The 134,153-nt window shown below is 43.6% G+C and overlaps 19 protein-coding genes and 1 long non-coding RNA gene across 26 annotated transcripts; 7 read left to right on the forward strand and 13 right to left on the reverse strand.

The window, feature by feature from the left end:
* Positions 1-2,143: 2,143 nt before the first annotated feature.
* LOC129586494 (BTB/POZ domain-containing protein 6-B-like) lies at positions 2,144-4,009 on the forward strand. Its single transcript, XM_055479756.1, has 5 exons — positions 2,144-2,307; positions 2,698-2,829; positions 2,903-3,062; positions 3,384-3,542; positions 3,989-4,009. Exons 1-5 carry the CDS (start codon positions 2,144-2,146, stop codon positions 4,007-4,009), a joined length of 636 nt encoding a protein of 211 aa, XP_055335731.1.
* A 5,967-nt stretch (positions 4,010-9,976) lies between these two features.
* LOC129586599 (uncharacterized) lies at positions 9,977-11,707 on the reverse strand. Its single transcript, XM_055479925.1, has 2 exons — positions 11,385-11,707; positions 9,977-10,651 (listed from the first exon to the last, which is right to left on the reverse strand). The coding sequence occupies exons 1-2, from the start codon at positions 11,500-11,502 to the stop codon at positions 10,209-10,211; spliced, it is 561 nt and encodes a 186-aa protein (XP_055335900.1). The 5' UTR covers positions 11,503-11,707; the 3' UTR covers positions 9,977-10,208.
* Positions 11,708-12,370: 663 nt separating this feature from the next.
* On the reverse strand, positions 12,371-14,074 carry LOC129586588 (uncharacterized). 2 transcript variants are annotated; one of them, XM_055479908.1, is made up of 2 exons: positions 13,747-14,074; positions 12,371-13,159 (listed from the first exon to the last, which is right to left on the reverse strand). In XM_055479908.1, exons 1-2 carry the CDS (start codon positions 13,871-13,873, stop codon positions 12,735-12,737), a joined length of 552 nt encoding a protein of 183 aa, XP_055335883.1. In that variant the 5' UTR covers positions 13,874-14,074; the 3' UTR covers positions 12,371-12,734. The 2 variants fall into 2 exon arrangements, with proteins under 2 accessions (XP_055335883.1, XP_055335884.1); XM_055479909.1 differs by having other exon boundaries at positions 12,371-13,150; positions 13,747-14,071.
* A 627-nt stretch (positions 14,075-14,701) lies between these two features.
* On the reverse strand, positions 14,702-18,673 carry LOC129586584 (uncharacterized). 2 transcript variants are annotated; one of them, XM_055479903.1, is made up of 7 exons: positions 18,469-18,673; positions 18,121-18,278; positions 17,876-18,052; positions 16,942-17,163; positions 16,386-16,511; positions 15,698-16,201; positions 14,702-15,279 (listed from the first exon to the last, which is right to left on the reverse strand). In XM_055479903.1, exons 2-7 carry the CDS (start codon positions 18,269-18,271, stop codon positions 15,176-15,178), a joined length of 1,284 nt encoding a protein of 427 aa, XP_055335878.1. In that variant the 5' UTR covers positions 18,272-18,278; positions 18,469-18,673; the 3' UTR covers positions 14,702-15,175. The 2 variants fall into 2 exon arrangements, with proteins under 2 accessions (XP_055335878.1, XP_055335877.1); XM_055479902.1 differs by having other exon boundaries at positions 15,695-16,201; positions 18,469-18,672.
* Positions 18,674-19,792: 1,119 nt separating this feature from the next.
* LOC129586574 (uncharacterized) lies at positions 19,793-23,960 on the reverse strand. Its single transcript, XM_055479888.1, has 6 exons — positions 23,759-23,960; positions 23,313-23,491; positions 22,469-22,753; positions 21,471-21,698; positions 21,239-21,331; positions 19,793-20,604 (listed from the first exon to the last, which is right to left on the reverse strand). Exons 2-6 carry the CDS (start codon positions 23,458-23,460, stop codon positions 20,099-20,101), a joined length of 1,260 nt encoding a protein of 419 aa, XP_055335863.1. The 5' UTR covers positions 23,461-23,491; positions 23,759-23,960; the 3' UTR covers positions 19,793-20,098.
* A 1,833-nt stretch (positions 23,961-25,793) lies between these two features.
* Positions 25,794-29,230, reverse strand: LOC129586592 (uncharacterized). Its single transcript, XM_055479914.1, has 2 exons — positions 28,405-29,230; positions 25,794-25,958 (listed from the first exon to the last, which is right to left on the reverse strand). The coding sequence occupies exons 1-2, from the start codon at positions 28,922-28,924 to the stop codon at positions 25,885-25,887; spliced, it is 594 nt and encodes a 197-aa protein (XP_055335889.1). The 5' UTR covers positions 28,925-29,230; the 3' UTR covers positions 25,794-25,884.
* Positions 29,231-31,559: 2,329 nt separating this feature from the next.
* Positions 31,560-41,712, reverse strand: LOC129586529 (neuroendocrine convertase 1-like). Its single transcript, XM_055479812.1, has 14 exons — positions 41,351-41,712; positions 39,763-40,527; positions 39,394-39,504; positions 38,560-38,790; positions 37,991-38,129; positions 37,871-37,908; positions 37,577-37,665; positions 37,117-37,366; positions 36,205-36,417; positions 33,825-33,925; positions 33,518-33,745; positions 33,191-33,348; positions 32,711-32,844; positions 31,560-32,149 (listed from the first exon to the last, which is right to left on the reverse strand). Exons 2-14 carry the CDS (start codon positions 39,943-39,945, stop codon positions 31,883-31,885), a joined length of 2,142 nt encoding a protein of 713 aa, XP_055335787.1. The 5' UTR covers positions 39,946-40,527; positions 41,351-41,712; the 3' UTR covers positions 31,560-31,882.
* An 807-nt stretch (positions 41,713-42,519) lies between these two features.
* On the reverse strand, positions 42,520-44,458 carry LOC129586587 (putative protein-lysine deacylase ABHD14B). Its single transcript, XM_055479906.1, has 4 exons — positions 44,257-44,458; positions 44,035-44,199; positions 43,364-43,783; positions 42,520-42,934 (listed from the first exon to the last, which is right to left on the reverse strand). Exons 1-4 carry the CDS (start codon positions 44,392-44,394, stop codon positions 42,698-42,700), a joined length of 960 nt encoding a protein of 319 aa, XP_055335881.1. The 5' UTR covers positions 44,395-44,458; the 3' UTR covers positions 42,520-42,697.
* A 212-nt stretch (positions 44,459-44,670) lies between these two features.
* On the forward strand, positions 44,671-47,424 carry LOC129586577 (uncharacterized). The gene is made up of 3 exons (XM_055479892.1): positions 44,671-45,746; positions 46,396-46,826; positions 47,161-47,424. The coding sequence occupies exons 1-3, from the start codon at positions 44,828-44,830 to the stop codon at positions 47,194-47,196; spliced, it is 1,386 nt and encodes a 461-aa protein (XP_055335867.1). The 5' UTR covers positions 44,671-44,827; the 3' UTR covers positions 47,197-47,424.
* Positions 47,425-68,779: 21,355 nt separating this feature from the next.
* On the forward strand, positions 68,780-69,551 carry LOC129586495 (atrial natriuretic peptide receptor 1-like). Its single transcript, XM_055479757.1, has 4 exons — positions 68,780-68,878; positions 68,938-69,073; positions 69,142-69,190; positions 69,359-69,551. Exons 1-4 carry the CDS (start codon positions 68,780-68,782, stop codon positions 69,549-69,551), a joined length of 477 nt encoding a protein of 158 aa, XP_055335732.1.
* A 246-nt stretch (positions 69,552-69,797) lies between these two features.
* LOC129586537 (solute carrier family 2, facilitated glucose transporter member 3-like) lies at positions 69,798-71,657 on the reverse strand. Its single transcript, XM_055479820.1, has one exon. The coding sequence runs from the start codon at positions 71,595-71,597 to the stop codon at positions 69,987-69,989; it is 1,611 nt and encodes a 536-aa protein (XP_055335795.1). The 5' UTR covers positions 71,598-71,657; the 3' UTR covers positions 69,798-69,986.
* A 14,417-nt stretch (positions 71,658-86,074) lies between these two features.
* Positions 86,075-89,572, reverse strand: LOC129586628 (uncharacterized). The gene is made up of 2 exons (XM_055479957.1): positions 89,233-89,572; positions 86,075-87,421 (listed from the first exon to the last, which is right to left on the reverse strand). The coding sequence occupies exons 1-2, from the start codon at positions 89,435-89,437 to the stop codon at positions 86,619-86,621; spliced, it is 1,008 nt and encodes a 335-aa protein (XP_055335932.1). The 5' UTR covers positions 89,438-89,572; the 3' UTR covers positions 86,075-86,618.
* An 859-nt stretch (positions 89,573-90,431) lies between these two features.
* LOC129586496 (uncharacterized) lies at positions 90,432-93,291 on the reverse strand. The gene is given in 3 exon segments (XM_055479758.1): positions 90,432-91,381; positions 91,423-92,926; positions 92,995-93,291. Coding segments are annotated over 3 exon segments (2,751 nt in total).
* A 4,574-nt stretch (positions 93,292-97,865) lies between these two features.
* On the reverse strand, positions 97,866-98,459 carry LOC129586497 (uncharacterized). Its single transcript, XM_055479759.1, has one exon. The coding sequence runs from the start codon at positions 98,457-98,459 to the stop codon at positions 97,866-97,868; it is 594 nt and encodes a 197-aa protein (XP_055335734.1).
* Positions 98,460-104,887: 6,428 nt separating this feature from the next.
* Positions 104,888-110,501, forward strand: LOC129586498 (uncharacterized). The gene is made up of 5 exons (XM_055479761.1): positions 104,888-105,505; positions 105,723-106,170; positions 107,598-107,954; positions 108,417-108,868; positions 109,509-110,501. The coding sequence occupies exons 1-5, from the start codon at positions 104,888-104,890 to the stop codon at positions 110,364-110,366; spliced, it is 2,733 nt and encodes a 910-aa protein (XP_055335736.1). The 3' UTR covers positions 110,367-110,501.
* A 1,384-nt stretch (positions 110,502-111,885) lies between these two features.
* On the forward strand, positions 111,886-113,073 carry LOC129586448 (uncharacterized). Its single transcript, XM_055479709.1, has 3 exons — positions 111,886-112,241; positions 112,344-112,475; positions 112,565-113,073. Exons 1-3 carry the CDS (start codon positions 112,097-112,099, stop codon positions 112,633-112,635), a joined length of 348 nt encoding a protein of 115 aa, XP_055335684.1. The 5' UTR covers positions 111,886-112,096; the 3' UTR covers positions 112,636-113,073.
* LOC129586447 (DIS3-like exonuclease 2) lies at positions 113,042-117,525 on the reverse strand. 2 transcript variants are annotated; one of them, XM_055479708.1, is made up of 14 exons: positions 117,088-117,525; positions 116,818-116,880; positions 116,625-116,720; positions 116,274-116,513; positions 116,010-116,169; positions 115,805-115,868; positions 115,572-115,713; positions 115,057-115,449; positions 114,836-114,989; positions 114,660-114,768; positions 114,513-114,570; positions 114,173-114,422; positions 113,602-114,089; positions 113,042-113,525 (listed from the first exon to the last, which is right to left on the reverse strand). In XM_055479708.1, the coding sequence occupies exons 1-14, from the start codon at positions 117,124-117,126 to the stop codon at positions 113,505-113,507; spliced, it is 2,277 nt and encodes a 758-aa protein (XP_055335683.1). In that variant the 5' UTR covers positions 117,127-117,525; the 3' UTR covers positions 113,042-113,504. The 2 variants fall into 2 exon arrangements, with proteins under 2 accessions (XP_055335683.1, XP_055335682.1); XM_055479707.1 differs by having other exon boundaries at positions 115,051-115,449.
* A 443-nt stretch (positions 117,526-117,968) lies between these two features.
* LOC129586443 (chymotrypsin-like protease CTRL-1) lies at positions 117,969-120,267 on the reverse strand. 3 transcript variants are annotated; one of them, XM_055479703.1, is made up of 5 exons: positions 119,897-119,978; positions 119,665-119,713; positions 119,389-119,597; positions 118,871-119,309; positions 117,969-118,616 (listed from the first exon to the last, which is right to left on the reverse strand). In XM_055479703.1, exons 1-5 carry the CDS (start codon positions 119,897-119,899, stop codon positions 118,264-118,266), a joined length of 1,053 nt encoding a protein of 350 aa, XP_055335678.1. In that variant the 5' UTR covers positions 119,900-119,978; the 3' UTR covers positions 117,969-118,263. The 3 variants fall into 3 exon arrangements, with proteins under 3 accessions (XP_055335678.1, XP_055335677.1, XP_055335676.1); XM_055479702.1 differs by lacking the exon at positions 119,665-119,713 and having other exon boundaries at positions 119,897-120,267; XM_055479701.1 differs by lacking the exon at positions 119,665-119,713 and having other exon boundaries at positions 119,389-119,600; positions 119,897-120,267.
* A 2,875-nt stretch (positions 120,268-123,142) lies between these two features.
* LOC129586442 (uncharacterized) lies at positions 123,143-128,443 on the forward strand. 2 transcript variants are annotated; one of them, XM_055479698.1, is made up of 14 exons: positions 123,143-123,358; positions 123,434-123,520; positions 123,621-123,743; positions 123,796-124,047; positions 124,775-124,937; positions 125,037-125,103; positions 125,176-125,305; positions 125,595-125,981; positions 126,094-126,199; positions 126,335-126,443; positions 126,531-126,588; positions 126,894-127,143; positions 127,509-128,044; positions 128,118-128,443. In XM_055479698.1, exons 1-14 carry the CDS (start codon positions 123,350-123,352, stop codon positions 128,142-128,144), a joined length of 2,304 nt encoding a protein of 767 aa, XP_055335673.1. In that variant the 5' UTR covers positions 123,143-123,349; the 3' UTR covers positions 128,145-128,443. The 2 variants fall into 2 exon arrangements, with proteins under 2 accessions (XP_055335673.1, XP_055335674.1); XM_055479699.1 differs by lacking the exon at positions 123,143-123,358 and having other exon boundaries at positions 123,503-123,520; positions 123,621-124,047; positions 124,741-124,937.
* Positions 128,444-130,019: 1,576 nt separating this feature from the next.
* On the forward strand, positions 130,020-132,257 carry LOC129586444 (uncharacterized). The gene is made up of 3 exons (XR_008690127.1): positions 130,020-130,377; positions 130,460-131,468; positions 131,536-132,257. It is a non-coding gene; the product is annotated as an uncharacterized LOC129586444 (long non-coding RNA).
* The last annotated feature ends 1,896 nt before the right edge of the window (positions 132,258-134,153 follow it).

Consider the following 134,153-nt stretch of genomic DNA (forward strand, 5'->3'; position numbering starts at 1 on the left):
TAGGGGTCGACCTTTTGGTAAGTGAGATACTACGCTGGGCCGTATAAATATTCGAGTACTTGTACATATAATTCTTTGCTGAAAAATTTTTAATATTCTGATATTCAGCAAAGCGAAACTTATCCATGTAATTAATCAGATATGTTTTACCCACGGCGATTTTCTTAATACCAGCCAATAACATGGTAGGCGACACATTAATAATCTCTACTACAGATTTTCGTATCTGAGTAAAGTACCGTAGTTTCCAACTGCAAGTGTACTGTGGGAAAGAGGAAGAATTCCGACTTGGATGTCAGTGTCACATGCGTCTGTATGGTGGCCTTATCGCATATCACGGCGACATCCGTGCGAGCTGGATCAGTGGCGGCAAAGGCCGAACAGGATACGGCAAGCAAGTACCAGAACATTATCCAGGAGTACCGGGACTACCTGTTCAGCGCTCTGGTCTTCGAAACGCTAGGACCAACCGGAACGGAAGCTACCAGTCTGCATACGGAAGTGGGTAGGAGGGTACGGCAAGAATCCGACAACGTACGAGCACCGGAAAATTTGCGCCCGCGTATCAGCATAGCAATCCAGCGCGGGAACGCGGCCTCCGTTCAGTGAACACTGAACAGCTCCACTGGGAGCGCACGTAGATCAGTTGTGCTCCGTCCTCAGACCTCCCGAGCCTGTTTTCTGCTGATTGAGTATACTGCTTTGTCATGTTGATTGTTTTTCTCTAAACTGCAATTGATTAAAAATTTCGTCATATCCCCAATAGTGTACTGTTTCAAATGCACATTACACTATTACGGCACATACAACACCATACTATCCATTGCCCAACAACCCGATAAACGTGCAGCGATCGCCCGTACCAAAACAGGCAGGGAACCAGAACAAAGAGTGTACCACAGCAGCTGCCGTATAGATTACTGTACTTACTCGAGTGAGTTTACTAGTGCCGGAGGCCAAGTAGAACGACCCTAAAAGTCGACAGTGGCACATATTCTGGCGCATTGTTTATTTGCTTTCCACAAATTTATTTGCCGGTACTGGAGGAGAGTCAAGCTTTTTAGTTTTTACCAATATATTGTTTCGAAATTTTTACTAAATCAAAGGTAGTACTGTATCTGTGTAATATGCATGTACACTTTTGTACAGTTCGGGAGGTTTCATTTCTGTGTTGTGCTATTAACACGTACTTCCTTTGTAGTTTGTAGTAATTGTACTGTAATTATAACAAAATAATCAAATACAGTACTACTAATTGTAATTAATTTTTATTTTGTGATTTGTCCGAGCGCACCCTCGTGCTGATTCATTTAGCTCACCTTTGTCGCACTGACCAATGAACAGTACAGCTGTCGGTATAGGCGTGCCGGCACCACTGCCCAGCGCCGCATACAGTATTCTGACCATGAGTACGAGTATGTACAAGCCCATCCAACAATTCTTTGACCGCTGTAAGCGGGAATTTAAAGAAACGTGGGCTTGAGCCATTTAATGTGCTTCGACACGTCACGCCACATGGGTCTGCGTATTCTGCGTAAATAAGCACCAAATATCTGCATGTGTTGCAGTTACTGTATCTGTGATATACAATGTAATATGTTTAGCATTATTTATTGCCATCATAATTTATATTAATTTTATGCTTTTGTAACAGTATTATCTTTGCTTTGCAATACAATATCGCGGTGGTACTTAATATCCATATTACTTTCAAATTACTGATTGCAACATGCCCGGGCTAAAGATGATTGATTCCAAATTTCCACGTTGGTCTAATAATGGTCTATTAATTGTGATCTAATATACTCGTATTGGTTGAATATTTATAAATATATCTGCCACTACACTACGATGCGTATTTGCATTACTATGCGCGATTTATATGCGCTGCGCTTACAGCGGTCAAAGAATTGTTGGATGGGCTTGTAATTACTGATTTAATACTTGATAGTCGACTTTTCGCGGACTGGCGACGAGATGCATCGTGGCCGCGGCAGACTCTGCACGCTCTGTGGACTTCGAAGGTCCCTTGTTGGATATTGAGTTTTGGCGTGCTCTTTATTATTCCCTCATCTTTCAGTAAATCCGTATAATCATCCCCAGCGTCGTTCCGACGGACTACACTGGCCATCATCCCATCACGATGGACCCTAATGCTCAAGCTGTGGAGCCAATTTGGGGATGGCAGAGTCAGCACTCCACGATTGCCAACAGAGGCAAGCACATTTTGGGGAAGGATATTTTGAGCGATGTCATCTTCCGGATTCAGGCGCCAGATACCCCCAGTGTCGACATCAGAGCACACAAGTAAGTTGTCAGTAGCACAGCTACACAGCTAAAGTAATCGGGTACTGGAATCGGACTTATCACAAATGGCTTTTATTAATTCTAATAATATCTATATTTTGTTAAATCGGAAGTTTTAAGATCCAGTTCACTTACCTGTTTAAATCCATATGAGTGTAATATTGTAGTTAACACGGTATTACTGTACGTATCTACTTATGCTAATGCTATGCATTTGCCAGTCACTTGTGTCGATAATGAGTGTCTCGTACTGTACTTGTAAGTTGTACTTACAACACATACTAGCATAATAATTATTATGTTATCGTTACATATTGGTATAACTATACTGTTATTTTGCTTGGTGCTAATTTTGCTTGCGTAAAAGATAAGAAAAATATTTACTTATAGAAAGCTGAACATTACAGAATCCTGCTGGGGTAGTGCGGTGTTTGAAACGATGCTTTACGGCACCATGAAAGAGACAACCAGCATTATTAAAATTACTGACATGGACTCCGAGACGTTCCGAATTGTTTTGAGGTACGCTGCTGTACACGGATACGTAAACTAACCATGTCAATAATATTAATAATAATTATTGTACAACTTGCAGATATATTTATCACGATCAAATTGGGCCGCTCAGCAAGTTGACTGCCTTTTCGGCCCTTTATGCCGCGAAGAAATACGGTATCCCAATTCTGAAGGACGCCTGCGAACAGTATTTGAGACAGAATGTGGCTGCCGATAACTGCCTGGCTTGGTGTATTCAGGTACTGAACAGTTACTACTTTTAAAGTAGTATCTGTAATATAGATATATACCGTGCACCGTATAATATACTTAATATCTATATACCGTGCACTGAACGGGTTTGGTTAGAACGCTAATTGTTGCAGTGCAGTACTTCTGGAATAAATATTAAACCGTAGCAATAACGGTAGTACTGCCTTTAATGAGCTGTCAGTTCGTATTAACTATTCGTATTAATTATTCGTCAGTTCGTGTTAATTCGGAAATTTGCGTCAATAACAAACGGTTGTTTCAATTTGTTAATACTGCGTTGTGTTTTTTGTACATGGTTTTTTACCCAGGCACGGCTGTATGACGAAACGAATCTGGAGGACTTCTGTCTGGCGAAGATTGATTTATGGGGAGCCTCCGTACTGCAGTCCGCAGATTTCCTGGAAATTGATTTGGAAATGTTGAAACTAATTCTACGTCGCGACACTATAAAGGCCAAAGAGATGGATGTATACAGCGCAGTTATGAAGTATGCACGGCGCCGACTTGTAAAACAAATATTCGTTTTGACTTTTGACTATACTTCGCTTTGCCCATTATTTCAATCAGTACCGCTTTAGGGATCAATATATTAATCACTTTACCGAATTGAGAGCCTTTGTGGCGGGCGGCTACATGAACAACCACGGCTGACTGAAATGCAGTCTATGCATTACCATTCAGTCTATGCAGCCTACGCAGCTTATCAGTGTGCAATCTATGCAGTAAGACCAGCACTGCATCTATGCAGTAAAAGTGATTAATATATTGATCCCTAAAGCGGTACTGATTAAAATAATGGGCAAAGCGAAGTATACGTGTTGATGCTAAAACCTTAACTGCAAATTTAAGTAATGTGTGAGCCTTAAAGACAACACTGAACGAATTCATGATTTTTCCCATTATAATTTTTCAGATGGGCCAGTCATCAGTGTGAGCAGAAAAAACGATGTTACCGGAGCCAATCAGCGGACGGTTTTAGGGGATGCACTGTTCCTGATAAGATTCCCTGTTATGACGCCCGAAGAAGTTGCCGGTGGACCAGCCAAGGTTTGGTTTGCGTATTACATGCTTTTTACAATTTAAAGTGTTTTATCGATTGATGAACTTCAACCAGTATTTCATGGCTTAATTGCGCGTTTGTTATTTATATAATTATGCTGTTTTTTTTTAAATTTTTCCATAGCCAGTAAATTAATTCATCGATCTCATGCTTAGCTGTTGATTAGTAATTATTTGCTTAACTGTTGATTAGTTGTACTCGTATTATGATACTTAATAGAGGTACTGCAATTTTAAATAAAAATAATTATACGTTTATTTGCTTTGCAGTCGGGTATATTACTGGCGGAAGAAATCAGCCAGCTCTTTCAGTTCTGGTTCGCTAAAGCAGTATTGGCGGAGAAATTTGTCAACCGAATCCGAGCCGGCAACCACACGGCCGTGTGGTTGCCGGCTCGGATTCGGTTGACAAATGGTGCTGAACCTAGAAATGGTCACTTCCGCGGAAGTGACCATTTCTATAGGTTCAGCACGAATAGCGGGTGCACGAATAGCGTGGGATTGTGGGCATACAGGGCTGGTTTTCCCGATGTCATTAAGTAAAGTATAATTTAAGAATAACTCTGTGGCACTGCTTCCAGTTTTATCGTATTTCGCAAAAGTTTTCGTTAATCACAGAACCTACTGCAAGCTGCAGTGAGAGAGCATACTGCTTTTCGGGCAATACCGGAAAGGCGTTGGTCAAGGCGAATTTGGCAGTCGTTGCGTTCGTGGTGTTGGGAATGGTCCATGTTTGGCGGAAATCTTCCAGTTCTCTTGGCTGATCTCTCTGTTGTCCCTGAATGTTGACCGCTTCGTAGACGTAGATCTTAAAGGTCGCAGTGCAAACAATTCCGAAAGGAAGTGGGTTTTAGGCAGAACAGAAAACCTGCGCAGGAAAAATCGTCATCATATTTATTTTGTAGCGCATGTTTGATATGATGTTCGTGAACAGCTCAGTTTTCAAGTGAATTCGGCTTACATTATAAGGTAAACCTACAATGCATATGACACAGCAGATACTGTAGTGTATTCACTGTACTGGTACCACTGGGCATAAACGTAATACAAACACGTCCGCGGAAACTGAGGATCACGTCCAGATAAACTGTAGAACAACATCTACTATCCCCTTTATGGATTGCTTTTACCGTCATCTCCAGAGAGAGAAAACAAGCAGGTATGCTGTGCGTTTAGAGACTATTCCGTGGAAATAACTGAAGGTGTGGGCATTTCCGTGTATTATGCGGTGAACCTAGCCTAGTGTAAACGCGCGATTCTGAAACGCATTCTTCTTGACGCTGATGTTTAATCAGATGATAATGCAGTTACTAGTATAAGAATTCGCTTCTCTTGCTCCCCATGCACGCACTTCTGTCCGACACTTGAAATTGTGTGTCGATGAAGTAAGGTGGTAACTGGTAACTACTGTAGCGTTCAAATTAGCAAATCGGCGAATCGCTGGATATGACTCAAAACGATACCGTGAAGGAGCAGATAAATGCTTCTGTGGTTGACCTATCAAGCAAAACATCCCTGTGGATCGAACTCTCCTTGTCGACCTTAGTACTGATTACAAATCTTCCATTGTTGGTCCTCTTTATCGCACACAAGCAGCTCCAAAACGCTTTTAGCATCTACATTATTTCTCTACTAACCTTTAATCTTCTCAGCTACTGCGTGTTGGGGAATCCGATTGAAATGTACAACTACGCCGTTGCCAGTGAATGGATCCTTGGACTGGCCGCCTGCATTGTTAACATCTACGCCTATTGGGTGACAACCGGAATGTCCGCTTACTGTCATTTCTTAATTGCTGTTAACCGCGTCTGGGCGATCATCTCACCGGTATCGTATCGAGAAAGGCACACGAAACAACTTGCGATTGCTCTGTGCCTTGGTGTCTTAATCGGACTTCACATACTCTGCATTCCGAACATTGTGTATAACCAATTTTATTTTAATTCACTACCGAATCAATGCGAACTGGATGACTCAGATCCGGCGCAAGCGGCTTGGATTTTCGGTAATTTCTTCGTCGTGTTCGATGTCCCGGTGATTGCAGTGGTTGGCGTGTGTCCATTCATCCTGTATAAAGCGTTCCAGCGCCGTATGGGACAGCGTCAGATCAGTGATTTTAGCATGAAACGTAACGAACACTCGGGGGAATCGTCGCGAGCACTGTTCACCTTAACAGTTATGACGCTGAGCCTCCTGGCTTGCTGGGGACCGAACCAGTTTTACTGGACAATTAATTTCTTTTTCCACATGAAGCGTCCATCTTGGCTTTATCTCGGTCAACTGTACACTGTGCAGGCCATTGTGGATCCAATCATCTTTGCTTTTTGTCTGCCTAACGTGCGACAGCTTTTGCTGCGGCTTTTGGTATTTAAACGGAAAACTCGTATTCAAACATCGAGTTAGCGATTTACCATTGGCATAAAATATAATCTGAACGTGAAGCGACTAGTAGCCTCAAGCTGCACGCTACTATTTTCTACTCCGCAGTATTGGACGAGATCCTGAAATTCTTAGAAAGAAAGAAAACTTGCTCGCCATGCACGAAAAGCATGCAAAAGATTCTTTTATGAATGAAACATTCTTTCAACTGTATCAGTTTTAAAATGATGTCATATGCTCTCGGAAATGCGGAACAATTCTTGCATGTTCTCAAGCTAATCTTTTTCAGTGAGACGGTTTCCTGGACAAACAGGCAATTACTGACGGAATTATTTGCACCGCGTTATACCAGTACCGGTACAATACCTACGTTTTACATACAGAGTACAATTCGTAGTTATAAGAGCGTATACAGAGTATATCCCGTAGCTTCCGCCAAACGGTCATTACCGTAACAGACACTGTTCTTTGAAAGCGCTCTCCAATAAGCAAACATTTGGCTTGATTTCTATTCTATTAATTTTATGAACCGCTTCAAAAACCCTATATGCCCTGCTAAAATTACGGGTGTCAAATTGCGTCCCGTTGGGTGACTGTGCGTTTACACGCTGCACCTATCCTTTTACAACGCGATGGCAATCAAGCAGCATCCTGCTTTGTACTTCGTTATTATAAACTTAAAATCAAAAACGCAAACCGATTTACAACACGAGTTCAGGTACAATGTGTTCTGTTAGCGATTGGTTTAACTTGGTTGGCTTGGAACCGGCGATAACGGCAAGTCTGATACTACAGAGTACAGATACCTCAAGTTTCCCTAATCTGTCCTAAATTAATAACTTTCCTGTCAACTGCCTACAGACTGTTGTGAGTGAGCCCATATTCGGTTAAGGGTTAGTACAGCGTAGAGGTTGATAGTGATGCCTTCCAGCGTCCGTCCCGTGTACATGTCCTAGGCACACGGAATGACGTCATTGCAAACTGCTGACCACCAGAAACAGTGATTGCTGACAAGTTAGTAGTAGTAGTAGACAGAACACGCCGTTTAGGACAAAACTTAGTAGACAGAACACGCCGTTTACGAACTTAGGCTTAGAAGTCCACAAAAAAAAAGGTTTATGATATCGTGGCGCGAACACAATAACCAGCAAAGCGTTCATGAGGAATCTCAATCCGTTAACGATCGCGGCAAAAGTGTCTTTCCAGTCAAACTCTTCCATGGAAGGGTGTAAGGGGATGTATTATTGGAAAGGTTTCCAGACAGCATAGTGAAAGGTTCTCTATAGAACTAATGGTCTATCCAGTTTCTTATCACCAGCATTCCGCATCCCGGGGATTAACGGGTTTAGTTTTAGCGGTTGTTATCCTTGTACATCTGATATGTATTCCTGGAGTAATCCTACAAGCAAGTTACGGTACCACGGCTTGTCAGATCCGCGGTCACACGGACGTTCAGTTATAAAAGATTACTATCGTGACGATTTTCGACCTGCCTTTGGTGTTCTTACTGGTGGCTTTACCCTATCGTCGGAAATATTTAGCCTATTTAGCCTGTTTAGCAGGAAAAAGCGCTATCAAGGGATTGTGGCTATTAGTGCGCTGATTGCATCATTGCTGATTTGTTAACACCACAGAATTTTTTAGCTATGGCACGGATGTTAAACGTTATCGAGCGAAGTCGGACGTTTAAAGTTTACTTTCAAGTGGGTGCGGTCAGCGACGTTTTCTACCTTCTGCTGATGATTTTTGATCCTGTGATCGTGCTCGTAACTATGTCGGAAAGCAAGATGATGACTGCAAAAAAACATTGGAACCAAAAAAGCGTTATATCCACTTAATTTAGGTCTTTGCGTTCGCCCTAAAGCTTATCTGCAGTGTAAAACTAGGTACACTACCACAGCGCTAGATTTTGATGTCTTGGCATGGTGGTTGATATAAATCAAGGCTGTGTGCAACGATCCTCAGTTCTCACTAATTTAAGCAGCATTAATTAACACATGCTAAGAGCATAACCTGCACTTTGTCTAAATAAACATTACTGTGTAGATTGGATCAATTCCGACAATACGTACAAGCCCGTTTTCAAACCCGTAGACCGCTGTAAGCGGGATATTTGAAAAACGTGGGCTTGAGCCATTCAAGGTGCTTCGGCACGTCACGGCGTATTGGTCATTAACGCCACTGCGGTGTGAGGGGTGTGTGAGAGAGACAAGTATGAGATAGACTGACTGCTCTACGCCAATGCATCCAGTGTCGAGTAGATAAAATCTAGCCTTTAACTGTGCGCTTATTCACTGCGTCGCGCTTACAGCGGTCTACAGGCTTGAAAACGGGCTTGTACTTACAGCATACTGTACTGAACGAACCGCTAGCTGTGCTGTTTACCGTACTTGATCCTATGATACAATCATATTAGGAACAAAGATAAAAATAGTTATACAGTATCATTCGCAGCTTTAGCCGATTAATCCAAACTATCCTTCTCGGACATCTCCAAATTTCGACTGATGTTTCCTAAATATTTCAGTACTTTATACAAAACGATAAAGCTATTATAATTTAGTAATATGCAACTTGGCAGCCGCAAATGCCACTGGGCGAAAAACTTTGCAACGAATAAAAACAGCATTCGGAATCTACGTACTTCCGGTCTTGTCAGTTTTTAGTATGTGCTAGTCAAAGCATTCACTGAATGTATTCGGCTTCAACTTTACATCCCTTTAAAGGCACTATGGCACTTTCTGAAATTGTTCGGTACGTCAACTTGATGGGTCATAAAGGTCAGTTTCTTCGAACTTTCAATAAACGCATGCACAAAAAAATTGCGAACTTTTGCGGACTCTGGGTTACAGCGGTAAAAGCTACACTCTGTACGTCCCATGCTAGTCACATTAGCGTGTCAGCTATAACTTACTAGCTGATATGCAGACAAAACGTTTTTAGTTTTCGATTTCTTTACTTTCGTAATTTTTTTTCGTGTAACCCACCAATAGCGATCATTCACTGCGCACAATCCATCATACTTTTCCTCTATGTCCTTCATTCCACTCTCCATCCCTTCAAGTTCACTGACCCTTGCAATGCCACCTTGACCGGCACCGCTGCCTGCTCGCGTGACCAAACAACAAGGAGAAACCAGGCGAAAATAAGCCCGGAAATTCAGAATCCGACAAAGTGTTCGAGGGAAATATTGTACAATACATGCTGCAATTACAGTATTTAGCAAAAAACAGGGTAGTAAAGTTTAGTGGTTTATAGACTACCGCAATTTAAAGGCATAACTGGAGCCCGGAGGCACTCGCAAAAAAGAAACAACTTGAAACATGATGATTTTCCCATCAAATAAATCAAGTTCGTATATGGCAGCAGTTGCCTGCTAGGTGCGTTTTCACTTTTCACCACCATTATACGAGTACACAGCCAAGCCTATGCGTTTCTCTTTGCTACTTTTACAATAACACTCTTCTTTTATTATTCACAAATATTGTATAACAGGGAGAATGAACTTCGTATTATGGTTAAATTATAATAAACCATTCAAGACGTTGCTGGGCCGAAGGGCAAAAATGCTGGGCCGACGTTGCTGGGCATAAATTTTTGTACAAATAAATAGAAAAAAAGCAGACATAAAGAAGGGATTTAATGTCACCGGACAGCGGGTGCATAAAAACGTCATTTGTGCATATTATTACATGTCAGACACTGTGCATGTGTTGATTAACAGCCAAATATTCCTGTCCATCGGAATCGCGTGCCCGCAGAGCCTTTAGCCGTCTCCAGCTGATTTTGCACACGATGGCCTGTGCCAAGGAGACAATACAGGCGACGATGTCCAGTGACAGGATGGCGATATCTTTGGCTAAATACCACGAGTGGTCAGCACCGTAATGGGTGTCCCGGCGAATTGTGGTGGCCGCCGCGAGGACAATGAAGTATAGTGCCACGCCGGTCAGGATGAGACTGAGGATAAACGCCGACAAGAGAGTGTATAAGCGGCGGGATAAATTTTTCCCGGTGTGGAAACGCCGTCCGGCGATGATCCCACAAATTCCACAGGTGATGAGTAAAACGCCGGTGATGAGGGAAATGAGTTTGTGAATGTGCCAGTGGCGAAATGTGGTCACGAATTTTATTAGAGCTGTGAACAATAATTCAGGAAATAAGTAATATTAAGTAAGTATGTAAGTATGTAAGTAAGTATGTAAGTACTGTATGTAATATTAAGTATGTAAGTAAGTAAGTAATATTAGTAAGTATTGTAATATTTTAGAAATAATATTTGGCAAAATATATATAATACATACTACCTAGTTTAGTTTTTAATACTAGCTTTTAATGCTAACTTGCTTTTTTGTACTAACTTTTAATGATTTTAATGGGCAAGTCTAATCAGGGTAAAAATGAATCATCCTTACATAATTTAGCTATCTACAGTACACAGAAACGTTCTGCTAAATAAAACTTTTACTGCTAGTAATGGTGGTATTTTATTAAAATAATATGGACGGCGTTTTTGGGTTACGCTTACTGTTTTAACATTTTTTTCATCGCTTTCACATTATAAATGAATGAAACAATGAGTCATGTACATAAATGCATGAAATAAAATTATCTGACACTGGCAGTGCTAAAAACAAAAATAATTTTCTTTTTTCAGCTATTTGATTTTAATTTAATTGCACGTATTTTCAGCTGAATTAGATGTGTGTATAAAATCTGACGGATAAAATCTTCGCCAAATATAAAGTTATTCCAGGCAAAAATATTAAAAAACCCAAACGCATATCACGTAATTACAACACAAAGAAAATCGGTACCACTCTCTGACAAGCGTAATTAGGGTTTGCTGGAGATGGGCATTAGCGATGTACCTGTTGTATAATAGGCAGAAAATATCAATCCGATGACCAGTTGCACGATGCCTTGTCCACACACCAGCCGGTAATTATACGGTTCCATGGGAAGTTTGTCACTAGGGAACTCCAGCATAATTACGATGAGAAACTGTCATCGAGAGTTGATCGCACGTGTGATAGAGAAATTGATTTCCATTGTGGAAACTTCTGTTATACCCGCAGCAGGCCTAACAATGTTTTTGCAAGCAGAAGCTCTATTACTCTTTTCACCCTTCACGCCACAGGCTTTTCTTTCGCGTATACACTGTGCGGCGTATATTACCGATATACACAACTGGTCGGACTAGTTTTTGTACACTTCAGCAATAAACTATCCATGGCCACGAGTGTGTTAGGTGCAAATTGCTGATATTACCGATACGTCTAATGATATGCGGTATCCGGTCTATGATCTTGTTCAACAACAACCGGCACCCGCCGCAGCAGTGCGCCGAAACAGTAATGAAGTATGTATAATTTTCATTACCGTATCAGATCCGTGTCTATCAATTGGGCCGATCAAAATTACCATTTACCAAGGGGACAGGTACCTACAATGTACAGTAATTACCATTTATACCGAACCACAACGAGCGTTATTATAATCAGAACACCTTATTTTTCCCATAAGAAGCACACCCAAAGTTCAAGGAAAACCACCCATATGAATATACAAAATTTAAACAGTAAAAATAAAAATTCCAGATTAATTTCCTTAACCAGGACGCGAGATGAAATGCGCAGTATTTTCAACGGGTTGTTTATGTTTTAGTTTTTCATGTAGACGTTAAAAAGACGGGTTAAAAACTGAGAAACAATAGAAACGTAAATTTCACTTGTTGAGTTTAATCAACGCACCGGGTGAGCCACCACGGTACGGCAAGAAAAAGGACACTCCAGGGCGACACTGTTACTAGCGAACCAACGAGCGTTATTATAACTGGATTATATTGGATCGTTATTCCAATCAGAACGCTTTATTTTTCCAATAAGAAAAACACACCCAAAGTTCACAGAAAACCACCATATAATCGCACAAAATTTAAGACAGCAAAACTAAAAGCAATAGATTGATTTCTGTAAGCAGGACATCAAAATCAAAATGCACAGTATTTTTACACATTCATTGGCTGGCAAGTAACTGATTATGTTTTTAATTTGGTTTATGTATAAGACATTATAAAAAGCAGATCAAAATTGAGAAAAATTAAAGAAACGTAAGTTGCACTTTTTGAGTTTAATTATTATCATAGGTCAGGACGCGGGTGAACCACCGCGGTCAGACGATTAGGAAAAGGTCACTTCAGGATAACAGCGTTGAAAAGGTCACGCTGAGACGGCCGGTGTCTCGGCGCTCCTGACCAGAATGACCGCGCCGACATTGCGCAGATTCATGCCGATGATGGTCAGCTGTAACCCGGTGATGAGCAACGCGATGACGTGCAGCGCCAGCAGGACACACCCCTGCACCAGCACCTTGACGTACAGTTCATGCTGGCAGGACATGATGACGATGTAAATGTTCAGCGCCAGGAAGAAGACGTGCCCGGCCGCGGCCAGCGCGTTGATCACCGCCGAACGCGTGAGGGTGGTGCGGCGCGAGGGAGCAGTCTCGCCGTTGCGGCAGGGGCGGGCCAACAGGATCCCGAAGGTGCCGCAGATGATGAAGAAGACGTCGAACACCACACCGAAGGCGATGTCGTACGTGATCAGCTTCTCGTCGCGGCGCACTTTGAAGAAACCTAGAGCACCTTCACATTGAGGTAAACACGTTAATTAAGACAGAAATCAAATTGCTGTAAATCAGTTACAGTATATTCCAAAACAGACGTTCGTCATACGCTACTTGCATAACTGAAAATCACTGGGTATCCAAATGAGTCAGTGAGGAAAATTTCATGTTTATTCACGCGACGTTGTAATTAATCCGTACACGATAGCTATGCATTGTACATAAATGCTGTTTTTATACGAAGATCGAACTCATCGTCAATTAAACAAGTAGATTAGACTTAAATCATTTACTTCCGAGAAACAGTTTTACAGCAAAAAAATATTGTTGTAAAGTCGAAATGTCGTTCATCAAAAAACGTCTTGAATAGGCTATCTGTTTCAATGTAAATTCCAGCAGTATATACGAGTATGTACTGAATTCTGTAATCTATCATATTAATAGTACTTCAAGTAGTAATAATAGTAGTAACAACAACTGTTTACTTATGCCATCTGGCATGCGCATGCGCATCTGATAAGTAGTTGCTCCAGAAAATGCAGCCGTACTTTATTCGGTTAGTTCTTTCAAAAACGGCTCGGTTTACGTACGCAGCAGTTTCTGTACCTGTTAGGTCTATCGCAAGAAGTGCCGTCCCCATCGTAATCTGGAGGATGCCCAGGATGAAGGCATAGTTGGCGAATAGGATCCTGCTATCCAGCCGGTTAACGTACTGTTTTGTGGATGATGTCATTTTCAGGATGACCACAGGACTGCGATGTTCCAAATATCCGAAGTTAAAACAAATCTGCGCAGGATAATGAAAAGTATCAGTAACGGGTATTCCGGCTGGATGGTTAAACTTTCAATCCTTCGTTGAGTAAGTGAAGTGTTTAAAAAATTCCGTTCCAGAAACATGTGTGCTGAATGCCCAACCTGCCCCATATCGAACACTGCGATCAGCTGTATTTAGGATTAGTCAGGTTTAAACACGATGGCGGAGCGGCATGTTGCTGCACAGTGAGTCAGTGAGGATCGTGATTCACGTTTCGCACGTTACTCGGCTCGTCGGCTGATCCGCGCTGCAGATGCAGTGATGTTGCTTTAATTTCGCACACTTATCAAGTTGATCGATCGACAATTTACAAGTGGCGGTATATCGTTGTACAAAGTGCATGAAATACCGGCATCAAAAATATTGTAAAGATAATTATTTCAAAATTCTGCCTTTAATAAACCGTCAGTTTATTTGTAGTGTTTCTTTCTGTAATATCCATACTTCAGCTTTTCAAAATGGTTAGTTCTGGTACGTTTCGCATACTGAAAAATTATTTCTTCCAGATTATCAATAGAAATAATTTCTAGAACTTTTTTCCAAAATTGTTTCAAGTTTTATTTCCTATAAATTTCTGTTTCTGCGTGTATTTTCGTATTCGGCATTTTGCGCTGTACATTATAGTTGTACAATTTTTTTGAATGCGGAACAGTACAATTTTATCGAAACCGACGACTAATGCATCCAAGAAATCCTTTTTTTAAAATAAAATTCAAACCAAAGTTACATAACAGTAAAAAGAATCAAACTCCAATCGTTTGCATGCATCCATAAAAACAGTTAACAAAGTAGAAGATTCAACAACAAAACGAGTACTTAATTACCCATTACAAAGAAAATGTGCGACATTGGTCAAATTATGAAGATCAGTGCACTGTGCAACCAACGAAATACGCTCTCATAAAACCTGTACTAAAAATCTTCGGAATAGAGTGATCAAAATAATAACAAAATGACGCGCAAGTAATTATCAACATCACGTCAGGCAGATCGCGTTTGAGATCGCGGCCTGTACAAAACCGCCAGCCCAATCGTAAATACTCAGTAACTGTATCAAAACAAAAGGCAACCGATTATATTCTCATAGAGAGTATCCACCACTGGGTTTCATCGTCCAACGAAATACTAAATTATCGAGTTATCCATCTGTCGTGTCACCATTCCACAATCATCCAAGACACAGTACGCTTGTTACATTTCCCCCGGAAGACATTTCTCCGTCTAGCGCTCACTGGAAGCGACACGCTTTCGCGGCATCAGCAGTTGTCCGCTAAAGGGCCGATCCGACGGGGGCGATTCCTCGCTCGCCTCTGATGGCGATTCGCCTGTCAAAAAAAAACTCATTAATAAGTGACACTTTTAGCGCAAACAATTACCGTTGAATAAATTTTATTGGAGAAAAATAAAACGCTGAACATATCAAAATAAGGGCAGCTACAGATACATACCTCCCTCACCTTCATCAGTTAATTCAAAAACGTAAATAATTCAAAAGCGGATAAATCATTTATCAACAGTCCTGTGGAAAAACCCAAATATATCACTTATATTTGAAATTTTTATGAAAATTTAAAATTTTACTGAATCCTAAATGAATTCAACAATTTTATTTGATGCCAGAAAATCCAAATCAAATGCTGAATTTATTAAATTAAACGTTGGTCAATTATATATTGGTTTAGTACTGTTTAATTTTTTAGCGAATTGTTAAAGGTTTTAACAAATTAGTCAGCCACTCACCACCTTTCACAGACGGATTCCGCATGGCCGCATCCGCACCACCCCACGCCGCCGCCGACATCACCGCCGCCTCCTGCTCGGCCTCCTCCTGCTGGTGCACTTTAACGTGGTGATTGAAACGCTTCCGGTTGTCGGTGGCGAAATTACAGCGCGGGCATGAAAGAGGACCAGCACTGCCGTGGAACGCCATATGCATCGTCATTTCCCGCTTGATCGCCTTCCGCTGCGGACACATGGGGCATTTGTAGCCCAGGAATTTGTTGCTGGCCGATACTCGCTCCACGATCGGTTCCCCGGCGCCCGGCTGCACCAGCGGCGGTGGCATGGTCATGACCATCAGGGGCTGGCTGGACGAGGGCAGCGTGCTACTGCGCTGCTTGTGCTGGACGATCCCCTGCTTGGCTTGCTTACGACGATCCGCCGAGGCCACCACCGACGACCGCGCTCCCATGAGCTCGGCGAAATGCACGCGTTTAGGAGCCTTACGCAGATCCTGCACCAACGGCCCTGAAACATCACAAGAGCAACTTTAATGTTACACTGTAATGCTAAAAAGGTAATAAATACTATGAAATCATTCACTTATATAGCTCTAATTATGAAATTTATTTATAGCTGAAAATCATAAAAAATTATTATACATGCGGCAATAAACGCCAGGACGCTGATTCAGTGTTGATTCAGATCTTACGTTGATTCAGCGCCGGCTCCAAGTTACCATGGATGGAGCCACGCGAACCGTAATTCTCGACGGTGTCGCTCGCTCGATGAGATGCCACTATGCTGTGAAATCCATCAACCCGTCCGCGATTAATTCCTACTCGTACGCAAAATGATCTTATAGCTATGCCGCATTTCTTATTATACTCGTACTAACAAGTGAATACCTGCTTCCATGTACAGAATCATGTCTGCATTTTTTAAGCATGTTAATACCACTCCAAATAGTATAGGAGTATAATAAAAATGCCCGTAAATTCATGTACTGATTATTCTATACTGATACGATTGTTAAAAAATTCGTGTAAATGTGAAACATATCTGTAGATTTAACACCAGCCATTAAGACGCAGTAATGATAATTATTGTACTAGTACTGTACTCGTAAGATTTTTTGTAAAGTAAGTACTGTAACTATTATCTATATAATCAATGGCATTGCACCAATATTTGTTACCGCATTTATTCTCATTATAATCACTGAAATGTACTGTCTGAATTAATTCGCTAGTTTTTTTAAGCATTACCGCCGTTGCTTCCGGGCGTGTCCAGCACATGTTGCAGTCCATCGGACTCCCGCGGCACAGCATTCCCGGGATGCGGCGAAGGTGAGCGTTCCGCGGTGCGGCTAGCGATACGATTCGTCATCTGGTCAATCATGCCGCGCAGCACGGGAACCTCGTTCTCCTTGGGCAGCATCAACTTTACGGCGTTCCACATGTGGCCGACGGTGATCTGCACCGACAACGCTGCAATCAAAACATCACACTCACCCGCAAATAAGAACAGCATTATATTCTTGCCAGTGTCGTTAGAAAACACAGGTGCGTGTGGTGGTGCACTTGCTCAGCAAATATCGAAAACGCGCAACATATATTCCAGGCAAGAGAAATGCGGTATTGTATATAGTATATACTATATACTGGCAAATAGGTATAAAAATATAGATATTCTTCACCTTACGATTGATATCCATGTTATTATATATAACTGCATGTTAATAACAAAATCGCTAAGCATTATTCGCGATACTGTAAAAATTATTTTCCTGAAAATAATTCAAAAACATGCAAAGGGACTTTCACAATTTCACACAAGAAAGGTGCGGTGCATATTTATGAAGACTCCTAATTCTTGATTTCTGCATACTATCGTGACACTATCCGCTCTCGTACGTATACCAAAAAAGCGCAGTGTTGTTAATACCCTGTTCTGAAACCATTTTTTACAAATTCGTATGGATAAATCATAAACGAAACTGAAATCAGTAAGAAAATTGTAGAACAATGACTGTTAGAATGAAATCGATCATACAGGGTTTCAAGCACTTCAATCTCAAATCAAAAAACGCTTTATCTGTTATTTACGATGATTTTAATGTGGACAACTATATTCCGCTACGCCATAATGAAACTATGACAACACGCACAGTGTAACACGATCGGTAAATCAGTCACGTACCTGTTGCGTCATCCGCGTTGCTGCCAGCAGCGGAGCCGTGCGCACGCCGAGGCAAGCGCACAACATGCAGCTCCAGAATATCGCGTCCGCCCTCATCACTGTGTCCGTGGTGCAGGAGATTCTGCAGGTCCGTCTCCGACTGGCACTCGATACTGTGCTCCTTCTGGCCGATCATCGCTGTAACGGGTCAGAGTGCATCCAACTGCAGAATGTCATCAGCCAGAACAGTACTTAGTACTACTTACTGCGGAAGACCAGACGGAAATCATCCGTAAGCAGCCGCGCACGCAGCGTGTTACGGCAGGCTTGGTAGCAATGTGCACCGCCTGCCAACAGGGTGAGGGGTGTCTGGCCGAGCAGGCTGGGAGAGCACAGCTGGATGTAACGCGGAGCCATAGTAATTCTGTAATCAGTGATCACGGATTCAGAACCAATATCAGATAAGGCAAACGCCGCAACCGTTATCGTGCTGATGCTTCTCAGATCTCATTCTACGCCTGACTAACTGGAACGTTCTCGGTTCTTCGTAGTTGTACTGTATCACTCTCCAGTCTTCCTCCCTCGAGATTCAATATTCTGCATTGAATACTCACCATAAATAAATCTCCGATGACAATAATTATTACCGTTGAGGTTATAAAAGAAATAAGGAATCAAAACAGTCAAGAAAATCGTTAACAAACCAGAATACGGATTTTGATGGCAAATGCAACTGACAAATGTCACAAAGCTTCAGGAATGCACATGTCTGGTTTCAGCGGTTTGCGCTTTGCTGTACTGGAACTTGGAAGTGCCAGATATACGTAAACCGCCACAGCCTCATCTTGCCTTGTTGATTGGTATTTGGCACCGTGCCCGTGGTTAAGTCTTGTACGTACGTACTGTACTGGCTCTGGCTTCTCGTGGTCACTGGCTCGTACAGTAAAAAATGCAGTCTCGCTGGACTGGAGAAAACCGTTGCGAACTCTCAACTGGCTACTGATTATTATTATCGTTCTCGTATAAGTACAGTATAAATTATTGTATGAGTCGTACTTGTGTCCATTTTAAACCTACTGTACAGTACTGTATTTAAATTGTACCTCGTACGCGTGTTAAGTACGTACTTCCGTAAACTTATTAACTACTCATGGTCAGCATAAATCGCACAATACAATTACTTAATAATTTATTAAATGCATTTGTAACAGTAGATTTACCAGTTATGTACGTGATTACTGATTAGCCATAGCCACTGATTACATCAGCGCCGTTGAAGGCCACGGAATTGGTAAAAAGTTACAAAGAAAAATTTCGTATATCCTCGTCTAAATATGTACTTGTACTTCTAAAAGTAATACTATATTGTATTTGTTAAATGTAATGCAGAATATTGGTAATGGAATGCACAATATTAGTAATGTAAATAATGAACACTGTCGCAAATATTGTATCTGTAATTTGTAAATACGTAATCAAAACGACGAGAGAGCACGATTAAGAGCGGCTTCGTGCAGTGTATCTATTGCTGCATATCTATATTATTATATTCATAACACTAACAATTTAATAAACCGGTTGGCGGTGTAAAGAAGTGTTTTCACCGAAACTGTGAATTCACTGAATTGTCGATCTAAGTAGACACAGTATGTACTTGTTGCCTAGACAAGAGCCATCTATCAGAATAATTATGATAAGATCAACAGCAATAAAGGTGTCTGTTGAATGTGATAACCAAGTTTTATCAATATTTTAGTTCTTGGTGCGTGTCATGACAATAGACTACTGGTGCAAATTAATTTACTACGCATTTCACAATTACCTACATCGGCGGTAGGCCGCTTACCGCTAAACCAGAATGCCGGTATGCAACAACGGGTTGTTCTTCGCTTTCGAAACCGCTAGGATAACTTTCGTATGTGCCAACAATCATGAATATTTTATTCGTTACCTGAACTAATGCAATCGGATACAAAAATAGTTAAAATACTTATTCAAGTCGCATTTCAGAAAAGCAACATCAACAACACGTTAATCATTAATCAAGCCTGCATAAAAAAACCGAACAACGCAATATCAAACAACACCGTAATGTTACTGTAAATTAAACGGTCCGAATTCCAAAATACCACGCATTTAAATACTAATTACCAATCAGTCCAAAATTGAGACAACACGAAAGGTCAGCCAGGAACCATTTCGAAAAAAACCGATCAAACACACCAGGCACGATTTATTCACCGTTTACAGTTGACCATAAATATCCTGTGCCGCGTGCTCCCCGACCGTTCCCGTCTCCGCCGGAGCCTCTCCTCCGCTCAGCGTCGCCTGATGGACTTTCACGTGGAATTTGAAGCGGGTGTGGGAATCCGTGGAGAAATCACATTCCTGGCACGTCCACCGCCCGCCGCTGCCGTGGAACTCCAGATGTTCCAGCACCAGACTGCGGGTGGCCTTCGTCTGCGGACACCGCGGACACACGAAGCCCGGCTTCCCGCGTCCGATATCCGCCAGTCTCCGGGGCTCCTGCGTGACAGTGCCGGGGAAGCTGACCAGGGGCGCCATGGTGGGGGCCATGGTGGGTGCGGCGAAGGTCATGCTGCGCTGCTTATGCTGCAGGAGGTCGCGTTTGCGCTGCTGCTTGGGCGCGGGTGTGCCGGGCGGAAGCGGGACCGCCGGGGCGGCGTTCAGCAGACTGTGCAGGTGCTGGAAGCGGGGCGGCGGTTTCGCCGCATCCGGCGTCGGGGGAGCTAACGGATAAACACATATCAATGATGTTTAACAAACCGATGTTTCACGTTGCCTTCTGATTCTCCTTGGAACTCCAAAATAGAAATGTGGAAAATTTAAAATATTTGGTGGATTTTAATCCTATCCGTAAATTACAGTACTGGCATTAATCTCTTGAATAAATTAGAGTGCAAATGCTGATAAAAATTTTAATTTAGAAATGCAATATTACAATATATTATATTCCAGCCATTAATATCGCTGATAAGTGTTTCACTAAAATCATCTAAGCGTGGGCCCTACAGGTTTACATAAAGATCACTGGAATTAATAGAAATCCTCACAACAGTGGCACAAGAAACTGGACAAGAATACAGATCGGGTCAATTTGCATGTAAGGCCCCCCTAAAACTTAATATGATCTCATTCTTCAAATTTCACAAAATACAGAGAAACAAAATACTGATACTCTTTTTAATACATTTTATAGTCAGTGACAATTGGAAGATATTTTTCACAATCCAGTACGTGCAATGTAAATAAGCAACGAAAATTCAAGAACTATTTTATCGTTAATATTAACTGTCTGCCCAGAAATTTCTTGCTTATAAATTTCTCGGATACAGGTTAAATCATACAACGGCAACGTCGTACCTTGCATCTGCTGCCCGTTGATCATCCGAATCCGTGGACGGTCATCGCTACTCGTACTGCTCTCACCCGTTCCACGCCCTTCGGCGTTGAGAACTGTGTAACAGAACAAAGTCTGCATTCGACAGTTTGACCGACAGTTCTCACGCATACAGTTACAATAAATCTTTTCCCGCCAAGACATTTCCGCTGGTCACATTTATCTCGGGGCATGTGCATGAAAGGTCACGCTCACCTGCGTTACTCGCTCGAAAATCCGTCATGCTGTGCCGCGAATACCCAGTGCCGAACGATGCACTGCTCGTACTGGCCGGTTGGTCCGCATTGCGGCGTCCGGACGCGACGGCCAGGCTGTAGGAGATCTGGTCGTTTAAACGGCCCAGCACATCGCTTTCCCGGCCCTTGGGCAGCATCAACTCGACAGCGGCGAAAATCTTCCCAACAATGCTTTCGGCACTTCCGTCTGCAACAAAACCTGGATGCAGTTGCCGGTAATTCTGGCAGCGACCGCAAAACACAATGCGACAGATCCATTCCTTCAAGCTACAGTGACTTTTGTGAAAATAACGAAAGGTCAATCGCTATTTATTGCGCGTTTTAAAATTAATTCATACCGCCGGCAATTAGCTTAAAAAACTGTATACGCGTCACTTTGCGTACACACAAAAACAAACACAAAAAAGTTTATAGATATTCATTTCTTTGGCTACAAGTACAGATTTATTGAAATCTTCATCGATTTCTAATGTTTACACCTGCGAACCATTTTACGACAAAATGAAACTGATAAACGCACAATCAATTCAATAATTATATTTTTCAAAATATTTTAAAACGACCACAAATACTAACTCTCAGTAATCTACTCGTATATCATTACAGTATATTTATATCATTTACACGTACAGCTGTATACACGAATGCGCTGTAAATTTTGCAATAACACACAGTATTAATAAGTGGTACTATTATACTAACCATAAACAGAAGAACTACCAATTTATGGAATAAAAGTGTATTTGCTCTTAATTAATACTTTACAGTTTATACGCTTTACTTTATATTTTTAATAAGTACGTAACTAAATAAGTGTTCAGTGTAATTTTTTAATTAAATAGCTTCTAATCGTATTGAATCGTTTAAAATGCCAGCGTCGCGGCTCGTTGTCTTTCACAGACGCCGCAAATTCTCGGGAACAATGTGGATTAAATTTGCGCCATTAATGAGACATACCGATGCTTTCTTCGTCCATGTTTGGACCAATGCCAGCATGCATTCCGCTGGCTGACTGCCCGTGCGCATTTTCCTGCTGCTGCTGCATGTCGTGATGGTTATCGGTGTCCTGGGCCAGTGGCAGAACAATAGCCTGAGCCGGCACGGGATGAGGTTCCCGTGGCACGCCCTGCACCGTCAACGGGATACAGTAATTACACGCCATTTCGTAAAAGCGCACCAGCAACTGCAGGTCCTCCTCCGACGCGCAGATAAAGGTCCGTTGCGGCTGAATACCCGCGGGAGCTGTTAACGCGGAAAAATTAGAATATGCAAATAATATAATGTGCGTTGATACTGTGTGTGTGTGATTTTCACTGAAACAGTTGACAAAAATTGCATGCCGACTCAAGAAATTTCATTGTACTTTTAAGGTGATCGTTGGCTTATTGCCAATAAATTACCGTGAAAAATCTTGGAAAATCTTTTTAATGCCTGATATTACGGTTATTACATAGCGATACTATACAACATCACAGCGGTACAACTACAACCGTACCGCTGTATGTACACTGGACAGTTTTGGACTGCAAAAAATTAATCTAAAGTGACGTATTGTCGGACTGAACCAGTTGCGCAAAGGGCTTTAGCGGCTATATTGGTCAGCGTTTAGTCTATTTTGTAGTTCATTGAAGGTACACCGATAGCAATTAATTCTACTCGGTTACAAAGTGGATACTGGATTCTTACGATGACATTCTCCAATCCCCAAGACATTCCGTAAAAACTACAGCCGTGAAATTCCCCTCAATGATGGCTCAATCATTATTAGTTTATTACAAATGCTAATGTTGTACATGCTTACTGTAGAAGAGGAAACGGAAATTGTCGGACTGGAGTAGACGGCGCACTTCGGCACGGCACGCCTCGTACAGGTCGGGTGTTGCGGTGCTGACATGGACGACCAGCGAATCCACGCCGGGAAAGCGCAGCTGAACACGTCCCGCGGCCATTCTTGGATATTCCCGTTTCCGACAATGAAAACTGCAACAGCAGCGGTAATATCAGAATTCAGAAAACGAAAGAAATAAACTGCAAAGCGCCTTCCTAAAATTAAACAGTACAGTAATCTGCTATGTTTCAGTGTTACGTAACCTAGTTTCGGCAGCTATTTGATTCGATCTAAACACCGGCACTTTGCGGTAGACAAAGAAAATCGAAACATCGAAATCGTTTAGGTCGCAATGCAAAAAGAAACGACAAGAGCGGTGCGGATTCCCGTTTATTTAAATTCTAGAACGGACTGCTTACCGGCATATAAACAACACTCAACAGTCAATCGAACAAAACTACAGCCTGCTTGTTCCACAAAGTTTAGGAACTATTGGGAACCAGACTGCAGTGCCGACTAAAAAGTAAAAACTGCAGCTAACCAACAACAGCCGAATACTAACAGACTTCTTGGAATGTGCGAATCAGACAGCCCACTGAAAAATTTCTTGCACTGACACGAATGCCGCATTTGACCGTTGTATATCCGTTGTCTGGGTGAGCCGTTGAGGTGTCTCTTTAAAATTTCTCTCTCTCCTCTTGCTCTTGTGTGCGATGGCCTTTGTGACACGCCTGGATACGACGGCTTTATTGCATTTGCGAAGTTGTTCTGCAGACTTGTTGCTGTGCCAGTGTGCATTTTAATACAGCAAACACGGCAAGTTACATAACATGATTCATCTGGGTACGGTGACGTCAGTTAATTTGAGCGCCAAATGTGGAATTTTGTCAGAACATTGTTTCTAACAATATTCAACCGTTGTGTTCGAATCTCGATTATTTCCGGAAACTTTCACCCTGCCGACTGCTTCGGGATTAACCGAAACTGCAAAACGGTGCCAAAACCAGTAAATGGAAAGTTAACAATTTAAATTCACGGAAAACGGAATTTAAACTTCCAGTTATATGCAGTAATTATTATTCAATCGAATTATGAAATTATGTGCAACACGGAAGATGGAAAATTTTTATTAATAAATTTGTCACGAGAAGTACAATTATATTTACATACCGTAGAATATATATAAACGTAATTTATCAAAGCGGACCTTTTACGAAGGAGAAAAGGTCGAAAAGCTGTGTCCTATTCCTAAAATTATTAATCTTAAACTCATAATATTAAGTACGACTACGTACCATAAAAAATATTCATGGTTGTTGTCAATTACGTAACATATAAGAAAGTTCGAAAGTTGAAAAATATTTCGAAAGTTCGTACAAATTTGTACGCTGGATAAGCCTGGATTTGCAAGCAGTTTTCCGGTGTGCCCTTTATAACTGCCGCTTATCGTACTGAATTTGAGCGTAAATTTAGAGCGACAGCAAACCACTTTGTTGGTACGAATAAGCGAGTGACCTATACTGGCAAGTTAGCAAAACCTGCGTCGTTCGTACGACAACATAATAATTTTAATTCTTTTATATAAAAAACCGGCACACCGAGATCCAGGTCAATCGCAAACCACGCCCCTCGCAACACTCAAACCGGTCAACCACGGACCCAAAATCCACCGGGGCAGACAGCAACCACAAAATCATACGACAAATAAAACCGGCTCTACACAATAAAAGAAACCTCTCCGCGCATAAGGCCAACGCGTTGCCGCAACACGCGTCTTCAGAAGCGATCCTGCATGTACGCCTTCGTCCCGCTGAACCCCATGAACGTGTCGCTGGCCTGCACACCTCCTCGATCGGAATCATAATGCACCGCCGACAACTCCGGACTATCATCGTACTCATCCCCATCCAGATCCACGGTACTGCAGATATCGCTGCGGAATAACGATAACTACGGCCAGAAGTAGCTGTGCAGCAGACTGTAGGCGATCACCAGGACCAGCGATCCGATCACCACCGACGTCACAATATCCCCCATCCGTCTCACCACACCATCGTCACCCTGCCGGCATGCAAACTCCCACCCGGGTCAGGGCGCGCCATAATTCCTCCATCTCGGCGGGTTTCATCCGTAAAATGCTGCACGATGATTAATCCAGCATCCCGATCTCCCATTCCACGTCTGCTCCACATTCTCCAAGCGGAACCGCTCCAGTTCCGCGTAATCCGCGATCCCGGTGAGGAAGAAGCCTCTCCGGGACGAAGGGGATTTTGGGATCAGGTCGAGGAACGCGCTGGAGGCTGTTTTTATCAGGACAAATTCGTCGGGAGGTACTGGGTGGCGCGCCAGAGGAGATTGTCTTTGGATGAGCAATGAGACCGTCCAGAAAGGCGGGGGTGGTGGTGTGAAGCGGTGCCATGCAGACCGGGTGGGAGGTGGTCGGCCGTGGTCAGGAGGGTGGGCAGGTGATAAACGGCCGGGGTGGTGCGGACGATGAAATCCGGGGAGGGCTCGCTGCAGGTGCGCTGGATCCAGATTAAGGCCGCTAGAAATCAGTGGGCAGACGCAGATACTGCAGGATGTCGGCGAAAAGGCGAGATTCAGTTGCCATTGGATCGTCTGCAAGACAGGCAAAATGAGGCATATCGGGCAAATATCCGATCGCGTCAGTTAAATTGCAGCGCAAGACGCAGTAAATGTAAATTTTCAATGTACAGATAATGGAAATCAATGAAATCGATGCCAGAAAGACAATACGGTAATATCAACACCATTTCTTTCACACCGGAAAAGCCTCGGAATCCAAGAACGAAGAACTTCTATATTACTTATTAACTGTCTTTAATTTTCATTTGCTAGAAAGCGACACAAAACATTACTTTTCCTCATCGCTGTTTTGTCTTTCTAACACAGAACGGAAATTACTGAATGGTAAATTACTGAGAGAGTAATACAGAAAATTGGAAGCAACATACAGTACAATAATCATCAATTAATACTGGCTTGAGAAGCATCAAAAACAGTGAATTATCATTTATCGATGATATGTTACTGCTCCACATGTCATGTATTTTATTTTTCAATTTAAACCAAAACTGATCCTATCGTCCGACATTCCCAATCAACCGGGCGCGATTCTAAATCTATCGAGCAGAAAATATGGAAAATGGTAAATTGCCATCATTTACTATATCTTATCAGCGTTTCCGCTACCATTCCCCGCATTTTGAAAACGGGATGAGCTAGATTCAAGACTGCCGGCTAATTTTAGAAAGAACAACATCTCCAGCGACCACACACAGGGTATGAGCAACAACCCGTGCTGACGTCACGGACGTTCATCCCGCCAGCGGAGCTCGCGCGCCGATATGAAATGAATGATCGACTATCTGGCGCAGACGCGCGCGCGGGAGAAAAAATCAATTGCCCACATTACAGTCAAATCCTGTTGAGCCCATTCCACCTGGACGGCTTGTCACTCTCTGGCATCGACACCGGTCATGTTCGGCGTATTTAGCGGCGCCTCGGGGATCGGTCGGCTTAGCGTTTACAGCAGACGACAAAATCGGCGAACGCTGGACAGTTCGACGCTGTCGGCTTACAGCGTACTACTTTGAATGACGCTTTCACGATCACCGCTACTGAGCGGTGCGCGTCAGCTACGCTCTCTGTTCTTTCATTCATTTGCGCAACCGGCTTTATCGGCTTTAGCCGCAAAACCGGTTTACACGTTAACTGATTTTAGTCGTTCATTCATACATGCAATATATAAACGCGGTGCGCGCACAGGGGACTGGGGATGTTGGTTTTTAATCAAATGATCACTGCACTTAATCAGATCAATAATCTGCCCCGGCCCCCCTGCTTTATGACAAATAACAACATCAATGCCGCTTAATAACCGCCGCCCTCCGGCCACTAAACGCTGCGCGGCTGACGTAAGCACAATCTCAATAAAATGATTTACTCCCTCGCTTCCTCCCGTCTACCGCGCGCCCGGACGTACCCGACCAGATGGAAGTTTTGACTTTTTTCTTGACGACGCTACTTGTAAGTATACGCGCTGGCCCTGGGCAGTGCTGGCACGGAATCACGCAATTACCCGACCGAAATCGAAGTTTAATCGTCCAATTACGAGTGTGCGGAATTTCTGTGGAACGGGACCGACTGGTGTTCAGTGTTCTGACAAGAGCGGCGATTTCTACCCAGCATTTAGAGAAATCAAGCATAGATCAATCAAGTTCAAGAATAAATTCAGCATCAAGCAACGTCGACCGTATAACAAGGATAGATAAAAAACTGACAAGGTTATTTCGAGAGAAAATTAATAACAAATGAAAAATACTGGAAAAAGTGTTAATTCACAATCTACGCGACCCGTAAAATTCCTTTAGACTAAATGTTAACCGGAAGTCTGAAAAGACGACCTACTTCCATTAATAAAACCGCAGCGAAGAATACAGAATATCCAAAACAAAATCAAACAAAGCCATAAACAATAACAGAATTAAAAATACAATGAACCGATCGCGATATCGAACACTTAATATCAAAGAACTGAAAGAAGCAACAATCAAAAGCCAAAGTAAACCATTGATCGGCGCGTCAAAGAAAACCAGTTTGTTTAAAACATACTATTTACAGAGTTACCAACACAAACACAAATTTATCAATCATCACTTTCCAGACGAGAGTGCACAATTCACAATTTATTCATTTAAAATTGCACCGGAAACATTCAATAGATACGATAATACCTTTTCTTAAGCGCCATTAGACGCCGAATACCATTGTAATACTAACGAAAACATTAAAATGATATTTTAAAAGTTATTCTACTCAAACGGGTCGATAAAGATGACGTTACGGAATCCGGAGATAACTCACTTGATAACTTTTTTACAAGTTTTCTCAGCAAATTACGTATTAACCGCAATATTCTTTCAGATTTCGATTTTATTCAGAAAACTTAAAACTACGAGTTTTTCTCTTAGCGATGCTTCAATCGACAGTGTTCAGAAAACTCAGAATAAATTTCTAACGACACTGCAGCAGATTCTTTTACCTTCCTTCGATCCAGCCATGAGTCGACAGACAAACACCACTCTTATCCGCGCTCCCTTCATCCACGCCCCGCTGCCCCACGTCCGCCTAATACTCTCCCGCGTTAATCTATCACAGGCCCCCGTCACCACAACCACCCCGTAGGATTCCGGCGGCGCGGGAGCCGCGGGCTCCTCATTATCCGGCCGTGCCTGCAGCAGTTCGCCCCAGCGCACCCGTACCCCCTCTTCCCGCTCCAGAGCGGCGGTCACCCCGCTCCCCCCGCACACACTCCCCTCCGGCGTTACATCAAACACAAAATCCTCCCCCTTCAGCAGCGCATACGAGACATTGCGCGCGGCGGACGGTTCAACAAGGATCTTTCCCCGCAGAGCCTCGCCACGCGGCGCCACCCCACCATCCATGACGCTCTGATTCCACATGATCAGCACCAGCAGACACACACTGCTCAGCACCAGGAGGACGAAACATTTTCGGGGGGATAGGAGGCACAGGAGGCGCTTGAGTATACGGCGGATCATGGCATAATGGAGCGCAGGCGCCCAGCATAATGGAATATCATGGCATCCACGGTGTTGCTTGTGCTAACGTTAACTACACAGTAGTGAAATGACTGGTCGTGAAATCAATACAGCGATGCCAGCTTGGTGCGGGCAGGTGAAAGATGATATGCGCCGGGTTGAGGGATTACTAACACAGATAACGGTAGAGGAATATACAGAGATGTATTGGGGATAATAATTGTCACATTGTCGGATCCCGTCGGCTGGGGAAAATTGACGAAAGGAAAAGGAATGGATCCAGTGGCAGCGGCAATGTGAGTGTGCGTGTATGATGCAGGCTGGCAAAGCGCATGGTTAAGTACCGTTGCTGCCGGAAGTGTGTACGGTTGATGGAAATGATTAGATGTATGGGGCGGAGCTGTAGTCGGATCGGTCTACAGGGAACTACTTCCGGCCTATCCAGTTTGCACACTGTTACCATATTTTGCCTCCTGTTTGCTTTGTTTCCCTACGTGCCGCATCTGCAGACGGGGACTTCCGGTCCACATACTAAAATCGGGCAACTGTCGAAACTGTAAAGCACTCAAATATAAATTTTTTCGCTTGATTTCCAGCAGCTAATGGAAGATTTTTTTAAACAACGAGAATTACGTGGTCTATGGTGAAAATTTAAATCGTGCATCGTCTACTCGTAGAAATTCGAACCAACACCATTTTTGTTGCAATTTTCCTAAGTAGGTAGATTTCTCTAACGTACATACAGAGTATTACCAAAAATTCGGAGTATTTGATCAATTCAATTTCAAAGACCAATTCCCTTTTTCCACTATGTTCCTTCATAAGAAAAATGTAAAACAATCGCAACATATCAATCAATAAATACGTTCGTCGAAATTGCCATAGTTATTAATAAATAATGGATAATGCGCGTTGAAATTATTTTAATCAAGTTTTTAACCTGTAGCGATATTCAAACCATTAAAAATGAACGCCGAATTACTTTTCCGGTTATGCATATTTGAACAGTCAGGCTGACTTTGCATATCCGGAAAACGAAACTAGAGTTACGCTTATAACTTTGCGCCACAAGAAAATTTATTTAAAAATTAATTTGGCAAGCAGCAAATAATGTTGTAACTTGAAAGCACAGATATTTTCAGAAAAAAAATATAAAAAATCCAAGGACAAAATTGGATAAAGTCGTGTACGGAGGTTTAAGCGATAAAATGCAACCCGGTGATATAACAGGATTAATTCCAAAACGGAATATAATCAATCTATCACCGCAGCCACATCCACCGTTTCAACCCCGCACTCGCCGTCCACGTCCAACATCCCGTCGAATAATCCGATTAGCCGTGGGGAGAGTCAGGATCTAGTCATGTTCAACAACCACCAGCACCATGACTATGATCCGACACGTCCCACGGCCACATCGGCGTCAGCGATCCCCTCCACACAAAAATCAAAATGGCGGCCAAATAAATCCAACCATCCAACCGGCTAACCCATCTAGGAGAAGAATATGCTTCCCGGTGACCAGATCAATGCTAGGTCCCTGCAGACGGGAAGATATTCCCCGCTTAGATGGAGTCAGCGGATAAATAAAACTGAAAATAATCTAGAAAAAACTGAAGAGCTCGGCAAAATGCCAGAGCGTTGAAAATGCCATGTGCTGGGCGCCGCTGCAGCGTGTTAAATATACACGGTCCATGCGGATCTGCAGCAGCACGACCAATGGCCATCTGACATAACCGGATAATTCTCAGCAGAACGATAGTGGACTGTTCCGTGTGTACGCTGTGTGTGTGCAGCTGCCCACAGAGAGACCAGAGAGAGAGAGAAGGCTTTCTCGGTATCGGGGACTTGTTTGTCTCTCGCTGGCTATTGTCTCTCCATGCGCAGTTTTCTCGAAAGATAAATCCGTAAGGAGAAACAGAGAGGGAAGGGAAAATAATCTTTTCGGGGTAATAAGTGGCAGGTTGGGCCTATTTTTGTTGGCTGCTGACAATGGGGGGAGACCAGCGAGGAAAAAGCAATCAGGATGTGTGCACGCTGCTGCAGTGTGCGCGGTTCAGTCCAAATTTTGCTAGGAAAATATCGGTCAATCATTAATAAACGAAGGGAGAGGAACAACAGCAAACTATACTGATTAAAGGTAATTATTCTAGGTAAAAAATAATGACCGATCAAACATATTCCGGGATAAGAAAACTGCAAGAGCTCTTGCTCAACTGCAGCTTAAATCTGTGTCAGATCAAAAATCATCACAATGGAAAATATTTTTGGTGGAGAACTCCATGCTCTTTATGTTTGCCTTTATGCGAAAATTTTGGCGCTGTCGACGGCCATTTTCCTGTACCAGCAGTACGATAAATGCAAGAACGCAACATGGACATTTGTGATCAGCTCCGAACAATTGTCAGCGTGATGAGTTTGTTTACTACTGGCGTAACGAAGTATCAAACACAACCACAATTATTGTAACCGTGTACAATATCAAAAATTTAGTACGTAGTTAGACGCGCAAGTGTTTGTACGTTCGTTTTAAACTAAACCTAACTCACGTACTCGTATGCTTACAAAATGTTGAAAATATCGTTTTCCAAGAATTTATTAGTGTCTTTCTAGAGTACTTGGTTGAATCGCTGCCATTTTAATCGTCAACGCGCACACTGCATTAAACCGAGCAAAAATATAGAACCTCGATACAAACAACGAACAGGAAGACCGGCCAAAAAGTTAGTACACTTCGTCTTGTAATAACTTCAGTGCATTTTGAGATCACTTTTCCGCTTCGCAGTACTTAGTTATGCTGAAAACGCATCGGTAAAGCCCAACCGCAGCGCGGGCGGCTAAATTTTTTATGTATGTATTAATGGAAATCATCGATTTACTGTAGTTATGACAGCCTTAGAATCGCCATTAATGTTCTTTTTTTATATGTATTTAAAAATAAAAATATTGCGATAATGGTCAGCCCCAGCTTTTCAACCAGTCGATAAATGTATGGGATGAACCGGGCGCGGCCGTGAGATTTGCCGGTTTTGCCGCCGAATCCTGTGTGGATGTGGGGAAAATGAGCGCCACCACCGGCGGAGCCACTGGCTGATTCAGATCCGGATGGAAAGCGGCGCCTTGTTTGATGCGCCAGTCGCGGAGAATGCGGGTGGATGCCGGCTCCTGCTTTGTTCCATGGAAGATTAGCCGCAATGAGTGCAGCGACCCGATGCTCTGATTCGCCTACAATAATACAATAACTGCAGATAAAAATTGTAATAACCCTCAACAGATTAATACAGCATATATTGTACTTGTACAGAGTACAATTCGTATTTGCGGTAGGTATATCACCGTATATGCATTATGCGACTGCCGTACAGCCAGAAATTAGTTTTTCATAACACAAGTTTACTTATACAAACAACGTATAAAATCGTATAATTAAGAAAAATTTCGTTCACATCGTTTTATTTTGGAGGTTTTATTTAACCTAAAATTTACCCTGTGTCGGCTTCAAAATTCATATTACAAATGCATTATATAATTACAAAAATTTATTTTTGATAACTATGAACAACGAACAGTGCTGCACACATACAGTACAGTAGCTATTTACAATATTACACTTTTTAAATTATTTAATACGGTCAATTGTGGTAAGGCACTAAGGCAGAAAACCTTCCATAAAATAAAAATAGGTATAAACCTTCCAGCGTTGCTGATTACATAACTATTATAATTTAATACACGAATGATTGACATGTTATGCCGACATTGAGCTGATTCTCGGTTTGCACTGACATGACTTTCCATTATGACTGTCCACATTCCGCGTGGATTTTCTCCCCAGTTGTGGACAGACACAAATGACCATCCATTCAAACCATCCGGCGCCACGTCGGCATCCCGGCGGGGTGCGATTAATGTGCGAGTACCTGTACAGAAAGTCGAAGATTCAACATATAATTATATGAATTATTTACAAATTTTGCTCCGCTTCTATAGTGGTTAACGAAGCAGTTTATTGTAGAGCGCATAATTAATTATTACGCAGTGAATATGTTCTCGTTTTAACGCCAGTACTCGTTCATTAAGTACATAGTGTTTGTATTAGAAATGGAAATTTGCCACATGGAATAAAAGTCGAAAAGAATCTTTATTATGAGAGAAAAAAACAGAGAATAAAAATACAGTGAAGCTGTAAAATATTACTACAGTTTTTATGCAATCCTGGATGCTACTTCGGAGGTTCATTTACGTAATATGTAAATGATTACTTACCCATGGGGCTTTCCAGAAATATTCGCACGGCACCGCGCTTAGGATGGGAAAGCGACAGAACGGTCTCCACATGCTCCAGATAATTAATTTCGTTGCCGCTCTCGTGGCACGCCTGCGTTCGAACCTGTACCCGCAACGGGCGGTTGTGAGTAAACGCACTAAAAATAAAAATTAATATATAGTTATTTTGTAATCATACTGGAGTTATTTCGTAATCGTATGTTTTGTAATTAAGCGTTTATAATATTTTGTAATCGTACATTATTCGTACTCAACGTATATCAGAATTAAAATAATGTTTCCAAGTATAGAAAATAGTTCCCTTACAGATCTTCCACGCCAGCTTTCCGTACAACGCATTTGACCTTTGGCGGGGCTGTCTGCCAGACTTTGGCCGCTTTTACCAACTTATTGGCGTCCATCAGACCAAAGCCGAATGCCGGGCTGACCAGCAATCCGGCGCCGTTGACGCTCCAGCCGGGATTGTTCAGCAGCGGAAAAGGATCGGCACTCCACGCCACAATATGCTTCATGTCCCTCCACGTCAGACTGGGACTACACACAGCGATCAAGAAAATCACTTTAATTTTTTTGCCATTTTTATTAGCGGACGGATCATGCTTTTTGCACTGACTTCGCTTCCAGTGCCAAGGCGATCATGCCGGCGGCTAATGGTGCGGAGGCGGATGTGCCGGTGTGTTCGGTTGTGCAGCTGTTCAGAATATCCGTGCTAATCTGCAAAATTTATACAGTGGCGATTATTCAGTAATTAATCACAACTTTAATTAGGTACAGTATATTGTATTTTGTAATACTGAGCCGATCCGTTACAGAATAGGTGTATAAGCAAGGAAAATAACTGGAAAAGTAAAACGTGAACCCAGCAGTAAAATAAATAAATCGTATTCTTCTAATACAAAACCTGGAGACCAGTGTGACAGATTTCGTAGTGAATGGGCGATACTGGCGAATAAACCAGTTTCCTCGTTAAAAGCAATGTCATAGCTTTTGCATACATACGTGATACCGGTAGGAGAACCCAACGTCAAAATTATTTTAGAACGACTTCATTTTTTCATGTGATGATTGAAGAAGCGTTAATGTAAAAAATATTCGATTGAGAAAAAACGAATCCATCCAAATTTATGAATGCCATTTCCAGAAACGGCAATCCTGGAACATGTAATAAATAATAATATATTTGCATCACATGTAATTGTTGTTTTACTTTTACAAATCTTGAAGCATGTAATAAAGCGAATAATTATAGGATCCTTTTTCGCTTTATTGTACGACTAATTATGAGTAAGTTTCTTGAGATTTGTAATGCTGCATATAACGGAATTGTCCGATGTTGAGCGCCAGCAGGTAAAACGTACATGCGCGGAAGTCGACAATTGTAGAAATACAAATGTTAAGTACAACTGTACAGGATCTATACTACGCGCGGCGCCCCATAGTTTTGAGATCTCTATAACCATAAAACTTCTGGAAAAACGGACAACGCCATTAGATCCGGGATAGTTCAGAAGTGGCCGGCATGTGTTTTTTTTATGACAATATCGAGCCGGCATCAAGACCAGATTGATCCAACCCATCTTAAAGGTCACCTTGAAACTTAGAAATAGTTGCTTAGAAAACGCTTATTAAGTAGAAGATCTATACTACGCGCGGCGCCCCATAGTTTCCAGATCTTAATAATCAAATCGATTTTTTTTTAAAAACTGAAAACGCCAGTTGATTGGCCTCGGTCCAGAACTGGCTCACATGATGTTCGTTTTTAAATTCGTTCGACCAGAATCGTGCCGGCACGACGCCGCAAGCGATCCAACCCACTTTCAAGGTGATCTTGGGACATAGAAAAAATTTGCCTAGATACAATACAAAATACCAATTGACATAATTATTACACTAATTAAACCGAAAAATAAATAAATTATTGTGCTTATTCAAACACTCGCGTTATTCAAACACTGCTGCCGGTGTTGCCGAGCTCGAAACACGTTTAAAATCAACCGATATAAAATGTAAAAATATCAAATATAAAATCAATACGAAAAATCACTGGACGAGTGAGTGACCGAAACACTATCACCGACCACTGAGCGGAATCTCTAGATGAGCGGGTGACCGAGCTACTACCACTGACCAGTAAGAAAAATCACTAAACAAGTGAGTGACCGAAACACCATAACTGCCCACTGAGCGGAATTTCTAGGTGAGTGAGTCACTGAGCGGGCTTTGCTCTTGCTCACCTAACAGGCTCTGTGCACTGGACAGTAGTTGTAGCAGGGTCACTTCCTCACCTAGCGATTTTTCTTACTGGACAGGTGGAGCTCGGTCAGTCACTCACCTAGTGATTGAGTGCGTCAAAAAATCGCTAGTGAGTAGGTGACCGAGCTACCACTACTGTCCAGTGCACAGAGCCCGTTAGGTGAACGCGTGACCGAGCTACCACTACTGTCCAGTGCACGAACTCCGTTAAGTGATCTAGTGACCGAGTTACCACTACTGTCCAGTGCATAGATCCCGTTAGGTAGATGGGTGACCGAGCTACCAATGCTATCCAGTGCACAGAGCCCGTTAAGTGACGTATGACCAAAATGCAATATTACTGAGCAAAATAGAACAAGGCCCGCTAAGTTCTTAGTGGGTGACCTATCTAGCACCATTGTCCAGTCTTAGCGTCCTTTTTGGTTTTTAATGTAGTACTATCGTGGGTGATTAATTCGGATGGTTTTTCGCTACGAAAATTTAACAAAAATGATCTGTAAAGTCAAAGTAACTGCGTTCGACTGCACGAAACCAGAACATCCATTTTTTTATAAAATTTTTGTTATCGGGCTCTTCGGATTTATCCGTTCTAAGTTAACAATCCGCAAACCGGCCTAGGAGTTTAGAACCCAAGAAACGCGGAGGCGAAGCCGAGGCTGTTTCTTGTAGATATATATTACGCAGGTATATATCACATTTATGTTATCGTTAATACGAGTATACATGCATAATATACTCACAATTTTGCCCTCTTTGAGCGATCCACTGGAATATGTTACGGCCATGGTGGACGCACAGATCTCCCCGTAGATAGGAAAATGTCCCCGTTCCGTGGTGCTGCCGACGCTGAGGGTGAAGATATTAGAGGCGTACCCGTCGTACGCGCAACTATCGCCGTTAATTCCTCCGTTGCCGGACGCCCAAATATACAGAACTCCCTTTCCTTGGCGACCCTAATTAGTTTTTGCAAGCAATTTATTCTAATTTCAGATACAGTTAATTTTAGCTGAAATAATATATAGATATGACAATTTCGGGAACAGCTGTAATTAATCGGTATGAATGTACACCGTAAATTCGACACTTTAATTAAAGATATAACAATTGTAATATTTCATCGATCTTAAAAAGAAAAAAATTTCTTATAAATACAGACTACTTTTTTAATCACTAATGTCTTGCGACGTTATGCATTCAATACAATCATGTAGTGTGAATGAGCAGCCAAACCAATGTGCGTCTGGGTGTATGCTTGTAGGCACCGTACTACACCAACTTTAAATCTTTCTCGACTCTCAAGTCAACGCCGCTGCATACGAAAGATGTACCTTACTGTTTTGCTTTTAGTTCCTAGTTCAAACCGTCATCGCTTTCCTTGCTTGTAAGCGACCCAAATCTAATTGGGAAAGTACTTATATGCGACAAAATAAAATAATGTGAGAGTTGTACCAATAATAATTATTGATTTCTGTAAATGATCCGCTGCAGAATGGGTAGTACGCGCAGAGTAAACGCTAAGCACCGCGCACGGAAAAATGCATTGGTTTAATATGGTTGTTATATTTACGAATGACAGTCTATAACGTACGCGTACCTCTCTTCTACCCGTAGAATTTAAAATACAAATGGCTGGATTCTGCTATCGTTTTCACCTCGGTGACACCTTTTTCGAAGGCCCTAGACGCCATCAGACCCGGTCCCTCCACGGTCTTCCCGTCATCGCTCGGTCCCCAGGATGAGCTGTAAATGTGGATGTAGTTGTTGTTGAAGGAGAACGCCTCGCCCTCCACCCGGTCGGTGACAATGCCGTCCAACATCCGGATACCGCCGATGCGGGCGTTGTAGGCGATGCCCACGCCGCAAATGTTGTTGTTAGCCTGCATGGCCACTTCTCCCGCACATCTAAACACATCGACCGGTTGCTCCACCTTAACTTCAAACCCCATGTTCTTAGCATAAAAATACAAATTATGCTAAACTATGCATACTAATTGCATTTGGCCAGGTTGCAATGACAGTCGTCAGTTTTAAGCAAAATAAGATTCTCGTTTATAAATGTTGCTGTAGAGTCTGTAGATACCACGGATTTATGAAGGTGACCTTTCTACGTACCGCGTTCCGTGATGGGTGTCCTCGGGATTGTCGTAGCGCGGCGATGGATCCCGGTCATTGCCGTTGATATCTGTGCTTGCATCTGGATCCTACCAGATTTTAATACAACCAGTAAGTATACAATACATCAACGGAGATTTGTTCACGAGTAAGACAGAGCGTACAAGTCACGAGTAAGACAGAGCGGAAACTTGAATATCCACTATTGCGATATTTGTAAATTCGTAATCTCATGCAGCACCAATCGGCAGCTTTTTGCAAAAGTACAGTAATTGTACCGCACATAGTACATACATAATTCGATATCAGATCGGTGTGATTGGTTTCCACTCCTATACAGGAAAGTGTTGAGAGCTGTTAAGCAAATTGTCGCGGCAACAAGAAATACGCGTTCGCCGGGATAAATATAATTACCATCGTCCAGAATGGTTACTACAATGTCCTGACCGGTGTATCCCGACTGCCATGCCGGGAAGACGTTGAGACTGCTGATTTTGGGGTCCGAGGGGATCATGGAGCGCATGGCACGCCCGCTGGGTACCAGTTCGTCTAACTAAACATAGATATTGTAATAACCAGTTATTTAGTGATTAATAACTTGTAATAATTAGGACATACTGTAAATTAAATAAGAAAAATAGATTGGAAAAGGTATTACGCTATGCTTCAAAATCAAAAAATTTAAATCAAAACTTGTAAATTATTTTTGGTTCAGAAGATATTCGAGTATACGAGTACAATAGAAAACAGTTAACAGCGGCTTTCCTCGTAAACCGAAAACTGCCGGAACAGACAGAAGGGATCACTTTTTTCCCATCCATGCAGCAAACATTTTTAACGGTTATTGATCAATTACGTTTTATTATGAAATAAATTATCAGGTTATTACGAGTAGAATCTTTCACACGCAAATAACTACAGAAATCAGGGACGGGGTATAACTTAATTATCGAAAGCATTAATGCAAGAAAATGGATACTTACCATGTACCACTGGTGTGACCACATGGGATCATTGAAGAGCGATGTGTCGGATTGCGCATGTGATTGCTTGTTAGCCGGCAGGCGTCCGGTTCCGGCACTGCTGCCGGCTTCCAGGAGGTCCTGATGCAGCAGCACATTGGATGTTCCACTCACGTCCACTTCGCCAGCTTCACGGTGAATGAAGTCACGTTTCGTGCGCACTTTCGCTGATTGCTGCTCGACCCAACGTATCTACATCGCATAAGTGATTCCCGCTAAATTTCATTCCGCATACATCACCGGATTATTTAGAAAAAATCAGCGCTGTCAGTATAATATAATTATTGTGCAAGTTAGCAAGTTTTGCAATGAGCAGCATACGTTTATAACCAGCGTTTCAAAGTGATTTTCAACTGGACTGGGAAACAATAATAAGGTAACACAAATAAATACAAATGTGTACAGATACATGTACGAATACTACGAACTGAATATTGTAGTGTGAGGGCACAAAAGCAGTCTTCGCAAAGCCCATCGAAGTGCCGACAGAATCAGTAAATAGGAAAATCATAAACTGCAGAAAAAAATTTGGATTTGTAAAATTATAATTTTAGCGCTGATTTTTGCTACATACACAATTTTATTTCGTTTATTTTTGTTTAATAATATTAAAAGCAGACTACAGTATTCACTGTGGACCAGGAAGCTCGCATGCATACGTACCGTACGGTGTAAAACTAATACATACTCATATTAACGATAAATTGACGGTTACTGATATTGATATATGCGGAATTGCTGACAACCGTTTCTAGGTGCAACAGAACGAAAATCCTCATAAGTTTATAACAATACCCGCCGATCAGTCGTTAAAGATTTCGTAACGTTCCCATCCACTCCGCGCTTCCGGCGGGCCGGCCAATGCTTTTTCCGAAAGACATAAATGTTAGGAAAGCCATCTGAAAACTGCATCGAGAATTTTTATCGTTAATCAATGCATCTGGTAATCTGCATAAACAGTTATTTTTTTACAACGATTTTACTACGTAAATATTTTTCTATTTTTAAGTAGTATATTATTTACTATTCATAGACTATGTGTAGTTAATTGCTGATCGCTCTAGATTTATGTTTATTAATTTATTCGTAATTATATTATAAGGAAATTTCGTATAATTTACCGTATAGTTTTCAGTTGATAAAGCTTATTGGTATTTACAGCACCTGTTTAACAAGCTGAAATCCATACTGATCACCGACATCCTTGGCCATATTCGGCCCACCCGGCACTTCCAGCAGCCATTCGTTGACATAACTGGCCGAGCAAGACGGCATAAAATAACCCAACAAACACAATGTTATGACTGTCCAGACGCGTGCCCTTTCTGATATCTGTACATTCATCATCCCCGACGAAGGCGGCTAACATAAGACAATTTAGCTAACGATACAATTAATTTCATATACTATCCATGGTAAATATTGCCGGCTTACTTATGAGATTACTATTTTTACAAATGTTTTTAAAAAAAATTACAAAATTACGGAAAAAACGATGATAAGCAAAATCCGATCGTGCTGTATATAGAAAGCACTTCCGGTGGTCGAAAATTTAAACGGGGATGGAGTAAGTGGTGGCGTTTCTGAGGCGGAACAGGGTTATTTTATACTAGCGATATGACGATGGTTCGGTTAAAAGGATTTAGGCAATAAAAATTGGCATTCCGGAACGTGTGTTATGCCGCTGCTGCTGCGTCTTGGGTGGGCGGTGAAGGAAGCGCAATCAACATGTTGACACACACGCCGGCGTGTTAGCATTGTGGTCACGTTGATAATCGTCCTTGTTGCTCTCTTACATGATGTACCACAGATCGCGGCAGCAGCAAAATGGGATAATCGGAAGTGAAAGTGGATGATTGTTTAAGATGCTCTAAGATGCCGGGTTTTCCTGGGCTGGAATATGGTCGCTTGCGGCGGTATATTACTGTCCTATAAGACGAGACAGCATATCGTCACAAATATCACTCAGCTGTCTCAGTAAAGATTTTCCGGGAATTTCCAGAAATACTCGTAATGGAAGATTGTCAATACTTCCCGAATAATCGGATAGTCAATTTCAACGATTACATTTACTAATGACAAGAACACGTGCATGACGAAATAAATAACTGACGTTAATTTTGCAGGTAATACATACAATGATTCAGCCCATTTGAAAAACAGCCACATTAACCTCAAGATATGATAAATTGACTTAAATTATACGAGCCACTGACGTGCAAATTGCTGTAAACTTCAACATTTAAAATTCGTTTTTTCTAACATTTTAGTATTTCCGGCGTTAATTTAGGTATTTGTTAATATTTATACATTGTATTCAAAAACGCACGCAAAACAAGACTGTATACGAGTGATTAATTTGTGCCCTGTATCAAATATTCTAATTGAGCGTTTAAGCAAAAAATTGCATCAGAATTTTTATTCAAACGGACACTGTTCGCAGGCTTTAGACAGAATTAAATCAAAGCAAAGAAGTAAGGAAGACTCCCAAATGATAACAGTACCCTAATTTTTACACTGCATTACAGCTAAACTTGCTTCGCGAATTATGCCGGTAAATTTATTTGTCAATGTTGCATAATTGCGGTGAACATTCTTTCCGGGTACGTGCATATCGCATGTGCCCGTTGAAACGCAATTACGCATCCATGTTTTATTTTCCAACGCGAAAATGCTAGATTCTTATTAGAAAAGCATATTCACGCTCTTTATAATATTTATTTTACTGCGAAACGATACCGGCAACATTTACCTTATATCACTGCCAACTTTGTCGTGAAATCCAAGCCGTACCAAAACACAACCGTACGCCTGTGCATGTGAGTATTCCACAATATGTCATATATGTATGTACTTTGTACATTCAATCAACAACAAGACAGCGAATAAAACAATCCCGTACTCCACAATCTGGAGCACGCATTCGTATATTTAATCCACTCCGCGCCAACAATGGTAGAAGATAAAATGTAGGTCGAGTGAAAGTGACTGGAGGAAAACGAAGTCGCCGGTGGCTAAATGCACCTCTATCTGCCGGTGCATATAAGGTCAGCGACGATTTGGCGCTGGATGCGTCCGATTACGCGACGCGGGTTAATTAAAAAGCAGCGCACATTGGAGAATGTCTAATGAAGTTATTTGCAGTTTATTGTACACCGACTCTATTTGTAATTACATGAGGAATTTTGGCGGACAATCGCGCTCCGCAATACAAAGTACACGGTAGTTTTTCTACGGCTGAACAATGCGGTGTGGGTTATTACGAAACCACAGTGAGTTTTGGTTACATTATGCGTCGCGCGGTGGCAGTCTGCATGCGCGCCAGTTAGTACAAAATCTACAAATTACACACGAGATGAGTGGACTATGAGTTATTACCGCATAAATTGGTGTGCTGCGGTTAATAAAAATGCTTATCATTGTTTATGTAAAAAACCGTAAGTTATGTAATATTCTTGCAAATGTGTAATTGAGCCGTTTTTGCTTTCTCGGTGCTTCGCTATGTGCTGTGTACAGATACGTACATGTACAACAGTTCACATCGGATCTCGGATGTCTGCATCTCAGAATTAGAAAAAAAGCGCTTAAAATGAATTCATACTGCCATGTAAAAAAATCTGATAAACACTAAAATCGTTCGAATAAAAATACTAATAATCAGCCGCGTTTGCAAAACTATATTCATGAAGTTGCAGAATACAAAACAAACTCGTGCACGAAGCGTATATTGATGTTTACAGATCTGGTCTATCTAAACTGATTAAAAAACTTACTGATTTATTCTTTTCTCCATCTTTACTTCTGCTGAGTCCCGAAGCGGGAATATAATTATATCCTGCTTTCTTTGCAATGAATATAATAAAATAAAATTGCTTTTAACTGAGTCGTGTTAATTGCTTTTAACTGAGTATGTTAATAAACTCTGATTGTAAATTCATTTAATCATCCTTTCGCTCAGTCAATCTTTGTTAATACACAACAAATTAAAATGGTAAACATTTATTAATAACATTTATTATTTTTGTAGAATAATAATATCAATCAACAGATTATACAACGTCACTATAATATATTGTTAGCCGTGCAGATGTTTTCTGGACTAAGTTGGGCTCTGGTTATGCTCCCGATTAATGGCATGCTGTGCACCATACCACACCTTCACCTTTCGCAGGAAGACGTTGAGAAGGCGGTGCCAGAGATCGGGCTGGTTCATATAGGCCGCATGACCGGCATCCGGGAGTTCCACGCTTTTTGCATGCCGGGAAAGATTGAACTTCTGAGCGACACGTTGTCCCCAAGCTTCATCGCGCGATCCGTATACGTTTAGTACCGGCACCTGTTCAATAAAATAATATTAATGGGAAAGTTGTACCTATACTAATGTCTAACTGGAAGTCTGGAATTAGCTAGTACCTTTTCTAGTGTTGACAAGACAGTGTATTTATATGCTACGATTTACTTCAGTTGCAGCAACGCTACTTGTATTCTACTTCGAAGAGTTAACATACAAAAAGAGTTTTCCTGATGGGAGTAGGGTTTAGAAAAAATTCGGTGCAAAACAGATTAAGTACGCAAAACACCCTGATTCGAAAGAGACAAGAGGTCTAGCCGCGCGCGCTTTATGCTGTACGTATGATAGTTCCATATACTCTGTATGCTGTATATGTAATAGTTCCAATTAAACTTTCGGATTATCATCGTATAATTGTTGCAATTTTATTAGACGATCGTAAGCGGACAAATTTGCAAATTACGATGCACTTACCTGGATGGCTTTATACTCCTCATCCGGATAGTTCTCCGTGCCCACCGGCGACACGAACACCATAGCCAGATCCTCGGAATTCGGTTGGCGGAACGGGTTGTTCATGAGATAGGGTACCGCGTACCCGCCCGACATGGACGGTGCAATAATCACCAGGGTCTTTTTGAGCATCCCACGCGTCAAGGCAAACCGGTACACCAATGCTGCGGCCGCCACGCCGGTCAGCGGTTTCCCGCGAGTCTTCCCGAACCCCGGCAGATCAATTGCCGTGGCGCTGTATTCCAGCGCCGCTAATAACTGGAGCGTCCCTAAATTCTGCCAGGTTTCTGATGAGAAACTGGCGCCGTGCAACAGCAGAATGTGCAGTGCCGTGTGGCCGGGGTTCTCCGGGTCGCAGTGGCGAAAGAACACTTCGCGTTCCTAGAATCATCAAGATTACAACGTAGGACAAAAAAGTAAAAATTGGCCCGTCGGTCCCACGGTTCAAAAAATTTGAGAATGAAATCACCCAACAGAAAAATGTCTAATGCGTTTAAATTTTAGCACGGGGTTCGAACAGAGAAGCGTTTGTTTAAATACTTGTTAAAACTAAGAAGCTGCTTTCTTGAATCCTACGTTTCACTCGTATATCTCGTATATTCCCGCTTTTTTAGAATTGATTTTGCAGTTACTTCGAGGCTCTCGTTGGGATTGTTGAGCGTCACATCCTGGGTTCCTTCGACAATCCGGATAGCTTTAGCTTTCTCGGCCACACCGTCCGGTAAAGGCGGGAACCAATCGGATTCTTTGGTAGCCCAAAAATCGTTCGTTGCGCTGGTTTCGTTAGCCATCGCGAGCTGCTTAAAGAAACACGATGTTATTCCTCCGAAGCGCTTACCGCAGTGTTTTCTTACGGAATTATTCTGATCGGCAATAAAACTGCTGTCTCGCGGTGTGCGCCGATTAATCGCGGAGTAGATAAAGAGTCGAAAGATGATAAAAGCGGCGATAGCAAAGCACAACCACCATCGTACTGCTGCGCGCTTACACATGGATTTGTGTCGAACCCTTTAGTCAAAGCACAACATACTTCAACGACACGGAAGCGACTGATTAAAAAGCGTTGACTGCAACGCTAACCGGCTTGATATGTGGTGATTCCAATCCAAAACTTAGCAGGTATATGAAAGTTGCAAGGTGTTTAACTGCAGGCAATACTCACTATACCTACATAACAATGAACCGGCTTTCCCTCTTTCGATTTCACTTTGGACAAAGGGCGTTCACCGCTGAGAAGCACACCGAGCACACCTGAATTGTCGCAGCGCAGCGATTTCACTGATTTTATATTATGTTTGTACTTCGCATGCGTTTCATATTTTGCGTTATGTGTCTGTTTGAAGAGTGCTCATAAAAAATGATGCTGAGTCAACATTTTGCACAGCCGCCACATTTACTGTGTTAATAACCGCATTTTCCATAACTATGAGGAGAAAGCTTTTACGTTGTGTTAGAAGTTCCAGAATTCCTCTACTCTTATCCATTAGCTGTTCATTTCTCGTTCTTCGATCCGTTAGTAACACTCCACAAAATGATTACACGGAGTTTGAAGAGCGCCCAGAAACTGCTCCAAAAGCGATATACAGGCGTAGTTATACACGGGCTACGATGCGGGAATTTAAGAACGGATACAACACTACTTTCTTCGAATTAAACCGCAACGTTTCCTCGTGCAACGTATCGGAAACATTGCCCCTGCCTTATGAATCTCCATCATGGACGCAGATTTTAGATACTATTCATGTATATTCCGCGCATTTTAAAGGGAAATACTTTCATTTTATTGCGCTTGTGGATGTGAACAATGACGCATTCGTCAACGAGACATCGTGCGAATGCAGATTCAAGACGTTCTTCAGATCGACTGTTCGAGTGCAGAATACGCGGTACGATAACAACAGGGAGCGGTTTCGTAGTGTGCGGTTAGTGTGTCGAGCTCCCGCTGCGTGGTCCATCGACGCCGTGGAATTGGTTTGTCAGAATAGGAATTCCTGTGGAAAATTAAGCTACCAGTTGCCGAAAGAGCACAACCGTAAAACAAAGCGATTATCGTTTGCGCTTTGTGGACCTATTCTGTGGGGCAACGTTTCACCGAAGCTCCTGGTGGAGTTTATTGAGTACTATACGCACATTGGAATACGACATTTTGTCTTCTACAACAACCGAGCCAGCGAAATGACATTAAAGATTTTAAAGCACTATACGTCAGCGAATACACATCTAATGACGATTCTTCCCTGGGAACTGACAGTGTCCAGTGATTCCGTTAACTATTTTGGACAACTGTCGGCGGTCAATGACTGCACGGAGCGGACTAAAGGACACTGGGATTACACACTTTTTGGTAAGAAAAAAGAAATGATAATGAACATTAAGCATTATCTTTTCCAAATTTGTAGAAGTAAAGCATAATGTTCAAATATAGACAATGCCTGTAGAATATAATGTTAGTATGTTCAGAATACGGTATAATGTTTTTTATGCTTTGTAAAATAAGATTTGCGTAATAATAGTGTTAGAATTTATATTATGAGATTATTATAGTCACGGGAACAGAAACCGGAAGCGTCACACACACTGGTGTCAGTTCTCTTGTTGTTCTGTTCAACAATGTTATACAAGCTGGTTGCTTATATAGCACACGGTACATTCATGATATTAGTAAGTTACTGCACCTAAACATCTGATAAACAAGGGGATTGGTGACCTGGGTGCACCGTACACTCATAGATCAGCTAGTAAGACAATGGTCATAGTTCACAAGTAGATGACACATTATGAGTGTTTATTATATTGGCAATATAATTTCTAACAAATAGCCTTTATTCTTTACTTTAATCTCACAGTTTGCGACACATTCTTGATAAGAATATTATCCGTGTTATGAAGTAGAGCAATGTGGTTTCAAACACATAAAATGTTCATTCAATGTAATATCTTTTCTATTACGTTTTCTAAAAATTTCTGTAATAGTGACCTTTGAAAATTTGTAGCTGATCTCGATGAATTTGTCGGTATAAGTGGAGACGGTGACCTTTCGAGTCTTCTCCGATTTGGAATTGTCGATTGTATAATTATCCGCAGTGCGTTTATGCACCAGGTTTCAATCGGAAACGCGGCGGTTGATTGCATCTCGCACAGCGTTTTATATACGGATAATGTGCGGAGAGAAATCAGTGTGCTGCCGGAACAGGAGCGCTCCAAGTATGTCTGTCGCGGTGCGAATATCCTGACGGCTGGCATACACTTTCCGCATTATGTCCTGGAGGAGACGCACGCGCAAGTAGCTGATCCTATTCGGGATGGAGTTATGTTGCACTTTCGCCGACACGAAGGCACGGAAAAGAGATCATATGTCGATGATGCCCGAGTGAAAAACAAAATGGCGACAGTGGGTAGCCAAGCACACAGTGTAATGGCTGCGGTATGTCCGTAATGCTAGCATAGTTTCTATGCAGCGTACGGTTATGCACTTTGGACATGAGACGAAGAAGCAGCTAAAAGTGTACTCCTTGTCAAACGCTGCGACGATTTTTGCATGTACAGTTTAGTAAGAATAATAATTATGGATACGTTATAAATTATCGGATCAATTTCCAAATGTGTGCTTGCGATTCGTACTGTATGTGACGACCATATGTAACCAACGAATAAAGCTAACATCACTATAGTACAGTGCCCGATAATCTATTGTGTTTAGTACAACTGAAACTGTTTTCCTGAACTACACATGAAACAATCTGTCAGTGGTTTTTCAGAAATTTCCGCGTACATACAAGTACAACCGCATTTAGAAGCTCGTGCAGCCTCCGGGAGCCAACATTTTGCAGCCGTACAATACTTGCGGATGAGCGCCATTCACCATTGAGTATGAACTGTGCCGGTGCGGTGACGAACCGAATTTTACGAGTACATGCACTGCTTAAGTGGACGAAGACGTTACGTTACCCATTATTTTAATCATTGCCATTGTTACCGTTTTTCCGTAGAGAATGCTTCGGTTTACTGACTATAAAATTCGATCTTGCTTTTACAGTTTTACTCGATTGACAAAACGGATAGCTTAACTGCTGAAAATTCACAATCCGGCGCACACTTGAAGACGGTACTGTATCGACATAAAAATATAATAGAAAACTCAAGAATATGTTATTACAACTTTCAAACATCCTTCCTAATCAGCTAATAAACTCATTCGAACCCAACTGACGAAAAATCCAGCAACAGGAATTGTTATTAAAAACATAAACAGTTAGGCCATTTCAGGATAAACTGAGGACTTTCCGTAGACATGTTTATTATTACTGTATTCACGCTAGTCGCTGTTCCTCATAGTCATAACTGTACATCCAAATTCGCTGTCTCACTGATCACCCAGAATCCAAGAGGAAATTTGAACAATTCGGAAGACCATCTTGTCACTTCATCGTTTACTCGTGCCACATTTTCCACATATAAACCCACATTTCGAAATGTATTCATTCGGTTCCAACCGGAAGACCAGCAGTCACTTGAATTTCTAATCTCAAGGAGAAGTCGGCAGGGTTGACGTAGCCTTTCGCCGGATCCAGTAATTCCTGGAAATACAAAATACACTTGAACGAACGCGTAAACAATGATCTGGCCCTTTCACCCACGGAACCATAAGAAACCCTCACTTCCATAGAGATATACTCCGAGCATCCCCAGTAACGATTATCCTTGTCAAACACTGAGGACATGTCTACAAAATGTACAAAAACCTGGCCAACATCCGGTGTTTTTTTCTGGCGTCACAATAACCACGTACGCAAACTATCTGGTGCAGTTTCCGTTTTCCAAGGTAACAGGCGCAGCTCTGCATGGACCTGGCACGTCCAGGAAACCCACCGGGGACAGCCCGAACACCGCAGGTAGAAGCTCAGATTAGCCGACTCGTCTCTGGTTTTTTTCGAAACTGCGATACTCCTGCAAAAAGCGATTCATGTTTATTCAATGGCGTCAGGTTCTCGACCACGCTGTCAAATAATTGGTGTTAATCTCTTTTCATTACGGCGGCCGTCTTACCACAGTAGCTTTCTAATTGTTATGGGATCGCTGTACGTACGAGCTTTCTGCAGCTCCCTGATATCCGGAATCGTATATTTAATAACACCTTCAGCGCGTACATCTGCAGATATACAATATATACAGTACAGTTACCAAACAATTTCCACAGCATGCATACAACTTTTTATAAGCGCATGACATGCGCTTACTTTGTCTGGGCTCCGTATGGAAAGGCAAAGGCGGCTTGATGGCGGCGTACTTGTAATGGTAAATGTCCAATAGTTCCGATTGCGATAACAATCCACTCTAAACCAACCATACAATAACGCGTATGCTTTAGCAGTACATGTTTGGTCTTTACGACGTATAATATACTATACGTCAAGTTTTAGAAGACGTGCTCACAGTGGAAAACTGCATCTGATTGGGAGCACAGAGAAAACCACGACTGCGACGCCGATTGGCGGCGGACGCTTGATGTTTCTTTGCGTGCAGAAGTTTGCAGCCCACCTGCCAAAAAACGAGCCAATAAAAGACAGTTACAACGAGCTGCAGATGTGCACAGGTAGAAGAGAACAACAAAATTTTCTTACTTATCCACAGACGAACAGATGGTGTCTTCGTTGGCAGTCAGTGTATCCCGTTGGAGAATGGTACACAGCTCCTCTAGTCCAATCCCATCGAGCTGCGCCGATTCCAAGACGGTTTTCGTTGATTCGTCAATCAGACACAAACACTTCTCCAGGATACTTGGCGCTGCGGCTGCATAGTGAAACGCCTAGGCAACACATTTCCCAGGAAACGAGAAACACCTCAGTTGTAGCATAACCCCAAGAAGACCTCCATTCAGTGCGTTTTCCAGAACAAGCAGGCAGTTGTTGGCGTTGAGCGTGTCCATGACAAAGTCGGTACACATCGCTGCCAGCAACGGTAAATCATACTTGTCAGCGCACTTTAACGATGTATTCAAGAAACGCCGACATGGGTTTTTGGGGCATATGGCCAGCCTCGGCTCGGCCGCGGAGTCTCGTGGAAAACGTCAGAACATGCTCGGCCACCGGAAGGAGCGTATACGTGAAATAGCGAGCAGTGCCACCTGGTCCGTGGCCAGGTGACCCCTGATTCGTGGCCAGGGGTCGAAGGCACCTGATTCGTGGCCAGGTGATACCCTGATTCGTGGCCAGGGAGTGAGCTGGATCCTGATACGTGGCCAGGATGTTGCGGCTGCCTTCCGGTGCGGTTCTGTGCGTACCATAGCGAGAGAGCGGCGCGAGTGAGGGGAGCCCCAAACAAGAATGGTACGCGCAGACGTTGCGGGCGGATGTAACGCTTAAACGAGGACGATTTCCACCGTCCTCGTTCACATATGGCGTCAGCTGATAGGCCATCGGCGGCTGCCGAAGTGGCGCCGCCAATTCGAAAAGAATGGGATGAATAGCGGGCGCGGTCCTCCCCATCAGGAAGGGTCGTCTTCAGTGCCCGTGTAAGGTCAATCCGCGTGAGGAAGCGGCCGCTGCTATGGATAAAAAATGGCAAATCAGAAGGCTGTCGATTCTGACGCTGCTGGGCATAGGTGACACAGGCGTTGTAGATGATTGGAGCTTCGCTAGCTGTCAAAGACAGCGTAGCTCCCTTCCTGTGCTGGTCTGTTTTAGACTGCTTGATGGAAAGCTGCAGCATAGAGTCGTTCCATCGCACGTCCTGGAGCAGGAGGGTGGCAGACATCTCAAACGTTGTCGGTGATGGCGATGTCAGTTCCGACACTCGCAGCAGGAAATGATGAGCCATCGTAAAAGCGGCCCAAATCATCTGTTGGTCGTATTGTGTGGGGAAGGTTAGATGTAATCGGCTTGGAAGGCGTCCCAGTAACTGAGAAGTGACCGGAAGTCGTTGATCCGGTTGCGTTCCAGTCAGTCGGCGGGCGCCTGCCACAATCTGCTTCAGTCTGGGGTTGGCTGTCGGATCGGCCAATTTCTGCGATATGTGACGTCTGGCGACAGCGGCTACATACACATTTATAGTTGACGATGACGACTTCCGGTTGAACAAGTATGCCACATAATCTTCGACAGTTTCCGGAGTGGCGGGCCATGGTTGTTTCACTACTGATCTGCAAAACTGCTCGAAACTTCGCTCTCCATTTGCGTAAACTCTTCGGGTAGAAGTAGCCACTCCGGCGGCGAAAAGGGCGCCGGCGTCGAGGTTGTTATGGCAGGCTCCTTTCCGGTGAGGAATGGTTTCAGCCGTGTAAGCAGATCCGGTACCGACATACCGTCGGCGTTCGCTGAAGGATGGAGCTGACGAAAACGTTGCAACTGGAATCGAGACAATGCATCAGCAATGCTATTATCAACGCCAGCGATGTGCGTAATTCTGATAATAAAATTAAACCGCGCCGTAACAAAGTGAATTCTGCGTATGAGCTCCATCACTGCTGGGTTCCTACAACTGCCAGATGACCATGTATGAGCTGTCGCTGTATTATCGCAATGAAAAAGCACTCGTTTTCCGTACAGCTGTTCATTCCAGATAACGCACGCTACATAGATTGGGTACATTTCCAGAAACGTTATCGGTGGGTTTACTTTTAACAGCCAACCCGGCCACGCGCCCTGGAACCACTCATTACCCAGCGTGCCTCCAAAACCTATCGCGCCTGCCGCGTCAGTGTACAGATGAAATACGCTCGCCGGTAACCATTCTGGTTGTACAAAGCCGGCCGTCCCGTTCCATGCCGGTAAGAACTCTCTCCACCACGCAACATCACGACGGAATCCGTCCGTCAGTGTAATTCTGTGATACAGCCGATTCACCTTGCAGCTCAGCTGGATCATGCGTCTCAGAAATATTCGACTGGCCGGTATACATTTCGTCACAAATGACAGCTTACCAATTAAGCTCAAGAGTTCCCGTTTTGTGCATTGCGTACTTGTGGAAAAGCTTTCGAGTAACTCTGTTAATTCTGTTAAACGAGCGGCCGATACAGATAAGGTAAAGGTTTCACTGTTGATCTCTATACCGAGAAATTCAATTACCGTAGCCGGACCCACCAACTTTTTCTCATTGATCGGAACACCCAAATACTTACACACTGACTGAACCTGCATTACTAACCGCCCACATGCCGAACTTGCTGCTTTATCGCACATGAAAAAATCGTCCAAAAAATGTAGAAACGTATCACTTCCGGTACACTTTTTGAATATCCACTCGAGCATGCGGGCAAAGGTGTCGAACAAATACGGGCCTGAACGTAAACCGAACGGGACTACTACATCGTGGTAAAACTGCCCTTCCCATTCGTATCCCAGCAAATGCCAATCGCTCTGCCTGACTGGTAAATTACGAAATGCGTTCTCAATGTCTACTTTTGCCATTAACGATCCCCGCCCATGGAACATCACCATTTTAACTGCATCATCTACGCCTACGTAAGTTAGCGAATACTTATCTTTTGGAATAAAATCATTCACGCTCAGTCCGAATGGTTGCGACAAATCCATAATCACTCGATGGCCTGACGGTCGCTTTGGGCGCAGCCCAAGTGGATTCACAACAAAATTCGGATGTGGCTGCACTTTAAAAGGACCCCTTGCGTGATCGGCTTGCACCTCCTTTATGATCATTGCGGTGATGACCTGTGGATCATGGAGTGCCGAACGTGCGTTTGCGGTAAACCGGCGTACTTGTGGGCCGTTATATCCGATTGCAAAGCCAAACCTGAAACCCTGCAATAGAAAACACACAGCCTCACGGTCATCATGCTCTACCAGTAATTCAGCGAGTCTCTCGTCGAAAACGGGCGTCGCCACCTCCGGCCTTGGCGTTAGTACTACTGGCAGGCTTATGCTGCGTTGAATCGTGCTCGTGGACGGTGTGGTCGGCCGCCCTGCATGTTCCACACAAGTGCTTGAAGCGGCAGTTCGAACCGTTGGTGCATCGCCCGTTGTTCCAGTTCCTGCACAAGTCTGGCGGGATGTGTCGAAAGGGCCGATCCCCCTTGGCGTCTTTCTGTCCGTGTGCAGTGACCTGGAGCTTTTTCGGGCAGTCCTGATCCGTATGGTCCGCAATGCTGCAGTCGCGACATAATGGCAGATGAGCGCGAAGCGGATGCCGGGCTATACAGCGGTCCAGCAAGTTTCGATCCAGCAGGTTCCACTGATCATGGTTAGTGACATCACGGATGCGGCAGGCACGAAAAGTCTTATCATACTCCAACCACACTGGCGGCAGGTAGACACCTGCCATTTCAGTCATAATCGTATGGTAAGAATCGAGCGGTTGCTGAAGAGCGGGATAGTAATAACTGCGCACACGGCGAAACACAATAAATGCCTCGTTCCACAGAGTGAATGAAGTAATCGTAATCTTCTTCGGCTTTGAATCAGAAAGAATAAAGTTTCCATCCCTAATCTCGAATTTAGCTTCCCCCTGAATAGGCGACATGATGGTATTTGCTCTAAGCAGTTTATCTAAGTCAACGTTCACCGTAAGATCGTACAGTTCTTCAAGACATTTCTCACTGACAATTGGGAACCCAGCCGGCAACGGTGGCGGTTTCTTACTGTTACTCGCTCCGGTGCTGGTAGGTGGCGTCGCCTGGGCCTCGTTGACCTTCTGAGTGAGTTGGGCCAGCTGATTCTGCTGATTCATCATGAGCTGAAGCAGCATAGTCGTTTCCGTCGGTGGTGGCTGTGGAGGCTGTGGTGGTGGTGCCTCCGATGTCGACAAGATAGGGAGGACGTCCGCATCCTTCTGCGCTAACAACGACTGCAAATGCTGCCTTGCCATGGCAATCTGCGAGTCCAGATCTCCCGTGCTTCCACCAGTTGCCGTCGGACGGGTAACAGGGTTCGCGCGCGCACGCGGACGGCCGCGAGCTGGCCGTGTCGCAGGCGGTCCCGGCGCATTGGATCTTCTACCTCGCCGTCCAGTCATGCTTAATGTGAAAACACAATGCTGACAACAAACAAACTAACAGGAAATTGCAAACGTTAACTTTCAATGATCAACATCCAATTCTGACACACACGAAAAGTGAGGATAACAGGCAAAAAACTCGCACATGCCGAAAAACACCAATGCGATAAATACAACTAGGCCAGCATGAGATAGAACTGACGGTTAGGTAGTCCGTAGGCAAAAAGGCAGTTTGCACACCGTCCGCAAACAGGAAAGGCAGGCGATTCGCTGGCACACATGCTGGTGCTACATTCCAGGAAGGAGGAGAAAATGCATCCGTCGGTTCGCTCAAAGTCCGGCGGCTAATCTTTAATGTCCTGTGCAGAAAGAGAGTAGCTCTTGCCGGCGTTTCTCTCGCATCGTTAAAACAAGTTAGCGATTAAACGCTAACTTCAATTAACGTGTGAAAGACGTTGTCTGTGGGTGAAATTCGTCACCACGTCCGTGTACATGTACTGCTGAAGAGTTTTATCGTGTTGCATGTACAATACACTGTACAACATACAACGGTACGTCAAGCACCAGACCCACCTAAGCATATTAGCGAAAGCAGCAGGAAGAATGTCCGGGATATTGATGGGAATCGTGCAGTTCTCCGGTACACTTCCAAAGAACATCGCCCGGAACACTGCACTGCGGACACTCATGATCAACCTGCATAAAGTCACTGGTCAAATTAATCATGGAAGGACTAGACTAAACAGTTTGGTAAAACCGTAGATTTTCGATGGTAAGGTGTCAGAGACTCAAAACATCGTGTCCGTCGTCGGTGTCGGTATCTTGACGTATCTCACCTGTGAGCTGGAAAGATCTCCGTTGCGCCAAAATCACGTCACGTTCTCGGAGTTTGAGGATTGCGTTGGTGCTTCAGACATGACAGCGATTGGTGCAGGAGAAGAAGGCTAGAAAGCCTGGCTACTCCATTCGCAAGTATCTCGTACTCGTGGCATTATCAACCTTGACTTCAACACGCAACAAGAAGAGTTTTTCGCTATTCGGACGTGCATTAATGATGTCTGACTTATATAATGGACGATCTTATGCAAAAGCGGAAAACAAACAGAGTGGCGCAGAATATTTATGTGGTAAACATCAAGAAAACTTGAAAACCTACATATATTTTACTCTTATTTAGTCCCGTTCTTCAATATGGCATTAAATGCACACGAGCGGCTGTCTTCATAACCGGTTACTTAGTCTACTGCACAATACAAAGTACAGATTCAAGCTTTGAATCCGGTACCGGTACAGAATCAAGCTTTAATTTCGAAAAACCGAATTTTTTAGCATGATGCACATTATGCCATACAACGCAACCAAATCGTTGTATCGTCGTTGTCTTGTTCCGAATTTGCACGGTGGCGTCTTCGTTTCCGTTGTTTGTTTGGTGATTGGTTCAGGCAGAAAACGTCACCCGATTGCTTGAAGTCGACATTTTCGCCATACGAGCTGCTCGATTTCGATCACGTGGCTGGAAACCCTTTTGGAAACTCTCTTTCAGTGTGTTGCGGTAGTCTTCGTTCACGGCAAAGAAGAACACCTAAAAATTTTAAACTCAATGTCACTGATCACAAATTACTTAAACGCTAGAAAGTAGAAACTAAGTAACACCGGCAAGCGCATTATTTATTCTCAGTAACAGCGTAAAACCCTGGACAAACTGGACCGTATCCGTTAAACCGCAACCATCATCTAAAAATACCGAGATTGAGAAAACAGGCCAGTTCAAATGAACACCCACGTACGGCTGGTGGGATACTTCGTGCCGTGTTGGCAATGCAAAATGCAGTGAACCATGGACAGAAGGTCGAGTTTGGCCATATTAATCTAGCTCTACAGAAGGATATTCAGCCAAGTGTGCTCAGGTTTTGAAAAAAAATCTTCTTTGGTCGCCGCAAAAACTTTAATTGCATTTAACAATTTTTATTAAACGTTTATGGCTACATTCTTCTGAAAAGTCGGTTTATAAAAAATTTCTTATAAGCTGAATATTCTGGCTGAATAACCTCTCTACCTATTAATTTTTTTATTTATTGTCAACGTTCGGGTTCCACTTACTGCGGTTGCCGAATAGCCGAGAATCTGGGTAATCCGAGTGTACAGCATAACAGGCACAGTTTTCAGCTACGATCCACTATAGACCATAACCAGCATGGACGGCGGTAGAACACACACCCAATACCATACAAACGCAAAGTACAACGCTTTTGTTAGCACCAAACGCTTCCGCAGCGGACTGGTCAGTTCGCGCTCAGCATGCACCACCGAACCGCATAACTGCCGGATCCGATACGCCAGAAATAGTATCGTGTAACAGGAGCCCTGTACCGCCAGCGGAATATACGTGCCCAACACCGCAATCACCCGTAACGTCACCCCGCCATCTCCTATCCACCCGCAGGCGCCGGACGACAGTCGCCCATAAATTACACCGGGAATCAGAAAGGTCGTCACGATATTATCCGCCAAAGGGACGGTCCAAGTGACCAGCAGGGCGCCTGCCGAAAATCGAAAGGAGGCGATTTTCTTGTAAAATTGCGGGAAAACAATGGCGAAAAAAACGGTTTAAAGATAGCAGAACTCCCGTCCAGTTTTCCGCGTGGTACACCAGAAGGTTGAAGAACCCCGCAGTGCGGCAGTTAATTTCCAACGGTTCGGACATTTTCATCTGCTTTAGGTATAAAGGAATGCAGGTGACCATGTTGATCAGTAGACAGAAAATCAGTTCGACGGTTAATAAATGGGCGATTAACAAACCGGAGCCGGTTTTCAGTTTTCGCAATCGGTACATAACCAATAAAAGCAGTGCAATGGTGACAGCGCCGAATATGCCCAGGCCCACTTGTCCGACAATCCAGACTGTCAACGCCGTTGGAGAAACGCGGTCATGGTGTGATGACGCATTGGAACTATTTGTCATAACTGCTAATTAAGCTTTTCTGCGTGGTGTAATTTAATAGAGTTCACCCCCGCAATAGATTGCGCTGTAGAATATGTATCGACCAATACAATTTCCATACGCCGGCAAAAGTCAGCAGACAATCGGTAAACAGAATCGTGAATGCGCAAACGTGATGACAAACAATAATATTTATCTGTAGTAAAGTGTATTGCTTATTCGGCGATGTCAGCAGCGAAATTTGTTGAAATACTATAATATTACGAACCATGAACACAGGACTGCAAAAGCCGGTATCAAATTATAAATCCCTGAACTATTAATATCGTACGGAAACCATGGACGTTGGCAACCTGGAGAAGGTAAATAATTATGGCCTCTTCCCCATCATTTATAGGGCGGTATGGGCCTATAGTACGAGCCTGAGTAATTACTGGATAAAGACTCATCAGTGATTTTATTGCATCTCATATCGAAGCTCTGATTACACTGTTATAAGAACAGCAGAACCTTTTCTGGGCTTTCGTTTGTTATCGTTCTTACCTAAAATACAAAGACATAATGTTTATAACGAAAAGGATAAGGAAGGGACACCAGATATATAATTTTACATGGATTTCTCACTGTCCCTTGGGAATGCGGGACTCCACATTTCATCTAATTTGGAGACTCTACATGCTCACCACTCGCCAGTACACCGCCGGCACTGTACAGCAGCACAGCATCATATGCCACGCCAAGGACCATGGCCATCAGCAAGCGCTGCATATAATAGCTTATAACACGACGAGTGGCAGTATATTGACATCTATCACAGCTTCCTTTCAAGATACGGGTTACCTTGCACCCGGACAACTGGGAACGCGATATTTCGACTGAGACTGGGAACGACGGCTGGAAACAAACTCGAATTCGACTCGCGACTTTTCGCCGCGAAAGCATTTCTCCGCTGGACATCCGGATGGCGTGCACTCCGGTTTGAGGCATATCGCTCTGAGACAATCTGCGTCTGAGACCTTTCGTCACAAGACGTCGAGTTGCGGAGGCAACTGTGTAGTGTTTTTGAGATTCGCGCCTTTTCTTTCGTGCTCCGACTCGAGTCTCTCTCCTGAGAGAATGTCCAAGTTAGGACATTAGTGCCTTACTGGTTCTAGGGATATGAAACCACCATAAAACCTCCATATAACCGCCATAGAACCACAATGGAACCACGTGCAAAGTCACAAGCCGGCATGCTCCCATACTAGCCCTCTTCTCTGGCGCCCATAGAACCACATAGAACCTCCATAGAACCACCATAGAACCGTTCTATGGTGGTTGTATGGAGGTTCTATGGTTGTTCTTTGTGGTTCTATGGGCGCTAGAAAAGGGGGCTAGTATGGTAGCATGTCGGCTTGTGATTCTGCACGTGGTTCCATTGTGGTTCTATGGTGGTTCTATGGGTTCTATTGTGGTTCACTGTGGTTCTAGGTGTTCAGTTGCTTATGTCCTAGTCTGTTGGTTTAATCCCCATAGAACCACTTAATGTCCTAACTTGGACATTCTATGCTCGAGTTCGTAACATGCAGCTCAAGACTGTTCGAAATCGACTTCATAGCTGCATGGCTGTGTGCTTATTTTGTTAAACGAAAATGTTTCACATCCGTACGTAGCGTAAATCCGGGGTTATACAGTAGTTTTGTCTTATTTGTTAGCACCGTAGTACCCACCAAAACAAAGGATTTGCTGATATTACGTACTGACGTTCGACGCATCGCTGGCTGTGGTGGTTACCGGCGAAGTACGGACGCTGTCACGCTGGCCTGATGTTTAGCACTGTGAAAACTGGTGGTGTACGGTTCAATGCAACCGCTACGTTTGCTGCTGGTGACGGAATATAGCAGTACAGTAGCGATACATACGTAAAGTGACGGTTTTACTCGTACTTTCTATTATTCGCTGAACCTTCTCGATCTTTCTCTTTTGTGTTCGGATTTACTTTTGGTTGTTTCTACACGGATGCGCGGTGTCTATATAAGTCCGAGAGTTGCAGTACTTTCGATCGTCAGTTCTCTCATTACGAGTTTTGGCAGTTTCGGAGTTTCTAATTAAATATTCGTCGGAGATGCAGTTATCGCTTCGCGTAGATTCGTAGTCTTAGCTATGCCAAATTGAGATTACTAGCTCATCCTCTGTCGTTGAGTAGGTCGGTAGGATAGATTATTACGGTAATTATTCCTATCGTGCTGATCTCTCCGTCACTGGTCGCATGGATATGCCTGAATCAGATTTCTATTTGTATACCGGGTGCCTGTCTACTGCTGTAAATACATATTCTTGTTAATTTCCTGGCTCTTGTTTCGCAGTTTGATTTGTGGTACTGAATCACGATCATTCTTCGTCTTCAGGAAGGTGCATACATACCCACAAGGATAACTGCTTTTCTTAAACAATTTCATGAGAACTTGAGGACATAAACAAACATCAAAAAGGCATGCCGAGACGGAATGGTATACAGACTACAGAGTACATACCTATACAATAAAAACGTTATCGAAAACTGTTGGCATCCGGCAAAATGATACCACGTGTTCAATTCATCAGAAATTTGGCAAATCTGGAAAAAGACGTTAAACTGTGGAATATTTGTGATAGCAAAGAGTGTTAATCGCAACTTAAGGTAAAAGAAATGTGATAGAACTGAATAATTAGCCTTCACAAATCGACTGCAAAGAACGCTATGTACTCGTATTATGTTGTATACAAAACCGCCGGGAACAACCACCACCGCAGATCCGTTGTGGCTGCTTCTATCCGGTCGAAATAAGATCGTATGTAGAACTGCGACCGGCCATAAAAACAGTAAAAAGAAGTCAGGAAATGACAAAAAGCATCAGCGTCACGAATTTGTACAGAAAGAGTCACTATTTTCGAATATTCATGGCATCATCTATTTGTTTATTCCGGTTTTTAAAAAAATTATGGAAGGTGAAATACGTGTTGTTTTTACCGCTTCTAATTTGTACAGTTGTAATAGATGTGCGTATTGCTTTGGGTGCCTAGCACTGATAAACGAGGAGGAAGCGTTTGCAATAACTATTCAGTAAAACAACTAGCACCGTTTTTGTCTCGATTATTTTGTTCCTTTTGCTTTCAGATTTTGTTTTCATGTTCTTTACAGACATCGTTGTTGAGCAATGCTCAGCGTTACCCAGTTCTAGATTTGAACGAACCTCCTCCAAATAACAATCATGCGATTGTGGCCAACGCCGGCCCGCTAGAAAATGCTAATCGGCAAACCATAGCCATTAAATCAAATGTTTGTTTCTACACCCTTGCCGTAATTCATTACGTTTCTCCCTTAATAATTTTCTGCTCCGTTCATTTATCAATATGGCTATATCTTTTCCAGTGACCTTTTTCTTGGTGGGCCTGGCTGCTAATAGTATGGGGGGCACCCATGACAATGACAGGAACATCACTGGTTGAATATCAAGAAGAACCGCCTACCCCCGATGACATTCTTCAGGATCTCCTAGCTTTTTTTCAGGCTGACGGTCTCACTGTCTCCATGGATTTTAAACCATCTTCGCTGGAGACTACTTCTTCGCAAACCAGTTAGTAAACTATTTTGTATTGGTCACGCAATTTTGTAATTTTTATTTTGTAGCATGCAGTAACTAGAGTGTAAAATATTCAACACTATTGTCACGAGTACTCCTCGTGCCATAGCTTGCTTAGATGCTTCTATATATGGCGATGCTCTTGTTCTATGTGTCATCCTTCATTGTTTCGAGCTGCTAAGTGCTTTTGATCATTAGCGCTGCTAATGATCATCGTTCGTTGTGCAATCTAGCCTTCGGCTAGTTTGTTTGTTTCCTTCCTATATAATGCTAGCGCATTATATGCTAGAGCAGAGAGTAGCCAATAAAGGTCCAGCTTCAGTTGTGTCGTCAGGGCACGTCGTACAGTCCGTGCCCTTGACACTATATTTACTCGTGTAACTAGGAAAATCCACATTTGCTAGTATGTGCATGCATTATCAGCATACCGGAGTGCTACTTTTTTCGTCTTCTAAAATCCTAAATTACGTACGTTTTAATCATTGAGTTTGCATTTCACTGGGCGTCGCTGTACGTAATAAACTATCGATTTCTGAATTTTGGCTGAATTATTAAAGTACAATGCCTGCGCTCCGGTCGACAACTTATTTCAATGCCATTACTCAAATTCTAATAAAGTTTCCTTCGATAACATCCAAAGATCCACATCGGGCTTCGTAACGGACTTCCGTAATCTTTCAAACAATCTCAAACAACTCCAGCGATACTCTCCCATCGTGTCTGGTTATAACATTAAATTCGTGGTCAACCGGGAACGTGTGAAGGGTAAAGGAATTTGAAGGATCCATTAATTACTAATTTTTTTTAAATGGCAAGTTCTCGTACTTATCAAGGCACATTTTCCGGGTGTAAACCCCATGAAATCTCTTTTGTGGAAAAAACAGTATACTACCGTAGTAGGTTTAAACAAATTTTTCATCTGCAATGGTCAGTAAGGCGTGGCCAAACAAAAATTAGGTGGGTACCATATAATTATATTATTGCAACTTGTTACAAAGTGTAGTCACTACAGTAGATTTTTGGAATTTTTTAATGTTGCGTGATTGCGTGAAAAATGGGTGAGTGTAACACATTTTATCTTCAAAATATATTTTTAACCATCCTGGTTGGTTGTTCTACCAGGATTGCCTGCCTACCGCTTGGGTATGGATACTCCCAGCCCGGCATCCGGTGCGGCTGCAAACGTGTAAACCACATCGCTGGAGTAATGCAACCTCGGATTCCCGGTCCATGATCCTTAGACTACTCGTTGACACCGGCAAATTGATCTGCCAGACATACTAGTATATGGATGTAATCTTTCAAATTTTAAGGAAGTTTTTATAGTTAAGAGGTATATAACAACACTTTTTTATTCAACCCAAACTTTTCCGATTTGAAGTGAATCTCAAAACTTTGTCGTCATTACAGATAGTGGAAACGGTGACTTTTCCATCCCTATCGAATTCGGGATTGTCGATTGTCTCATGGCTCGCAGTCGCTTTTATGCAGAAAATCTATTTCGGGCAATGCGAACTGAATGCGTTTCGTGCACGTTTCTTACAGATATTATGTGCAGAGAGAATTACCAGCGTGCTGGGAAGCGCTCTAACTCTAAGTATATCTGCCGTGGTGACAAATGACAATGTATGGACAGCTGGTATACGCTTTCCGCATTACTGTATGTTTACGGAGGAGACGCACATGCAAGTGGCTGATCCTATTCGAGATGGAGTTTTGCTGCATTTTGCCAGCATGAAGGCACGGAAAGGTGACTGTATGTCGATGACACCCGGGTGAAAAACAAAATGGCGATAGTGGCTAGCGAAGCGCATAGCGGAATGACTGTATAAACTTGTGCAGCACACACTTGTAGGGTCCTGGACCGCCTGCATAAAACTGTTATGAACACCGAGATGTCAGGGCAATTTGTGTAAAGATCTATTCTAGTGAAGTCGCGTGGATCCCCCTTGTAATTTGCAGATACCTGATTGTAAGATTGACTTTGTGCTTACTACTATGCATACATTCGTTATGGTATCTGTACTACTGTAGTATTTAGGCCGTAAAGCAATGGCTGCCTCATGAATTCATCAATTTACGGACGAGTATACGTTGATTATTTGCTGAACGAGAAGATTACAGTGCGAAATTCTCCAGGAAAATGATGTGTTTAAATAACACTGCGGTATGTGTGCGTTATCCAGCCGAATCGGATGTTGAAGATATAGAATAGCAAATCTATAGAATGTCTGATATAGAATAATAGAATGGCGAATAGAATAGCAAATCGATCTGAGCAAAAAGTGCCTGTTGGAGTACACATTACGTGATGTGCTTTAGCATTTGACAGCCTAGCAATTTTCTGATGTTGAATAGTATTTGTTTGAGTTTTCAATTTGTAAAACTGTAATTCTGCGAAAGCGGCAACTTAACATGTGTAATTTCCTGCAAAAAAACGTGAAAATGGTGCTTTTCAAAAATACAAGCATCGATTCCAAGAGAATAAGGAAACATGCCTAAGTAGTAAAACAGCTGAATCACACGTTCTAATTGCCTGTTTCCCTGTCACATTTTCTCAGTAGCCAGCGTTTGTCACGTCGGTATCACTGCCGCCCGAATTATGTAAAACGGTAAAAGCTCAAATGGATTTCCATCAAAGTTGTATGATAGTAATTATCCTACTTATCGCTCTGGCGTGCCCACATTGCGTCACCAATCCTTGCGAATTGTGGAAGGTCAACAAAATAAGTAGTAAGTGGTCACCGTGAGCATTCTAAGGTTTTATGCATGTAATTCGTAGTTTATAAGCAAAACTGGTAATCGATGACATTTGAGCTTTATTTCAGAAATGCGTAGATGAGATGTACCTATCTGTACGTACGAGTATGTAAGTACCTAACGCGGTTTATTCCGGTCTGCGTCAGCACAGTTGGCTCACACTTTGGAAGCTGGATAATCGTCAACATCAGGATAGGACTATACGAGCTTTAAATGCTAAAACATGCTAAATCCTGCACTCACAGTTGTTAAATTAAAACGGAGTGCTGGACCGGTCAGTAAATCGACTTCCATGTCAAACTGATATGAAGATGGTTTCTTTTGCCTGGTTTTCCATCCTTGCTGTTATGGTGAATGCCGGTCCATTGCTTAATCAGTCGGAGCGAAAGCTGCTGGATCGCCCTATTGTCAATGTTCGGTTGATCGTAGCCGGCATTACCACCACAAACGAGGGTTTTGTCGCTCTGCCATATACTGCACCTGCGCTATCTTTGGCTGTTGAGCGAGTTCACAAGGTGTACAACGGAACAATAAACTTCAGTACCGAATATATTCGTGATCGGAATTGTGCCAGCCTTACCGGAAGTGTTGTCGCATCGTCAGCCGATATTTATTATCGTAAAGGAAGCGGACACGATATTACGGTGTCGATTTTGCCAGGTGGGACCCTGCAGTGTTATAAGTCGGCGTGACTGCTCGAGCTACGACATGCAAATTACCGGTATTGCAGGGTGCGGCGAAATCGGTGACGATTTGGAGTTATCTCGTCTTTCTGTCGAGTGGGACACCTTATGGATTTCAACGTAGGTACTTGTAATTCACGCTTGACGGTAACAAAATTTAATAAGGCATAAACTTTATGTTTTTCAGAGCAGGAGCCAGCCCACCTACGCGTCCACTTCGTTTTTCTTACCCAACGGGAATAACAACCAACGTTTTTTCACTGTCCGATGGCGTTGAAATTTTTCTTGATATTTTGAAAAGATACAACTGGACATCTATAAGTGTAATAATCGACTTAAATTCCCCTCCTTTCTATGCGGTTTTGGGATCGGCATTCGTGGGGAATTTGAAGAGCAACAGACACATAAGGTATACTGCGTGGAACATTCGCACCAAATTAGGTTCTCCGTATGGTGGCTTTGAGTCGATTCTGAAGGAGGTCCATGCCACAAGCAGAGGTGAGAAAGCGTCATTTGACCGTTCGCTTTTCGCTTATAGACTGTTGGATCTGTGTACTTTCAGTTGTGCTGTACTTTGGGCTGGGCCCGGCTTTACGGGAATTTCTGGTAATTAATATTAATCATGTCTGCAAATATTTTTGCTTACCGCAGTTTGAAATCTGAAGAAGTGTTTCCACAGTTCACTGCTTCATCATTGGAGATGACGAATGGCGAATATGTAAATCTTTTGTCACAAGTTTTGTGTGTCTTAAATTCCTGGTATCCAGATCTGCTGACTGAAACATGCATGTCGCTGCAGGTTTACGTTTTGGTTGAAAACAATCTTTTTCGTCCAATACATTGGCAAGTGGGAGATAAAGACGATTCGGTGAGCGAGAATTTGATCGCATCTGTACTACGAGGCCAATGTCAAAAAGAGGAAGGGATAATTAAAGGAAGGAATGTTTTTTGGTCAAAAAGAGGAAGGAATAAATAAAGGAAGGAATGTTTTTGGTCAAAAAGAGGAAGGAAATTTTGATGGTAAAAAAAGGAAGGAAATTTTTGCGGTCAAAAAGGCAGGAGATTCCGATGGTCCAAAACAAGAGGAATAATGCGCTAAAAAAATTTTTCAAAAGTTTTGGACCTGAACGTGATGGTCTGAACCTTTTAAAACACAAGTAAATGAAGTACGTAATGCATTAAGCGGTACAGCTAAACATATTAAAAGGAAAAACAATTCTATTTAATCAACATAAATACGGAGTACAGTGCGATCTAGGTAATGCGCTTTGAAGTGTTGAATTATGCAGAGCCTGAATCAGCCTTTTGGTCAAAGAATAACCATCAGTGGCGGTTGCCTCTGATGTCTCACCGGGCAGTTCCACATTCAAAAAATGACTGAAAAATCAAAAAAATGAAGCATGGCATGGTGGAAATAAACATTTAATCAACAACATAATATCTGAATAAGACTAGAATAATACTAATAATACTCAGCATATGATGATAGAATTGCTAGAATTACTAACTAATATAGGTGTACAGTACTATAATTATTACTTTACTAATTAGTGACGTTGTTAACATTATTGTTAATTACTGTTGTAATGTACGGAGCCTGGATATACAACTCTGCTTAATACCGCTTCTTACACTGCAAAATGTGGCGCTCTAATGAGCTTATACGAGAATATGTACATGCTTTCACAAACCGTTCTGTAGTCCCAGTACCGGCAGCTTTTGAAATTAGAAACAGATTTTAGATAGTATTTAAGAAAGATGCAGCCTGCAATGAGTGCAATCGTGCATTCAGTGTTCTTCGCTACCCCAAAAAAGATTTCCAAAAACCGTTATGCTATTTTTGCTTCTAGTTATGCACGTTTGAGTTTTTCGCCACACAAGAAATTTCCTTCCTTTTTTGACCATCCGCATTTTACCTCTTTCTCACCCAAAAAACGATTTCTTCCTTTAATTATTCCTTCCTCTTTTTGGCCAAAAATAATTCCTTACTTTATTTATTCCTTCCTCTTTTTGACCAAAAATCATTCCTTCATTTATTTATTCCTTCCTCTTTTTTGACCTTGGCCTACTACGGCCACGTTTATTCATCGCGCTAGATATCCTAAATAGAAAACAAATATTGTCCCTTTTTACTGCGAATCGTCGGACGGTCCTGTATTATAGAAAACTATTGATAGCGCTAGTTGTACCGCAGTCTGGGCAAGCATGGAGTTGCTTAATTCTGTCGTCTACGATTTACAATAAGAGTTACGGTTGATTGCGGTAAGAGGCAGTATTTACATACGCTGGCAATCTTCTTATCTAGATTATTCTACAAGCTTTCCGTTCCATTCTGTTAATCAATCCAACTGAAAAAAACAACGACAGCTTTGCAAAAATGCAGCTTGGAGCAGAAATTCTTCGGCGAACTGAAAAAGATTTCAATTTCACCTATCCTCTATCTAACCAGGTTGGTTGATCATTCTCATCGTCAGATAACCGTACCGTATGAGGTATCGTAAATACAGTCTGTATACAATCTCAAAATACAGCCCGAATTTACATTAATTTATTATTTTATTTGCAGCCGTACATTCTTATCGCCAGCGGATATACAACTATTCTTGCGCTGGCCGAGGTAAATTTTGCGTTAAAGGTCAAGAAGATTTCAGGCACGACAGTCACAATAATTCTGTTATTTCCTTTCTTTTCAAAGTGTCAATTTTTAGGCTATTAACAATACATTAGCGATGGGAAACCAAGCAAACTGGAGTGGAGCGGCTCTAGTGCAGCGGCTTGTTAATCGAACTTTTGAGGATGATTTTGGTAACACGATGTACATTGACAATAACGGACAGCGGCGCACCGATTTCACTGTCTCTTTCTTCAGTGCATATGGAAATCGGGAGGTAAGATTTATTTACTTATAGCCTGTTTTCCAGTAGCAGCAAAAGCGCACATCAAAACCAGTTTTTTGCAGCCTTTGTTGAGAAAGTTTGGTCGAACCGGGTGTCTACAGGAAGTACGGGAGCTACTGTTATGGTCTGCCGCCAATGCTTCTTTTCCTCCTCCTAACGAACCGCTATGTGGATATCTTAAGCAAGGCGTACTGTGTGTGCCCGGTGAGTAAGATGTTGAACACCTACTGTAATTATACACACATGCTATCCGTACATTTATATATAGGATAAATGGTATAACATTTATATGACATTTATATGACAAGCACCCTGTCTGCCGCACATGCTTGTTAAAACGTGTGAAATGCTTTGAGTCCTTTCGTTAAAGGATTTACTACATTTGGTGTACGTTACAGGTGGCAATCGATCTCCGTACGTGCTTACATCCATTAGTTTAATTTGTGTAATCGGGGTCATTATCATCCTGGGATGCGCAGCGTAAGTCGCATTGCGTCGCATTTCAAATTTGTTTTAGTGATCTAAACTCTGCCAAACGTATGTTACACCGATAAACGTTACGATGAATTCATTTTCACAGCTGAAAGCTATACGAATCGTTGGTGGCGATTCAAAAACCGACAATTTCTGGGCATGGTTTCAGCGAATTTAGTTTTTCTTCTAAATATTTTCGAGGATAATCACAAGATTGTCACATGTATGCCACACGGATGAATGGTAAACACGAATGCATCAGTTGAACCAAAAGTGCCCACAGAGATTCTTTTGGCATGGAAAAATTGCGAACACTGATTTATTCACGTTCAAGATCCGATTACGTAAACCTGCACCTATTAAATTTGAAATAGGGGTTAAGTTGTAGTGGACGCGAGCTTCAGGACGTACAAAATGATTGACTTTCCAGTGTTCTTATTTCAACGAATACCCTTAGGCGCATCAAATACAAGGCTGATAACCAGTTACTCCGTGACCCCTGGTGGCAAGTACAGCTACACGAGACATCAAATCGCCGAGAAGCATCCCGCTACTCGACGATATTAGCTGAAGAAAAGAAATTCCGTTTCGATGACTTCGTATTAGGGCCGAATGCCCTACAAGGCGCTACTGCCGTATCACGCGCAAGTCAACCATTTTTTAAACGAAAGGTTGGTGGCAATTATTCTGTGCATCGTTGGTTCCTTAGAGCTTTTGCAAAGCCGTCATTTTTGGATCATATAACAACAAGTCGGTGATGTGCTGGAAAGCGGCCAGAAGAAACAGTCCAGTCAGCTTTGCTAATATCGCCACTAATAAAGAACTCCTCCTTCTACTACGCAAGGTACCGTAGTCTTTTGTCGTGTACGTTTGCTTTTACCGCTCATTCCAGATGGTCGATGTTTAGCTCAATAAAACGGAAAGCATCAACATATGCCAGTTTTTCGGGCTTGCCATAACAAAATCCACGAGGGGAATTCATTGGATCTCCGCCGTGATGGAATGCCCTTCACGGGGAGCTTTGCCGGATGTATTCGATAGCTACGTTAGCCGAGATCCGACCATGAGAAGCTCGCTCGTGCTTGATTATATCGAAGTACGAAATTGTAACTGTCTTCAAGCGGTGTTGAAAGCATCTTTCCGGTTTGCAGGCAGTTTGCTATATTCATTCTTCATCGTTACAATACCATGGGCGAATCAGCATTCTGACCTGCTGGGTGGATAAGCATTTCACATTAAAACTAGCGCATTTGGGATCCGAGAGAATTCGGCAATACTTATGTCAAACCTGCCATGATTTGAGCACGGGTTTTTGTGAGAATAATACCTGGGAATCTGCCTACTGGACGCCACCCGGGATAACGGTTAACACTGATAGCAAATCACAACAAATGGTGGATATTTATTCATCTGGTTTGATTATGCACGACATACTGACTTCGGGCAGTGTCTTCGGCAAAATAATAACGGCTACGAAAAGCAAGAAAGGTACCCGTGAGTGACTATATCAAGTTGCATCTAAATCAATCATTCAGGCTCCTGGATAATTTTCTAATGACTTTCCCGCATCAATCTGTAGAAAATCCAAGCATCCCCAGAATTCTTGACCTTTTGAATGTGTCGGACCTTCCCAACATACTTCAATTATGCGTTAGCACAGATCCGCTTCAGCGACCAGATGTCGATAGACTTCGACGTGAACTCCCACAAATTAGCCCTCTGTTGGCTCCAGAAAAGAAGAAGGATGCGCTTTTCGACAAAATTTGCAACAGATTAGAGCGTTACGCAGCCGAGTTGGAAGGGCAGGTAGCAACCAGAACCTACGAACTGAAGGAAGAAATGAACAAATGCGACGCTCTCATCGCCCAGTTTCTTCCAAAGTACACATATCTGCAAGCAGTGTTTCTGGTACGATTTAACGCTTTTATAATTCAGATTGTTCTTCATACAGATCTGTGACAAGACAGTTGCGGGTCGGAGAAAAGGTTTCGGCCGAAATTTTTGAATGTGTAACAATACTGTTTATCGATTTATACGGATTTGCTGACATTATCAAAAGCCATTCGCCTGAGATGACGATTAGCTTGATCTCGGCAACGGAAGGCTTCATCGATAAACTGTCAACAGAGGGCGATGTCTACAAAGTGGAGGCGATAATGGATTCGTTTATGGTAATTATTGATCAGACTATCTGATTTGCAGTTATTGTTACGTACATATTTTTGTGCAGGTTGCAAGTGGGCTACCCGAACGAATCGGGAAATATCACATCGAAAGAATCGCAGGGTTTGCCGTAAGGCTAATGGAAGCTCGACCTCAGCTGACGTTTCTGCAGGACTTGCTATTTAAGATCGGCATACATTCCGGTACATATGGTCGCTGTATGGCTGTCGGTGGCAGTTTTTTTCGATGACAAGTGTTATACTTAATTCAGGTCCGTGCGCCGCTGGACTTATGGGATTAAAACGGCCACGCTACTGCCTGTACGTAAGCTATGTGCATCATGTGATTTCTCCTTATTTGTCATTCATATTGGGGAATTATTTTTTGGACGAATGTCTTTAGTCATTTAGAGAAACACAGACAATTAAATGTTGGCGCTAGCACAAAACTATTACAGAAACAACATTTAAACGTCGCTTTGGTAATAGATTTGGGGATACCGTCAACATGGCATCCAGAATGTGTAGTCACGGCTTGCCAGGGTTTATTCATTTAAGCCCACAAAGCCAGGCACTTCTAAAAGACTTCCCCCAGTTTATTGCCGAGGCAAGAGGACTCCAAGCGATCAAGGGAAAAGAGGACATGATAACCTACTGGCTTCTTCCGTCAGCGCGCCACTGAATAAGCTTACAGTAATGCAAGTATATCATCTGGCAGTGCTGGCGCGAAACTCGTAGGTATAGTAATTTTACTGACGTCAGCAGTAATCAATTACAGTATGTTTGATTTACAGTATTTCGAATACTCGTGCAGTCTGAGACAAAGCAAAATCAATTTAAATTTTTGTCTTTTCTTCGATGGGGCTCTGACGGTTAGCCACAAAAGAATCAAGGTGCAGTTTAGACAAGCCCGACAGTTTATTGAGCGTTTTTAATAGAGCGTGAATGAGTAAATAAATTATCATAATTATTCATGGCATGTCTCCGTTCATTTGTAGTAAATGACCACAACGTTTACTGAAAGTTTAACACCACCCAGATTCATCAAGATTCAAATGTTATGACTAATTCCCACGGTATGAATTTAAATGCAACAGCTAGCACTAATACACACATTTTAGGCTGCAGGTAAAGTTGGTTCCTCATCAATCTTCTTGACTGTAGTGGGCGGTTCCATGATATTCTGGTCGGCTTTTCCAAATTTCAACTGCAGCTCGGCCTGCACTTCCTGAAAAGTCTTCCCCTTGGTTTCCACCGCCGTAAAATAAATAAACACCGTGATAGCCAACATCGATCCAGCGGAGATAGCGAAAATCCATTCTTCAATAGCCGCATGAACGATAGGAAATAAAAAGACTACTGCAAGGCTCAGTGAATAATTGCACGTCCAAGTAACTGATAACGCCGAAGTGCGCGCATTCCGGGGAAATAATTCTGCCGACCAAATCCACGGGACGCTACCAGTACCAATATTGAAGAATATCATAAACACCACGAAACAAGCCAGTGCCGCATACTGGCACCCGCCACATGCACTCTTGGATAGATTTAAAAATATCACCATTCCAATATTACACAGTAGACAGCCTCCAGCACCGAATAAAAACAGCGTGCGTCTTCCGAGACGATCCACTAAAAGCATAGACAGCACCATAATAAACAGGGGAATTCCCATTAAGCCAATGGTTCCATATACAGCAAAGGCTTTTGGTAAACCGCCCGCGGCCAAAATGGAGGTGGAATAGGTGAACACGGCTGTGTAACCGGAGAGGTGTTGTGTAACCATTGCCGCGTTACAAATAGCCAACGCCCACAGCAGTATCCGGTTGGTAAGGACTTCCTTCAGCGACAGCGACCTTTGCCCGGCCATCTTGTCTCTGTCGGCTTCAATCTCTTCCAGTTCTTTCGCTACATCCTCCGAATTCCTTAACCACTTCAGCGCTCGCAACGCTCGTTCTTGTCCATTCTTTAACGTAATTAAATGCCGCGGACTTTCGGGGCAGAACGGAAGGACAAGGAATAAAGCAATCGACGGGATGAGACGCACCCATAAGACGTCAATCCATAATTCTTCAGTGCCGAAAATGACTGGTATACCGAAGAAGACGCCGAGCAGCATACCAACAGCCCGGGACATTAGAGCAAACATACTTACCGCACCGCGCAGTGGTATCGGACTGATTTCGGCTAAATACACCGGAACAACGAAGCCGCACTGACCGGCAAACACACCTAAAATAAACCGCCCAATAACCAGCATTTCGAAGGAATCGCCAATGGTGCAGAGACTGCTGATGAGTGTGCCGACAACCGAAATGACATTGGATAACAACAACGAGTACCGGTTGCCAAAGCGGTGCTGGAACCACCCGGCAAACCATGCACCAATAGCGCCACCTGTCGGAATGGCGGCTCCAACTAGCGCCCATAGGGTGGCTAACTCTCCATTGTCTTTTAAGATTGTTGGAAGCTGGCGATTAGGAATAACGCTGCACCACAAGGTTTCTTCGGAATAATCGGAGACATTTAGCGATAGGTTGAAGGTCATCGATTCGTTGACGACAGGAAATCGCCGTGTGCACACAACATGCCGAATCCATTTTAAGATTAGAAACTGGGTAGTGTTAATGGATGTCATCATGTATCCCATGGGGAGCCATGTCCCGAAAGAAACCACACTGGCAACAAAAATTAGTTTACAAGATAGTCCAGAAAATTTGCTCACCATTTTTTTCGTATGTATGCTTAAATTGAGGTAATTATGAGCAGTGCATTCCACCAATTTTTGAAGTTCTGCAGTTTACCGTAACACAAAAGCGCTGTTATAGCTCGGGTTGATCAACACAAGGAATCGACCCAAATTGCTCGTAGCCAAAAAAGCAGTAAATCAAATCGATTTATCTGTACTCGTACTGGGTGCGATTATAACCATCGGCAAACAGCTTATTAAAAATTGTATGAAGTCTAACTTTTGACGTTGAACCAGCCCTAGTCGTTCCTTCGAAAGTAATAAATCTTAATATTAATGAATTATGTAAGAGGCAATAGCAGTAGAAGATAGCCTTGTGTACTCGTTTATGTGTTTATTTAACTCTTGATTTCGGATGCACAAAGCTAGCAACTAACTACCAAGTCATCAGTGCATTAATTGCTGCTGTCAGTGTTATTGGCATTTGGCAATAATACATACTGTATGTGATGATATTCGTATATCATTTTCATTAAAATCTCCAGCACCTTCGTTATAGTAAAAGCGATCGCTTGAGGTTTTAACCTCAAACGCTAAACCAGACTTGATCGTTCCGTTGAAAAATTAAAAAATCCTAAGATTAATGAATTATTTAAAAGGTGCTAGCAGTACCGTACGGTCGTTCGGTTGGCCACCTATGGTAAGTGAATGGGCGATGGTCGTTCAAAGTGGCCACCTTTTATTATAAATTCCACAAACCGATTTCCTTCCGGTTTTCTTCTTTATCCAATTCAGCATAACGTACTCTATACATAACATTTGGAATTTTTGAAATATCTTGAACCGTTTTCTTGCAAATGCGTCGTTAAAAAAAACAGTGACGAAACACTTTAGCCACGCCACGCGAGCCACTGCACTACGCCATCTTTATTGCAGTAATCGCCACGTTTGTGCGGCTGCGCAGAATAATGCAGATTCACGTATGTTTAATTTGATTACTTTAATTATTGGAAATCAATATTGCCGCCCCTTTTCACCCCCGCTTTTTATAGCCACCCATTTTCGCACCCTGTTTTTTATAGCCATGCAGTGAACGTATCAAGATGCTTATTGCTTAATTTCCATATTACGAGTATAAATCGAGCGACCGTGGCAATAAACCGTATTTAACGTGTAAACTGTAAAGAACTCGTACAGGTTTTGCACTTGCTTAAGAGGTGCCTATAAAAAACAGGGAGTCTAAAAAATTAATTAAATAATTACAAAAGGGTGCCTATAATTAATGGGTGCGGAAAAGGGATGGCTATAAAAAACGGGGGTGTTTGGGATGGCTATAGTGTCACCCTTATTTATCTGTTGAAAATTGTTCGTTAGGCATATTCACTTTCACTGTGCACATGTGTTATTTACACAGAGACAGCGCAGCCGCACATGTCAGGCGGTGACTGCAGTAATCATTGTGTAGTGCAGTGGCTCGCGTGGCGTGGCTTAAGTGTTTCGTCACTGCTTTTTTAATGTTGCAATTGCATGAAAACGGTTGAAGATATTTCAAAAATTCCAAGTACTATGTACAGAGTACGTTATGCAGAATTGGGTAAAGAAGAAAACAGGAAGGAAATCGGTTTGTGGAATTTGTAATAAAAGGTGGCCACTTTGAACGACCATCGCCCCTTCACTTACCATAGGTGGCCAACCGAGCGACCGTACGAGTAGTTGATAGCCGTGTCAGCTGAGCAGCTCTTCAATTTAATTTAATGTTTAGAATGCACAAGGATCACAGTCAGTCAGCAGTGCATTACCGGCAGGCAGCTAGCGCTTCTGGCAGTCAATAAATCTGCATGCAGTAGGTACGTATAAGTACAATGTACTCGTACATTATACTTTCCTTTGAAATCTCTAGTTTTAGTAAATTTATGCCGATTTTCGTGGAATTATGATTTGTGTTTTTGGAAAAGGCTTGCTGCATTGGCAGTGCTATTTATGGTTTGATGCCAAATTACTGTACCACACAAACGTTTCAGCAATAAATCAGCCGGCATCCAGCTGCTTCCAGCATGAGCATTTGTTCGGAACCCTTACAACATGAACAGGTCACTTGAAGCATAATAAAAAATAAACGAAGGCAAAAAACAACGCAGTAAAACAGAGCTTAATTGCTTTGGATAGGTAGCACTTCTTTTTAAATTAATTTTCATTTTTTTCCATATGAACTATGTACATCTTACATACATCAGTAGGAAGTTGTCAGAATTCTCCTATACAAGTATGGATGCTGTATTTAGCATTTGCAGTGTTCCTAAATTAAAACGTTTTCCTCTTGCAGAGTTTCTCCAGTTCTTCTGGAAGATCTCGTTCTTCTGCATTGAAAATACTTTTCTGGAATCCGCTTTACCATTGACTTTGCGAATCTCAGTAATTACATTTAACGAGATACGCAATGGTCAAGGTGCATAACACTATTGAGATTGTCGCTACCATTCGTAGTTAGTACTGCACTCATACGTTCTTTTGTTGGTATTGGGCCTATCGGCACTCGTAATAGCAGTGGATGTGCGGCGGACATAATTAGCTTCCTTGGATTGGTTCAATTTTTCTTTTGGGCTGCAGTTTTTGTGAGACCACGAAGCGGGAAGTGGAATTATTGAAGGAAGTAAGAATTTGGAAATAAATAATACATAATTCGGTAAGAAGCCGTAATTCAAAGCGTGCTTCGTTGTGTTCGGCCAGGTTGAAAATACCGTGCTCAGGTGCTGCGTAGGCAAATAGTAGCACGCTAGCGAGCTGGCTATCTTTCCCATGAAAACGTTATTTCCGGCGTCTGTCATCACTGTCACGGTGAGCGTTGAAGAAATACGTACCTATTTACAAAACGAAATCTTAGAAATAGCTCACTGGGATGATTCTTCTTTGTTGGATTGGTAATAGTTAAAGTAGGATTAACCCTGTACGAATTGGCTAATGGCTACTGCACGTGCAGTATGCCGCGAATTTCTGGTAAATGTACTAAGATTTAGCCTAAATCTGCTTATTATTTTGGTTGTGTCCAGCGCAGTGTATGAGTTCCGTTACTGAATCCTGTTAACCTCGCATATATAAGTGCCTCTCGATGTATAGTAAACTTGTCGCTACTTCCAGTTGAAAGTTTTTCTCTCAGTGTGCGCAGTGCGCAGTATAAAAGTTCGTGTAGTAGTAAGCAAGTAGCGCTAGGAACTACCGTTGGGTTATCATGGCACCTCCAGCCACACTCACGAAGTCCCAGCTGAAGAATCGGTATGGAACGGTTCCGCTGATGAAGTCCCTTTGTGCACAACTTGGACTCAACCAAGCCGGGAAAAAGACAGAACTCATCGCTCGCCTTTATGCACATTATGGGATCGTAGCACCTCAACCAACCGACACCGGAAATCTCATCGACGATGTCGCGCCGGAAGAAACCAGCAGCATGACCATCGATGAACTGAAGAGTGCCTTAAACCTTACCGAGGCCACCATGAACCAGTTGAAAGACGCCGGTTTCACCGGCACCGATGACCTTTTGGCCCTAGCCGAATCCTCCACATTCCCCGATAACCTGGCCTTCATGACCCTTATCCGTGATCGCACCGTAATTGAAGGCTACCTCATCGACAACACAACCGAGATCCCGGACAGCGCCTCAGTCACATCGGCATCAACCGCAGTCGAGGGCGGATCAGCGCGCACGCAAGCCAGTCCACCACGGGCCGCCAGCCCTTCCCGTTCCAAAAGCAACAAGCACCGTAATCATCGGAAAGCAGGTGAGGACAGTGGTGACAGCAGCGATAGTGAATCTGACAGTAAATCGCATAGTCGGCGAAGATCTAATCGAGATTATTTAGGGTTCCGGTTAGTCGGAGATGGCACTACAGTATCTCCGGCTGACTGCAGTAATTACAAAAGTGCGCTTAACGAAGAGAATAAACCCTTGCTGGATGAATTGTTCGCGGACGAGCTGAATCTGGGTCGTATTACGAAGCAGACTGAAAAACCGATCCGGATTCAGGCCATAGGAGCTGTTCCAAAAAGGGCAGTATTGTTCCTAGACCAATAACGGATTGCAGTCGACCTTTCGATTGTTCGTTAAACTCCTTCATTGTTACAGAAAGCTTTTCTTTCCAAAGTATCGATGATGCGGTTTTACTCAGTACTCGTAATTGTTTTTATGCTGTGGTTGACTTACAGTCAGCCTACCGTTGGGTGCCAATCTATCCTCCTCATCGACAGCTACAGGGTTTTAGGTGGGGATTTGGAAATTTAGCTGAAGAATTTTACGTTGACAACTTTCTGTGTTTTGGACTTTCAAATGCTCCAGAGATTTTTAATCGTATATCTAGGGCAATTGTAAGGATGTTACCAAGAAGAAATATTATTGTTGTTGCATATCTTGATGACTTTTTAATTATCGCATTTAGTTTTGAAGATTGTTTAAATGCACAAAATGTTTTGATTGAATTGTTAAATTGTTTAGGTTTTCGCCTGAAATTAGAAAAAGCCGTTAGCCCGGCAAAACGGGTAACGTTTTTGGGAATAATCATTGATTCAGAGCTAGAACGACTGGAAATACCGGATGATAAATTGAGTAGGTTAGCGGAGTTGGCCCAGTTTCACTCCCGAAAAGCGAAAATTACGAAGCGAGAACTCCAGGTATTAGTTGGCCACATGTCTTTTGCGTCAAAAGCAGTTTATGGGGCGCGTACTTTCACGCGAATTTTCATCGACGCCCTAACGAAACTGAAAAAGCCGACTGATCATACTCGAGTTAATAAAGTACGTACAGAACTAATGTGGTGGATTGAGTTTGCACCAAAGGTCAACGGACTCTGTCCATCACCTTTCGGGTGTAATTGGCCGGAATTAACTATCTGCACCGATGTCTCTCTGGCCGGGTTTCGCGCCACTTCGAATAACATGTGGCTAACCGGTCTCTGGGAGGACGGTGTAGGTCACAGAATACCCAAAGTTTTCCAAATTAACCGAATTCCGGCACCTTATCTAAAACCGGGTATAAAATGTAATATTAATTTTTTGGAACTGGTGGCAGCATGTTTGCCACTACTAGTATGGGCACCGTTATTTAAAGGGTGCCGCATCGTTGTTCTTTCGGATAACACCCAAACTGTGTCGTTCCGGAGCCGTGTTTGGACGTTTGGGATGTGAGCCGCGAAGCGACCTTGTTTTCATTGTTTTGATGTGTTTGTGAACGTCTGTTGAAAAATGTTATGGCAGTGATCTGCTTGATGTATTATTAATAAAATTCCCATGCTTTGCTTGTTGTCAGTCGGCTGTTAACAAACAAAATAATGTACTAAGATTTAGCCTAAATCTGCTTATTATTTTGGTTGTGTCCAGCGCAGTGTATGAGTTCCGTTACTGAATCCTGTTAACCTCGCATATATAAGTGCCTCTCGATGTATAGTAAACTTGTCGCTACTTCCAGTTGAAAGTTTTTCTCTCCCGCCCGCCCGCGCCTTGGTTTCTGAAAGGGGATGTGAAGCGACCTTGTTTTCAGTGTTTGGATGTGTTTGTGAATGTCTGTTGAAAAATGTTATGGCAGTGATCTGCTCGATGTATTATTAATAAAATTCCCATGCTTTGCTTGTTGTCAGTCGGCTGTTAACAAACAAAATAATGCAGTATTTGTACTGTACCCGCGCGAGTTTAAGGGACAGAAAATTCCCCCAGACCGCCCGCGCTAGGCGTCGGTTTCTTTGATGTCGAAGGAGCCGACATCTAGTGCGGGCGGTCTGGGGGAATTTTCTGTCCATTAAACTCGCGCGGATACAGTACTCGTATTCGTATACATACTGCTTTGTTGTTGTACACCGTCCACAATGACTTAAAGCTGATCTGAAGCATTCGACACAATTCGTGTAATATGAACACCTATCGTGACTGACCAGAGCAACCTGTAACGTAATGCGTTTGTCAATGCCTGTGGAATCAAACTACAGTACATAGTACATTCTGCTACAGAGCACGTAACGTAATATTCATTATTCAGTGGTCAATAATAGGATCATGTACCGCTAACAATCAGAATAAAGTAATCAATAACAGTAGCCATACCACCAAATAAAGAGGCGTCATAACACTCTGAGTACTGCTACTGGAAAACAAAATTTAATTAGACACCTGAATGACACGTTTTGATTGTCTGCCCAGCTGCCATATTTTCTTGGTAGCCAGCTTTATCATGGCGGTATCACTGCCGCCATGTATGACTATTATTATTCAGTCCAATGAATACTCTTGCACTACAGAATCAGTCAAATTAAACCTTAAAGTGGCTTCCCATTGCAATTTTTTGCGATTGTAATTATCCCCTTAACAATACTGCCGTTACTCAATGGTGCCTTACGCGTCGGCGCGATGCCATCAATAAACCGCAAAGTGAATCAGCAGGATCAAGGGTGTTACTACGAAACACCGCAGTACGAATACTCAGAAATTGGCACGGATTCTGGGCCAGAGGAGAGCTGAAAAGACCGCATCAGGTACTTGCGACAGATTTCCGCATTCCTGAAGTATGATTCAAATGTTATCGATTACCGATTTACAAATACAACTTGGGATTACATGCGTAATTTTTTTGGATATGTTCACTAGGCTAAATTAGGGTAGCAGGTACTACGGGTTGTAGTATTGTAGTACGCTACAACGATTAGTAGTAGCGTGGTTGTACAACTCGTGTAAATGAATGAATGCTTTACTCAGAACGCTTACAAAAGGCTGCACCGGCACAGACTATGTCAAAATGAAAAATTCATTTCAAAAATTATATCTGCTGTGTAGAGACTCGTACCCCATACATATACATGTTAGGCAAAATCCACGACAAATCCTACTTCTAGATTAAAGCGTTGGGATGAGTTAGCTGATCGATACATCGGCTTCCATGTCACCTGATACAAAGATGGCTTCTTTTGCTACGTTTTCCGTTTTCCAAGTTATGATTTATACTCAGCTGTTACTCAGTCAGGTGGAACAAACGCTGGGTCGCCCTGCTGTCAACGTGACCTTGATAGTAGCCGGCATTACCGTCAAAAACGCGGGCTTCAGTGCTCTGCCATATACTGCACCTGCGCTGTCATTGGCTGTTGAGCATGTTCACAAGATCTACAATGGAACAATAAATTTCAGTATCGCATATATTGACGATCTGAATTGTGCCAATCTTACCGGCAATGTTCTTGCATCGTCAGCCGCTATCTACTATCGTACAAGAAGCGAAAATGATATTATCGTATCTCTACTACCAGGTACGACCTTGCCGTTAGTGGACGTAACTGGTACTCCTTTCGTGATGCCATTGCACGCATTTTCAGGGTGTGAAATCAGCGGCGATTTTGATCTGATACGTCTCTGTGCAGAATGGGATACCTTATGGATTTCGACGTAAGCAACCTTTCAGTATCACATCGTACAATTACTAAGACATCGATTTCATTTTCTTAGAAAGGGCGCCAGCCCACCCACACGTTCACAACATGTGTCACACCCAACGGGAGCTACCACAAGCTATTTTTTGATGTCCGATGGCGTTGGAATATTTATCGATATGTTGAACAGATATAAATGGACATCAGTAAGTGTTATAATTGACTTTAATTCCCCGCCCTTCTATGCGGAACTGGGATCGGCATGTGTGGAAGGCCTGAAGAAAGAAGGGAACATAACGTATACAGTGTGGAATATTCTCACGAAGCCAGTCTCCCCGTATGAAGACTTCGGATCAATTCTCGAGAAGATCCGTGCAACAAGCAGAGGTAAGAAAGGATCATTTGACCGCCGTTCTGCGCGTTAATACGGCTAATCTGAGTACTTTTAGTTGTGCTATACTTTGGGCTGGGCCCGGCTTTGCGAGAATTTCTAGTAAGTACTGTAACACTGCAGTATCTATAGGTTAAATCCGCGAAGATGCTCTTTTTTCTGTTGTTATTTGAGATGTGACGACAGGTTTCTGTAGTTCACCGCCTCCTCACTTGAGATGACCAACGGCGAATATGTAACTTGACAAAGTGCTTTGAACTACGGGTACCTATTCACTGAAACACGAAGTTAACTGCAGGTTTATGTTTTGGCTGAAAACAATCTTATGCCTCCAATACATTGGCAGGCAAGAGATCAAAACGACTCGGTAAGCAAGAATATATTGGTACCACGATCACATACGAGTATTTTATTTAGCCGCCAAAGTTGTCCATACCAAAATTAATATTCTCCATCTTTTTATTATTCATCGGGCGAATTTAAATTATAAGACTTCTCCAAGTCGGTTATAACCCCAATTTTTGGCTGCTGGGGTTTCATGAAGCGCGTTGAATGCGGTACTACACACCTACAGTACTTACATATATACAGCGCCGATCTTTTTTTAAAGATTATTCTGCAAGCCTTTCGCTCTATTTTGATCATCAATGTAAATGAGAACAACAACGACAGCTTTGCGAAAATGAAGCTTGGATCAGAAATTCTTCTGCGAGCCGAAAAAGACTTCAATTTCAGCTACTCTCTATCCAGCCAGGTTGGTTAACCATTCTCAATCTGACGCATTATGTATTACAGTTGTCAACTCCTTTTAAAATACAGCACAGTTTTACATTCATTCATTCGCTTACCCGTGTATTCGTTTAGCCGTACATTCTTATCGTCAGCGGATACATAACAATCTTTGCACTTGCGGAGGTAAATTTTTACAGTAAAGGTCAAAGCGGTTTATTCATTTTGCAAAGCCCGTTAAAACTGAAATCCGCTGCTGCTTCCCTTTTCAAAGCGTCAATTTCTAGATTATTAACGAAACAATAGCGATGGGAAACCGAACTGATTGGAGTGGTGCTACTCTAGCGCAGCGTCTTGCGAATCGAACTTTTCGAGATGATTTTGGTAACACCATGTACATCGATAGTAATGGACAGCGGCGCACTGACTTCACAGTTTCTTTCTTCAATGCGAATGCAAGTCGGGAGGTAGTTAGCACACGCTTTTCAAAGCACCCTACCGACTGCCGTTTATCTTGGTTTTATACAGCCTTTGTTGAGGAGGTTTGCCCAAACCGGGGATATACAAGAATTACAGCAACTGCTGTTATGGTCTGCCGCCGATGCTTCTTTTCCTCCACCTAACGAACCGCTGTGTGGATATCTCAAACAAAGCCTGCGGTGTATGCCCGGTGAGTAGGATAATGCGCAATTAGTGAGTATCGCACTAGCCGACATGGTTAATTATTAATTTTGTATGTCATAATACTGCAGTCTGTTAACAGATTTGTAAATTTTTATGAAAGTTGCAGGTGATAACCGTTTTTCGTATGTGTTGTCGACAAGCTTAATTTGCCTAGTCGGTGCCATCGTCGTTCTTGTGGGATGTGCAGTGTAAGTAAAGTTCCCCGGTATAAATTATTTTCACCAGCAGGGGCGGATTATGGTATTTTATGATATTAAAATATTATGAAATTTATGAAATTTATCGAAAAAGCATTTTAAACTCTTCAGAACCTTGGGGAGCCAGCGACCTCGAACTCGAAGACCCATTTTGGTTTATATCACCAATTAGCACCTTTCATAAACCTTTTTGCTTATGAGGGCTTAGATAAGGGAGTCATAACAAAAGAAGCAAAATTGGGGGCGTGCAGATTAATATACAGCTGTATCGGGTGGAAATTTACTGGTTTATCAGCGTTCTGTAAGGCATAAACGTAAATTTTCCCCCGGGCAAAATGTTCGAAGCACTTCTCGGCAAATCCTTACACCAAAATATAGATAAAATCGAACAGATTCCGAATCTGTATTCAGAAAAAAAATCCGATGAATAGTTAAAAAGAAATTGCCGTTGCCGGTCTCAAAAAATACCATAATCCGCCCCTGTTCACCAGCAATGCCTGAAAAATTCGATAGGAACTCGATAGCATTCGAATGCTTATATCGAATTAGTACCAACTGAAAATTCATACCAAGAAAGAAACGAATTTGTTATTAGTCGGAGGCTCGATTCCATCTCCATACAGTATCAAAAGTGCTAAAGGAAGTAAATTTATGATCATCTGAACAACTGTTTATGTTGATGGTGACTCCTAGGAAGAAGAAAATATTAACTTTCCAATTGCCTCAGGTCATAAAACTTTCGGTTTAGCCGCGTGAAGTATCAAGCTGATAACCGGTTACTCCGTGACCCGTGGTGGCAAGTGCACCTGCAGGACACATTACATCGCCGTCGCTCGCTGATACTCGCGAAAGGAAAAAAGTCCCGTTTCAATGACTACGGATCCGAATCGAATGTGCTATATGGCGCAGCAGCCTTATCACGCGCAAGTCAAAACTGCTTAGATTAAGGTTAACAACATTTACCCCATAGGTCGTTGGTTTCTTAGAACCTTTGCAATGCCGTTATTTTTGGATTTTACAAGAACAAGTCGGTGATGTGTTGGAAAGTAGCCAGTAGAAACAGTCCCATCACCTTTGCCAACATCGCTGCTAACAAAGAGCTCCTCCTTTTACTACGCAAGGTGTTGTGACTTCTTACGATATAGCCGCTGTGTTGATACCCCAATTAGGTTTTTTATGAACAGCTCAACAGAATGGAAAGCATTAACGTTTGCCAGTTCTTGGGACTTGCCATAACAAAGTCCTCAAGTGGCATTCACTACATCTCCGCCGTGATGGAATGCCCTTCGCGAGGAGCTTTGCCGGACGTGTTCGATAGCTATGTTAGCAGGGATCCGACCATGAGAAGCTCACTTGTGCTCGACTACATTAAAGTACGAAGTAGTAGGCTAGTAGCTCTGTTCGAGCGATGTTGAATCCATCCCTCCCATTTGCAGGCAGTTCGTTATATTCATTCTTCGTCGCTGCAATACCATGGGCGAATCAGCATTCTGACCTGTTGGGTGGACAGGCATTTCACTTTAAAACTAGCGCATTTGGGATCCGAAAGAGTTCGGCAAAGCCTGTTGCACACCTGCCACGATCTGACCACGAATTTATGTCAGAATAATGACTGGGAATCTGCCTACTGGTCGACACCCGAGGTAACAAACACCGCTGACTACAAGTCGCTACAAAGGGTGGATATATATTCATCTGGTTTAATCATACACGACATACTGACTACGGGGAGTGTCTTCACCAAAATAATTATCGCTGCTGAAGGTAAGAAAAACAGCTATCAAGGTGAGTCCAGATGCAGTTTCCTGGATACTTTAGTAGTAACAAATTTACAATACAGCACAAATTTGCAGAAAATCATGGGCTCCCAAGGGTTGTCGACCTTTGTTTAGACAGTCCCGACATACTTCAATTGTGCCTTATCTCGGATCCGGTTCAGCGACCGGATGTCGAGAGACTTCGACGTGAACTGGCACAAATTAGTCCTCTGTTGGCTCCAGATAAGAAGAAGGTTGCGCTTTTCGAAAAAATTTGCAGCAGACTAGAGCGTTATGGAGCCGAGTTAGAAGGGCAGGTGGCAGCTAGAACCGCCGAACTGAAGGAGGAAATGGAGAAATGCGATGCTCTCATTGCCCAGTTTCTGCCGATGTATTATAATTAGCTAAGAGTCTCAAACGGTTTCTTATTCTTGAATCTTGATGAAAAATCCGCCTTTTTTAACTATTGTTGTGGTTTTTCCATGCAGGTCTGTGGCAAAGCAACTCCGAACCGGCGAAAAAGTTTTACCCGAAATTTTTGAATGTGTGACAATCCTGTTCACTGATTTATATGGGTTCGCTGACTTTATCAAAAGTGGTTCGCCCGAGATGACGATTTATTTAATCTCAGCCACGGAAACTTTCATCGATAAACTGTCAACGGAGTGCGATGTTTACAAAGTGGAGGCAATTATGGATTCGTTTATGGTATGCGCCACTTGCACAGACCGATTTATGCATAAATGTGGACATACTGTATTTGTGCGCAGGTAGCTAGTGGCCTACCCGAGCGAATCGGGAAGAATCATGTCGAAAGAATCGCGGGATTTGCGATACGACTGATGGAGGCACGGTCCCAGCTGACCTTTCTGCTGAACTTGCAATTGAAGATTGGCATACATTCCGGTACACATGGCAATTTTTGGACTTGGCCGTAAGGGTCAGTTTTGCATCGACGGCAACTTTTATTTCAGGTTCATGTGCCGCTGGACTCATGGGGTCAAAACGGCCACGTTACTGTCTGTATGTAAACTATACTACAGATATGAAAGTACGCACATCATGATCGAAGCGTAACAATATCGCTGATATCACTGTGATTATTATGTGATAACGTTTGTTCCTTATTTAGCATTCATATTGAGGAATTAATTTTTGGACTAGTGTTGTTGTGTCTTTGGAGATACTCTGTACACTGATAACTATGAACTAGTGCCGCACAAAGCATATTACAAAGAAAATACAATATTTTTTGAGCATCGTGTTTGTAACAGATTCGGGGATACCGTCAACATGGCGTCCAGAATGTGCAGTCACGGCTTGCCAGGATACATTCATTTAAGTCCGCACAGCCATCTACTTCTCGAAGACTTTCCCCAGTTTGTTGTCCAGCCAAGAGGATTGCAAGCGATAAAAGGAAAAGAGGATATGATAACCTACTGGCTCCATCCGCCATCATGTCGCTAAACACGTTCACAGTAGTGTCAATGCGTTATTCTGGTCTGGAATAAAATGATGTAAATCCATTAAATCCATTGAGCCAAAAAGATTTTGTGTTTTTTTGTAGTTTCTGGATTATGTTGCGATGCATAATAACCTCCCAAAAAGCTGCGCTTAAGAATTTTCTCCAGAGACATCTTATGTTACTGCTTGACCTTTTTTCTGACATTATACTTAGAATGTATGCATAGCATCCGTAATTTGTAAACGAAGAAGCGTCGAGCTCTGTGCAATTTTATTGTTCCCAGTAAAGCAAATAATTATTTTAAAAACAACCATCCATCATACGCTTTTTAATTTCTTTATAACGGGCATCTTTTACAAGTAAAAGCTATGTTTTAGCGTCCGAAAGAACCAAAACAGCGTACGACACGTTGCACGTTTTTTCGCTTGGTCTTAGGATCCGCGAGGCTAAAGTAAGCGGCATTACCTAATCTGGTTTTAGTAAAAAAAAGGCAATGAAAGAAAAAGTGCCAGTAATGCGACAGAGCAGGAGCAAGACCGCGAACATATGCGGCACATGATATGCGAGGCGAGGAACATCTGCTTTGCAAAAACACCATTTTTGATTTAGTCTTTGTAATGGCCATCCTGCAAATGGATGCAGCAAGCCTGCTCGTCGTGGCGACGTCCAGTTCCCTCAAATCCATGTCATCCCATTGGCGAGACCGTGCTGGATTTGGATGACAACCGCTGAACCTATTTCAACACAACTAATGCAATCCTAAACCAACCAGTTTTCTAAGATTCTCAAAGCTCCAGTTTGGAGTTTGTTACTTTCAGCTGCAGGAATCGTCGAATGCCGCTCCATTCATCCGGGTAGACCAGCGTCTGCACCCAACGCGCATGTACCACCGTGACCTTCTCCTGCATACGTTGGCAAACAGCCGGACAGCTGTTGTTAACGGCGGCTAAAAAATCGTTGGCAATGTCCGCCGGCCGTTTCCGTCGACCGGAAGCGCAGAATGGGGATCGTTATGTCCAGCTGGCTATCCGCTGCACTCCGGGAAATTCCTGGTCCGTATTCGGGCCATGGAAAACCAACCCCTCTGTAGAACATGGTAAGGCGCGATTTGTTGCAGTTTCGATCGGACGCCGTATAGTTGAGCAGCACCAACTGCCGACACACCCCGCCATCATCTCTTCAGTACGGAAGTACCAAGCGCGAATGTGCGTGACCACCTTGTACGCACAGAACGCACATGGTATGTGCTGTAGCAAGAACTTACTATAGGTAGAAGGACTGGGAACCGACTCTGCAACGGTCAACTACGTCATCACTGTCGCATACAGAATGCACTGCTGTGCTATTGCTTACCATAGGTCCACAGATTTTCTTGTCCCTTTTAAAAGATATTCTTACTTCCTTTCTCCTCTAAAGCTTTCTGATATTTTAGCAGATAATATTGAATTTAGAAACCCAAACATGAGGGGCCAGAAATAGAAGAGAAAAGAAATATGCTGAGAAAACTGACAAAAACCGTAAAAAAGGCGCATCTGTCACCATGGCAGCCGCCCTCCAGTGTATGCGAGAGTGATGACGTCAAACGGTAGGTTACCAGTCCTTCTCACACTATAGTAAGTACTTGACTGTAGTTGTACAAATTGTACGGTGCAACTTAGTACTGTAACCTTTATTTTCTGGTTGGCCACTGGACAGTGAGACGACCTACACCATCTCAGTTTTGATTATACCACCTTGTACTACATTAACGCAAAACATGACGATGAGCTACCAGTGGCACCACAACTTACCACTTACAGTATCATACGATGTAGATGCTACAACAATAAAAATTGATATAGATATAATGCAATGCTGCAACCGGCGGTTGTATTTATCGCCCAGATTTAGGTCGAACTGGCACTATCCAAGAACAACACGAAAGAAGTACAGCAGTAACTGCAACACAATATTTTTTTTGCTGCACAATACTAACATTTAATGATAACGACATTACGGTCCAGCCAGCGTGCCGGTGCATGACCGAACTTACATTTGAAAGATTAAACATTTGCTTATTAAAGGTTTAAACCTCTTACTGGTTAGGTTTATTGATGTTTTGCTCGCACTGAAAAGGTTCTCCATCACCCGTGTCGGTGAGGTTTGCCCGAATACAATCTTTTATAAAACTAGTTTCGTCGATATTGTCTATCAAAACGGTACCTCGCAAAAAAAGTACGACATCGCCGCTGAATATAGTAGGCCAATGAAGAAAGTAATTGCTAATATTACCGATGGTCAATGAACAAAGTAAGTAATGGTCCATGTTTAGTTGACTATGGAACCATTATTATTATTTATTCGTAGTACTGTATTACGTAACATTATACTACGAATAAATAATGGTAACAGTCAATTAAACATAGACCAGATTAATGGAGGAGGAGGAGCTTATGCCGCCCTACAAAATGACGTCCGCGGTTTGCACAAACCACAAATCGGGATGTTGCTCCACCCTGGCCCAGCATTCCACTTTCCCGGCACGATGTTCCTCCGACAGCACGGTGAAGGTTGCTGTTTGAGCACAGTGTCCTGGTTCATTCGGTCCAGAGGAGGTGGTTGACAGATTAAGTTTAACGCCCGCAAACGCCAGCAGGTAGCCAATCTCCAGAGTAAAATGATCTCCGGGAACCGCGGCGATCGCACCTCTGTATCTCCATATGAAATGAGAGAAAGTCTGACTACAAGGAAATGAAAGAGCACACGTGGTGGAAAATGCCACATGCGGCTCCAGCACAGTGACGACCAGCGGGGAAGCGAAGACGTCAGCGCTTTTGCGAGGCTGTGGCCGCAACCAGTAGCGCTTGCGTAGACACAGGTCATCCGAGCCGCCACGCCGACAACGTTGAAAACACTGGAACTCTCCTATGGCAGTAAATGTAATGTTCGGCAGGATTAAGAGGCTTTCTTCGTTGACAACATCTACTTCGAATTTGTAACGCAAAAATCCTGTGTATGAGCCATTTACGGGAAGCGTTTTCGTCTGGTGCTTCCACACAATGTCAGAAAACAAAGCAGTGGATTTCTGGCCAGCCGGAGCTTCTGGTGCGCAGGCGAGACGTACTGTAGTTCCAATCGAAGGCGACATTTCGGGGAACGAGCAGTAGCATTTAGTAGATCTGTTGACCATTACAGCATGTGGATCGCGCATCGTTGTCATATTGTTAGAGATGTTTGCTTCCGCATCCTTCAGGGACTTGAGCACTGCAGTTAGCAATATTGGTGGAGGTCAATTACATTTGGGTAACTGTTGCGCGTCGGGTAATGGAGAGATGCGTAAAAAATTAGGCATGTCTCAGCAAAAAACAATCGTCCAATCGTAAGTCGAGTACGCTTCCGTGCCAAGAAAGAAACTGAACACCGAAGTGGAACTGGAAAACTCATTTTTATTGCTGTAATGTGGTAAATGTGGTGGTACGTCAAAAAAGTTAATTATGAGTTTTGGAGTGTGAATCTGGGTCGCTGGATGCACTTTTGGTTCAAACAAACAAAAATTTTGTTGATCTGTGCAGGCGCGAGTTACTCGTACGGGTAAGCTGAAAACCCATCCCAGAATTCTGGTTTACCAAGTAAATCGTTTACCTGCTTACGCGCCGTTACGTCATGTTTTTTTACCCGACTGCCGCTTACGCGTCGCGCAAGGGTTACACAGAGCAACTGACCTCTCCCAGTAACAGGAGCGCATTGGTACAAGCTTATAACGAGAAATGTCTGTTAACTGTCAACCTGCTTGTTCCATATGCCGGTTACCCGGTGCAACACGGGTCGGCTTACCAGGGCACATTTTCCGGGTATAAATTCAGAAAATTCCGATATAATGTAGAAAGGCAGCATGCTTAAAAAAATAATTTCATCTGCAACGGCCCAAAGGGCGGGCGAAACCAAAAATTAATTGTGTGCGTAATAGTGCATGGGTGGCCACTACCGCTGCTGCCAATTCGCAAAATTTTAGAAATTCGGTCTCGGGGCATACCGGCTATTTGCTAGCACATTCGAACAAAGTTCGGTGTTCAAATTTTCGAGAAATTATAATTCTTTAGAAATGGCACCTACATTCGTATTGCGCAATTCGGTTACTTTGGTTGCCGACAACTGTACGGGCACTGCTAGTGCAAAATAAAATTACGGTATACGAGTATTATAAAGAACCGCCTGCAATGCACTGGTGCATTGTAATACGTACTCGTAGTATGTATTACTATGTACTCATTCATATTTTGGTTGGCTCCGCCCTCCGGGCCTTATTTTTTCAAGTATTCTACAGTAATATTCTATCTCTCTACATAATACCGGAATTTTTCGAATTTAAAACCTGAAATTCTGCTCTGGTTAGTTCACTTCAGCTGTTCCTTTGGCCTTATTGGCAGTTTCAGTTCGCCTTTTCAAAATTTACTATTACGGCATTATCTATGCTTTTGCCGCCGTGAAAACATTTACCGTCCTAATTTAGCGTTAAAAAGGCTCTTCGTCGATTAACATTTAAAGCTCTTCGTCGATTAACATTTATTTAGCTGTGTTAGCAGGCCAACACGTTCAGACCGTTATAGGCTCTCTGGTACAAGCATTTTTGCTAAAGACGGTACTCGTCACTATTGGGAAATACGTGTATTGTTACTGGTCAACAAACGCAGGTTTAGAGAAAAGAGTATGAAAAGAAGTGGTATTCTAGGAGCATACAGAACAGAGTAATTATCAGGTTCTAAAGGTTAACCTTTTGGCTCAAAAAGCAATGAACGTACTTAAACGGGAAGTAATTTATACGAAGAAGTAAAGAAAAATTACCAGCAGTAAGGAATACAACATTTTAAACCGCTAGCAAAACCACTTTTCATCACAAAATGCGCAATGAGCTGAAAATAAAATTAATAAAAAACTCAGTACTTCGACAGCTTTGCACAGCATGTTTGGCTCGTACTGCAGACGCTCGAGGTGTCTTTTTGCACTCGATCGAAAACAGTTTGCAGCTGCTCTACGGATATGTCCTAAACTTAATTCAGTTAGCAATCCGTACTCACCAGCGAGATGACGGGTAGGAATTGGTTCGGCGGTACGGGAATCAAGGCAGCATGGAACGACTGCCTTTGGTGGCGCTGCGAGCCTTGCAGCGTCATTTTGGGCGTTAAGAGACGGATACCAAGCAGCGCGTCCGGCAACAGACATCTCCACTGTACACATTAACATTGCAAATATTTTCTTTGCTATGTCACGGGCAATTTCCATCTTAAAATTGAAAATGGTAACAACTTAGGAAGTTATACAGCTTCGGAAGTTGGTAACAACTCAGGAAGTACAAGAGCGTCAAGCTTTTATGAATTGCAAGCGTTATCCATGTATAGCCGACTGTTGAAATAGGTAATTAATTTTAGACATGGCAAACATGAACTGCAAAAGAAGCACGATTAACTCATCCACCGCCATAACCGCTTGGCAACGTAGCAACATTAGTAAGCTTCATTCGATAACAAACAGACTGTTCTCTACTGTACTTACTTGACGCACATGCAACAACGTAACCCGCTTTTCGCAAAAGTTAACTGCGTTTTGTATCTGTTAATACTAGGAGTAGTGCACTTGTATAAACCTCGGGTACGAGTAAGTACAGCCATGATATGTATATATGTAAATCAAACAACAATCTGAAGAGGGACTTTGCCGAAGTTAATGTATTTACAAGTTACAACCCACTTGCACGAGTACAGTTGTAACTTGTATTCGTGCAAGTGGGTCGCAAATCTACTTTGCAAAGCTGGTTTTTGTGGCGAAGGAGGTGAAAAGTGCTAACTTATATCCACACGGCAAAAAATGAGCGCACACTATTCTGGTTTTAAAACATGGAAAATGGTAACAAAGTGTCGAAAATGGAAAACGAACGTCGAACATGGAAAATGGTGAAACAAGAACGCGGACATACTCAACATATACTCGTAATTACCCCTCGTATTATCAAATTAAATTGTAAGCGAATTTTCTATCCTGGGATCCGGTATGTTGGGATATTGCAGACTTTCCGTGCGGTAACTGAGGTTTGAAGAGTGCCGGCATGGCCGGAAGTGCGCAATTACAGCTGAGTATCTTACCTTGCGGTACAGATTGCTCACTGCCGGCACCTTCCGCCTGTGCCCGGTCTCTTCGCCCCCAAACAAGCCCCTTTCCGGTAAAAGTTCGGGTTAGTGAGCGCGTCAGGCCGGATGTAACGGTCAACGCAGTCGCTTTTTCATCGTCCGGCTCGTTTTATCTCCTCGTTCGGCAGCGCTTGAGCGGCCGCTTCGGTTGCCGCTCCGATGCGGAAGCTGTGTGTACTGAAGCGCAGGCGGTCGGGGTGGCCATCCAGGAGAGACTTCAGGGATCGATCCACTCGCTCCCGTGTGAGATAGCGACCATCGGCATAGCGGTAGAAAGGTTCTGCCATTCCCCATTGCATCTCCCGCTGCCGGTGGTAAGCTTCGATAGCGCGGACAGGGCACACTGAGCGGTTAGTGGCGGTGAGCTCGATCTTTGTGCCTGCTGCGAACTGGTCCGATTTCGTCCGTTTCAGTGAGACTATCACACGCGCGCCCGTCAACTGTACGTCGTTGCATGTCAGAGTTGATGCCGCATCGAACAAGCTGGACGTCTTGCTGACCAGCTCACTGACTCGCATGAACCCAAAGAAAGCCATGCAGAACGCGCTCCATAGCATCACGGCCTCTTCAGTGTTATCGTGCTCTGCCAGTCGCGTTTTGAGCATGCGCATCACGTTCAGCGTAATCGGTAGACGTTGATCAGGCGTCGGCCCCTTAAGCCGCTTGTATCCGTTAACCGCCCGCACGACCAGGTCGTCGGCTGTTGGGTTAGGCAACGCTGCTTCTCGATGATGATTGTGGATCGCCGCCAAATACACTTTGCATGTCCGATAAGCTGCCTTGTCCTCGAAAAGCTGCGCGACAAACGCCGCGACCGTCGCCGGAGCTGCTGGGAGTGGTGTTAGGCGATTGGCAAGGCAGAAAGCTTGGAAACGGCTCAATGAAGGATCGTATGTCGTTCGGGAGGATGAGGAAATGTTTGCGCCGAGGAGGCGCTGCAGAGTCGGGTTTGGTCGTAAGACTCCTGTAGGCTCCCGAAAATGTCCGGACATGGTGTTGGCAACTGCGACTCCTGAGGGGCCAGCTTTCGGAACCGCTCCGTCTGAAAACGATATAAGGCATCAGCTATTCCGTTATCAACACCGCGAACGTGTTTCAAGGTTAGGGTGAAATTATTATCTGCCGCCGCCCGCGTCGAGCGCCGCATAAGATCAAGGACGCCCGGGCTGCTGGAGCGCAGGCGTGCCCATGCCTCCACAGCGCCGGCGTTGTCAGTACGGAAAATGATTTTTCGTCGCCACAAAATCCGCCCCCAAACAATAGCCGCGAGGAGGATGGGAACCATCTCCAGGTACTCAATTGATGGCGGGCGTTGCAGGATCCACTTCGGCCACCTAAGCTGGAACCATTCGTTTTGATAAAAGGCTCCCAGACCAAGCGTGGCGGATGCGTCTGTATAAAGGTGCAGTACGTCGGAGGTGGTCCAGTCAGGGTCCAGGAAGAGGGCCGTGCCGTTCCATTGTGGCAGATACGTTCTCCACCAATCCAGATCACTGTGAAAGTCGTCGGTGAGGGTGATAGTGGAACGTCCATGGAAGGCGGAAAGCAGCATTATCATTCGCCTCGTGAACAGCCGACTGGATGGTACGCATTTTGAGGCAAAGGACAATGTACCGATCAGACTTTGCAGCTCGTTAGTGGTACAAGATTCCCTTCCGACCCATTTCTTTAGGGTTTCCAATATGTCCAGCTGCTTATTGTTGGGCAGGCTGAGAGTCTGCACCACCGAGTCAAGCACTATGCCGAGGAATGTCAGCCGAGTGGCGGGGCCCTCTGTTTTGCCCAGAGCTAATGGCACCCCAAGCTCGCTGCACACTGCCTCCATAGACTGCATGAGCAGATTACACTCGATCGTCCGAGGTTTGCCAACGAAAAAGAAATCATCTACGTAGTGTAGCAAAGTAACTAGCTGTGCTCTCTTTCCCACACACCAGTGAACAGCAAGGGAGAAGAATTCAAAGATATAAGGTGAAGAGCGGCAACCGAACGGTAGCACTATGTCGAAAAAGTACTCACCGCTAATCTTGAACCCCAGCAGGTTCCAGTCAGCGCGTCTGACGGGAATGAGGCGAAACGCGGACTTGATGTCCATCTTGGCCATCACTGCGCCTTTGCCGGCGGTCACGACTAGGCGTACAGCGTCGTCGACTGAACAGTACTGCAAGGGCATTTCATCGCCCCTTATGTGGTCGTTGACGCTGTTTCCGTACGGTTGGGAAAGGTCCATTATAGTCTGATGGCCCCCGTCTTTTTTTGGACGGCAGCCCAGCGCGTTAACAACGAAGTGAGGCAGCGGAGGAGCGGAGAAGGGCCCGACGGTATGACCCAGCGAAACCTCCTTTCTTATGCTTTTCAGGAGCGCGTCGTGGTGAATTCGTGCGGACTGTGAATTACTTGTGGACCGGCTTTGTTGCGGTCCTGTATACCGAATGTCAGCTCCGGTGTGCTAGGTGTTAAGGATGAACTGACGGAGGTTTTTATCGGGATGATCCGTGAGCAGCCTGGCAAAAGCGTCGGCACGCAGGGGCGTCCAAGCGCTTGAGGGAACTCTCGACGGCTCAGCGACTTCCGGCTTTGCACTGGGGTGCTTTGTGTTCCTTTTTCCGGCAGTGCTCGCAGACGTAAAGGCGCCGATATTTGCATGGTTCGGTCAACTTCGGTGCAGTGGCCGTAGTTACGATTGCGGCAGATTTCGCCCCCCGCTGCTGGGGCGGGACAAAAGGGCGATACGTAACCCGCCTGGCCGCGGCGTGGCTGCTTGCACTGGGCGATAAAGTGCCCCAGCTCTCCGCAGTTCCGGCATTTGTCCGTGGAGGCTGCTGTCTTCTTCAATCTATTTTCTGGGGCGCTGTCGCTGGCAGCCTCCTCTGGCACGGCGTTTTGGATATAATCGGCGTAAGTGTCGTCATGCTGGCGGGCCCACATGTCAACTTCGTGAGGGTGGCTGGTCATGAGCGATCTGAATTGCCGGTCATATTCGAGCCAATGGGCGGTCGGAACCCCCCGGTCGACGTATGCCGCAATCAGATCTTGATACTTAGCCAGGGCTGTAGCTAGCTCCGGCACGATTGTGACGCGGTATGCCAGAAACACGGAAAAGGCGCGGATCAGGAGGTGAAGGAGTCAACGACTACGCGCACTTCGTTTGGCTTTAACACGACGTGTCCTCTTGACATTACTAGCTTGGAGCCTCCATGCTTCGGTTTTTCCACCCGGTTTTTTGGTAGCAAGCAATCAAAATCGACGTACCGCGTTGGGTCCGCCAGTCGCCGGCGAACCCTGCTGGGGACCGCTGGCAGGTGCTTCGCCCGATCGAGCAGAGCGTTGCGAGCGGACGATGATGCGCGGTATCCGCTTCGTTGATTTCCGCAGGGATCCAGACGGTCAAAAATCGGCAGGCGGGCGGGTGAGCGGCTGCGAGACGACGAGCGGCTCCTGAACTGCTGCTCTTACCTCTTCGTCGGCGATGCGCGCGTCCGCTGCTTCCTCTGCTGTGATGCACATCCCTTTTTCCGTCCGGCTGCGACTCAATCTGGATGACAGATGCAGTTGCTGGAGAAACAGGCCGGGGAACCCCAAGCTCCCTGGTTGCCAGCGATGTGACAATATCCAGGAGCTGTTAGATTTGTCGCTGCTGTTGGTCCTGTCGCACCATCACGATTTGCAAATCGGGTGCCGGTGGATCCACAACTACGACTTTCGACCTGATTGTAGGAGCAGGGGACTGGGATCGATCGCGTTTTCGACTGGGACGCATCCTTGATTGTGGAGCCCGGCCTCCTCTGATGCCACCGCCAGAGCGCGTTTTTCTCGGGCTAAGGTTTCGGTTAGGCTTTTTCTTTGGTGGCATTATGCAGAATGCTTCTGATCACCGTTAATTAACGACACGAAGTGTATTGCTGGAAGATTTTAGCGAAAATTCCAGAAATTCGACGTAACAGCATGAATGTAGCCGAAAACACGAATGCGAGTGAGAGTGAGCTGTAACGCGCGAAAGGCAAAATGCACACGGCACCATGCTGCCGGTGCCGGGATTAACAGGGAAACAACTGTACAGGAATTCGTAAATTACGCCAATTTAACATTAGCTAAGTTACACTTAACTTTCATTTAATGCGATCGAAATGTGTTTCACACTATTAAACCCTATGTTTTGATTTGGATTTGCTCTAGCCTTTGTCACATGCCCGCCAAGCAAGCGGATGCCTACTCAACGTGGCAACGTCCCAGTTCCCTCAACTCCATCTCACTGCCGTGGCTGCGTAGGATCGGGATGACAACTGCTGAGCCTGATACACTACAACTAATTCACTGCTAATTCAACAAATATTCTTAAATTTCTAAAACTCCAGTTTGGCGGGCAATATTCACGGCTGTAGGAATCAGGAACCAGCAGTGCAGAAACGAACAGTGCCATAGTAAATGTGTTATGGTTTTATTCGATGTTAACAAATTACTTCGCTGGCAGTATCTACTGTACAGTAAATGTAGAATCCATTTCAGTTAGCATGAGATGCAACAGTTCCTGTAACACTCTGAGCATTCCGCGTCACATCTCACGGCATAATCGCACAGAAAACTAACTAGGAGTAGGTACAGAAAATATAACTAACTAGGTCTGTAAACTAACCACGTCTGTAAATAAACGGAACGGATTTTTTATGTCAAATGTACAACGCTTTGCCAATCATCTTCCACAAGTTAACAGTGAGTTAATTGTTAGTCTTATTCAGTCTGCCAACAAGGCAGGAATGTGCATTTACGCGCAAAATTTGAAAGGGATTGGTCCATAATGAGACTTTTGGTACACCTGAATGTATTTAAACTTTTTGGAATTTTGATACCCTCATAACTTCGCAACCGGATGTTGCGCGCGCAAACGGTTTTCTCACCTTGGTAAACAATTCTTCTGGCTACAAAATACCATAAAGCAATGCAAAAAAGGTTTTGGGAGCGCGCACCAGCGAAACTTCCCCTGGATGTTCACGAACTTGGTGCTATGTACCGGGCCAAATCCCTTAAGACGTATAATTATTAAAACATATCAACGGCTAGCGTTTTTGGTAAGATTTCAGCGCACTACTAAGATTTCAGCGCACTACTTTTTAGCCGCTTTCCATTCGTCGATCTGTTTGCTGGTAATTTTTAGCACCAGAAAGGTCACAGTGAGTTCTCGAGTCGCAACGATGACCGTATGTCGACCATCCCGCTTTGAGCCGTACGTTGCCTCCTTGTAGGATCCATCAATGTGCGCATACACGGCCAGACCCCGCTTCAGAATATCCACCGCGCTAATGATTTCCACTGTTGAGGCTTTTGGTTTCTCGTCATTATAACGAGGAGTATGCAGGATCTTAGTTCGGGACACCAACTACACCGGGATACCAATAACTGTTGGAAGAGAGGAAGAAAATCTTCTCTTCCTGTTGGCACAAGAGCCCCAAAACGCGACTCAGAATATGCTTGCGGGGTTTCGCGGAGAATTCCGAAGGTTGCTGGAAGCTGTCATTAGTTGTGGAATGCTTGCGTAAGTAAATTACGCACACTTCTGTTGGATACAGTAGCATACTCTGCATAATACACATACGTAAGCAGAGTTAAATGACTTGAATCTAAGCTGACCGCCACGTTTAATTAACTACAGAAAGCCCGAAGCCATTCAAACCTGTACGGGACCGTCCGCCAATTGAGCGTCAGTCAGACGAGGAAACGGACAAGACACAAAGCATCACCCAACATCAGGCGCCGATTACCACACGAGGACGGTAAATTCTGACGCGTGCACGCCGCATCAGCCCATCTACAGTAAAAGCCAGAGATCAAAATACCGTACGAGTGTAGTATTGCACAGTTTTTGCATTACTGAACTTTTTTTGTGCAACACTGAAGCTTTAAATGTGCTGTTCAAAAACAAGGAGAAAATTATAAGAGGGTCTTCGATTAAAAAAATTATTTCGAAAATGTATGGACAACATTGCGAACGGTGCTAATCTGTCAGTTTCACAGTGCCACTCTGTCACTGTTGCAATGTTCTACCCACTTCTACGTAATACTGAAGCAGTTCTGCTGCAGAACTTCTGCATAAATCCTGCTTAATGTCAAATCTCTACATTGTATGAAATTATCAATACCGCGCTGGTGAGATTACTTAACTTTATACGGCGGTTTAATAACTTTAATGGAATTAGTATCTAGCAAGCGGTTTTGCCGGCCACAGATGACTGCTTACTTTTCCACGGCTTTGTATATAACGTACTCCTCAGCCGCTAACGTATCCCGTTGCAGAATCATCTCCAGAGTTTTCGGACCAGCTACAATAAATTGATCTGACTGGAAAACGATCAGACTAAACTCATCCGCAATATGCAGGCATCTCTCCACAATCCTGTCAGAATCCGGCGTCCAACGAAGCGCCTGCGCCAGAAGTTAGAAGCGCAACATCATTAAACTGGTTTGCGGCAGGCGTAGACGTCATTATAGTTATTTGATTACTGTACCACTAACCTTTTCCAGATAGAGCAGACAGTTGTCGGGCTTCATTTGGTTGAGGATAAAGTCGGCGCAGCGGTTAGCCAGCCATGGCAAATCGTATTTGTCAGCACAATACAAAGTCTGTACAACGTTCTCCCCTTTAAGGTTGTCCACTAAATCATATAGATGTGCCTGCATGAAACCCTATTTAGAGTCTTGCGAACCAAAAATAAAAGGCGTAACCGAAGTACTTGAATACTGCTACCGCTGTGCTACTGTTACAGCCTGCAGCTACTCGTTACTGTCGCGAACACGCTACATCAGGCACTGCTGACAGACAAACCGCTGATTCGTGGTATGAAATAGTACCACAGCAGATAAAAGAGCGTGAAATGGTGTACTTCAGCATATTTCGAAGGCATCGGGAGCGATTTCGGGGATGTGTATGGTATCCAGCTCGCGTTCGGCCAAGCTACCGTGAAACATTGTGTGGAAGACATCGCTGCTGATGCTCAAGGCAAACCTGCGTACATCATGAAGAACCGTTTTTCGTCTTACCGTAGATTAAGAAACGAAAACACAGCTCCATTGTTCCTACTTATGGGCTGGAAAGATCCTCAAGTCACCATGATCGCGTCCTACTGCAAATTTGATGTCGCTAAGTTCGCCGCTGGATAAAACCGCCTTCATTCGATTAGCGATCTGTGGAACCATTCCTCGACGCTCGGTGTTCGTGAACTATGGCTGGCTCGTGATAGACCGCGACAATCATTATATTAACGAAGTGGCTATTTTGCCGCAGTGTTTGCGGCTAAATAGCCAGTTGGCTATTTTGCCGCACTAAGGTGGGCGAAATAGCTTGTTGGCTATTTTACCGCACACTGCGTTAAATTCTTGTGGAAATTCCGTACACTCGAACGGCAGACAGAGTTGGGCGTTTGCGGGAAGAACAGGTCGACGGCGCGGCGGCATACACGAGATCGAAGGTGCAGGTGATGACCTCACCGGTTCGAGTCTCCGATATCCCCACTTCCGCCCGACTGCCCCCAAACAATCTATCCGGTCCGATAGGGATTCAGTGTCACAGGTGGCCCGGAGTGGCGAACGTAGCGGGTGTAACAGTTGCTCCGCCAGCGTCCAGCCAGTTGAATGGCGTGGTCAGGCACGTTATTGCCGGCGGCCGTCGTTGCCGCGCCGATACGAAAACTGTGTGTGTTGAACCGTTCTCTCTCGGGGTGATTCTTGAGGAGGAGGCGGAGGCATTTCTCCACATCTGCCCTCGTGACGTACTTGCCATCTTCGCGCTGCAACAGCGGCTGCTCGTTTGCAGGCTCCGAAACGCGAGCACGGTAATTCCGGTATGCCTGCACGGGACAGACTGAACGCCCAGTCGCCGTCAGCGCTACAGAACTACCTTGCCCCGTCTGGTCCGTCTTTGTGACCTTCAGCTGCACCGTTAGGCGGTGGCCAGCATCCATTACGTCCCCCCATAACAAAATCCGCTGTGGGTCAAAACGGTTGGCGGCGGCTGCTGTTATTTCTCCAATACGGAAGAAGCCGAAGAACAGGAATGCGAACGTCGTCCAGTACAGGAGCTGTTCGTACTCTGATATGCCGGCCGCTCTTAAGGCGTCTTTCAAATATCGCATGTGCGACAGTAGTCAGTTGGCTCGCCTTCTGTTCAGTCGATCTGACAATCTGATACGTTTCAGTTTGCCGATTTAATCCTCTGCTGTTTTCGTTTAACAAAGCAGTACAGGGAATTTGCCACGAATTTAACTGCACTTAGCTTGCTAACTGTTCTTTAAAATAGCTGCTCAGCTATTTTGCCGCACTATGGCCGGCAAAATAGTCAGTTGGCTATTTTGCCACATCAGTATTGCAGCTGTCTCGCCGCGCACTTTCAATGAGCTCTGTACGGCTCCTTTACCTTCTCATGAATTTCTGGAATTCAGTCTTGTGCTCAGCTTGCACCATCTCTTTGATCAGCTCTTGCGCTGATTCTTGCTCCGTTTCTTGCATTGCCCTTGTCATTAAACATGCCTTCAGTTACGTTGTTGCGTTAGACCGCTTGGGATGAACCAGCTTCATCCCAATCGGAGACACGTGTGTAATTGTGTTGTATCAGTAAGAGCGTCTTCGGCCAGCATCGTTGCCGGCCGTGCCACCTTTCATCCTAACAGCCGATAGCTTGTGGGAACGGCACAGCCGGGAACGGCACAGCCGTGGAACGGCACAGCCGTGGAACGGCACAGCCGTGGAACGGCACAGCCGTGGAACGACACAGCCGTGGAACGGCACAGCCGGGGACGGCACAGCCGGGAACGGCACAGCCGGGAACGGCGGTTTGATGGTCTCGTTTTGCTGCTTTTGGTAGAATCCGTCATTTGGTTTCGAGGAAATTCATATTTCACTCTGGGTCACTCGCTGCGCGGAGATGACCTTATTAACCGGCGCTTGTTTAAGCTGCACAGGGACACCCCAACCACCTTGCTGCTCAGGCGCAAGCGTGCCGCCCGGCGTCGTGTTTGTCCTTCCCGCTCCATTTATGTCCTGCGTCTTAGTAGAGGTCGAGTAAGTCACCTGCAGTTTGCTAGACGTTCAGGTATTGTGTAACCCTGCCCGGCTGCCGAACATCTGTCTGGGCATCTGGACGGACGCCAACCAGCCGCTCAACTTTTCTTGCTGCACCGGAGCGCATATTGGTCCGGATTGGTACATCAGCGGCTGCTGGTGATCCGGCTGCTGTTGTTATGCCATCTGGGCTAGCTGGAACGCCGGCGCCGCTATTGCCGCCGTCGGGTGCGCTTGATTTTCCAGGCTGCAGTATCGGCTGATGTTGCTGTTAATAAACAGGAGCATCCCGACTGCATCCTGACTGCACCATTGGCGGCGGCTGCTGAGTCAAGGGAGGCATTAGCTAGCGCACTGGCTGCATTCTCTGATTGTTTCCGCAAGGATTCCCAAGGCAACCATCACGGTCAATCCAGTTGCCTCCCAGGGCGAATTCCGTCCTGCGCGCTCTCTGGCTCCGGCTGCCCTGGAAACTAAGAACCCCGTTGCCGGTAGTCTGGCCAACCGAAATCTAGTGTTCAAGGTGGAAGCGCCAGGCCGGGATGGTCAGGATTCGCCGCTCTGACGGGTAATCCGGCGTTCTAGCGACGGCGCCAATCCTGGTACCTGCGTTGGTATGGGTTCTAGTTCAGGTCGCCAGCCGCGAACTTACTCATTGCCGTCGCATGGTTCTCCGGCATGCAGCACTAGCCGGTGATCGCTCAGGTTTCCAAGCGTAGGTGCTTGCGCCGTTCCCTGCTCCTTGTACCCGTCCGTCATCTCCGTTCCCCAGCGTCGTGCCGGGCCAGGCCAATTCGTGCCCACTGGGCTTCCGAAGTTTTCGCCGGCCTAATTCCATCCCGCTTGGTCTTCTACCATGTCCGCATTCTCCGCTTTCAGGGTGGTGAAAGTCGAATCCTTTTCCGCCAAGGTTGCCTTCTTCCGGTCAGTCATGTTCCGGGCGGCTGCTAAGTGGACTCCCAGATGGGCCAATTGTCCATTTATCGTGCCATCGGGTATCTGGTCCGGCGGCCCGCTAGTTTTTAAAACTGCTGTCCTTTCGGCGTCTGAAATACCGGCTCGTTCGGGTCGGGTCGAGTTATGTCCGCCTTCGGTGTCGATTCCGGGCTGCCGTCTACTAGAGACATTGGAACAATTCCGGCTCGAAAAGTGTCGACCGGCGACGGTATGGTCGACTAGTCCTGAGCTCTCGGTCGAATTCTGCTGAGTAACCGTTGGTGTGAGCTGGTCCGCTCTCTCTGGTCCGAGTGATCAGGCTGCCGTGCCGGTGTTCCGTCCACTTTGTTAACTGCGGCTGGTCTAAAGGCTCGACTAAAATGTCACCTGGCTTCCGACGTGTGTAACCGTTTAAAACGACCGGCGATCGTCTGAGACGACCGGTCGTTTTGGATGGTTACAGACGCGCACTACGCAATTGTCTCAATGAAAGACTAATATCTGTCTGGTGTTAGTTCGTTATGGCGGACAAAACTATTTTGATAAAATCTTGGATATATAAAAAGCACTTCTTGCCTTTGCCTAAATTTCAAATAACACCAACATTACTTTCCAGTCGCCTAAATTTCAAATAACACCAACATTACTTTACTCTAAAGAAATCGACTTTTGATCGTAGATGCACCTGAGGCGTAGTCGAGGTCTCTTGTCTCGTCTATGCTAACGTAACTGGCGGTGTAACCCAAAATCCTTTTTACTTTCATGAATATCCAAACTCTTAGCGTAACTCGCACGCTGTTACTCTTTCTTTAAGAGATAGCGAATCCAAAAAAATTGCCCGCACTAGTTGTAAGCCTCTAATGTCGAGGAAAGTCAATGAACCGATAACTAGTGCGGGCATTTTAAGGGAATGTGTTGGCAGAGTTGCCCGTATTACCGACTAGCGAGTATCCCCTAATATAATTACCCTATTCCCGTCCATACTGCGGCAAAATAGCTAACGGGCTGTTTTAACGCAGTGTGCGGCAAAATAGCCAACAAGCTATTTCGGCCACCATAGTGCGGCAAAATAGCCAACTGGCTATTCCGGCGCAGTGTGCGGCAAACTAGCCTGAGGGCTATTCAGACCCCTATTGTTATACTGCGGCAAAATAGCCATAGCCTTTGAGCTTTCCAGCTTTTGATACCTATTTCTTTAATCGTTTGTCCTTTCTAAGCTTTTAAAACCTTTGCACCGTAGCAAACTTTCATAATTGGCTAAATCTACCAATCTGCCAAAACAGCCAAAACTACCAGATGAGCCTTAACTACCGGATCATCGAGGACTGCCAGATCAGCCAGAACTACCAGATCAGCCAGAACTGCTCAATCACTCTAAACTACCCGATCAGCCTGAACTACCAAATCATCCAGTACCATCCAAAACTTAAGCACCTGTACGAGATTGCCTGGATAGCCAAATCAGCCAGATCCTCCTTTTAGCATTAGTACTAAGCTTTCAAATTCTTAGTACCCCTACGATGATCAGTCCAAATATTCAGATTATCCAGATTACACCTTTAGTTTTAGTATTTACTAAGCTTACGAAACCTTAAGAACCCGCCTTGACGCCTTCAAGCTTTTTATAACTGGAGGCCACGCGGTCAATCAGTACTTAGTGATTGACTTACGTCTTTCGAAACCAAAAGGTGCGTGTGCGGGATCCACCATTTAAAGCCTTTGGTAACCGGAGGCCACGCGTGCGGTAGCCACCTTTTTAAGCCTTTTTGTCACCGAAGGTTTTTAAGCCTTTGATCACCGAAGGCCTTTAAGTCTTAAGTCACCGAAGGTCACACGTGCGGTACCCGCCTTATTAAGCCTTTGGTCACCAAAGGCCTTTTGGTCTCCGAAGGCCACGCGTGCGGTATCCACACTTTTAAACCGTTTGAAACCGTGGTCCGCGTCAGCGCGGCGCGTAACCGCCGCGCGTCCTGCTTGTGTATAATATACAAAACCTGGTAACGGCAAAATTTCGCGAAGATGCACGCAACTGTGCAGCGACCCAGAAACCCTAGACCGACGAAGAAAGCAGAAAACGTGCTGAAACCTGACTGGCAGTACTGTAATACGCTTCCATCAGTTGTATCCTGCACAAGCACACACAGGGGAAAGTTATGCGTGCGCACAAAGTTGCGGGAGGCTCACAGCCTCACTGCCTGACATTGCCGGTGCACTTACTACATGATGCCGGTATAGCTAAAAATGTGTTCATGACTTCATGTTATGGAGATGGCTCAGATCAGCCAGCAACCCATAATCATGCAGGGGGAGTACCCTCGTACTGTATATCTGCAGAACAGTTGGTGAAATCCAGCTGCAGCATACGCCAGCTTCATCCGGCAGAATACCCTGTTGTCGTTACGTACCGGAGCAGAATGTTTATCAAAATTTTTTCAAATCAATATTATTATTTTTTCATTCCGCAGAAGCTGTACTTAGCTTTATATTCAATGATCCCATCCTTTCATAAATACTATGCTGTATACAGATCTGTACTGATTGTTGGTTATCAAAGTCGCGTAAATTAGTTATTAAAAAAACGATTACATTTTAGGCCGATTCCATAGAATGGTTGCGTTTGCATTTTAGGCCGATTCCATAGAATGACGTTTCATTGAACTCTTTGTGGAGCTTAAGAATATCTACACTACACTGGGAGTAACACATTTTGTCTCTGTTAAACTACAACCATTCTGAATCGCTATGTAACACCGAATAAACGCTGGGCAAAGATTCTTGTCAGGAAGCTGTCCGTGACTGGGGACGCCGTTAAAAGCTTGGGTCAACTGTCAATGATCGCATCGAGTGTAGTGTAGCCGTTCGCACAAGTTATAGACCACTGTTTGGTTCGGTCCGACCGAACCAAGCCTTTTACCTGCCGGGCACATTTATCCGTACACCACATTCTGTGGTCTAACTTGTGCTTGCGGTTACAGTACCAAAGGTCACTGGGGTTGCACACGTACTCTAGATTAAAACTTTTTTTGCTGTTTATGCATATCATACAGAAAACCACATATTTGTAGAACCATGACCTTTCAACTTTGTAGCGTATTTTGAAGGATATGTCTCCGATTCGGAGACAGTGCGGATGACTGTGTCTTGTACCGCGTTTTCTTTGCGGGTAATGTGCAAAAATGACACAGAACGGGAGCGCTCGGTGAAGACCCACATGCAAGTAGTCGATCCTGTTAGTGACAGTCATGCTGCATTTTCGCCTAAATAAAGGATGAAACAGAGAGTGAATTTCAATGCTGCCAGAGTTAACCCGTTGACGGGCATTGGCGTCAGGGCGCAACATGGTGTTTGCGATTTTTTCCCCAACGATCAGTAACAGATATTCGCTATCCCATAGCGTTATAAGCAATAAGGGACTTTAAAGTAGCAGTAAAAACATTATTCAACCTTGCACCTCAAGTTAATTAAAAACTACAGGTGCGCGAAAATCGCTAATTTTGACTTTTCTGAACTCTCCGATGCCTTGGTCAATAACTTTCTAGTCGATGATTCAATAAATTTGAGATAAATCAGCAAGGTACAATTCATGATGCTTTATTCAGAAAAGTCCATCATGTTATCTAAAAGTCCAGCATTACAAGGCCATTGTCCGTCAAAAACACGTGTTGCTTGCTAACGCCATTGCCCATGAAGGGTCTAAAAGTACATGGAACTGGCCAGGTGCGCTGTAATCCATTCATCGTACACTCGCAATGTCTTGTAGCGTCACGTTCGACGGGCCGTACTGCGAATATGGAAACCAGAGTCAGATAGCTTCCGTTCTAACTGCTAATTAAAAATTTTGAATGATTATTGCACATGGTGCTTACATCTTGGTGCTTGTTGTCATCTGGGAACATTTCCCACACTGCATCCACCAGACAAGCGGGATATACAGCAGTTTTGATCCCTTCCAGCTTCTTGCCGTTCTGTTATCAAGAAAAAAACTGCTCATTGTATTCTAACAGAACCGTGAGTAAAAACACTAAATAAAATCATAAAACCACAAAAATACTCATAAATGATTACTCTTCAAAATGTATACAGCTTTAGCTGGCTGAAAACACGCACCTTCAGTTTCCAGTATACAGCACGGTAAATCTCGCTCCGCGCTTTCTTGCCAGTGTTCCCACAATCAATCTGCTTCTGTACAATCGTTTTCAACCATTGTGGCGTAATTAGTTCACGTTCCGTAAATAATAATTCCATAATCTCCATGATTGTTAACACTTTGATTGCAAACAAAAAAATTCTACTAAAAATATTGAAAAATTAAAAAAACCACCTCCGCTGTGAAGCAGAAGAGCTCTGCACTGTCTTTGTTGAGCAACTGCAGTGGTGGTTTGTCAACTAACAATTTGGCGCTTGAAAAAAAACCAACTTGCAGCAACAAAGCCGGTAATGCTTCCACAGCTGCGACTGCTTAGTGCACCATCCATTGCTGTGATTTCCCACTTTTTTATTTTGCATTTCCTCCCGAGTGGAAATTTGGAAGATAGTAATTTTTTGTATTCAATGCGTGCTTTTAAAAATGCCCCAAACTCGGGCAAGAACGCTAAAAGAGGCAAAGGATATTTTTGAAGAGTTGACAAATAGGCCGCACCGGGAGATTGACATTGTTTGTCTTCCACCGGAAGCTGGTGTGTGCTCGGATACGGAGGATATCGATGAAAATGATCTGAGACCACAAATGCCCAAAGATGTGGCCGAAGATCTCGATGTATGCTACGAGACTGATTCAGAAGCCGAAGAAGTTCCAGCTCCGAAGCGAAAGAAAGGCGCCGTTCTCCGACCGGAAGTAGACTGGAAGCCCGACGAGAGCGCTTTCGTGCCATTTCCAGAGAACGCTGAAGGACCGCCGAGTAAGCTCGCAAACGAACATCCAGAGCTCATCAGCAAGACACCGCTTGAACTTTTCAAGATGTATTTTGATGACATTATTGCGGCTCATATTATCACGGAATCCGAACGATATGCCAAACAAGACAATGCAGATTTCCAGCTTCCAATGCGTGATCTCTTTTTGTTCATCGGAATACTCTTGTACAGCGGAATTGTGCAGCTGCCTACTACGAGGCACTTCTGGATGCGCTCCGCATTGTTTAGCTTTCCGGCCGTTTCCTCGAAGATGTCATGTAAACGATTTGAGGTGGGTAAATACACACAAATTATGTTAGTTCAGTTTTGCCGTCACCTTGGGCGGGTGCCATAAACGCAGATTTTTTTATTCTGTACTCAGGATCAGATCCTGTCGCTCTGGATATAAAACGGGCGACATGTACTTCCGGTTGCAGGAACTCACAAAAAACGCATTTGTTGGTCGACACCCCGGGCGGTCGGCACTAACTTTGTTTTATATTTTCTAGAAAATTAAAAGGTATTTGCATCTGGCCGACAACGACAACTTGGATCCGGAGGATAAAATGGCAAAAGTTAACCCATTTTTCGCTCTTCTCCAGGAAAAACTTCTTCAGTTCGGAATATTTGACCTGTTTCTCAGCGTGGATGAAGAGATGATTCCTTATTTCGGACATCATTCGTGCAAGATGTTTATGAGAGGCAAACCATGCCGGTTCGGGTACAAGCTCTGGGTGCTGTGTGGATCACGGGGATATCCGTACACCTTTTACGTGTACACCGGAAAGGACGCTACCGGCAAGGATGTCATCGAACCGAAGCCACTTGGATCTCGTGTTGTTCTGAACTTGTTGTCTGTGGTCAAGTGTCCAGATGCGCACAGTGTGTTTTTCGATAATTTCTTCACGTCCTATGGACTTTTAGAGGAGTTGCGAGCGCTAGGTTTTAGAGCCACTGGTACGGCGCGCGAAAACCGCCTGAAGAAATGTCCGTTTCCGGATAGCAAGAAATTTAAGAAAACCGAACGTGGAACCCACGCTGCCTGTTCAACGGCCAATGTGATTGCTGTGAAATGGCATGATAACACCGCAGTATGCCTCGCGTCCAACTACGATACCGTTACACCGCTTGGAAAGGCAAAGCGATGGAGCCGTGCCGCGAAGAAAATGGTTTTTATTGACCAACCCCGGATGATTGCGAAGTACAATAAACATATGGGAGGTGTTGACCTTTGCGACCGGTTCATTAGTAACTTCCGGCCGATGCTGCGTTCCAAGAAATGGTGGTGGCCACTATTTTCAAACTCCATTGCAATGATCGCAGTTGCCGCCTGGAGAGTTCATTGTGAAGTAGGAGGTAAACTCACCCAGGTTGAGTTTCTGTCGCAACTGGTTGAAGAGCTGCTTATATGTGAAGCGGCGCCAATCACTACTGCGACTGGACCGTCCACGCCGATTTCTGATGCCGCCCGCTTCGACAGTTGTGGTCATATGCAGGAAAAGTGCAAGCGTGGACGATGCAAGCAGTGTAAAGGCGGCTCGGCGTGTCAAAAATGCAGCAAGTGCAATGTTAAACTGCACAAAGACTGCTTCATGAAGTACCATATGTGAGGCTAACGAAAGTTTTAGGATGAAATATTGTAAATATTGTTAGCATCGCTGGCTTTCTGTTTTTTTAGCGGTATTAGTGTTCAAAACACATGGAAACGGGTTTTGGTAGCTTTAAATGTTTTGCTGACCAGTGGTCAATTTCTTGACCACTTTAGTATTCCTCTTTAAAGTACTTTTTTTGTGCTACTTACTGAAGTTATTGTTTTTCCGTAATTCCTGTTCGCTTAATTACAACAGAATTAAACGTTTTCATGCAGTAGACCGTTCATGGGCATTGGCGTTGGCAAACACCCTAGTCACCACCGCTGACCTATGGTCAGCACAAGCTCACAAAAAAATCCCTTTCTTAATTGATTTTTTTCATCGGGAAATCCCGATTTTCAAAAGGAAATTCGCACTCCTTCTGGTACCGCCCGCTGGAGGGTTAATGCTGTAATAAAGGTTGCATATTTTTTTAGACATAAACCTTCAAATTTTTCTTCCAAGCAAGGGTCATCTATTTTTTGAACAATTAAACTTCAAACTTTTTTATGTTTTATTGGAATCTTATTTTAAGCATTATAAGTTTTAAGCCCAAAAATGTTTTCACTTTGTTAAAGGTCATATTATATTTCAATACGTAAAGGCTCCACGTTTTTATTACTACCACAATAAGATAAATCATTTTTACATTTATACACGTATGCCCTGGTTCAGTTTTTACTATATATGTCAGTTCTTTACTGGATATAGAGTAAAGGTCACGTATATGTCACTATTTGCCTATTTGCTTAGCGGCTCCCGGATTAAGCAAATCCACGACAGGCTGGAGCGAGATCGAGGTCAACCCTAATGCCTTCTTGTCGGCCATATACAAGGGCTTCCGCATTAATGTCTACGTCACCAAGCAGATACTGGACGTCAACTCGACGCATTACTTCTATCCGCCCGGATTATTCATTGACCCCATGAGCGCCAAAAGCTATCTGAACACCCTCCAAAACCGCTTTGAGATGAGCTTTACTGTGCTCATGTGGGACGAAGATTATGAAGCGTTCATTAGAAATGCCGTTAGCACGAAACTGGGCTCGGAGATTCCCAAAGAAAACATTCGTGTTCTTCCCATTGAACAAATCCGCATCGAAGCACCAGGTAAACCAATGCATCCATTTTAACACCTGGGCAACAATATGCGTTTTCGAAATATATTAATTTTGGTGATCCATAGAGAAAACGAAAAGTCATCGTACTAACAAGTAAACCAAATCAAAAACATACATAGCGTCATAATATTCCGCATTAAAAGATTGAAACGCAAACAGCCGCCGCAAAAAAACGTAATATTCATATAAGTACGTAATAAGAATAAGTGCTATAAACAGATAATATTCTTATTTCATTCACATTACAAACATGTTACATATTCACGAGGAAGTGCGTTAATGAGCACAGAAATTACATAAATAATCAAGAAAAAAAGTAACTTTGTAGAATGCTGCATGGCTGTGGCGATAAACTCTAGTAGTTCGTGCCACCAATTTATACAATACCAACGGGCTTCAGCGGCTTCACGGTAATAATTTTAATAAAACTAGTTCTTCTGCTTTTTTCAAGGTCTTTTGCCGAGTACGTATGAAATGGTCAATCAGTGGATGTCGTACGCTTCGCAGCCGTCAACATTTGAATTCCGATTCAGCTGCATCAATAAGGCTACATGCGATGATTTAGCCCAACAAATGCGGGAGAATCCCCAGTATTTCGTTTACGACCTGCAAGTGTCCTATAGTTTAATTGCTCAGCGCAGTGCGCGCCGCATCATTCAGGTCAAGGCGGAGCATGTGCAAGCTGGACAGTTGTATAGTCGCTTGAAGCAAGATGTCCCTAATACGGATGTCGTATACATGCAAGCAGACGACTTAACGCAGATGACCCTGGAGATTGCCAATAACGTGATGGCGACAGAAGTTGTGGATGATGAGTTCATCGGGCAAGACCAGTCGCTCACCATTACAAAAATTTTGGAATCCTTAATGCAAGTCAAACCGGAGTCCACTGCTTCGTTCCAGGTAAAATATCTAAACACAAATTTTATACAGTAATTTTCAAGTTATTACAGTTACACTAATAATAATACAGTTACATTCTAATAATACTAGGAAAGTGCACTCGCTTCTGGCAGGCACTGCATGACCGAAGCGTACCAGTAAATTTATAGATAGCTTTTTTCTACTTAGTACCACAAGTTTGCAAAAATGAATGTTACGATTATGAAGTATGCAGAGAAAAATTCTGTAACGGGTGAGACCTCTCGGTCAGATGCATATTCCGCTGCTGTCAGAAAATGGCAAAACATTTTTATGAGATGTTTTTGCAAGTCATGTTAAAAAATATTCTTCAAAAACCTAATTAGAAAAAAATATTTAAGGCAGTGCATATATGCATTAGATGGCGGTGACCGACAGACACCACGTTTTCCATGAGCGCTGAACATAGAGGACCTTCGCTACGCTTCGGTCGATTACAGTTACCTATATTGAATTGTAGAAATAATATAGAATTATTACTGTGTGAAGTATTAAAATGTGATATTCTGTAATCTGCTGCATGTACAAGTACAGAGCATATCGCAAAATAAATATAATTATAGCATTATTATTATGACATATGGAGTGTAGTACACCGGATAATTTTTGCTGAATTATATAGGCTCAAATGTGGGACTCAGTCTTCTGGCAAGAAGAGAACACCCGCCCGGATCGTGTGACCAGCACCATGAACGAATATTACAATAAAGTAGACGACCAAATGAAAGATACGATAAAAGAGACACTGAACCAGGCCTCCAGCACCAGTGTCGATGTCAGCGTCGACGCCGACGTATTTTGGGGTATGGTGGAAGCCGGCGTCAACACCGCTGTGGACACATCGGACTCATTCGCCAGTAATTACGAACGGGAGCAGTTCAAATCCACCCTGCGCGAAGCCGCCGGCAAAAGCCAGTGGAACGGTGAGAAGATCATCGTTAAACCGATGACCCTGATGCGCACCAACACCGCTCGCCTGAACAGTGCGACCACGGTAACCAGCGTCCAGGTGCGGGTAACCAAATCCGCTGCGGAACTGACCAGCCGTATTAATCTCTTTGCCGATTATGTGTACGTCCCGCCGGAGCCGTTGTATGTGGAGACGGAGAACGCCACCTTCAGCGCCACGCCCACCGGATCAGTGCAGATGTTCTACGGGGAGAAGGTACCGTCGGGTTGGCTGCTGTGCGATGGGTCGCAAGTTGACTGCCGTCAATACCGGCGATTATGTAACGTTCTACCGATTGTCAACGGGACACGGGCGCTGCCGAATTTTGAGGGGCGGATCCCGGTCGGTAGCGGTACGGCGTGTTTACCACGGATTCTCCATTATAATTCCTACGCGTCGTACGAGTGCAGCGAGCGGGAGTTTGGACAAGCTGGAGAATCAGTGCAATACTATGATCCCAGTAATTCTACTGGCAGTTACTACAGTTATAAACAACCGTATCATGCCGTCAAATTCATAATTAAAACATAACTTTTAAAAATGATCCGACCACACTGTGCTTAGTTTTATTTCCGGTTGCGTTACTTACCAGTAGCTAACGTTAATGTCGTATCAGATACAAACAAGTAACAACACACCAAAAAGGGACAATTATCAATTGTTTTACGGCGCTTATTATGGCATTGTTAGTACCGAGTTAACGAATCGATACGTTACTGAAATGCAAGTGAATAAACGCTTTTTGTTTTCAAGTATGTGGCTCAGACATGGTTCGTGTACTGTGTCCGTTGTTTAAGTGCATAATAATAAATTGGCGTTTGGCATATGATACAGCACACCTATCCGCCAAATGTATAGTTTCTGCTATCTGTAGTTGTTGATGGTACAAAACAGAGGCAAGTCAACAAAGTTACTCTCAAAGTTACTCAACAAAGTCAATTCAGTTAATCTGTAATAACTGTTGCATTCAATAAAGTCTGGAGTTTCTCGTACAATAATTATACCGTATGATACGTACAGACAGATACAAACCAATAAGTAAGTAGTGATTAGTGTTCGCACAAGTGCAAATACAGCCAATTGATTTGACCGAAACGAAGCGAAGGTCTTTCTAATTCAGCTCCAATGCTTTGGTTAACTTCTGTCCGTTACGGAAGACCAGCTATGACTTCATGTAGACAAGTCGATCGCGTACCACTGCAAATTAGAAGTTACTATGCTCTCCGCTGGTTAGACCCGTCTCCGTGCGACTGGCGATCTGTGGAACCATGCCTCGTCGACGATAGTGGATTACAAATCTTTATAACGGCAAAATTCTGCGAAGACACAACTGTGCACTTTGCAGTAACGCAACTTATTCAAAAAGTCGAAAAATGAAGAGAAAGTCGCTGCCGTCGGCCGGCTGGAGTGTGATGTTGTGGCTAAGCATGGCGCTTATGTAACGCGCCAACGACGACCTGAATTTCACTATTTCAGCACAAATACTACTGTATGCTTACATCAGTTCCATGCGTATTATTGCATGCTAACTAGAGTAGGACTAATCTAATCTAATTAATCTGGACACCAAGTGGTATTCCAATCATCGGCTACTCGTAGGATGGGGTCGTTTAGTAAACTCTCATAGATGCGTGTCCCAAGCATCTGTGGGCGTTTTTCTGTGGGCGGTATCCATAACCTAGTAAACATTAACTGTTAAACGAATAAACACTAATTACTTTGGTATTGGCTCAGACACGGTTACGCATCAGCATTCGTTTAACCATGTACTGCGCAGGAGGTGTATGTAATTCCGTTATAAAGTGTGTAATTTTAGCTATGTATCGGTAGAGCGTTAATAAAGCAAACCAAAACCAAAACAAGCTAAAAAAGTAGTATTAATTCTCGCATGCATTATAAAATTAAATGCAGCTTCTCGTGCAATACGGTTGTGTTCACCATATGCGACGTAGCCACTAACCGTGTGTCTAACCGTGTACCGTGTGTGTAAGTTTCCAAATTACAAGTACGGTCGACTAGTACATCTGCAGTTGCTACTCGTATAATACAAAGTTGTCGCGCAGTCAGGCTTTCTCAATTGTTCGGCATTTTTTGCACATGTCAGTATATCTTGCAGATAAAATATTTTTTGCAGCCTTATTTTACGTTGCAGTTTCGTACTTGAGGAAATTGTATCTTTCAGCCTATTTCTAAGGTCTACAATTCGTGTTCCCATCGGAAGCCGGCAACCAGCAATCTCTGCTATTCGGTCACATTTAACAATGGCTATCCACAGCATATTTGTCGTCATACTGATTTCCCTGGGGTTGATGCAGATGGTAGCATCCCAAGGATTAGCCATCGCTCAGCCGCAGTGTCCACTTGTGCTATGTGCTCAGTGTGTTCCCACGCAATTCGCTGCTGCAGGTAAATCAAGCAGACGCGCTGTAATTTATGCGCTTAAAACTTATGATTGTCCTTATGATTTCTTCGAAATGTCTTGCCGAATTGAATCAGTGTGTGTGACAGGTACCGCCCAAAGCGCCGTCATTGGCGGAACCGGCCAGTGCCCAGGATGCCCATCCTGTAACGGCGGTGGTGGCCCGAATCCCCCCACCAACATCTGCGCCATGGTGTTATGCGCCCCCAACTGCCGGCCAGGTAGCTACGCTCCAGTTCGACCGCAGCATAATTAATTAAATTCTTTTATTATTAATTATTTTCGTTTACTAAATTGTCTGAAATTGCAGCTCATCCCATCAATCCTACTAGCGCCAGCCAGTGCTGTATCTGCACTCCAACAGATATCTCGCCGGGCTAGCAAAACCGAGCTATGACCTTATATCGAGCTGTCGAGATGTGTTTCTTCTGTACATACTTGCTGTCTGTCTTGCTGAACTCTCTATTCACGTAAACACTGTTTTTCTCGTTGTTTAGCTTACATAAGCGCTTTCGCGTACAGTGGCAAAAAAACACCGGCATTGTTTTTTTGTGTTCGCGTGGTCGACATCCGTGATGTTCGTAAACATGTTTACTGATTTTCGGTGGAAACCTGTTATTGTACTTACCTGCCCGCAGCCAACTCGCTTTAGCATGCACAACAGTAGTTTTCGCTGATAAGCGGACGTCAAATGCAGTAAGCAACGTTTAGAGAGTATACTGCATAGGTACGGAATTTGGCGCTTCTACAGATTATGCTGCAGAAGTTGCAGTACTCTGTACTCTGCACTTTTTTGTCCTTAATTTTGTTATTTATCGCACATACCGGTTCATAAAAATAGAGATGAAATGCGTGACAGCAAACTTTCATGTAAACCTGCAGAAAATGGCGATGGGAAGAAAATATTCGCTGTACTAGACAAAGCATATCGTGAAACGAAACAAAAATTACCAAGGCTGTACAGCAATAGACAAAAACTGCAGTAACCGTTTACAAAATGTTGATATTTATAGCATAATATTGGTCAGTCACTTATAATAACTAGTAAGTAACCACTACCTGTATTGTTCGGCGCTAGGTTTTCTTTAAAAATGTAGCTGCAAGCCTGGTGCAGTTGAAAACAAAATAAAAGTCGAAGATACATATGGCAAAAAAAGAAAGCATTAGTTGTGGTCTAAACTCTAAACCGTTTCGCCCAACTTTTAGTCTTCCCGGTTGCACCGCATCCAGGGATATGTTAACCTGTTAGATTATCCTTCCACAAGCAAAATCTGGAAAAAAACAGTAAAGGTATTTACTGTACAGAGATTGTGGCTCTGTTATGGAGGAGAATAGCGTTGAACGTACCTTAAAGTTTCTAGGATCGATTCCATCGGAAAATGTGAGCATGACCTTAATTTCATCCCACACTGACACAGCCGTTCGCCGCCCGTTCCTCCAATCAATATTCAAGATGTGATCAGCGGCACTGCGGACGGTTCCCAGGCTATGCGAGCAGCCTCGAACATTGGGATCTTTTCGCGGGAGGATCTTTCTACGCACGGCATACTCAACAATGAGAACTTCTAAGGTAAATTCGGCCGGGTAGATACCAACGACCACCGCTAGCTGCGGTTGTCGTAACGACTGGATATTTTGTTTCAACCCCCACCCAAGGCACAAAGTCCAGTCGTCGCCTTGGCTGTTCTTCACCGCTGCGGTGCGTTGATTGCAGGTTTTGATGACATCGTCTAAAGTGTTTGCGTCGAAAGGTCGGCTGTTGAAGAGCATTCGGTGGACGACAATGTCGGCGTACCGACGAATCGGTGATGTCGCGTGGGTGTAATATTCCATACCTGTATGAAAGTAAAACGGCATCGTTATCCGCAAAGCAGTTTCGTTATGGATGTTAGATATGCAGAATTTGGCAGTTCCTTACCAAGAGCGTAATGCGAATAGTTCCCGTTTGCCGGTCGCACGTATTCCTCTTTCTTAAAGGACTTGACCAGCATTGCGAAGAATGCAGCGTTGACTGAGCGACTACGATTTCCGTCGGAGAACCCATGAAGGCCATCGCGCGAACCGACGTCGATATCCAGTCCAAGCAGTTTGCAGTTCTTTTTTAGAAGCTGCAGCGCATCACGGTTAGGCCCGGGATGATGACGAAGCAGACAGTTGTTTGGGAATTTCTTTAAAAAATTTTGATGATATAGGAATAATAGACTGCGTCTGCGCAATATGACCTACTTATTTGGCCAAAATAATAATATAAGTATTACTGTATAAATTTCGCGCGCTGCAGTGTAATTGGTCAGGATGGCCAGTTCTTCGATAAGCCTAACAAGAAGAATTTAATTAAACATACACTACATTAGTGATCATGGGGAAATTTATAAAAGAGGATAACTCCCAGCTTGAAAGCATACTGTTCGCTGCGGTATTCTTGAAGTTTGGACGCTTGTACCATGTTGCCGTTGGTTAGCTGGAACTCATAAAGACTTTGCGATTTCATTCCTTCAATTCTAATTGGTTTATCTGCAACGAACACATCCATTTGTAAGGCAGTGTTCCTGGGAAAAAAAGCACGAACTTTTCCTCGCACCTCTGTTGAAACGAATCGCTCGAAGACACTGTGTTGCAGCATCCAAATCGCGAAGACTCTCAACAATAGACTTGTAATCCTGGTTAACCGTGACCTTTGTAACGTCCATCTTCAGCTCAGATGGGGAGTACTCACGCTCGCGATCGATGAGAGCCTGTCAACTTACCCTTTCAAACAGACATTTTCAATCAGTTTGATTTTGATAGGTACAATACCTGTACATGTGCTTGTTGGTACGTTAGTCTGGCGCGGCTGCAGATGAGCGATTTAAAGAATTTTGATGTGTTGATGATGTGCCCACTCAGGGTTACTTCGTACAACACCGACACGGCGTAGCGCGGCACGGCCGGCAGAAGGGAACATCTCTGGACAAATCCTTCTGGCAGCATGTGTATTACTTTGTTATTTTGTAGGAAGAGTGAAGCGCCGCGGGCACGGGCTTCTTTGTCGACGGGTGAGCCTTCCTGGATAAAGTGGCTCACATCGGCAATGTGCACGCCTATCTGCAGGTTGCCATTGGGTAACCGAATGCACGACAAGGCGTCATCAATGTCCACCGAACTCGGTGGGTCTATGGTGAAGACGACCAAATCGGATAAATCCCTTCGATCGGCCTAGCGGGAGAAATACAGTACATCACATTGAATATGTGTGACTGTGTTTTAGGTACGTGAACATGAAGCGAAAGATGTCATAGTAAGCCAAGTTACGTAGTTATGCAATTAGTTTTCCGTACCTCAATTTGATTTGCCAATTGAAGGTTTTCTGGCGGGCTAAGGCTGTCTAGTTTGGTACTGCTGATGCCGTTCTCTAATAGAATGGCTTTGATCCATGTTGTTAAGTTCTCAGTTTGGCCAACGTCGCTCACAGTTTTAGAACTAAACAGTAAGCGCTTTTATCAGAGATTACTTTCTGAAAGGACAAAGCCTAAAGTTCGATTCAGCGTGCGGCAAGCTGTAATTTCGCTACCCGTTAAGGAGGTTCTTGTTGAATTCCACGTAGACTAATGAGGAATTCATCTTGCCCAATAGTTCTACAATCAAATTAAAAGTTGCACAGTAGTTGCTATTTTCAGAAGAAATGAAATCCCAGCCCAACTTCGCTACATTCTGACTATATGTAGTTACAGTACCTTACGTTACAATAATTTTCATGCGTAATAACACGTCTTTACCGGCGTCAATCAATTCTTTAGGTATCTTTTCACCGGACCATGTCGTGCGAAATGTCGTTGGTTTCAGATTATAGACAACTGTTAACGAGCCCCTTTCCGGTGAATGCAATTGTCCAACAGCTTTCTCGATGCCCGCGCTGCTCGACAGTACAGTTTTCACCTAGATGGTTCGCAATTATTTATGGTCATGCGCAGTTTTGTACGAGTATCGGAATTTAATCTTGGTTATGTACCTATACAGTATACTTAAACAAGAAGCAGTACCTTGCCGGCTTTTTTAAACAGATGTGATTGAAAGTAATCTCTGGGAATCCAGTTGCACGCTTGAAGAAGCTGCATCCATTTCTGTTGAATGGTTTGGGATGACATGAACTGCAGTTTAGGAATATAAGTTCCATGGGCAGTCGACACTAGTCGTCGCAGATCGTCTTTCAGGAATGCTGTACCAAGGCTAGTGATGCGCAGTATTTGTGCAATCTCATCCCAATAATATTCCAGTTTTGGCTGCATAAATGAATAATTATACATTTAATAATCTTCGTTATTCCATAAAATACAATTTCTAAGTCGCTGTACGTATGTTCTATACGTGCAAAAGTGTTCAGTCTTACGTACCGTCCAGTCTCTGGTTGGAAGATATTCAATGTCCACTTGATCACCATTCAGCGCGCCCTTACGGTTGGTCAAGCCGGAAATCAGCACGTCGTCATCCTGCAATATATGTAATACATTTACACATGCCATCCGCCATCTATATAGTATATCATATATGCTAGATTACTATGCAGCAGTAAACGCTTTGCCTTACTTGGCCCTGAACGTGCACAAAGGCAAGCTCGGGTCCGACCACGACCAGTGTTCCACGCACAACCTGGTAAAGCACATGCTGTTCCATTTAGTTGTCGAATTTATAAGAATCCAAAACATTACTGCACTCATATTAAATGATAGTAAGATGGCTTGCGAAGTAACAGATTTCTCAAGGACATGCCTAATCAAACGCTTCGGAGCAGCGTCACAAAAAACAATAAAGTTATAAACAGATCTCATATCCAGGTAATAAGCTAACGAAACTGACCTGCTGCTGATTTAATTGAGAATGATATGTTGCAAGCATTTTGCCGACTTATTCCCGAATCCCGATAACAACACGTGCAAAATTTAACACACAAGAAAATGAACTGTCTGAGTAGTTATTTGTAGCTGATGCGATAGTCAGCGTTCAGAACCGTGATAAAGCGTAGAAGCAACCGAAATTCTGGGGAATGCTGAGGCTGTTGTCAAGAGTTACAAATAAGCGGTGCTGTAAAACATTCAATTCCAGTATCTGGAGCTGACCGCTCTCAACATAAGCAACAAGGTGGTTTGCGGTATATAAATCTAAATGTCAAAATTTAGCGCCGTTATCCGTGCTGTCTGTTTATACTAACTGATAAGCGTTATTTTTAGTCAAAACGGTAGTGCGTGCCGTCACGCAGTCTACCGATACATTTGTGCACGCTTAAGCATTTGCTTACAATACATCGAGCTCAGAAGTGGTTATCGAAATCTGTAGCTATCAACTTCGGTGATGTCAGAATGAGTAATAATCTGGTTGTAAATCCACGTAGACGGATTTTATACGTCCGTTTGCTGATAGAAAGAATTACACAAGCACAAACAAAGTGTAAGAACAAGTTATTCCAGTTGGCAGAATTTTAACGATCCCCGCTTTGCGGTATCAGCGGTTAGTTGGGTATGCACGTAGCTGAAGAATGTCATCATCAGCTGACCGAAATTAACAATCGTGCTACTGTGCACGTTTACGGTAACTAATGGTGTAGAAAGCAAGATCCGCGTAAAACTAGAAGCTGCATTTTCGTTACCTGAGGAAAGTGTTGTCTGCGCACTACACATAGCCGGTTACAGCGCCGTCTAGTTCCATTTAGTATTCTGTTGATTGAAGGTTGAAGAGCCTCATCATCTTTCATCTTTGGCAATGATACAAGTACAAAAAAACAAGAGGTGCGGGTATTAAAGCAAACTGTGACACAAGTAGTGCGCAGTGCACATGTTTCATCTTGAATTATTGCCGACATCGCATTAGATTTTCGATAACGGATAACCAAAGACCACTATTGTCGCCAGCAAACGCAAAAATCATAAGCAATTCACGAATCCAGATAATTTTTTCCTAAACAATTACCCCTTCAGTAACAAAAAACCAGGAGCGGAAGTAAAACATGCTAATAAAAATTTAAAAATAAAAAAATAGTTACACGAACACAGTCAGGTCACCAAGTGGTGCCTGGTTAAATATCCACGACAAAAACGGCGCAACTTTAGTGTACAATGTCCCCACACCCTGAGCGCAGCCGTCCCCTGACGACACTATCCCGGCTAAATACTGCACACCGCTCCTTTTATCCAAACAAAACAGGGGTCCACCGCTGTCACCGTTGCATGCATCATGTCCCACCACACCGCCAGCGCAAATCGTGGTACTCGTATTGGTCTGAGCGCCGGTTACGAAATCGACGGCACCAGCACAGTCATCCACATCCGGGTCCAGTATTGGCACGGAAACGTAACTTAAAGGAATCACGGCTGGCCCAGCTGCAGACGCACCTGATATTTCCCAAAAGAAATGCTTTTGGCCAGTTAATTTAAGTACGGAACAATATAAAAAACAGTAGGCGTCTTTTTTAAACGCATATTGCGCAAACAAGTAACTGTGTGTTCGAAGGACGTATACGCACTGCATGCTGTATGTTCCTGCTGCCCACTGGTTGCTAGTTTTATTATTAAGAACTCTGAAAGTAGCAGCAACCGACCAGCATCCCTTTTTTGAGTTTTCCATTATAGTTTTGTTTTCGTAGTACCTGAATCTGGGTCCGCGGTGCGTCCGAAACCCGATGTTATACACATGTCGCCCGGTTGCGGTGTTAAAGCGTCTTCCAGGCATAGTCGACACGCGCAGTTGGCACGTGCCCGGAAATCAATGGGTTCCTTGAGAATGAGCACGGCGACGTCGTTGTCGCCGATGGTGCGGAGGAACTTGGGGTGGGGAATGGCTTGCTGGACATGAATGGCCTGTGCACACCCGTGCACATAGTCCGGATACAGCGATAGACCCGGAACGCCGGTGTTCCTGGAGATCACGCCGATGGCCACGATGATATCTAATTCCGATTGGTTGAATTTAGCGATCGTGGAGGAGACGACACAGTGTCCGGCAGTGATGACGGTCCACATTCCCACGATACTCCCGCCACAAGCCGATACGGCGTTGGTGCGCTTATTCTGGATGGTTATTGAAACCTTCAAAAATTATTATTTTCGTGGATACGGGAACAGTTAAATGTAAGGTCGTCACAATGCATTGCGTCAGCGTGGATACCTGCCAACAAAGCGATGCAGAACCATTCGGCGCCAGGGTTCCACCGACAATCTTGGTTGACGTCTTCTGAGAGTTGGTGAACATTTCCGAATCGCCGTTGGGGACACCGCACTGCTGATGCAGTGTCGATCCTCTAGCAGCATTAAGATAAAATGCGCTGGTTGAACCGCGTACACCAGTGGCTTTTTCGTTTGAAGTGCTCGTTGAATCTGCTAAACCGTATTACTGTGACATACATTGTTACTGTTAGAGAATCAGAGGAACTGCTACTTCCACGTTTTTCGCTTTCGGACACTTCCACAACAGAATCACGTGAATTTCTTTCCTGAAATTTCCAGAATGCGAAAAGCGTCGAAGTAGGTATACAATTTTTAGTCTTAAATAATAAAATGTCCATGTATAATTACTATACAGTATACATACATTAACCTGCAAAAGACAGGGCAATTCAACCATTTGCAAGTACATTTTGTTCTCATATATGGTGCAGTGTAAGAGTATTAATCACCATAACAGCAGAAGGCTTCTTGGTTGCCGTCTAAGCCGGTACAGTCTTGGGATGCAGACAAAGTTCGGTTTCCGCACAGATCCAGCTCGTCTACCGTCAGACACTGGCCACGAACTCCGGATGCGGGAAGCTGCGAATCAGGAATACAGGTCTTCTCCGCTGGTAATTTGTGAATATCAACGCCAGGCGCAATGATCACTTTGCCAACTATCGTTTCCGTGTGGCATACTATCAGGAAAACCAAACACTGGTACAGTACAGACAGCGTTCCCATGCTGATTAATCTAACATGGTTACGGCGGTAAATCATGATATTATTTAGCACCGGTGTGCAGTTCTTTGTAGGTGATCAAAACGCAACACCCGGCTTTGCACCATGCACAGGAACGTACCACATACCGCGCATAGTACTTGCGCTTCGCTGTGCAATACCACAGTGTTCAATCAAGCCTCAGGGGTCTAAAATGCATGGTCATGGTTTTTCACGTGTCATCAGTAATGGTAATGCAGCCAAATGACAAAGGCACTTTTTCTTTCCAGATCAACGAACCGCAAAAAGCAATCTCTAGCAACCCACTTCTCAAGCTATACGGTACAGTGCTTGCACCACTGGCGTATAGTATTCCACGCTCAGAACTCACAGTTTTCACTTTGCGCGGAAAAATTGTGTACGTTTAGTACATTCACTAGAAAACGACACCCAAAATGAAAAATAACATTTGCTATCGATCAGTGTAATTTCGTTACATGAGGTACCTGCGTTTGTGCCTGTTAAAGAGAAAAGTAAGAAACTGAAGAAAACTAAGACGGTTTAGATCGCTGGTCGACTTCGTGGCGCGTGGGCACCGTGTTTGTTCGGCATACTGACGGTCGACGAAATGGCATGTTACCCCTGTGGCTTTTTGTGCGCATTTCGCAAGCCAGCTGTTTTGTGTTTGTCTCTTCCTGCAAATTGTTAGAAACTTCTGTGCACTGCTCGCCGGGTGCCAAGGTCTTAGACGGATTTCATCCACACCAGTGGTGAGATTAGTGTTCGCCTAGCTCGTTTGACGGCATCATAGCGAGTGCGACGGTCAAAAACGCACAGCTTCCGTAATCTTAAACCATTCTACTGTTTTAGCCGATCCCACGAGATATTTAAATGACAATTAACGAGTTAATTGATGTTAATGTTAGCTGGAGGACATGCGCTCCCGCTCTCTCTCCTTGCGCCGTGTGTTGCGAGTTACGTGAGTCTGTTGGTGGCGCTGCGCGTCGCCGTGGCGCTTAGATCAAAGCGGCCGCCGTACGCACGGGCATGCTGTTTGCACTTGGTACTGTTCGTGTGCTCGCATTGCATGGTTCTGCAGTTCTCATTGCTGTCTGTCTTTGCTCCTTCGATATCGTGTGCGCGCGAGTGATCTCTGTTCTTTTACCACCCCGCCACACCCTGCTGTTTTCTTCTTCTGTTATTTCGCACTTGCTCAATAAAGGGGCTTCGGTTGCGCAGGGCACTGGTCGTTTCTTCCGCCGACCCCGGTCGGCTGGCTTCGCTGACCCACGGTCACCTCACTCAGCCGATCACAGAGAGCACCAGCCTCCCAGCAGCCGGGGCTCCAGTGCCCCCAGTGGAGTCCGGAAGCGGTAACATTAACTCGTATTACTTTTACATGTACCCGCGACCATTGTACACCACTGATATCGCTTATGCGTGCTTATGCGCAAACTTATTTTTGCACTATGTCAAGATTTAGTTTGTTTATAGAAGTGAGCGGTATCTGCGAATCTTTTGTGATTAATTTGTTGATTATAAGCTAACCCAACGCTGCCAAGAAAGCAAATTAGACGTTCTTGCCTCGAAAAAGTGTTGCCTGATTATGACAACAGTGCAGAGTCGGCATAAACCATAAGGCTACACGAAAGCAGGCTAAATCTAGCAGCATAGATAATTTTCCAACAATTATGTTCACTTTGTCTTTTCTTGTCATTTGAGTTGGTACTATACAATAACGCTTATCTTAAAATTTAAGTATGTTACGTTGTATTACGTTACGGTATTACGTTGTACCACAGGTAAAATAAAACCAATATGTTAGTAGTTCATGAAATATATTAGTAGCTCACTGCAAGTGCGTTGATTTTCGATGAATCGACAAAATATGATAGACAACCTAATGGGTACTGGTGCAGAAATTTCCGCTCATTCACGTTGCCGGCTGCCTATCCCGCTATTTCCTGATAAAGCAGCCATGGACGACATAGCGATTATGTCATACAGTGAAACCTGTCTTTTACATACACCGGTAAATACATACACCTGAAAATTACATACGCGGAAAGTTTAACCGGCGCGTCCCATATACTGTAATATAGCTCTGTGTAATACATACACCTGGATAATGCATACGGTTTTGCTTTAACCGAAGGTGTATTTAGTAACCAGGTTTCACTGTACCGCCTTGCGCACAGTGACCTCGAATGACTAATGTCGCAGTTATTGTACGTTTGAGTTATTGGCAAGCGGATACATTAATAAGCGGATACATGGCAAGCGGTAATAATGATCCGTCTCTTAAATTGTACGTTTGAATACCCCCAGGTGACAGCGCCACTGTTGCCGTATAGCAGAGGTATGGCCAGTATGCGTACGCTCTGGAATCCACAAATGAAAGTACGTCCGCTTTCCGGCATCCGCTATTTTCATGCATGATATCGGCGAACCGTACCGCTACAGGGCAGCAGTCAACTCAAAGTCAACACTATAAACCAGTTCTGAGACGGGCTGTACGAAAACCGGAAGCCGGACTAGTTTTATTTCCTCGGTTTTGAGTGGTTGCCGGAAACAGGATTTTTAGCCAGACGGTTCCGAAAAATGCGCAGTAAGCAGTATTGCAGTAACTCCTCTCAAAAAAGGTAGTTGAACGCTTACATGATAGTACAGTACGTTACATTTTATGCAGTGCTCGAAACTTGCAGTTATGTGACTTATGTCGGCAAAGTTAATATGCCATGTCCCGCTGTGCAGATTGCGCTTTGTACGGCAAGCATTTCAGTGCGCACAGGAAAAAATACATCAACAGGTTGAGACCAGTATAAGTACTGTACGAACAATAAGCACTAGTACATAACAATGTCATTATTATTAGACATTCTACAAGTACCATCTCATCCTGACATCACTGTCGATGCCGGAAGCAATGTGCTATCGTACTATTACAATCAGCAGGCCAGAATAATGCCTATTAAGCTACATCACTTACACCTTCTATCACATTACTTCTAAGTGGCCTCTTCTACAGTTTCTGTTTTGATTTCATACTTTGTATTTCCGTCGTCGTTCTTATTTGATACTGTGCAATTTCACCAGATTCCGCTCTGTGCTACCGATTTCAAAACCGGCACCGCGATCATTTGTCAGCGCTGCAAATATTTAACCAACAAGGAATATTTTTAACTGTGATTTAAAACGAAATTATGTCTCAGGTATGTTGGTAAATCAGCGTAAATAAACATGTACGAGTATATTCTGATTGTCATACTGACATAATTTCGCTTCAGCGCCCTGAAATTTCTTTTGTGAACCAACAAGTAGAGGGAACTTTGGAGGTGACAAAGAATCGAGCGTATTTTCGAGGGCAAGGTTATGTGAGTACAAACGCATAGAAGAATTTATTTAGCAAAAATATTGCAGCCTTTTAAGCTTTGACTCGTTGAGTTTGACAAATTTGGTTTCTCATTTATGAAGACGATAGATAGCATCACGAAGAGAAGGATAAAGGAAGATGTGGTGATACTGGGTGACTTCAGCAACTACGCTGCGCATGGTGACCGCGTTCTAGTGGTTATTCAAGATCCGAGAAGTTTTCTTGTAAGCGCTCATTCATTCAGTGTTTCGGACTAATCCATGATATCTGCGGCAGCCCAAACTGAATTTCTACTGGGACGACCTAAGCAGGACAATTGGGATTGAAAGTCTGGGGACCGCTTTCGAGAAGCGAGAAATTATGGCCTTGCTCAAGAGACCGTATTCGCAGCTCTTACAACAAGAGCAAAACCGAAACCGAACAAAAAACAGAATAGTACAGAATGTTCAACAGAAGTGGATGGAGATTATTCAGTATCGGTGCAATTTAAATGCATTTCCGGAATACATGTTTCAAAAGGTCGGAGAGGTACGTTCAAACTAAAACAACCACGTACCAATCACGCACAAGAACCAATCATTTGGTTCTTGGGTGGTTCTGAAGGGAATTTGTAATAGCTGGGTAAAGTTGCGGCGCTGCTAACCGCTTTCTGGATTATTTTGATTTAAAGGACAATGTGCTATAGATTTTAAATGTTGGCTTAATCCAGTGATGACAGGATTAATTTTGCATTATCTGTACTTTTAACTGAGGGAAGTGACCCGGTACATGGTTCCTTGCATGCACGGGAACTATCGCCTGCGGTTTTCCCAAACACAAGCAAGCTAAACTTCTTGAGAAATTATGTTCATAGTCGAGTGAAATTATGTAGGTATGTAGCTAGGTAGGTTCACTGTATAGGTAATCAAGCTAAAATTTTTGAGAAATTGTTTTCAATGTCAAGCTACAAATTTAATATAAATAATTTAATTTATTAATTTAATTTGATTTGTAGGTAGGTACAGTACTAGTATTTTTGTGAAGATACAGATAGGTTTATAGGTAATCAAACTAACATTGTGTGAGAAATAGTCGATGTGGTCTAACGCAACATTTTTATGGTAGCCATAAATACTCAAAGCACTTAAAACTTACAGTAAAACATAAACGTAAACTTTTATTCGACAGTACAGTTACAACTTAAACGTAAAGTTAGTAAAGTTTTAAATATTTTTTGTGTAGTGACATTTCTGAATGCACCGTGAATGCATCACAGATTGTCGACGTAATACAACGCGGGTCGGAAGATGATTTTCAGTATGCTGTCGGTCAGCTGCGGAATTTAAAAATAAGGAAACCAGATTATTATAAACTGGAGCGAACTTGCTTTTCTACGCCGCGGAAAGAGGAAGATATACACCGCGACGTGATCGAACCAGGTATGTATTCCCGTTCTCGGTTTCACACTACATATTGGATACTACGGCGTTTTAACGAAGATTTGGAAAATGTTTTCAAATATTTCCATCCACTTTCAGATCTGTTAAAGCATATCAAAAAATCGCTGGTTTTTGTGGAGTTGCGAATACAACACGGCATACAACAGTAAGACTACTTAGCAGCAAACAATGGGCTTTTTTTACACGAACTCATTCAGCCATGATTGCTAATTTTTAGTTGCCGTATCACTGATTTGGGTCATAGCGATGATTTTCAAACTTGGAAGATGGCTATCATGCTGGAAAACAACATAAGTACAGAAATCTTCGATTACTCGGAGCCCGAACCACTGGATCCATTCATCGATGTTCGTATGAAAATTTGCACACTAAAAGACTAAATGAGCTGATTAAGACTAAATATTAATGAACGCTCTAGATCGAATAACAGTGTTTATTATTGCTGCGCTCTCTCTGATAACGAGCTAGAGAAACAGAATCCGTTCATTCATTGTCGTATAAACTCCATTTCCAATTCAAAGTGCACAGTCAGTGGAACACACGTAAAGGTCATGGAAATAATCTTTAACTCCCTGGTTTTTTTTTGAATTTTTCTTTCAGTTATTTCCATTATGATCAGTTGTGTCTGTTTTTCAGACTGACCGCCTGGATCTGACGAATCTGTTGACTTTCACCATCGACCCGCCAAACGCCGCCGACAATTATGATGCTGTCTCATGCGAGCTACGAAACGGAATTTATCGTGTGGGTGTCCATATTGCTGATGTCAGTGCTTACATCGCAAAAAAATCTGAGCTGGATCGGGATGCTTCGGCTCGGGGCACGACTGTATACCTGCAAAACGAAACGGTACCCATGCTGCCGGCAGAATTGGTGGAAAAGTGCTTGCTTCTTGCCGGAAAGGACCGACGCACGATATCGATCATTTTCGATATCACATCAAACGGAAGAATAATAAAGCAATCAGGGTTTTTCAAGTCGCGAATTCGTAGTCGTGCAGATTTGACGTACGAGGACGCGCAGGTATTACTGGCGTATGTTAACATTGTACTGTGGTATTTCATCACAACCTAGCTAATAAATCCCAAAGCAAATCTTATGTATTTATTTTAACTGACTTAAGACACCTTTACAGGATATTATCGATGGAAAAATATGGCAAAATGACATGCAACTTACAAGAAGCGTCCGCAACTTGAAAACCATTACCCCTGTTCTAAGACACATTCGATGGGAAAAAGGTAACGGTTCAAAACGCAACCGGTAAAAATGAAATAATGTAATTTACTAATCTTTCATTTACTGAAACTTAACAATTTGTACCTTCCATAAAGTTAGCCAGAAATTTATCTGTATAAAGCCATTTTGTATTACAGATCAGCCTATAAGCATGGGTGAATGTAAACCAGTGCAACTGTGGGACTTTCGGCCGACTGAGGAAACAAAAACGGAAATGAAACAGAAACTCCAGTATGATAGCCAAGAGTAAGCCTATTTATTATTTCCTGGATAATGATACAGTAGTGAACGTTACGCATCAGATGTCCATTTACAAACTGAAAAATGTTCCAGAATAATAGCAGAACTGGCCTTACTGACCAATCGCACGGCGGCAGAGAAGATTTTCAAGGTAAACTAACAATAATATCAGACACCAGATTTTTGCAATGTGAAGAAGGCGTTCATAAATTCACACTTCCACAATTAAAAGCGTACCGTTGCAACATATTCTAAAAGATAACGCTTTATAGATACTAGACTAAATATATTCGAACATTTTTTTTGCGAAGAAGGTACAATTCTTATCGTTATTTTCTTTGATACGAAGCGAACGGCGAAAATGTGCTTTACGGCTCACGAGATACTAAACAGTTTGATGTCAGTGCAGTGCTCGGTATTATTACACCCATGAAAAAATAAATTGGAAATTTCCAGAAATACCCCAATCAATGTTTGCTGCGACGCCATGGGGAACCGTTTACTGATGCACTGCAGCTCGCTGCCAAAAACTGCGGATTTGATAACGTTCATACTCCGCTGTCTCGAGGCGACATTCGCCCCTTGTTAGAGCAGTGTCGGTCTCATCCAATCAGCGAAGCGGCACTCAAAGCCATGGTCGTCAAAGCGATGCAGAGTGCTCAGTATGTGAATCCCGCAGATGAGGACAGCTTCCATTACGCCCTCGGTACGTGTTAGTGTAAAATGCAGGTTCAAGTCATTACCGTACCTTGTTTGTTTCGGGGAGGGCTTCCAAGTGTGAAAAGGTCACCAATTGATAGAGTACGGTGTATTTTGTATCGAACGTCGCGAGATGCTACAATTACGCCATCGTCAAGAGCGCATTTTTGTCTGACGCCTTGAAGAGAACCCTTTTTCCCAATTTCATAAACCCATTACTTGCATTTCCAGTGATACTGGAGATCGTTTGAAACTACCCGTTAAAAAATTTGAAAAACACGCGAAGAAAAATCTATAGAATTAAGAATCAGCAATAGAGAATGCATATTATAAATCTCGTATTTAGTTTTAAAAACATACGATGTACTGTAGGTATGGAACATTATACGCATATGACGTCTCCTATTCGTCGGTATGCCGACATTGTTGTTCACCGTATGCTGCTTGGTCAAGAGTACAGTCGTCATGAGCTCCAGCTCATTATTGACCGTTGTAACAACCGCAAGGATGCCGCAAAATGCTCTGCCAATGATAACTGGAACCTTTACATGGGGGACTATATTAAAAACAATCCCGCCTTCGCCCAGCAATCGCATCGGGCAGTGATAACCGGCATCCTTCCGGCTGAGTTTGCCATGGAGGTGTTTGTCATTGATTATGCAATACGTAAGAAGACATATGTGTCATCCAGAAAAGATAAGCGCATAGCCAACTGTTTGCATGCGCTGTCTGCCGATAATGGTGGTCCAAGGTGGAATCAGTTTATTATTACGTGGAAGAAAGACGACCAATCGGAAGTACCACCAGAACGAGCATCTGAGGAAAACAATGCAGAAACTCTGGAAGTGTGGGACGTGGTGAGTGTCAAATTCGAGGCATCCACTGGGATCGATCCCCGCGAATTCTCGGTACGCAATGGTACTTTGTTCGCTGTAGCGGCATGTTGTTCAAACTTCAAAGTTGGTTTATGTATCCTCACAGGTTGTTTTCGCCGGCAAGGGAACCTAGTACAACATCAAGAATAATGTAACTTCCCAAAAGCCATTCCTTACAGTTCGTGCCATGCCTATGCATCGATTCAGTGGTCCGGAAATTCCAGTGCTTGGCTTCCTTAGCACCTACGCCAATGATTGCATGTAATCTGATTTCTACTGGCTTAATGCAGATTTGATATGCTGCTACCGATTCGAATCGAATTCATTTTGTTACTCGTGCAATTTCAGGGTTTTAGACAACTAAAATACAGTGTTAGAATATCTTTGTTTGCAGCGTTTACGTGACCATATATTTGCTTCTACAACCGCCTAAAGGCAACATAAAGAAAGTCAAAATATTGCACGTACAATTTTAAATGAAAGGAATACACAGGTTTCCGTACAAGGCCACTTCTCCAAAAGCGTTTCGCGTCATTTTATTTTGCTGGCAGCCCAGACACAATCGCCACCTATGTTACATTACCAATCAGCATATCACTAAGATTCTGATCTCACTCTGCGACTCCGGATACACCACGAGCAAGCTGCATACCAAATATTTAATTTGCAAAACGAACACCGCATACCGCATAAAATTCTGGATACTGATTTGAGAAAGTTAATTGAGTCGTGGACGATATGCAATCACTTTTCGGTGATATACCAATACATTCATAACCAAACATAACACTATCACGAAGTATGGTGATTTATGGCTTTATTTTAAAAAATTATTGTCGAAGCAGCCTCGCGAAGCCGACAGCGTACGGCTTCCACATGCTTCTATACTGCGCAGCGGTGTGCATTTCCATGGATGTCGGAATCTGGCAGCAGATCCGGAACACAAGAAATTTGTGTAACCGCCTCGAGCTAGTGGTAACCTTCTAGCATTTTCTTTGGAATCAATAAATACCGAAAAGTCTCAAAAGGTCGGCAATTCCAGTCTCGTTCAAAGTTTAAACGTGTCATTAAACTACTGCAAAACCGTTCCAACAGCCTGACCGCTCAACCAAAGCACATTCGCGGTTTGTATAAACCATAGATCTTCGTGGGGCTCGGTCCTCGCCTAGCACTCCACTTTTCCCATACCTTCTTCCTTCGGAAAAGTGATAGTTAATGTATACACATTATCCTGGTTCGTTCGACTTCGAGAAGCTTACTGGCAGATTAAATACAACGTTCGGCAACCGAATCAAATAGCCAGCCTCCATAGTGAAGTGGTTTCTTGGCGCCAACACGTATGTACCGTTATATTTCCATATGGAAGCTGGAAAATTCCAACCACAAGGAAATGAGACAGCACATGCAGCGGAAAACTTCAAGCGAGGCTGCAATTTTTGGCAAGCGAGGCAGCGAAGACGTCAGCGCTCCTCTGCGGGACAGGCTGCAGCCAGTAACGATTGCGCAGACACAGGTCGTCCGAACCACTACGCCGGCAACGCTGAAAACACTGAAATTCTCCGAGGGCATCGAAAGAGACGTTGGAAAGAACTAAGCGGCTTTCTTCGTTAATAATGTCCATGTGCATTTGTATAATTATAATTTCTGTGTGTGGACCATTTGCAAAGAGTGTTTGTCTCTTAAGCTGCTGCAAGTGCTGCAAAGTTTTAGTTTGAAATAACAAATGCTCATGCGCAACCTGCAAAATAAGTCTGAAAAAAACCGGTAATTCAATCTATTTTGTTTAGTATACGGTGCAGTGGTATACCGTAACAGCAGAAGGCTTCTTGGTTGTTAATAAACCGACCCAATCCTGGGATGCCGACAAAGTTCGGTTTCCGCATAGATCCAGCCCGTCTACCGTCAGATGTAGAATGGATGTAGAAAGTAATACGACCCGAAAAGTGGATCGGACTTCATCGGGAGCAATCACAGAGACTGTCAAGTCTGCCATCAAGGCAAACGAGAAGGCTTCGCCCAAACAGGTCCAGAAGCTTGAGACGGAGTAACTGCGGAAATTGGTAGTAACTTACAGTATCGCTACTCTAACGACAGCTTTATGGGAAGGGGATCGTTCGGCATTGTTTACAAGGCTACGGTAGTAGATGGTGGTACTTGCACGGAAGAAAACGTAATAGCTGTCAAAGTGGAACACATTAGCACTCCTTTCGAAGATGCTGTTGACTCAGAAAGCTGGATAAAGATGATGAAGAGACTCCGGAAACTTACCGAACTAGCTCACGACAATCTCGTCGTTTATCACAAAGTAACAATCACGAAAGCTTCCGTTGGAGCGACCGTTGAGCTGGCAATGGACTGCCATAAAGGTAACCTGAAGGTCGAATTATTTCAGTAACTGTTTCTTTCATTGTGTATTATAACTAAGCAAAAAAACAAACTATGGTTTAGGTGATTTGGCTTCTTTTTTAAGAGAGGCACAGAAAACACATAGCCTGCTAAATAGCTATGGAAAGGTCAAACGCTTTACAAGGCATTTAACTCAAGGACTCCACTTCCTGCATAAGAGCGGAATCATTCATGGTGATTTAAAACCGGGAAACATTCTTGTGAAGATGTTGGCTTGTCGCCACGAAGAGTTACTCATCGGTGATTTGGATGATTTAGTTTTAATGCGAGAAAACGCAACTTGTTCTGCAGACATTTCGCACTTACGCGGTACAGTGCGTTACATGTCACCCGAAATGCTTCAAAAATTTTCCGAAAAGTGAACAGAGACACCTGGAAGAAAAAGCGATATTTTTAGGTTGAGCTGCATGATTCTGGAGATGACAGAATGCTATAAACGTATACCAACAAAGCTACTAGTGAAAGATGATAATATTGTTGTTGTTGAGAGCAACGCTAGCAATCAGCGCTATGCCACTCTGATGATCGACGGTTACGTTCCATTCGTGAGTGCTGACACCGAGGACAACTTAGCCGATCTGATCCGATCATGCTTGAATCCAGTTAGCGCAAAGAGAGCATCCGCAAAACATATTTTGCATATGCTCCCAGGAAAAGAAGTTATAGTATTCTTTCGCTTGGGCTTCCGAAACGTTCAAAATTTTTTAATATTCGACCCTTTTACTAGCTCTTTTTATGTTCAAAACGTGCTTGGTGTACCAATTTTTTCCAACTTTTCTTATCCTTATCACTCTCACCTAGCGGCTACAGACACAGCATTAATAATAATAAGAGAGCGTATAAATGCCACGGGGGATGTGACTGAGACGCTATACCTATGGAATCTGGGCGACAGATCGTGGTGTGAGCTGTTGCCGTCCAGGAAGATACGGTACACACCCCCCATCGTGATCAATTGCAAGGCCTATTTCTGGGAGAACAATGAATTTTTTAAGGTACTACACCTGTCTACCGGCAGCATTAAGTCTTTACAAGCCCCATCCGAAATGAGGTGAGTGCTAACAGTTTCAGCGGGCATACTGCCGTAGAAGCCAGCAACAAAGTACTTCCTGTTGCAGAGTTTGTGCGGTGGCACTGGCTGTGGCGAAATATGGTGAACAGATCTTTTATGCTACATCACGCAGCCTGTACTGCTACGATACGGCAACTAAAGAATGGTTCTCCTTGCCGGAGCTCCCAGCGTTGCGAGTCCGGTTTGAGCTGGCTGTGGTTAACGGATACGTTTACATTCTGGGTGGGAGTTTCAAGAGCGACGACGAATCATTCCAACATCTATCTGTAGTTGTATTCGTTTGAACTTGGACAGTGCTGCATGGAAAGATATCGAGCCGTTTCGGCAACAAAGATTCCGGCATTCTGCGTGTGTTGTTACGGACCGAATATACGTTTGCGGCGGCAGACACACTGACTACAAGCACGCGTGCACCATTGAGTTTTTCGATACCAAACACAACACACGTTGGTCGTAAGTTAACTTGTCAGAAGATAATCAGCTGCTACTGTTGGGCCAAGCCGCACGCCGCGATTACCGTGGCGTAGTGTCTGCCATAACGGTTCAGCTGGAATGCGGCTTCCCTCTAGATGCCGGTATTCGAAGTTGTTGAACGGCATTTCTTCTTCCGCATCCTAGAGTGCCACAGAATTTACACATACAGGAACTCTTGCTGAAGAAACTGGTGCGAATTGCAATGAAAGTTTTGTCTAATGATTACCGATTGGCTCACTTATTGTGCGTATTATGACGGATTCAACATTTTTTGGTAATTCCCGCTTAAGGGAAGGCCGGTGCAAAGACCACATCCCGTTGTATGAGCGTTCGGTTGTGTACAATACTCTTAATATCCAAAACTACTACTCTACGTGTACAAAAAACCCCGCCTGCATGTATAACATCTTGCCTGCTCGTGGAATGTGAAAGCAAACCTCCTGCTACCTTAATTTCTGAGTAACTAAGTTTGTTTACAATGGCGAAACAATACAATACTCACATCTGTTTGAAGAAGCTTGCTTCACATGAACCCTTACTGCTAGCACCTAAAATTACTACAATTTGCATCCCTACAATGGCTCGTTAATTAAATCTTTTGAGATCGTACTCCTCATTTCACCAGCATCTCGCGAAGCCACTTCAATTTCCATGGCTATTACCCGTTGTGACATCGCTGTTATATAGCTGGCAGACGATGTGGCAGATGTGCTCGATTACGCCTTTAGTTACAGGATCTATAGACACTTGGTCGCATCTCTCGGAAAGTTCATAACAACGATAAACACATATGTCAACTCAGTCCGTATACGAGCGTTGCTCTAAAGGTCACCGGTATGGGCGGCACACCACTTTTTATTTTCGTCCCTTCAACAATTGTATGCTGGTTTATTATAAATCATCGGTGCCAACTGCCAAGTGCCTCGAGGAGCCAGTTGCACAGGGTAATAAATAATTTAGGCTTTTCGTAGGACCTTCGTATTTTTGTATGACCGCCATAGGTGATGAAAGTATAATCACTTATACTACTGCTCCACTCTCTAAACTGTCGCGGTAAATCGCTGCAGTCTTCTTTAATTGCGCAATTCGGACCCGTGACCTTTGCCCATACTCATTCCGCGACCCTTAGTTATGCCCTTAGTTAGTGTGCTGCTCCCATTTGTAAGCGAAATGCTTCCCAGCATGTAGTATATGTACATACGTACTACGTACGTATGGTACATGTAGGCACGCCAACATGATTTCAAAAATTTAAAGCAGTCCCTTTATCCCAGCGGCATCATAATGCAAAAGTGGTCCTAACTCTTCACGCAACGGGCGTTGCTGATTTTTCAACTATATAATCAATGGCGCGAGCAGCATGCAACAGCGACTCGATGCAACACATCCCTTTTACGCATGCAATCACGCTATCGATCCACAAAAGTATCGTTATAGTGCTGTGCGTGGTGGTGTGCGTGGTGCTTTTTAACCAAGCAGAGAACTTGACTGATCGCAAAAACAATCACACTCCGGCAATTTTTTTATTCAACAAGGCCGCAGCTAGCTGTCATAACAGTCCGTTGTATGCAAGCCTTCAGGTGCAATAGTCTCCGAGAAAGCACTTTATAGATTTTAAGAAAACATCATTCAACTAAATTAATTGTCGGACAAAACTCTACAACACCCTAACGTTGTGGCACATAATGCACTGGAATATCTGTTTGGCTTTCATAGAATATCAGCATCTGTGTGATTTTTTCCTTTTGATTTTAGAAATGTCTCTGCATCGCTCGCCGGGTCCAAGGGTCTACGGTAGACGGTTCTTTTCCTCAATTTTCGCCCCGTCGAGCGGCGTTGAACGGTAACGGTGGGATGGTTCAGGTGACGTGCAGCGTCGCGTCAAAATCTATGCTATCAGGATCAGCTTGCCGCCACAAATATTTTGATTTCAACTCGCGAAACTATGTGACCAGGTGCACCACTAGAGTAGCGCATAGCCGTATACGTAATACGTATAATGCAGTACGAAGTCCGTTTTCGTTTATTGTTAATAACATCGCGCAAAATTTGGTTTGCAAAAACAGTTAATACGTACAAAGACGAACGTTAGGCACTCATTTTTTTAGCTTTACATCTAATACCTAACCTGTAACTAGATCTAGCAGTATCACGAAGGATAGCTGCATTTGGTGGTTTTTGGAAAAATGT

This window comes from Paramacrobiotus metropolitanus, unplaced genomic scaffold (genome assembly GCF_019649055.1).
Source record: "Paramacrobiotus metropolitanus isolate TYO unplaced genomic scaffold, Prichtersi_v1.0 Parri_scaffold0000021, whole genome shotgun sequence".
NCBI classification, from domain to species: Eukaryota; Metazoa; Tardigrada; class Eutardigrada; order Parachela; family Macrobiotidae; genus Paramacrobiotus; species Paramacrobiotus metropolitanus.

Bases quoted from the DNA above. Each gene is read 5' to 3' on its own strand.
- LOC129586494 (XM_055479756.1), top strand. From the start codon at position 2,144: ATGGACCCTAATGCTCAAGCTGTGGAGCCAATTTGGGGATGGCAGAGT. The intron at 2,308-2,697 runs GTAAGTTGTCAG...ATTTACTTATAG, and splicing joins GTCGACATCAGAGCACACAA to AAAGCTGAACATTACAGAAT. The intron at 3,063-3,383 runs GTACTGAACAGT...TTTTTTACCCAG, and splicing joins GCCTGGCTTGGTGTATTCAG to GCACGGCTGTATGACGAAAC.
- LOC129586599 (XM_055479925.1), bottom strand. From the start codon at position 11,502: ATGCTGGAGTTCCCTAGTGACAAACTTCCCATGGAACCGTATAATTAC. The intron at 10,652-11,384 runs GTACATCGCTAA...TATTGTTCACAG, and splicing joins TTCTGCCTATTATACAACAG to CTCTAATAAAATTCGTGACC.
- LOC129586588 (XM_055479908.1), bottom strand. From the start codon at position 13,873: ATGACATCATCCACAAAACAGTACGTTAACCGGCTGGATAGCAGGATC. The intron at 13,160-13,746 runs GTACAGAAACTG...CTCAATGTGAAG, and splicing joins TCTTGCGATAGACCTAACAG to GTGCTCTAGGTTTCTTCAAA.
- LOC129586584 (XM_055479902.1), bottom strand. From the start codon at position 18,271: ATGGCTCCGCGTTACATCCAGCTGTGCTCTCCCAGCCTGCTCGGCCAG. The intron at 16,512-16,941 runs GTAATGCTTAAA...GCGTACGAGTAG, and splicing joins CACGCCCGGAAGCAACGGCG to GAATTAATCGCGGACGGGTT. The intron at 16,202-16,385 runs GTAAGATCTGAA...GTGATGTTTCAG, and splicing joins GGAGCCGGCGCTGAATCAAC to GGCCGTTGGTGCAGGATCTG.
- LOC129586574 (XM_055479888.1), bottom strand. From the start codon at position 23,460: ATGGCCGCGGGACGTGTTCAGCTGCGCTTTCCCGGCGTGGATTCGCTG. The intron at 21,699-22,468 runs GTATGTCTCATT...GTTTTGTTGCAG, and splicing joins CATGGACGAAGAAAGCATCG to ACGGAAGTGCCGAAAGCATT. The intron at 21,332-21,470 runs GTGAGCGTGACC...TCTGTTACACAG, and splicing joins TTTTCGAGCGAGTAACGCAG to TTCTCAACGCCGAAGGGCGT.
- LOC129586592 (XM_055479914.1), bottom strand. From the start codon at position 28,924: ATGATCCGCCGTATACTCAAGCGCCTCCTGTGCCTCCTATCCCCCCGA. The intron at 25,959-28,404 runs GTAAAAGAATCT...CCTGTCTTGCAG, and splicing joins CATGGCTGGATCGAAGGAAG to ACGATCCAATGGCAACTGAA.
- LOC129586529 (XM_055479812.1), bottom strand. From the start codon at position 39,945: ATGATGAATGTACAGATATCAGAAAGGGCACGCGTCTGGACAGTCATA. The intron at 36,418-37,116 runs GTGAAAACGATA...AAAACTAATTAG, and splicing joins TCGAAAAAGGTGTCACCGAG to GGTCGCCAAGGAAAGGGAGT. The intron at 32,150-32,710 runs GTCAGTGCAAAC...GTATTATTGTAG, and splicing joins CAGTCATAATGGAAAGTCAT to GCGAATCAGAGCATCGGGTC.
- LOC129586587 (XM_055479906.1), bottom strand. From the start codon at position 44,394: ATGTGTAAGCGCGCAGCAGTACGATGGTGGTTGTGCTTTGCTATCGCC. The intron at 43,784-44,034 runs GTAACTGCAAAA...TGATGATTCTAG, and splicing joins ATCCCAACGAGAGCCTCGAA to GAACGCGAAGTGTTCTTTCG. The intron at 42,935-43,363 runs GTAAGTGCATCG...TTTATTGAACAG, and splicing joins AGGAGTATAAAGCCATCCAG to GTGCCGGTACTAAACGTATA.
- LOC129586577 (XM_055479892.1), top strand. From the start codon at position 44,828: ATGAGGAGAAAGCTTTTACGTTGTGTTAGAAGTTCCAGAATTCCTCTA. The intron at 45,747-46,395 runs GTAAGAAAAAAG...GAAAATTTGTAG, and splicing joins CTGGGATTACACACTTTTTG to CTGATCTCGATGAATTTGTC. The intron at 46,827-47,160 runs GTATGTCCGTAA...GTGGTTTTTCAG, and splicing joins CACACAGTGTAATGGCTGCG to AAATTTCCGCGTACATACAA.
- LOC129586495 (XM_055479757.1), top strand. From the start codon at position 68,780: ATGACGATTAGCTTGATCTCGGCAACGGAAGGCTTCATCGATAAACTG. The intron at 68,879-68,937 runs GTAATTATTGAT...ATTTTTGTGCAG, and splicing joins CGATAATGGATTCGTTTATG to GTTGCAAGTGGGCTACCCGA. The intron at 69,074-69,141 runs GTACATATGGTC...TACTTAATTCAG, and splicing joins TAAGATCGGCATACATTCCG to GTCCGTGCGCCGCTGGACTT.
- LOC129586537 (XM_055479820.1), bottom strand. From the start codon at position 71,597: ATGGTGAGCAAATTTTCTGGACTATCTTGTAAACTAATTTTTGTTGCC.
- LOC129586628 (XM_055479957.1), bottom strand. From the start codon at position 89,437: ATGGAAATTGCCCGTGACATAGCAAAGAAAATATTTGCAATGTTAATG. The intron at 87,422-89,232 runs GTGAGTACGGAT...TGCTAACTGCAG, and splicing joins TCCTACCCGTCATCTCGCTG to TGCTCAAGTCCCTGAAGGAT.
- LOC129586497 (XM_055479759.1), bottom strand. From the start codon at position 98,459: ATGCGATATTTGAAAGACGCCTTAAGAGCGGCCGGCATATCAGAGTAC.
- LOC129586498 (XM_055479761.1), top strand. From the start codon at position 104,888: ATGCCCCAAACTCGGGCAAGAACGCTAAAAGAGGCAAAGGATATTTTT. The intron at 106,171-107,597 runs GTACGGCGCGCG...CTATTTGCTTAG, and splicing joins GCTAGGTTTTAGAGCCACTG to CGGCTCCCGGATTAAGCAAA. The intron at 108,869-109,508 runs GTAAAATATCTA...TGAATTATATAG, and splicing joins AGTCCACTGCTTCGTTCCAG to GCTCAAATGTGGGACTCAGT.
- LOC129586448 (XM_055479709.1), top strand. From the start codon at position 112,097: ATGGCTATCCACAGCATATTTGTCGTCATACTGATTTCCCTGGGGTTG. The intron at 112,242-112,343 runs GTAAATCAAGCA...TGTGTGTGACAG, and splicing joins CACGCAATTCGCTGCTGCAG to GTACCGCCCAAAGCGCCGTC. The intron at 112,476-112,564 runs GTAGCTACGCTC...CTGAAATTGCAG, and splicing joins CGCCCCCAACTGCCGGCCAG to CTCATCCCATCAATCCTACT.
- LOC129586447 (XM_055479707.1), bottom strand. From the start codon at position 117,126: ATGCTTGCAACATATCATTCTCAATTAAATCAGCAGCAG. The intron at 116,881-117,087 runs GTCAGTTTCGTT...GTGCTTTACCAG, and splicing joins CTCAATTAAATCAGCAGCAG to GTTGTGCGTGGAACACTGGT. The intron at 114,571-114,659 runs GTATGCTTTCAA...TCTTCTTGTTAG, and splicing joins CAAGAATACCGCAGCGAACA to GCTTATCGAAGAACTGGCCA.
- LOC129586443 (XM_055479701.1), bottom strand. From the start codon at position 120,206: ATGATTTACCGCCGTAACCATGTTAGATTAATCAGCATGGGAACGCTG. The intron at 119,601-119,896 runs GTGATTAATACT...AATACGGTTTAG, and splicing joins AGAAGCCTTCTGCTGTTATG to CAGATTCAACGAGCACTTCA. The intron at 118,617-118,870 runs GTACTACGAAAA...GGGAAATATCAG, and splicing joins CACCGCGGACCCAGATTCAG to GTGCGTCTGCAGCTGGGCCA.
- LOC129586442 (XM_055479698.1), top strand. The intron at 123,521-123,620 runs GTGAGTACAAAC...TCATTTATGAAG, and splicing joins ATTTTCGAGGGCAAGGTTAT to ACGATAGATAGCATCACGAA. The intron at 126,589-126,893 runs GTAAACTAACAA...GGAAATTTCCAG, and splicing joins CGGCAGAGAAGATTTTCAAG to AAATACCCCAATCAATGTTT.